Consider the following 136,816-nt stretch of genomic DNA (forward strand, 5'->3'; position numbering starts at 1 on the left):
AAATTTTAGGGTGAAGACTGAGAATAGGGTTGCAGGTTGGGTAAGGTTAGGTTAGGTACAGGGTTAGGAACAGGCAAATAGTGGTTAGGGTTAGGGTAAGGCTCCAGGAAATGAATGTAAGTCTATGTAATGTCCCCACAAGTGCTAAAAACACAACGTGTGTGTGTGTGTGTGTGTGTGTGTGTGTGTGTGTGTGTGTGTGTGTGTGTGTATGTGCTCCTGTAGCTCATCCACCCCCCAAAAAAGCCATTACAAGGCAAAGAGATCTCATTACATCACTGAGCTGACGCTCTGTTTTGCTGAGCAGTGTATATATGGCAGATACACACACACACACACACACACACACACACACACACACACACACACACACACACACAGGCTCACTGTGTTCTCATGACAAATGTAGATCACAATAATGCACAGGTCACATCATGTTTCTTTTGTCAGGGATCACCTGATCACCGCAGCCCCCTCCAGGGTCTATATAGGAAGCCGCTGAGTGGTGGAGATCCTCCTGAGCCCCGCAGAGTGGATACGCATTCAGTTTAGCTTTTTAAAAATTTATTCAAACTCTTCTAATCTGGTGGTGATGATGCTTTTCTCACCAACCCGCTGTCTCATCCTTCTGCTCCTATTGAATTCCATTCATGCTGGTGAGTCGCTGAATGCTCCACTGAATGTGATAATGGGACTACTCCTATCGATCTATCATTGATTTCATTCACTGTGGTATGACTTGAAATTAAAGTGATTCACTCATATCAGGACTTGCCAAGAAATGATACTTCTGGCACAAACATGAGGAAGCTGAGGTATCAAGGTCTGAGGTATATTTCATTCTTTGCTCATCACTGCAGGGAGAGTTTATTTATGCTTGCAGTTGTCAAATTTGAGCCGAGATTAAAAACAAAAGAGATGCTGGTGGTGACAGTGAAGCCTTTGAGGAACCAGTGCTGGATTTTGACTGTTCCTGAAATAGATCACAGTCTGAAGTATTTTTGTCTAGTATCACATCAGTGACATGGACATAAATCCAGAGATGAAACATTTACAGATTTGTTCAGGTGTTGTATCAGTCAATGGCTGATCTGTCCTATGGCTGATAGAGCCACATAGGAGTCTTGTTGTCAGGTTGGGTCCTCTCCACTCTGGTACTGCATGGAGGCCAGCAGGTCAGTAGAGCTGCTGTAATGGCCCCATCACACAGGATTAAGTTTGGCATTCCTCAAAAACAGCCTGAGCAAATGATCAGAAAATGACTGTGCTGCTTGGTTTCTTTTTTGAACGCCAGGACGAATTTTGAGGAAGATCAAGGAGCGTGTGCGTAACCTCCAGCTGCAGAAAGCCAAGCAGCATCTCCTGACGCAGGCAGCCCGCGGTCGCCAGCCTCTCCAACACGTGAGGGAGGGCAGGATTCACCAGCAGCTGGACCACTTCAACAGACAAGACGTTAGCACCTTCCCGCAGGTAGAGACAGAGCAGACAATGCTTTAAATATCTACATACTTACAGTCTGCCCAGGCGAAGAAATATTATGCTTAAATCATACTTTTCAAAGAGTGGACTAAGCACACTTTATGCTATTTTTGTCACCTCAAAGTATACTTAAGTGTACTCAAGTAGTCCTTGAATACCACTACAGTAATACTCAACTCAACAACTTTTTACAAAACCCTCTTGCAGTACAGCTGTATCATATCACCAATGTGTTGGAAATATGCATGAATATACTTAAAATGAAGTGAAATTAAAGTACATTTAAATTTAGCGGGCTAATAGTGTACTACAAAGGACTATTCATAAGTACACTTAATTACTACTGCAAATATTAGTAATTTAGAACATTTCTTAAAACTACACTTGATAATACACTTACAATAAAATAGACTACTTTGAAATGTCACTTTATTGCAGAATTGGTATATTCATATTTAATAAATTTAAGTAGAACTTAATGATGATGTGATTAGAAGTACATTTTTTAAAAGCATATGTCAAACATACTTTAAATTAAGCACAAAAAGTAAAAGTGTACTTGTAATGACTTTTTATACTCTATACGTTCTATACTAACCTGCATAACAGCAATACTCTTTTCTAAGAATCATAAGATGCCATCATATTCTATTTCTGAGAATTATTCAATCTTAATCCAAAGCAGCGAAGCTGATAAAGCAGCAGTCTTGTCAGCATAAATCAGACACTACAGCTGCAGACGACCCACTGAACTGTGCTGCTGTGGAGCCAAAGTCTAAAGACAAAAGTTAAAAGTCCACCTCCCCAACTGCACGAGGCACTGACCAGACAACGTTTCTGCCCAACATGTCTTCAAACGTTCAGCTCTGTTTAGCTCTCAGTGCCATCTGAGGCTGCCAGTGTGCAAATGTGTCCAAACAGCAGCATTAAAAAAAGGATTTAGACTACGACTGTGCTGCTAGTTTGGACAAACCTTACCAAAACATTTCTTTTGATTTAATTTTTCTCTCTCTGTTTCTTCCTGCCTGTCTTTCTTCCAGAGGTTCTTTGTGAATGAGGCGTACTGGCAGCCGCCTGACGGACCAGTATTCCTCTTCATTGGAGGAGAAGGACCCATCTTTGACTTTGATGTTCTGGCGGGTACAGTCGGATGCATCACATGTCCTCACCTTCTTCACACACGTTCAAACAGCAGATTGGTCAAACAAATAAAATACAGAACATGACTGGACTAAGAAACTGTCTGGCATAGATCACAGATTTGGAAATGAAAGTGGAAATACTGAGTGAAGCTTCATGTTGTGTGTCAGTAAGATGACTCCTGTTTGCAAGCATTTTTTATACCTTCACTTCATCCCTCCTGCGCTACGCTGTGCTCTGTTGATACCAAATATCAAATCTCACACCAGCTGCATCATCCTCAAACCTTTTACTTGTTTCTATCAGTTCAGTTTTGAATTACAGTGCTGGCTCTCTTCACAGTCTTTCTGCTGGATAAGTGCTTCACACTCCTTCATGCCATTTTTGTGCTCTGCAAAATGTCTAGCCTGTAGTACAATGTAGTTATACACACTCAGAAATCACTTTATGTAAAAACATCACAGTCAAAATTGTTTGCAACAATGTTTTTTTTCTCTCTGTCATAATGGGGAAAACGACTTTTCCATACCTGTAGTGGGTTGATAGTGTTCACACATTTTACCGTATTTAAAACCTTCAATCCATCATACTGTACTTGCATTTCTTGTTAAAAAAAAAAAAACAAAAACATTGGACCTTGGTGCACACTGAATCTTATCTGCTATGGCCATGCTTTCCCAGGTCACCATGTTGAAATGGCTGAAGAGCATGGAGCTCTGCTATTGGCTCTGGAGCATCGTTTCTATGGTGACAGCATCAATCCTAACGGCCTAAAAACAGAGAGCCTGGCAGACCTGAGCAGCCAGCAAGCGTTAGTGTTGACGCCCTACCAGTGTCTGTATACGTGTGTGTGTCTGTGTGTGTGTGTGTGTGTGTGTGTGTGTGTGTGTGTGTCTTTCACTCCATCATTGCATATGCATGTGTGTCCTTCATTCAGTTTTCCCTACTCTTCTTTCTGTCTTTTTATGTTGGTTTATGAGTGTGTGTGTGTGTGTGTGTGTGTGTGTGTGTGTGTGTGTGTGTGTGTGTGTGTGTGTGTGTGTAGAGTGAACACTCTGTGTTTGAGTATTTGGTTTGCTACCAGAAGTCTTGTTTGTTCATTACATTACACATGTGACGTTATGCAACAATCAGGCTTTGCTTTGGTGCAATCCATAGTTGTGGACATACTGACAATAAAATCTACTTTTAAATACTGAGCCAAAAAAAAAAAAAAAGTTTTCCAGGACAGGCAATCAAAAATAAGCACATTCAAGGGAAAATCAGGACAGGTGTCAGTCTTGTTAAATATGTGAATGTGTCTCTTTGCCTCCCTTGCTCATTCATTTTCTTCTTTTCTTTGTGTATATAGAGCCAGCGTACAGTGATTTTTTTTTTTTTTTTTTGGCCAGGCTTGCAGACTTGGCTGTATTCCACCAGTACATCAGCCAAAGCTTCAATCTGAGCCAGAGGAACACCTGGATCAGCTTTGGCGGCTCGTACTCTGGAGCACTGTCGGCCTGGTTCAGAGGAAAGGTGCAGGACTGGACCCAGATATATCTGTTAAACTTTCATTTCAAATAAGAATTCTTTAAAAGACTAAGATATTTTTGAGAAATTAACCTGGAGCATAAAAAGAGTTTGTAGGAATCATGAGTGAGACTTGCTGTGGAATTGTGAGAAGGCAATGTTGCCTCTCTTGTCATAAAGGATGTTGTTCACACCCTGAAGGGGAGAAGAAAGGATGTGCTGAAGCTCTTTTCCTATCGTTTAGTGAATTCACACCCACCTATCATGTCTACCGCTTACGCTGGTTTTACTGGTTTTGATGTTATAGGACTGGTTGACAGTAAGAAAAGTAGCAGAACATCAAAGACCATCACCAGACGTACACCTTAATACTACCCTGCTCATGTGTGGCTCCTTTAAAACTCATTCTGATACTGAGTCTCCTTATTTGTGACACTAGATGAATTTTTTATTGTGCATGTGCCGCACAGGTCAGACAACAGACAAAACATTAGACGTTATATGAATGCAGCAAACCATACATATATTCATTTTTATCTCTTGTCACTCTGTCTCTGTTGCTCTTGCATTCTTCTGCAGTTTCCCCATCTGGTGTATGGAGCTGTGGCCTCCTCTGCTCCTGTCAAGGCCACGTTGGACTTCTCTGCCTACAGCAATGTAATCTGCCATAATCCATGGTCACTATATTAACATATTAGCAGCCATAGCCAGGATTTTAAAAATATTGAGGCCATGAATCCAAATGTTAAAAAAAAAAGATAAAACCTCAGAATGACCTTAAAAACCGTTATTTTATTTTCATTGTAATTTATTGCAATTGTAATTTTTGTCAACCAATCATGTTTTTCTTAGAAACCCAACCCATGTCTAATGTGTGTAACCACAGACCTTCTCAGGTCTTCAAACAGCCTAAATTACCAGAAATATTACCAAGGACACGACACATGCAGAATTGCTAATTATCACCAATTAGTCTACGCATGCCTCCTTTAAATAACCATATTCTCACTCTCATCTGTGATTTCCTGTGTTACAGACTGTTGGCTTGAGTCTCACAAAAGCAGCAGTTGGTGGCTCGGAAAAGGTGTGAAGGCAGCCACCGTCTGTGCATCATATTCCAGGCATGAAATTCCTGTCTGTCACCTGTGTTACATTCACCCTCATCCTCTTCCTGCAGTGTCTGGCTGGTGTGCGGAAAGCCTTTGCTGCTGTGGAAGCAGCACTGATGGGTGGTAATACCAGCAAGGTGGCTGAGGACTTTGGCTGCTGTCAGATCCCCAAGGATCTTGATGATCAGGTGACGGCTGTAGGGGAAAACTTGGGTGGTTGTTTGGACATTTTTAATGTTATTTTTTTCAAGGATTTTCTCTACTTTTCACCACCTGTTGGTGGATTTTCCATCTCAATGTTGAACAAAGCAAACCTGTATTGTCACTGGTTCCCAATCCTGACCTCATTAACAAGTCATGTTCCAAATGTGCTCATTTTATTTATTTTAAACTATGTGTTATTTTAACACTGTATAAAAGTGAATACCATACTTTTTACATTTTGATAAGAATGGTTTTGTTATGTTGCATTTGCGCTAGTGGTGGAAGCTAGGCTTTCATTTATCCATTAAGCACTTTCAATTGCAGCACGTTCAGGTGTTACAGCTCATTCAATATGTATGTATATCTTTTAATCATATTGTAATAATTCAGATTGTTTCTGTTACATTTTACATGTACCCTTGGTTGGGATTTTCATCTCATTTTACTCATTATTCTTTGTCTATATTTGTTTAGTTTTTTCTGATGCAGAAAAAATGGTTCCAAATGGTTCTGAGTGGAAGATAACTCCTTTACTGTCTGTCTCTACTTCAGATTGAGCTGATGCAAAACTTGGCTGACATCTTCATGGGAAGCGTGCAGTACAATGAAGAAGGGGTGCTCATGTCTATTAATGACATCTGTGCTGTTCTGACCAATAAAAGTGAGGCATATGTGGAGGAGATGGAGGCTTACAACCGCCTTGTGAAGCTGGCACAGGTATGGAGAACACTGTCAGCACAAACGTGGCTTGTAGCTTTCCCTTTTCATGCATAGTATAACCACAAGATGTCGCTGTTGAGCCATTTCTGTTCCAGCAGGCCTGCGGTCCCTCAGGGGTTAAATTGCAAAGGTTCAACCACTTGGGATTTCTCTTGCCAGCAGAATCACGCAGCCGGGGACCCAAAGGGCAGGTGTTTTCTATGTTTTGTGTGTTTGTTTGTGCAGATCTACCATTCCACCAGTGAGGAACCATGTCTGGACATCTCCCACGAGAAAACTGTGAAGGATCTGATGGATACGTCCCTCCACTCAGGCAGGAGAACAGAGAGACAATGGACCTACCAGACGTGCACCGAGTTTGGCTTCTGTACTACACACACACACACACACACACACACACACACACACACACACACACACACACACACACACACACACACTTATAATCAACCATCATTCATTTTTTGTCTATGTGTGTGTGTGTGTGTGTGTGTGTGTGTGTGTGTGTGTGTGTGTGTGTGTGTGTGTAGACCAGACTTGTGAGGATACCATGTGTCCGTTCTCTGGGATGGTGACCCTGCAGGTCCACACTGAAGTCTGTCCCATACTATTTGGCATTTCCCAGCATTCCCTGCCTGGACGCATTGCCTTCACTAACAATTACTATGGAGGAGACAACCCACACACACACAGGGTCCTCTACGTCAATGGTGAGCTTGGGTCTACTGGATACAAACAAAAAACACAATAAAGGACTGAACCTGAAAGAAATAAAGTAAGAGGTGAGGAAAATTGAAAAACAGTGGTTTTTGACTCAATCAACATCATCATTGCCACAGGTGGCATTGACCCTTGGAAGGAGCTGTCAGTGGTGCAGGACAGGAACGAGGAAGGAGAAGAAGCCCAGACCATCTTCATTGAAGACACTGCTCACTGTGCTGATATGATGAATAGAAGAGCCACGGACCGCTGCTCACTCAAGAAAGCTAGAGAGGTATGAATGTCTCAGTTTGTCAGTAGACAATAAGTCCCCAATATATTTTACTGAACATCCGTGGCACAAGGTCCACTTACTGGAAATTTTCTGAAGGTCTCTGAGCAATGGGTTAAGAAGTACTCTGATTCTTTGGTTAAGTAAAACTAGCTATACCTCAATGTAAAAATACTGTAAAAAACGCACTTACCTGTTGAAAGTAAAGGTATATACAATGTGGAAAAATGTGATCGCTATGCAAGAATATATGATTAGATTATTGCTAATGATACATTAATGTGAATGTAGCATATTTGTACTGTAGCTGATGAAGGTAGAGCTAATTTTAACTACTTTATATGCTTTTGGGGCCAGTTTAATTGATCACAGTGCAATTTGTTGAAGCTCATGTGTTTCATGAATAAATGTGGAGCAAAAAGTATATCGTGCCTCTGAGATAGAGAGGAGTATAAGTATAAAATGACATAAAATAGAAATACTCAAGTCAAGTACTGCAGAGTTGTATTTAAACACAGTACTTGAACAAAGGCACTTAGTTACTCTATTTCTGCAACCGACTGCTGATGAAAGCCATGAGATGTGACTGAAAGTTCCAGAGTCGAATGTAATTAAATGGCATTAAATTTAAAAACAGTTAATAGCAGTAGGAAATATCAGGAGTGACCTCCTCAGTGCAACAACATCAACATTTGTTCTGAAAACCGCATGTCAGAAGGAGCACTATTCTCGTATAGCAAATATAGTTACTACCATACAACAACCACATGTCATTCCTGCATGGTACCACATAAAGTGTGTATGCTGCTTTCTGCCCCTCAGGAGATTGAGAAACACGTGGCCAGCTGGCTGAAGATGGCTGTCCAGGAGAAGATGGAGAAAAGATCTGTCTGATCAAATCACATTATGACCTGATCAGCTCTTATCACTGTTCCCTGAAACTGATAAGAAGCAGTTAATAAGCTGGCGCTGCTTCATCATTGTGCTCATCTTCCTACATTTCCTCTCTTAGTCCCTGTGTTCCACCTCGCTGCTGTCCATCCACCTCACAGCACTGCGTTTGGTCTGTGTGTTTGTGTGCTTTGATTTGGGTTTTGAAGGATTTTTTCTTTGCCTTTACAGATATTTGCCTTTTTTATTAATTGCTATTAATTTAGGAATACAGAAATAACTTTTATTCTCCCTTTCCCTGGCTATCTCTATTTTGGGCTGCATTATGAATTTCTTAGATGTCTTAGATTCAGTATTTATGGAGAATCTTAAGGTTTACATATGCTGAGTTCATGAGTGTTTGCTCTCATAATAACAAAGATTTAATACTTTATTCCCACTATTAGCTTTTGTGTTATGGTTTGGTTGATGTTCTGGTCAATATTCAACAGATGCCATAACCTCATATTGTCACTAGGGTGCGATGTTGCTTCATGTGTGTCAAACTCCTTTCTTTCTCCTCATTCTCTGTAAAACATGGAATCAAAACTCGGAGCAGTTTGTTACACTGGTTTATATCTGCTAGTCTTAATAAAAGGCAGCACCTTTCTCTAATGTAACGATTCAGCAGAGATTCATTTCTGTCTTTACAGAACATTTGTTCATGAGTTAGTGTCATGTCGCAGTGTGTCAGTGTGTCAGTGTATGTGATGCTGTTGTGTTGTTGTTGTTTGCAACAGTGAGAGAAATCATGAGGCAGTGTTTGTGTGAGGAAGGTGAGGAAGCACCAGTTGTTCCAAGGCCATCTGTTTCTGTATGGGCTGTGTGTGTGTGTGTGTGTGTGTGTGTGTGTGTGTGTGTGTGTGTGTGTGTGTGTGTGTGTGTGTGTGTGTGTGTGTGTGTGTGTGTGTGTGTGTGACCCTCTCAGTAGGGGGTCAAAAGTGGGAGGTCACGACCCCACTGACCCTGTGGGAGTGGAGATCATCAATCAACCAGGGGCTGGCCAGAGCAGCAGGAGGACACACACACACACACACACACACACACACACACACACACACACACACACACACACACACACACACACCTAGATACTGTAACACAATCACTCCACAAATAACAAATAAACATTGCGTTAAAATATTTGAATCCAGCAGCTAGAAATGTATTTTGTGGATAGCTGACACACAGATATCAAACGCGTATTTTATGTTCCAGCCCACACACATATACTCTCACACACACACACACACACACACACACACACACACACACACACACACACACACACACACACACACACACACAATTACATGCATAAAGGCCTCTCAGACATTTGCTGCCAGCCAAATAGGCTGAGTGTGTGTGTGTGTGTGTGTGTGTGTGTGTGTGTGTGTGTGTGTGTGTGTGTGTGTGTGTGTGTGTGTGTGTGTGTGTGTGTGTTTTGTTTGATAACATACAAGCTTTCTTTGGCATGGAAAACTCACAGATGCTATCACACACCTCAGCGGCACAGAGGCAGAGCTTTAAAGATGGAAAGTGAGTAAACCTGAAGCGCCTTTTCCACTGCAGCGCTTCCATTTCATCCTCTTTCTAACATCCGCTCATCTCTTTTCTACTGCAAACAAGCACACGCAGAAATAAACACACACACACACACACACACACACACACACACACACATTTACACACACTCCAAGCACCACTATCAGGGTTATCAGGCAGCACTTGCAGAGCGACAGCGCATGCTTTTTCTCTCTCCTCCATTCCTCCTCCTCCTCCAGCCTGTCCTGTTGATCAATGAGGAAGTTCTTGGGCCTCAACTATTAATCAGAGCCTATCGGCTATCTGTCTACAGAGCCAACCAATCACGGCCCTCCGACAGCTGGGCCATGAAAAATGTGGCCCGGTAGATGTAGGGGAGGCTGGTGATGGTGGTGGGGGGAGCACTCTATCTGATCTGAGTCAGGTCACGGTAACACAACTGCACTTTACGCACTTACAGTTGATTCTTAACATAATGATCAACACACACACACACACACACACACACACACACACACACACACACACACACACACACACACACACACACACACACACACACACAAATGAGTGACACACACACACACAGAATAATTCACTTCAATCAACACATTTTGTTCCAGATTCTCATTTACATGAAATTGGAGCATTCTGCAGCCTCACAGCACCCACTGTGTTACCGTTGCTTTCATTTGGCGGCGGTTAGAGTGACAAAACCAGACAAAAACCATAACAGGCTCGGTGTTTTCAGGGTTTGCAGCAGGAAGCTCCCCAGCGAGAACTATAACACTGATGATCTGTTGTCCAATAATGCGTCCTGTCTTCACGCCTCAAAGCTTCATCAACACACTACCATCGCTCTTCTGCATAATCACCATGCTCACACTCATCCATTCGCATCTTATTGCCATGATTAGATTACATCTAATGCTATTACACCGCTCCCATCTCTCCTCCTCACTCCACCTCTCTCTCTCTCTCTCTCTCTCTCTCTCTCCCTCTCTCTCTCTCTCTCTCTCTCTCTCTCTCATCATGGATTTCTTGCAGATCTTATTAGTGTGTGATGTGGACCAGGTCTCCCACTTTGGATTTATGAACCCTCAGACTTCTCTTCTTTAATCTCTCCCTCTCCTCCTCCACTCCCTTCCTGCATCTGTCCATCTATCATTCCCAGGGTTGGCTTGGGCGGAAGAGTATTAATCCCTCCATCCCATCTCTCACTCCTCTGGACAGATGAGGAGGTGGAGGAGGGAGATGGAGATGGGAGGAGGAGGAGGAGGGGTAGAAGGTAGGAGACCTCAGATTACTTTTCATAATATTTCTGCAGCTTTGTGGAAAAAATGGAGAGGCATTACAAGTAATGTATGCAGATTTACTCGCTGATAGGTCACTGCTTTGATACCTTCAACAGGTAGAGGATGAGCTGAAGACGCTGCAGCATTGAGTGTGTGTGGGCGGAGTGCAGAGGCAATAACTGCAGATGGGATGATAAACAACTTAGTGTGGGAGTGTGTGTGTCGTTTGCATGTTTGTGCGGTGTGTATATGCCATCATGGGGTCTATGCAAAAATGTGTACCCATGAAAAGCGTGCATTTCTGCAAAAGGGCAACAGAAGCTGCATCTTATTACCTGTTGACATCCATGTGCATGGGAATGTATTTTCAGTAGTGAGTCAGTCCACTTGCATGTGCTCATGTATGAATGACATCTGAAACTCCTGTGGAAATAATATTACAGCAGAATTAACAATATTATCCAATATCATCCACATAACTGAGGAGATGAACCGAAACCTTCAACAAACCAGCTGATTACCATTTACTTTGGTCATTATTTGGTTTTGTCATGCAACATGTTATTTATGATGTTCACCATGTTTCAGGTAGATGTTTATCCTGTCTGTTAGAATGAGCACCTGTCACTACTTTCTCAGTGCAGGGTTTGTTTTTTATCTCATCACCTCCACAGGTTGATATTAAGTTGGCTTTGGAGTATTCAAGGTGAAGAAATGTGCTGTTCAATGTTACTTACTGCATCATTAATTTGCTATGGACACTTAAATTCAGCAGCTTCTCTAAACCTTTGGCCTTGGTGAATGCAAGCAGCACTAAACTATGTATAGGAAATGTGTTTATCCTTCAAATTTACCTCATTATTCACACTTGAACCACAACAGAATAAGCACAAACACTTCAAAAGGAACATTATTATTATTTTTTAAGAGATTATTTATTTAAAAAGGTAGAATTAGATTTCCACTGTGACTGTGTGTCATCCTGGTCAGCAGGGGGGCTGTAGCCCCCCTTCCTGCCCTCATATTGATACCTGTCAAAAACACACACACACACACACACACACACACACACACACACACACACACACACACACAGGTCTCAAATACACACATACACCAAGTATGTTCAACAGAATCCAATAAACTCTGGGAAATCAATTGGAGTGATCAGGACATTTAATGAGTCCAGTCCCTGCAGGCCTAATTCCCCAAAAAGCAAAGAAACAAATTCAGGGGAAAGAAAAGAAATAAACCTTTGACCAACAGTCAGAGTAAAGCTGCTCACCTCCTCCCCTCACACACTCCACCCTCTCCTCCATCCAAGCCCTTGCACTGACAGGTAGATTAAGGGGTGTGATAGATGCCCCTTTCTGTGTCTCCCTCTCTCCACCGCCCCCCTCCCCCCCTTCCCTCCCCTCCATCCATCATGGCGGCTGGTGTAATTGCGGCTGCGTGGGGCTGGCAGAGGGAGCCTCCATCCATCTCCTTAACAACAAACAGTCAGGAGGACGGATGGTGCTGCACTCCCCAGTTAATCTTCATCTTTGGGAGGGTGGGGGGGGGGGGGGGGGGGGGGGGGACCAAGGAGGAGGAGGAGGGATGGAGAAGGAGAGGAAGAAAATAACAGAAGGGAGAATTGTAATGTTGGCTTACTTTCAGCAAGAAGAGATGGAGAAGAGACGGCAGAAGGATGGAGAGATGGTGGAGAGCTAAAATGAGAGGTCATGCCCAAACAGCAGGGAAATAAAGGCAGAGGAATGACCTGGGTGGGGGAGAACGGGAGAACCTGGAAGGAAAGTTTGCAAACAGGCTGCAAGAGCCGATAAGAGGAGATTTGCTTGGTGAGCGTGCCAGAAGAAAGCAAGACAGGTGGAGGGAGGGAGGGAGTCAAAATTTATGTCTATGAGGCCAGACGACCCAGAAACTGGAGAGGCACAAGCTCATAAAAATGCACTCTGCGCCCCCCTCAACTACCCCTCATTTTTACCCCTCTCTGTTGCTTTCCTTCATCCTCTCTTTCTCACTTTACTTCCTCCATCACATCGCTCCCTCTCTCTCTCATGCAAGCGGTGGAGGATCACAACTCTCTGATGTTTTGGGTGGTTGTGTGTGGTTGCCAGAGGTCACGGCAGCCATATTTTCTTAATGGTGGAGTCACTGAAGTCAACAAGGCTGGGTGGCCTTCTACCTCTCTCTTGTGGAGTCAAGTGAACGAGACTTTGTGCCGAGGGGAGGGCAGCAGCAGTTTGCAGAGGTTGTTGTTTTTCACCTTGCAGATGACGAATTACCATTTGTACGCGTTCAGCAGCCAGCAATGTCATATTTCTGTTTGCGAGAACAGCATCAAGTTGTGCAAACACCACAGAGGACAAGAGCAGTTTGTAAAAGAATAAAGTCTGCCATCATTTGTTTCTGATCTAGTGAGAACTTTCAGAGATTACACTGGCCAGCTCCACTTATTTCATACAGGGAGATACAAAGACACATGCAATCTTGCAAGTAAACATCCACAGTGCACACACTCTTATAAACACACTTTTTTGCTCTGGTTGTTGTTACCTGCTTTCTAGCCCTGGGCATCGCCTGCAGTGAGGCCCGACTTAGAAGAGGAGCACGCTGACACTGACCCTCCAGCACGCAAACGAACAAGTACGCGAGCACACAAAGCCATGCACACACAAACACATGCATACCAGCTCTGGCGTGAACACACTTGCATGCCATAGTGCCAGTGCACACACTCAGCTGGCCTTGGCGGGTGCAGAGGAGCGAGCACTTGAGCCTTGACAGGGAGTGACAAATAACTGCAGCAGCCTTGACATGCAGAATGGTCCCACTGTGAACCTGCCTGACTGACTGATATTCAACTGTGTGCTGCAGGAACAGAGCGAGTCTCTTCCAGGGGAGCTCCACAGCACGAGGAAATCACCTGAAACCTGCATGAACCTGGGAGACAAGAAGTCCTGTCTTTATATTTTAATCATGTAAATGAAAGCAATATTTCACTCATTCACACGCCATGTTTGGAAGACATTATGGAAATCTAAAGGCATCAAAAGGAAATCTAGGTTGTGCTGATCATTAAGATAATGTCTTTTCTTCCGTATTGTTTGGGGTCCCAATGCTGTTTGTGTAAAACGAATACACATTAAGTTTTTATTTCAAATATTTTTTCCTTTCTTCTGACCTTATTAGAACTCAGTATATAGAGAAGTACTGAAGTGATGATCGCTGCTTTTGATACAAACTTTGGTGAGGCGTCTGATGTCAGCTGCAGTGCTGCTGATGATGTTACTCGCAGCTGGTTTTCCAGGTTTGGTTCAGTCGGTCTTTAGTGCAGCTGAGTCTTTGCAAGAGTCAGTTTTGAAAAGAGCTGCTCACAGAAGCACAGTGTCCCCAACAGAGATGCAAACTACAAATTTCCTCAGAGTGTGAAATTTCTTTATGATTTTGTGTTGTAGGTTGTGATTCGCTGGTTCCACATTAAACAACACAGCAAATCAAATTCTCAGATCAGTTGATTTTGTTTATTTTCCATGTCCTGAAACCTCTCACCCATCATCTGAAGGAGTTTTCACACTTGCCAGTATATTCAGATGTCAAAGCAGGCTTTTGCACTGTGTTGCCTCTTTCTAGCTGTGCTTGATTCAGTTTTAATTTTGATTCAAATGATTTTGTAGTGGACATAATCCACATCAGGTTTTCCTTCATCTATATGAATGATTCCAGAGAAACTGACACTGCGGAACAGTTTTTCTTTGTTTGGTGCTCTCTTAGCTATTAGCTCGCTCACCATGAAACTTGCCTAAATAACATTGTCTCTGTCAGAATGTTGGGCATCCAACTCCATTGAAGTGCGTTAACTTTATCCAATCACATTTTTACTTGCAACTCATCCAGTTTAGCATGTTTAGAGCTGCAATGACACTTGAGATTGGCATTTTCTATCACTGCCTCCCAGGACTCTTCATAGGTCCAAAGAACTAACCAGGCACACTGGCTTGCCTTTTACTTCAACAACAAAAAAATAGTTTATTCATTTCTCTTGGAAAGCACAACATTTCACATCTATATTATTTTTTCTTCTCACCCAGAATTGACATGGTAATCTACTATTGTATGTTATTTTCTTTATCACAGAAAAAATAATTCTTTCCAAAGATTTTTTTTTTTTTTTGTATTTCTGAGATGCTTTATTTGTATTTCTCAATTGCCTCCCGGGCCAGATCAAACACTGTCGTGGGCTGCACATGGCCCAGAGGCCGGACGTTCCCCATCCTGGTGTAAAAAGTACTGTCAACATCAATCACAGATATAGAGCTAATGAAAATCCATTTTGTCTAACCAGGTTTTACAGCTGAGGTCTCTGAGACCCCAAACTGAAGCAATTCATCATTTTCTGTCGTTCAGAATGATTAGTTATGGGTTATAAACAACTCTGAAAAGAGAAACCTGAAATGTCAAAATGATTAAAGAACATTGCGTGTGTTTTCCGAGCTCTTAAAGAGGGATCAGGGTCTCCAGAACAGAACATTAAGGTAAATAAAACAACACAGAAAGAATCCTTTGCTTTGGGATGTTGTTACAGTGTATTTCGACTGGTCTTAAAAGGATGACACACTGAGGTTCTTTAAATCTTTTACTCTTCATTGCATCTCACCTTAGGTTTTGTTTAATTCCTGCTTGCCTACCTGATGGCAATGTTTTGGCAATTAAATCTTGTGTGTTGTTACTGAGCATCTGTGAGTGTCAAGGAGATGTGATGACATATCCTTTAGTGTTTGCGATGTAAATGAGGGTAATTACATGTTGAGATAATAGTCTGTCAGGTAAATGTTACAGAGATTTAAGATTTATGGTCCAAGGTGAAGAAAAACACTTAAAAAAAGTTTTTAACTCAGAGAAATGAGGAACTCTAAATCTCAGTGAACATGCAGTGTTCAGATGACGCACACTGCAGTGTTAATCCTTTTTATTCAGCCTGTTAACAAAGTGAAAACAAGCCTTGGATCCTCTTTTCCAGCCCATTGACACCGCTTCATGGCTGTATTACCGGCTCAGTGTCGGAGGGGGTTGAGCGCTGTGATCACCCCTGTAGGAAACCAGCGCCCTGCAGAGTTAAAAGACCCCAGACTGGACGAACTGTGCAGGGCCCTCACAGGCCGCCCAACGGTCAAGCTCCATGCCGCCCACGGAGACGCCTGCCCCGGCCCGCTGTGCCCCGCCAAGCCGCTGCTGATTGAAGTGCAGCCGCCTGTTGGCCTCTCACAGCGGGACCGGGGAAAGAGGAGCGTTTTGAATAATTATTATGTTACTTGGGTGTCATTTACAACACAAGACTGGGGGGGTTTAGATATTCCAGCAACACGTGAAAGGATTTTTCTCTCTCTCTATTGAAAATGAAACTTTCTCACAATAAAGGTTTTGTTTTCTCACTTCTCTCAATCAACAAAAAGAGGACCAAAGGGGGACATTTGGTCAGTGTCAAAAGCTGGCCCACAATGGATGTCGACCCAAACAATAAAACACTTTGAAAGCTATTATCAGCCGGTAACTTTCCTGTCATCTAGCACGCTTCAGCACTTATTTATGACCCGGTATGAGCAGCAACTTCATTAAAACGCTTTATTTCTGCTACAATTACGCTCAAATGAACCCCCCTGCGCGTAAAACAGCTTTTGCATGGCTTTAGATTTTATTTTCTCATGCTGACGCATGTTTCCAATGCGTTGCATACCATCGCACTTTTGAGGCAAACTGCACTGCCAGAAAGAAATATATGTTGTTTAATATTCTCATTCTTATCACCTTAATTGATTGTTCCGAGTTCAGTGCGCTCTGTTAAACATGCGCCATCACGCACAGAGTGGGACAGTTATCACGATTCTTCTCTCGAGTTATCCCGAGACGATTATAACGCAGCTGCAGCCCGGATAGGGAGAAAGGCGGAGAGGATGGAGGGATGATGGAGGGGCGATATCAGCCCGGAGGAGAGCCTTGATAAACGATCGAGGGGGGTCTTCTTCTTCTCTGGCGTTTTGTGTGTGTGATAAGGAGGAGGAGGAGTAAAAGAGGAGGAGGAGGGAGGGGGGCCAAGAGACCCCGTCGCGTTTTGACCCTCCGAAACCACCCCGCACGCCGCACACCACCACCATCACCACTCCTCCTCCTCCTCTCCTCTCCTCTCCTCCTCCTTCTCCTTTCCTCCCGAGCCTGAAAACACCATCGCTCATTCCCAGCCGTGACATTTTCCAGACTGTCGCCGTACGCTGCGCGGACAGCGAGCACAAGGAGCCAAAAAGGAAGGGACGCTTTCTATCCGTCTTCCCACAGCACCGAGCATCCCGACGGCTGCGAGCCGGAGCGAGAGGCGCACCAGGCGGAGGCGAGGCGCTGCAGTAAGCCGCTGCTCCCTCTCACCGGGTTTCTGGACTACACCGGACACGGCCCGAACAGGACTGGAAACGGCGAATATTTACGTCTCGGTGGGACATTTTACACCATTTACTGGAGCCTTGCGTAGCTATAACTCAACATCTTCAGCTAATAGCATTTAATAGGCTGCGGGCTTTATTACCGCTAAGTGTATTATAAAGCACTAAGATTACATCGGCAGCAGCACATAGAAGGATATGACCGTCCATAAAACCTCCAGTCCCATCATAATGTTGAGGGCTAATAGAAGACGCGATGGGCTCTTGGTAAACAGACAGAGGGAGCAGGTCTTGGCTGCTTTCGATCCACAGCCTTGTGTTTTTGTTGAATCCTACAGGCTGTTTTTGCATGGTGATAATCGTGTTTATAACCTCAGTGCTATTGAGTATATACACTTCTAAAAAATATTACTTTTATTTCCAGGACCCCAGAGACAGAGGAAGGGAGCAAAGCTCGCTGGACTAGCCGAGCAGCGCATCATCGTCTCCGGTGTAGGTCTGGCTGTCGAGTCGCATGGAGAAGAGGGTAGGTCGGCTGATTGTTATTATTGTTATTATTGTTGTTGTTGCTGTTATTAAGGAGAACGGTTTTAGACCAGATGACCAGAGCCTGGCGCGATAACAGATTTTACATCACCGATGAGAGGAGGTAATTAGACATCAGTATGGGAGCATATGGGTGGGAATCCTCTTTGTACTGCTGGGTCTCAGGTCCTTTTTAGCAGCCATACAAAACAGAGGGCCCACTGGAAACAGACTAGTGGACTTTGCTGGCATGGGCTCAACGAATAGGAAAAAACAACAGGAAAAGCATGCCAGCAGAAGCATCACAGCCACTGTGAAGTCCCGTATTTGACCCGGAAAAAACTATTTAGAAATGTTCCTTACATGCCATAAATCGTTGTTTCTGAACACTTTATGTTGGTGCAAAGAAACAATGAGAAACAACTTTTAAAACAGCAGTCATAATCCATAAGGTGAAATGCAGTTCAGTGGACTTTATGGATAACTTGCAATGTAGCTGTCAGCAGTCTTCGTGAGGAGCTGTTGCTTTGGATGCAATATTTAACCCTCTCCGTAAAATAATATGGATTTATTGTTGTGCAATGCCAGCCAGGCGTTAGAATGGCACATAAGTGTTAGAGTGTAGGTCATTAAGAGGCAGAGGAGAGGAGACGCAGCTCTTCTAGTCGGTAAGTAGGTCAGTTTTTTTGCTACAGTGATTCAGAGGCACGGTGGTGGTGGTGGTGGTGGTGGTGGTGGTGGAGGAGGAGAAACAGGCAGAGGCTGACGGGCAGCAGGCGGACTGAGACCTCTGAGTGCAAGAGAGCAATTAGAGATGTACAGCGGGCTAGGCAGAAATCACTGCTGTATGGAAACAGCAGGGAAGAGAGGGCTGAGGAGCAGAGGAAAGGTCCACACACACACACACACACACACACACACACACACACACACACACACACACACACACACACACACACACACACACACACACACACACACACACACACACACACACAACGGTGCCAACAGCTTCAAATCAAAATTTAAATAAGGATACACACAAATAGCTTTCTGCTGTTTCTTAGATAATACGATCATATAAATGGTCATTTGTACAGTCAGGTTATACAAACATGTTCAAAAGAGAAGCAAGCATGTTATATTTCACTGGCTCATTCAACTTCATGTTGTTCAGTTCTGTTCTACTGACATTACACTGTGTGATAAACTTAAGTCTACCAGCCGAAACGTTAAGAAAATCGTGTGCAGATTGATGAACTAATGCGGGTCGGGACCCTTTAAGACTTAAACAAAAATCAGTTGTAGTTGTTTTGTGGCAGAACTTGATCTCATATCTGTAAAGGGTCAAGCTGATTTGTTTGGTTTTATCTGCTTTAAACGCAGGGTCGTCTGCCTGTAGCCATAACCAAAATGTAAACTTTAGGTAACTTTTTTAATACTTTGTACATCAGCTTTTGCTTGTGTTGTTAAAGTTGTTCCAACTTTTTATTGTTCTCAATCTTATTTATTTAAGTGCAGAAAAAAAACTACAAAATCAGTCTAAATTCATCAAGACTTTGCTTGGATAGTTAAATCATTTCTTGAGGTAAAACTGTCCTGAAACAAATTCGTATTTCACTTGCATTGTCTAAATCGACGCACTGAGAAAACGACGAGTTTTCTGCTGTTTTGTCAGTCTAGAAAATGGTTGGGTTTAGTTAAAAGCCATTAAATTAAAATGAAGGGTTGATGTTTACAAAGTTAAATGGACCCGCCGTTCCTTATTAATAACACAGGAGGTTTATTAATTCAGTTAGACTGTTAAGAGCTGAAACATGAGACGGAGCGGAGCACCTAATTTCCTCTTTTATTTTTACTTTTTATTTTACACAGTTTTATGGTCATCTCCAACATAAATCCAGTTCTTTAAAGCTAAATAATGTTATTCCAGCATATCATCATATTTTGTCTGCTCTTCCCAGCCGAAGCAGCCAAACACGACTGTTAGGCCTGCTTTTATTTTCCTGCCTCCGTAGAAATAAGACAATTAAATCTTGTAATGAAAATGTTGTCCTGCCATCTGAAGCCTGTTTACCAGCTCCGTGACTTTTAAAAATGGGAAAATTCGTGGAATTTGTCATCTCGACTTGTACGCTTTGATCAGCTTTACGCACAGAAACCCGATAGGGGCCGTGCGTAAAGAGAGACGCGCAATCCGATAGCGGTGATTGTGTTAATAGCCAGCCTCCATAAAACTAGAAGGTGTCCCGGGCCAGGGCCTCAGAGCAGGTGCTTTCTGTGATCCCGGTGGCCATATGGGACTCTGAAATACAACAATTTGATAAGCCGTTTAGGACAGTGGTTCCCAAAAGTGGGGTCCAGAGACCTCCAGGGGTCCTGCACATTGGTTTGCGCGGTGCATGCACACAGAGAGGGATAATGTAATTTCTTTTTTATTTGATTCCCAATGGTTAATATGAGATCATTTATAAGAATAATTGCTTTTATGTTGGGTTTCACCATTGCTGTCTCACCCCTTAGAATTTAGATATTTATGCACTCCACAAATAATAAAATCAGTTCAAACTGAACACATTTTGACACAAATTTAGGTGTCTGTGAGTTGTTTGGAGTCTTAAAAATAGTGTTGAAAATAAATAGAAATATAGTTTTAATGGCTGTAAATCTGTTAATATCAGTTACCTCCAGCCACAGACTTCTGTAGTAAATCACAACCTCTTGTAGCGTGGGGAATAGTCTCCAGAAAAACTAGGCTAAGCAGATCATAACTTTTATGGCTTGATTAAAATAACACAGAAGTGAAAGGTGTCCGGGCCAGGCCACCTAGCAGGTGCTGTCTGTCTGTGATCCCAGTGCCCCTGTGGGACTGAGCCGGGAGTCCCTTTAATCCAGTAGAAAGAGAAACAGAAGCAGATCTGCTGACCTGAGCAACGTCGCCTCAGAGACAGAAGCTGCAGTGGAGCACAAATTAGCTCTGTAACACAGAGAAGGAGAGGGGCGAACAAGGGAGTCAAGACATGTATATTCATGATGCTATGTGTACAACTTCTCTCTGGCTGTATCTGTGCATGTGTGTGTGTGAGCGTGCCATATGTGTGTCTGATTCTCTGTGTTAAAGTGTGTGTGTGTGTGTGTGTGTGTGTGTGTGTGTGTGTGTGTGTGTGAACGGGCCCCAGTGAGGCTGTCACAGCAGGTTGTGAGAGACGTCTCAGCACGGCTCCTGTCTAGTCTGAGTTTAGGAGGGAGGAGATGATATTAGCAGCTACAGGCTCACTGTCTTTCTCCAAGGATCTCATCTGCCTCTTTTCCCGTCTCCTCCTTTTCGAGAGCCAAGAAAATTGGCTTTTTTTTTTTTAGCTTGACTTGCAGTGTGTTTTTGAGGTTATCTAAGTGCAGCAGCATGTAGTCCTTCAGCTGAAGTTAAAACAAAGAGAAGGTCAAGGTTTTCTTATGACGGCATGTGGGTAAATGCACACATATGACTCGATTGTACAACACAAAACTGCACACACACAAACACACAACCTGGGAGTACTGTATGGCCACATTATATTGTCTATGTTTGAGTAAAAAGAGCTTTTTGCTTCTCTGACTGTTGAGTTTTATTGAAAAGATTTATCGCAAAGATTGAGACATTACAACTTTACTGTCACTAAAATTTACAAATACATATGCATTTACTGTATGCATGTATATGTATGAATGTGAGAGTTGAAATAATGTATCAGCAGTTCTGATGATCATTTAAATTATTTTCTAAGCAAATAATGTCAGATATTCACTCTCTCCAGCTTCTCCAATGTGAATATTTGCTGGTTCATAGTTAACTGAATAGTTAATATGTTTTGTGACTATTGGTCACCCAAAACAAACAGCCAACGTGCCAACTTGAGCTGTGGGAAACTGCTTTTGTACTGTTGCTATTTATACTACTACATTTTATACACCAAACAATTCATCAAGAAAATAACGGTCAGACTGACCAGTTCTGAAAATAAATGTTAGTTGCAGCCTTAAAACACACATCCACAGGCACACACACACAAAACACATAAAACATTAAATTCAAATGTTCAACGGCAGCACAAAATCTGCTCGGCGGATCAGCAGATAGAAAAGCACAGCAGCAGAGCTCCTAAGTGAGAGTCCAGTAAGCTGTGTCACTGAAGCCCCCTGACAGCTCAGCCACGTAATACAATCACAATATGATTTGATGTAGGACAGGCGCAGATGCTGAATGTGTCTCATGTTTTCTGTCTTTCCATCTAATTGTGTTTCAGTATGAAGAGCTGGTGCACTACTCAGGGTCGGAGGGCATGTCGGTGGGGGGGTACGGGGACGATGTCAGGCCATTTCCTCCCCCACAGTATGGGCCCACCATCCCCGACTCCCTCAAACACCACAAAGACCAGATCTATGGGTAAGCATGATGTGTGTGTCTGAAACCTTAGATGTGTTGAAAACAATGATTTATGTAGAAAATAGTTGAAATTACATTGACACCTTTAGCAGATTAACATACAGTATATATTTGTCCACTGAATATGAAAATACATGTGAAGTATTTACAGCTGTCTGTTTCATAAATACTGTGCTATTAAGTTTCTTGTGACACCTTCTGTGAATGTATCGTGTGTACACTATGTCAACTGTTACTGTGTTTATGTATAGTATGTTAACCGCATATATGTGTGTGTGTGTGTGTGTGTGTGTGTGTGTGTGTGTGTGTGTGTGTGTGTGTGTGTGCAGTCACCCACTGTTCCCACTGCTGGCCTTAGTGTTCGAAAAGTGCGAGCTCGCCACCTGCTCTCCTCGAGACTCTGCCTCCCTCTCGGCCACCTCCCACCTCCCCAGCATGACCAATCACAGCGACGTCTGCTCCTCTGAGTCCTTCAATGACGACATCGCCGCGTTTGCTAAGCAGGTGAGCGACAGCCAGGCGAGCCAATCAGACAGCAGACAACAAGGACAGATTTGTAATCATTTGTTTGTTTGTTTTTGCAGATCCGCTCGGAGAAGCCCATATTTTCTTCCAATCCTGAGCTGGATAACTTGGTATGATTCGCACTGAAATCACACTAAAATATGAAGACGGTTTTTCACACGTGCATTGTGGGATATGCGTTGATAAGTAATCCACATTCTCCCCTCAACAGATGATCCAGGCCATACAGGTTCTTCGCTTTCATCTACTGGAATTAGAGAAGGTTGGTGGTGGTTGTTTTTTTGTTTTTAACACTTTTTGGTCAATTGCTAAACAGCACTATTGTCACATGTTCTTCTTCATAAAAATGAAAGAATCTGTCATCTTAATCAAATATTTATGATTAAAGCTATGCATTTGTCGAAGAGTTTCCAAACCAGTTATGTTGAGAAGGTTTAAGAGAATCTGTATTTTAATTTGGAAACATGGAAATGAAAATTTGATCAACATGTGAAAAACATTGAAGGAAAGGTTCACAACTTTTTTCCTTATAATGACCAGTATGAAGAGGATGAAGGATTACAGCAAGCAAAAACTGCCTCAGTATAGAAATGGACATGAGTATGTTGTTTTCAGAGAGGCTTGAAAAATATGAACCTCTCCTTTAAAGGTGGCCAGAACCTTAGTCTGAAATGTTAAAAAACGACCTGAAAAACAAAACTCCCTCTCTCCTCTCCTGGTTCACGGCTCCTGGAGACAGAGCCCTGCTGGGAGCTGCTGTAAATCTCCTCAGCACTGTATTCCCTGCTGCCAAACTGGTTTCTTTTGCTCTCTGAGGCTGTGTTCAGTCCCAGTCTGGCGGTGTTCACCGGGAGGATGCTGAGCCTGTTTCCACTGCTGTGTAAACACCAACAATCCCCCTGCATGGCTAACTGAGCTAACTAGCTAATGACAGCTAGTAGCTACAGCCAAAGATAGCTACAGCAAGAATATAGTGAGCAGCAGTCAGCGGTTACTCTGGTGATTTTAGTTTGGCGAATCCTTTGACCTTACATTAATACTTTTAATGTTTACAGCACTGCTGTGACATTTTTGGGAACTGATCAGGAAGTGGTGTTAACAGTATGCACTGATAAATGCACATCTGTTTCCGAAGGTGCATGACCTGTGTGATAACTTCTGCCATCGCTACATCACCTGTCTGAAGGGCAAAATGCCCACAGACCTCATCCTGGATGACCGGGAGGGCGGCTCCAAGTCTGACATGGAGGACTTCACTGGATCCTGCTCCAGTCTGTCAGAGCAGGTGAGATGAACTGCCAAAGCACCGAATGGCAAACAGTAAAGCTGCAGGACAGGCTCCACCATTCACCCGTCCAGCTGCATCCTCTGCATGTCTGAATAATGACCATGTGTTTCATGACTCCTTGTTCTCTTCCCCGATGGGAATGCCCCGTTTCCCATCCTCCAACCTCCTCTCTGTCTCTCTGTCTGTCCCTGCAGAATGCATCGTGGTTACGGGAGCCAGATGAATGTGCCACTACTCCTCTGGGAACACCAGGCACCTGTGGCCTGCCTTCACTCAGCACAGCAGACAACTGTAGTGACACAGGTACATACACACACACACACACACACACACACACAGTGAAAATATTGCATGTGTGACGAAACACTGCGCTGCACAGCAAAGATGCATGCAGGGAAACAAGGGTGTGCATGTGTACAATAGCCACATCTGCATTAAGCAACATCCATTCAACTTGCCATTCATGCATAGCATATTATAACACAGACACTAACTCATTTTTGAGACCACAATGCTGTGCACAAAGGAAAAAAAAACAAAAAGTTACACATGGAACGAGAGAAAGACAATTCTGGGAAGTCTTGAAAACCAAAAAGTTAATCATTATTATTAATATGGATTTTGTGGATATGATACAGTGTTGACTTATTTGCAACAGAATTGGTCATTGTTAGGGTTATATGTGAATTGATGTATATGAGAGAATGCAGTAATTACCGTTACTATTAGAGTTAGTCTGCATGCACATGTGGTAAATTATATGACCAAATATTTAGATTTTTATGATCAATTATTTGATCAAATTCTGCAAGTGTTGTTACTTTTTTGCTCCAAAAATAGTCAAATAAAATTGTGAAAGTGTTACAGTAGGACAACATATCTGCAAAGACATCATTGTGAGCTTGCATCAGTTGTACCTAATAGACACTCACACAGTCCCTGAGATATAACATGTGCGTCCCTGCAGGCGATGGTCTGGACGGAGCAATGGCCTCCCCTAGCACAGGAGAGGAGGACGAGTCCGACAGAGATAGGAGGAACAACAAGAAGAGAGGGATCTTCCCCAAAGTGGCCACAAACATCATGAGAGCGTGGCTCTTCCAGCATCTGTCGGTGAGAAAGCTTTTTCACGTCCTTATCACATCAGAGTTAGATTATTACACATTAAAATATTGACTTTGGACACAAATTAAAATCATCCTGCAGAGCTGTAACAGGACAAGGACAGATTGTGTATAGCTGCACGAGAGAATAATTACTGACAGGGAGGATTTAGTGTGTGGCAAAACGTCACCAGCAAGAACAGACAGAGAGGGGAGCTGAGTGTATAATAGAGGTCAATTAAATTAAATGAAAAATCAGGGGATTAAGTGATTATGCGAATATGCTATTCAATAACTGTGGAAGCGATAGAAATGGAGTGAGTAATTGTTGGTGAGGTAATTAGCGGCTAAATGAGGCAGGTCAAATGTTGCTTCACTCCAATTATTGCAGTTTGTATGCGTGTGTGTGTGTGTGTGTGTGTGTGTGTGTGTGTGTGTGTGTGTGTGTGTGTGTGTGTGTGTGTGTGTGTGTGTGTGTGTGTGTGTGTGTGAAATACAGAGACTGAGGGGTTTCTGAGGTTGAAAATGTGAGTACAGATGTGAATACAGATGGAAGGCCATCAGTATTCACACTGTGATTTCTCTCACATACTGTAAATTACTTCATCGTAGATTATTGTGACACCAGTTCGAGGTTATTCTCTTGTTGAGCCACATTTACTCACAAAGAAAAGATACCTAAGCCTGGTATGTATGGATTTCTTTAACCCCCGCTCTACGTCCTCTCCCAGCACCCGTACCCGTCGGAGGAGCAGAAGAAGCAGCTATCACAGGACACAGGACTGACCATCTTACAGGTCAACAACTGGTCAGTGCACTCTCAGTCGATACACTAATTCTAGACCTGTGGCTTATCAATAATCAGTTAAACTGTCGTGTTTAAATGCAGAGCGTCAACTTTCAATTTAACAACATGGCCGGTGCCACGTCAATGGCATATTGGCATGATCGTTTGCTGAAGAAATGAACAGCATCTCCATTTACATCTCACTTAAGTCGCTTTTTTTGGCTTGGTATCTCTTTATTGGGCACACTTTGTACAAATAAATGTCAATTAAATTAAAGGTAGCACATTTACAAGACTTTTAGAGAAGACCATAATCTAGTTTATTAGAGAGAAGCTTGTAACAGGGGAAGAAATGTCCTGCTAAGCATTTTTTCCTTAAGCTGCAGTGCAGTAAAAATCTATTTGCCCTATGTCCATAAGACAAAATAGCAAATCAATATCCAATAATCAGATGGTTTACTGCACCAAATTCCCTATTCACTCTACAGGCACACGTGTCTACACAGGCAAAACACTCTCTCACACACAACATTTCCATGTTGCTGATCAAATAGTTCTTTTGTAATGTAAAATTTCTGCACCTCAGATACTGATACAGAAACACATACAAACCAAAATATTGGTGTGTGTTAGATGTCAAAAAATAGATTTTGTAAGCTGATAACTTGTATGTTTTTATTTGTAGCCTGTGCTGCAGCACACACACAGAGTGACCCGATCAATGCAGATCAATCAATTATACCAGGCCGATCAATACCTGCTCTGCCCTAACGTTGATTTACTCTGCCCTCTGAAAGGGTTAAGTGGTTGTAAAATGGAAAAGGTTAATAGTCTCCCGGTCAACCATTTTCTTCGTTAACAGGCGGTCTCACCATCTCTCTCTCTCTCTCCCTCTCCCTCTCTCTCTCTCTCTCTCTCTCTCTCTCTCTCTGATCGCACTCTCTCTTTACGTCTCTCTTCCTGTGCAGGTTCATCAATGCCAGGAGGAGAATAGTGCAGCCGATGATCGACCAGTCGAATCGCTCAGGTTGGTGTTTATACGTCAGCTCGTTGGTCACTGGGAAAACAACTCTGTGTTTAGATGAGTGTGTGTGTGTGTGTGTGTGTGTGTGTGTGTGTGTGTGTGTTGTTGTATATTTGTGTCTGATGGTGTGTGTCCTCTCGCAGGTCAGGGTGGCCCCTACAGCCCAGAGGGAGCAGCTCTTGGGGGCTATGGTATTGATGGACAGGCCCACCTTGGGCTTCGAACAGCAGGTACAGTCGCCTGTAGGGAAATATGCACAAGAAAAACAAAGTCTTGTCCACTGTTTATTCTACACTTGAATATTGTTTTGTGAGATACTGTGAATGAGGATGCTTTGCTGCGCTGAAAGGCAGATTATTTTAATTCTGTACATTGTGTCTGCTCAGTATTTACCCATTTCAGTAGAGCCAAAGCCTAATCCCACTTTAGCTACATTGAAAATCTAAACCTTTCTCCATGTTTCCCCTCCAGGTCTCCAGGGCATGTCTTCTCTGCAGGGTGACTACCCTGGCGCTCTATTGTCCCAACCAGGCTACCCTCCCCACCCAGGATCTTCCCTCCACCCCTACCCAGGCCCACACCCCCACCCGGCCATGCTGCTCCACCCACCACCACACGCACACCCGGCAGAGCCGCTCCTCGCCCAGGGACTGGACATACATGCACACTAGTTGTCGGGGTAGTTGAGTTCTGTGTGTGTGAAGGCAAATTGATATATGAATGTGTGTATGTGAGTGTGTGCAGTGAGATGTGTGTGTGTGTGTGTGTGTGTGTGTGCTGCTGTGTATGTGTAATGACGCATACAGAACACTATTTAAAGAAAAGAGACACATTGCTCCGAAGTTTACATTCCCCACTGAAAGACACTGACCTCAATGTAGCTGTTCCACTCGCTAACATACACACACACACACACACACACACACACACACACACACACACACACACACACACACACGTACAAGTAGACATAAACATTACACTGACATACACACAGTCTGGACCCACAGGTTTAAGCCATACCTCTTTCAGAGTAGAAGTGCTTCCTCCTCTCCAAATGTCTCCACTGTGTCCTGTGGGTGAGACACATGCTTTAAACTACACTTCCCATCATGCCTGCTGAATCACAGGAGGACGGTCGATCAGATCTGAAGGACAGATGAATATTTATCCCCAGATGTTGCAACGGCACATGGACGTTACTGGAAGGGACTTGATCCTGTGAACGCGCCTTCGTCATGACTCCCTGTCTTCCTCCACATGTTGACTGTCAAAGATACACACACACACTTTCACACACTCTTTATTTAAAGCTGATTTAAGTTTTTCTTATTCTATTTTTATATTTATGTGTGCCACTCCAGGCGGATGCAGCTTCACGTGAGCTTGTTGAAATATTAGTGCTCTTCCTCAGCATGAAGCTAAACACTATGAATGATTTCCAGTCTGCCTCGCTCTCGTACCACTGACCTCCTTAAGATGCCAACAGGTGTCCGTTTCCTTAGGATCTTTCCTATACACACGCAGACACACAGCATACACACACACACAAAGCAACACACACTACACTGAAAGCCATTTCTGTACACACATGCACACACACAATCTTCTGTAAGCATTTCTAGTACATTTTTTTGTCTGTCACAGCGGTGTGTGAGGGGAGCTGCAGCCAAAGGACTCTTGAAACATTTCGGCTCCCTCTCCACTCTGCTCGGACTGATGAAACATTTCTGAATGATGATGGGAAATACAGTTAAAGTATTAAAATGTTTTTTTGTAAGATTTGTCACTGGTCATGTGTTTGTGTGTGTTGTCTGATTCCACCTGTGGCCAGTTTTTTCGCTCTGGTGCAGGAGGTGACAGTTTCTGACAACAGCGACAGTCATTAGTTTGGAGTGTGTCCCATTTTTATACGACCTTATATTTTTAGGCAGGTTTTATGAACTAAAATAATACTCAAAATTATCAGAGTGCAGAATTAACTTCATTGTTGAGAGTGCTGTTGCCAAAACTGCACAAACAAATTACATAAGGCCGCTGCATTCGAAAAAACATGTTTGATCAGAGACTGGTGCAGTTCTTTTTTATCATTTCCTGTTAATACAGAAACAGATTAATTAAAAAATTATACACAAATTGCAAAAATTGCATTTTTGGTTAGATTTTTGGTTGGTTTGTGCCCTTCATTGTGTCATGCACATACAAGTACTATGACTTACATAGCATTAACATTGCAGACAAAGAACGTTGTCTTCCGTAATAAAGTATGCCACAAAAAAAAAAATCCCCTTTCTATAAACACACCGACTTTTTTTCTAATCATAAAATTAGAGGCCATCATAAATGACACTTTACAAAATATGGTTCAAAGTTTTGGAAGGCAGTCCAAATTCAGTATTCATGGGGTATCAAGAGTGATGAACTGAGAAGCGATGTGATATACTGAAGCAGCTGCAGTAGAGGACAATTACTGTATAAACTAAAACGATAGCCTTACTGGCAGTTCTCATCTTGCTGCGGGTGAGGACCAGTCAAATCTTTCCTATAATACACAGTGATAAGTAAGATATTTATCTCCTATAATGAAATACTTGCCACAGTGAAAAATACATCAAGTTCTTTAAGGCGAAATGAGCAGCATGAAAGAGCAGAATATCTCTGTGTTCAAGTACAGTAGTTGATTGTACAATGGTTGAGATTTTAAGAAACCCATTATTATTTTTGTTTAAAAGTAAGACTGCAATCTAACCAAGTTCCCACATATTTACTAGACTGAACAACTTGAAAGCAGTATCATTATGTGTATGCAGGAAGATACACAGTATGATTGGATTAAAACACATTTTCTTCTATCAGCATTCAGTTCAAGTTTGAGGTTACGCAGAGATGTCTGATGAAAAGTATTAAAGACAGGATTGAGCATGTGCAAACAAGAGTGTATCATCTGCATAAAAATAGATATTATGCAGTTGTTGTAGTAGAGAAGAAATAGAGTAGAACTATGATATTGTTATATTGATGTAAGTAATAATGGAGCAGGTACATTAGCTTGTGGTACCCCCTTGGTTATTTAAAGAGATGATGTGAGCCTCAGAACAAGAAAGTCTTTGCTCTTCAAGGAGACTGTTAAACCTGCCTGTTTACAGCTAATGATAATGCACCTGAGCATAACTTTGTGTATGGAAATCTTCAACTTTTGGTTACGAGTAAGGCTCTGTGATGAAGATTAGTATGTAGTTTATACTGTATCACATTTAGTATGAAGTTGGGGTAAGAAACTGTCAATTATTATTGATAATGTTGCTCATTTTTGCAATTTTGGAATTCTTCTGAAACACAGCAGTGGTGGGCATATTCCTTCCTCTGAGCTCTGCTTGAGACCCTCACTTCCTTGATTTTTCTGCTCATCTCAGCCGATAACTTTCACCACTCCATGTTGATATAAGCCTTTACTTTCCGAGCTCCTGCTCTCTGGTATATGTATTATAAACATCAGTTACATATACATGGCATAGAGACAAATTTCAGGCACTGTCCTCTGCTCACTCATGACTTCCAAAACACAACCAAAGTCAAAGAACAGGAAGCAGAAAAGATCAAAAACAGACCAAAAAGCGTTTTTGATTTACAATAACCCATAGCACTCAGGAGTATTCTGGCTCCTTCATGAAACTCTCTCTTCTACAGGACCTCTTCTTGACAAATAGTGTAATCGTCCTACTTTTTTTCAATCATAAGTCATGTTCCTTCGTCCCCTCCTCTGACTATCTGTTTAACTGACGGAGGCCTCAGGCTGCAGCAGCAGTGATCTGTCACACAGGCTGGATTATTACAGGGAGGAAAGATTTTTTTTTTTCTTTAATGCTTCATAGCATTAAAGCTTCACACCAAAGCTCCTTGTGGCTCATGTATCACCTAAACCAAGGATAATATCATATGTCAACATATGCAAATGCAACATAATTTAAACAACCTCTAGGTCTGCTGTCCTATCTTTTACCCTCGCAGCTCCTTATGTACACATCCTATCCATAACCTTCACCTCTTCTCTGAACCACATCTTTTTAGCCATCAAACATCCATGCATAATTCCACCTTTTGGCACCCTAGGTCCACCCACAGCACCCCAAACACACAACAAATACTGAATACCATCCTCACCCTGCCCCCATTCAGCCTGGAGCAGGAGGGGGGTCAGGAGCCAGAGTGCAACCAGAGGTCAACAGGAAATGGCTGTTCTCCCTGGCACCTAGGTCCTGACCTCAGCACCCTCCACTTTTCATTTCTCTTTGTCCCTCCACATACTCACTCCTCGGACATGTTGGTCAGCGTGGGCCCCTCACTTTTACTCTTTCACCTCTCCACCTCTCTTTTTTTCACAACATGTCTTGTAAAACAGTGCAACAACTTTTGTTTCGATCTAAATTACATCGGTATGACCTCTGAAGGTGGGAAGGTGAACTCTGGTTTACCACAAAGCTCTTTGTGGGTAAACATGGGGAAATTAAAAAATGTTCTTTTTCATGACAAATTGTAATTTTTCATGATAAAATGAACAAACACTAACTCACGTTACAAATGGGGTCACATGGAAGACTATACACATCAACTGTCCATAATTCATGCCATGTTAAGTGTTTTGCTTTAGAGCAATATTCTGTCATCAGTTCATCAGTCACTCAAAATCCTTCTTCAGGCCAACAAAAGAAAGACAAAAGGGGAAAATATCCTTATTGCATGTATACAATATATGTATTTTTCCCTGTGAAGCATTATAATATGAAGAAGAAGAAAAGTATTTTTTAATTTAATTTTTGATTTCAATTTCCAATTTTCATACATTGAGACATTGATAAAGGTGCATTTATGTTAAAACAAGCTTCTATAGAGAGCGTCTATAGCCATGTTAGTGGGTCTGCAAGGCTGTACTTGAGCTCTCACAAAGATAATTCTAATATGCTGATTTTATTAAAATCCATCCTGATGCAACATGAAAATATGCAAACATCAAAACATTTCATTCAATATCACAAAAGTCATGTTAGCTCCATGCAACTTGCTGGCAATGCAAAATGTAGCACTTCCCTCACTCCAGGCAGCAATTACACGTCCCTGCAAAGCGTAGTGGTATATGAATGGAACCTGGAGGAGGTGGTACTGAATATCACTGTCAGTATTGTCCTCAAAAATCCAGGATCGGTCTGACTCTGTGAATTCTGACAAAAACTGAGCCTGTTGCTCTGCTGCATAACAGTGCACTTATTTTTCTTCCATTTGAAAACAATGATCCTAAGATTTAGAATCCTACACCATCACGACCTAGGCGGAGATCTCAGCAGAAAAATCAACAACACATACTTAATTCATACATCAGTGTGCAGCCCTCACTCACACAGTATAATTCACAGTCATAGCCTTGACTTATGATTGGTTCACACAGATTGCCATCCTTTGCTCTCACCAACACAGACTCCATTAGACAGTGGGAATTAGACTGCATAAAATCTGTTGACTTCATGTTGACAAATGAAGAGGGGAGGGGAAACGGGAGGGAGAAAGTGCTTGAATGCATTAATGTGCATTGTGTTTGAATGTTTGTGTGCTGCAGTTGGAGGAGAATACAGCGTCGGGAGGAGTGTGTGGTGCTGCAGTAGATGATTCAGCCTTACGACTTCACAGATCAGAGGTGTAAGGTTTTGGTGGAATTTTGAAAAGATGACCAAAGTGAATAACACATTTTAGCTGGAAATGTGTTTCATAAAATTCACATAGGTTGAAACATTTTGTTAAAATGACAACAGTGTGATTGTCGTTTCAAATGAGCTCCCTTGCAGCACTGAAGGATAATATATATTGCATTCAGTGCATTGCTCCTTATAATGTCACCATCATTTCAAGAGTCCTACTGGTTTGAATTTGACCATTTGGGCTATTGAAGCAAAATGAATACACGTGTGTAATGTGAAAATGTGAACGCCTGTGTGTGTTAGTGCATGAATATGTGTGTGCATAAATATGCACAATTCCATTTTAACGTAACATGTATGTCTGCATGTGTGTGAGTGTGTGTGCGTGTGTGTGTGAGAGAGGTGGGGGTACACTGGTGGTCATTAATCATTCAATTACACACCTGTCAGAGTTCAGACAAGTGGGAGAAAGGGAGGGGTAGTGGGGTGGGAGGAGGAGGAGGGATGGGGGAAAAGAGAGGGAGGGGGAGAATAAGAGAAAGGATTGGAGGAATGCAGCGGGGCAAAGAGGAAGAGCAGAGAGGAACTGAATGACAGAGAGAAGGAATGAAAAGGGACCAGCAGGGTTAAAAAGAGAAAGAGAATGGGTGAAAGTTTTATTGTGTTGTAGTGTGTGAGCGAGCCACGACAGGGCCAAGCTGCTGCATGACAGGCCACAGTAAAGACAAAGACACTCATATGTATTATAGGGGACGGGTGACAAATGAGGACAAGGCAGGCCAGCACAGGAAAGATGCAGACAAATTCAACACTTCATCCAAACTGATTCCAGAAGATTTCTAATCGTAAAGTGAAGCAGTGCATGACAGCTTTAGGGAATGTTAAACAAAACATGAGTGGTTATTAAAACCAGGCAAGCCAAATTAAGAGTTTTATAATGTGTTAATACCACATGTATTACTTGTACTAAGCTTCAGAGCAAGATGTTTACTGCAGTTCATTTACCAGAAATGAATGTAGGTTACCTTTTGTACCAACTAATACAAGACAAGCAGTGGTGGAGAAAGTATTACAGTACTATATGTGCTTTACTTAAGTAAAATTAGCAGTACTGCTAAATGTTATGTATTATATTATGTGCTTAAAGTACCACTGTATCAGAAGTAGAAGTACTCATCATTCAGAAAAAAGGCTCCTGTGAGTGTTTTTCTATGAAATATTAGATTGGAATATTGGATTATTATTGCTACAGATGCATTAATGTGTAAGCAGCATTTTAATGCAGTAGTTGGCACGTATTTGAACTGCACGTTTTGTATGTGAAATCTTAGTCTGTGAGGTAACAAGTAACTGTACCTGTCAAATAAATGTAGTGGAGTAAGAAGTGCAGTATTTAGCTGTGAATTGTATTGGAGTAGAAGTACAAAGTAACATGACATAGTAATAGTGTGTACAACTAGCTCAGATTTGTACTTAAGTACAGTACTTGAGTAAGTGTACATTTCATCACAGAAGACAAGCACCAACAATCATTAATCAAACACCATCTTTCTTGGATTGTGCTTCACCAAAAACTGCATCTTTGTCCTTTTTAATGACTGAATTGACTCATAAAAGTTAAAAGAGTTTCTTTATTTCTGATAAGGAGGCTGAGGTAATAATATGACTGTGTGTTTGCACTGTATGCAGCTTTTATCTCCTATTTCTCTTTTCTCCTATACAGTGTAAGTGTTTGTATATGTGAGCAGCCCCCCCACATTTAATCTCTTGTGTGTGGTGTGTGTGTGCATGTGTGTGTTGCAGTCTCCATGTTTAGCTGCAGTATCTCAACTGCCTCAGGCCACAGCCATCTGTGCCCCCCCTCCTCATTTCACATACACACAAGTACACACACTCCTCTTCTCTTCTCTGCGGACCCCCTCCTCTGCTGCCGCCACCACTGCCATATATCTAATTTATGGCTGTGGTGAGTGCGTTACACACACTCATGTATGCATAATATATCACATGTGTGAAAGAACTGTGTGTGAGAGCACCAGTGTGAGACGCTATATATTGGCCAGTATAGTCTTGACCACAACTCCTTCCTCAATGCTTCCTTAGATAGATTTTGCTCTGTGTGTATGTGTGTGTGTGTGTGTGTGTGTGTGTGTGTGTGTGTGTCTTATAAATGTGTAATCCAGCATGTATTTCTGTGTTTCTTTCTCAGTCTTCTACCAGACTTGACAGTACTGATAAAGTGTGAGAACAGAAAGGGAATGTGTGTGTGTGTGTGTGTGTGTGTGTGTGTGTGTGTGTGTGTGTGTGTGTAAAAGCCCAGCTGTTTCTGGGCTTGACATCCACATGCAGGCAGAATGCCAGATGTCTCATTAGGCAAATTTGATTGGCTCGGTCATTTAAAATGCAGCGATGATACGGTTCCATATGTGTGTGTACATGAAGATGTGTGTGTGTACATTTACATGAGAGGCCCGTATAACTATCTACATGTGTACATGCCTGATGTATGTGCATTCATTAACTGTTTTCGTAAGATTTGAATTTACAGGCTGGCAAAAGATATAATAAATACATAAAATTGCTGTAATAATAATAATAATAATAATAATAATAATAATAATAATAAAATACATATGAAGTTAAATAGATGAAATTTGTTGCACAGAAATGTTGTTACCTCATATCTTGCAAATACTTCCTTTATCGTTCACTACAACTGCTTTCAGCACATCATCCTTAACTTTCTCTTTACCTCCTTCAAACTCAGCTTTTAAGGTGCTTATTATTCAGCTGTTAATTAAATTTGTTGAAGTGTTTCATTACAACCTTAATTGCTTTCTGTGTCTCATCTTCACTTAAACTCTGTTACAAGTTACTTCAATATCTGCTGCTTGTTTAACTCCCTCAGTTGCTTTTGCTGCCACTTCAATTATTTAAAGTTGTTCAACCTCAACTCCCCACTCCAAGGGGAGCAAAGAAAAAGCATATACAAAATATTAAAACATACATTTAAAAAGTGGAGAGAAATAAAAGAGGAGCTTCATCTTTATCTGTGTACAATCCTGTTGGTGCTTTACTTTCTTCAGCTCCATTTAGTGCCCAAACCTGTGCAGCCACTGTAACGTCTGGAAACCCACAGCGCATCTACAGTGTTTTTAGTAATGTGTGGGTGTTATATTTAATGTCCTTGCACTGTGTGTGTGTGTGTGTGTGTGTGTGTGTGTGTGTGTGTGTGTGTGTGTGTGTGTGTGTGTGTGTGTGTGTCATGTGTAAGAGGAGAAAAATAAAAACAAATCTGCAGTGACCCACCAGTTGGACAGGTGGTTACTGCAGGCGGTGACATTGTTTCTCAGCATTTATGAAAACTGCAGCACAAATGCAGATTTGCTTGTTTGTTTAATAGATTCCTCAGTGGAAGAACAGTGTAACCTTTTACATCAGTTTACAACCTCATCTGTTCAAACTGTAAATAACAGATTTAATAGGACAAATGCTGTACAACTCACAGGAGGGTTAATGCTGCCCTCTAGTGGTCCAAAAACAACTGCCACGTAGTTCTTGTGGGTCACTGAGTGAGTTTGTCTTGATGTCTTGATGCATACGTAATACAAAGGACATCCAGCACTTAAACAAGGATACAGTGACATCAGGCAAAAAGGTGACGGTTATTCAAAGCTTAATTTATTGACTTTAATTTTTATTTATTTATTTTGCCCACTTTGTGGGCAGATGAAGTCACATCAAATAGAAAAGCTACACCTATCTCACAGCTGATGTGTTACGATTAATATATTAACTAACAGCTGCTTACTTACACAACCAGAAGACACAGAACTACATTATCATTCATTTGGAGATGCGTTTCTGTCCATTTGATGAATGTAATTCCAATATTCACTCCTGAGGGGAAAATCTGGCTCTTTAGCTGCAAAATGCTCATATGTTCACCAGATAGACGCAAACTCTCTCTGTCGGCTCTGCTGTCTAGTAACTGTTCTGCCATGAAGCTATTTCAGGGCTGATGAGAGAAATGAAAGTGAACCTGTTGGCTTTGTTTGCACTGACCACAGAACAGTCGCTGGTGCTGTTTAATGACCTTCTGCAATTATAACACACAGAGGCACAGCAGCCAGCAGCTGGTGGAAATGGTATTGATGAGAGCAGAAGCATGCCATACGACCAAAACTGTTATTACTGCTTTATTGATTTGCTCTTTGCACATTTTTACTTTGATATTAATATATTTACAAATCAAAAATGATATGAATTTGTATCAAACAGCATATAAAAGAATTCCAACTCATGTTGTACCTGATAAAATGTAATAGCCTCCAAACATGAACTTTATCAGCGCCCTGTTCAGGGGATTGTTCAGGTATAACAGGCAACAAATAACATCTACTGTAAGCTTGCTTATGTTTCCTACATTTCTGAGGAAAAGGTGGATGGATGTAAGGCCATATATTACTAACTGATCAATGTGATCAATTATTAGATGTAAACTCCCTGAGAGGGAACACTGATCTTGTGAAACAAATGAACAACAGTCAATTGTGTGTACAGGCTCTTCTCTTCTTTTCGATATAACTGTGACATTAATTTCAGACTCATTTGGGCCAGCGCTTCCCAAACATTTTGGCACGACCCAGTAAAATGGCCTCAGTGTGGACAGTGCAATCAGTTTAACTACAGAGTGATTATTTGCTTCCCTGAATTTTTCATTTGAAAGGTTTTTAGATCCCTGAAGAGGTGAAAGTACAGTATTTTCAGGACATGCTCTTGGTTTATGCTGCAGCTTATGGGAGGTTTGGACCCGCCGAGATCATTTTCAGGTTGTCTGACCCAAGCATCAACCTCTGGGGCTGAAAATGAAGCCAACGCAGAAGTGCCAAAAACGGCAGTCCCTCGAATGATCACTTGAGGCTGTCTCCCACGGCGAGTCAATTCCCATTGGCCCCCATATTAACATGGGCAATCTTACAGCAGAAATAAGCATGACTACATCCTGCAACAAAAAACAGTTTTGATTCTGGCTAATTTCCCCGTTCATGACATCTGCATGAGGGTGAATTTTCATTAAATTACATTAAGACTTAAAGTTATGCATAATTACAGGCATGGTTGCTTTGAGTGACAGCTAACTGCTAAATTTCAGGAATCAAGTTTTATTCAGTTCGCCTCAGCTCCACCCACGCGCCACCTATTGGCTCATGTTTGGATTAGCCAGAAGTTTGGCAGTGATGGTGACGGCCAGAGCTACTGTCACTGAGCATCACTATGGGGGACCTCCAGGGACCTATGGGTGATGTAATCGAGACTATGTCCATGTTTTATGCAGTCTATTGTCAGACATTGTCTAAATAGTCAAAGAGTGTGTGGCTGACAGATTGCTATTCTTTGCTTCTCAGGTCCATTCTTCTTCTTCTTTTCTCCGTTACAATCCTCTGCGGTCCTCTTCTGCCACTTCTTGTTTGCTCCTTATTAAATCTTGTTGATTATAGTCTGATGCTGGAGTGGACATCTGTGATTTGTCCTCAGCTCCTTGTCCTCTCCTTGTCTTGTCCTTCTGTGGCTGCAGAGCCTCTGTGGTGCTCTCCGTCTGCTGCTGTGACTCATCAGTATTAACAGAGTCTGACTCTTTCCCACTTTTCTCTTCAGCTCCAGTTCCCGTCTCTGAGCTCTGCACGCTCCTCTCTCGATAAGTCTGCCTACGAATGGTCCGTCGATGCTTGCTGCGGCGTGACTGGTTGCAGTGCATTGTGCGCCTGCGATGCCATTGGTTAAGAGAGTGTTGGGCTTCGACACTGAGCTGACGGGCAGCCAATCGTGGCTGGAAGCTGCTGATGTAGTAAAGAGAGGCGTATAGGGTTGTAAGGTAGTAGCCACCTGTTGATATGGGGAAAGCAGGGTTAAAACTCAAACAGTATTTTAGGTATGAATGTTTTATTTGCACATGCATAGATAGACAAATATGTGTGTTTGTTGTGTTGTGTTATTTTTGTAGAATGTAAATTTCCAATGTTTTAGCTTACATTATAATGAGCAGCATTTTTGTCACATCAACAGGTCATATGGTAGTTTTGACAGTTAGCCTGTTCATTTAACAACAACAGTTTCACCTCTACAGAAGAACGGCTTTGTGTGTTGCAACCTGTTTTAATTAAGTAATGTGTGAACTTCCACTTAGTAAACATTTGCATTATCATTTGGCAAAGTTATGAAGTGCTGGTGCCAACAGGAGGAGGAAGCATGGCTACTATGAAGAATTCGCCAACCTGTCCATTACAGTGTGTAAACTGTATCTGTACCTTCTCCCTGTAGCTGTGTGGGGTCCAGCAGCTCCATCATGTAGTCTGTGTCTAGCTGTAAGGTGATCACGTCACTACGGAGCAGCACCCATGTCAGGCAGGGCAGGAAATCATCGGCTCCAAACACTGTACCTGCGGGAGAGGAGAGGAGAATATGGATTTTATTTCCAGACAAACAAGGTGTAAATCCAGAGACAGATAGAGCAACAGAAGTAACAATCCCAAAAAATGCCTGGTTACCTGTGGTAGCATTAGCACTCATGCTATGATAGATGGTCTTGCAGACTTTGAGCAGGATCTGGACCTTCTTGTTCGGGGAATAGGCCTCATGCACACTAGTCCACCTCTGCTGGATCCGCTCCAGGGTGACAGAGTCAGGAACTCCAACTCCTGCCGATCCGCCTAGCTCCTCCATCCCCTTCTTTTCCAGCACACGCAGGTTGTTCTGGAGACGCTTGAGGCTGCTATCATCAGTCCGGGAGGCATGGATGCAGGAGTAGAGGTGTGCAGAGACGGGCTTCAGCGCCACCTTGTGGAGGGAAAGTTCTACCAGGGACTCTACAGGAAGTCAAAAAGAAAGTTAGGAGAAATTAGAGGAGTCTATACATCTACTGAGATGTATGATAATAACACACGTTCTGTCAATTATGCTACTTTTTTATTAATCTTTTGTCAAAGCACTCACCAATCTCTGCATCATTAAAGTCAGTAATACTGTCCAACAATGTCTGGATTTCCTGATAGTCCAACAGTGTCTCCCTCAGTGATGTGAGTGATGACCTCACTTCCTGTAAGAACTCTGACCCTGTGACCACACCAGCTCCTCTTTTCAGTGTCATCTCCACAAATCCTTTCACAGCCTCTGCAAACACCCCACCTTTCCTCTCACTCAGCTCTTGGACACGATTGATTAATCTCTTCTTCTGACATACGAGCCCGCCGAGAGCCTGACCCACCGCTGAGAGCCGATGTATGACCTTGTCAGCCAACCGGTGCGCAGTTGGGTGGTGTGGGCTAGGGCTTGGCGATGGGGACTCCAGCTCTTCCTCTATGCTGCTGATTGATAGCGAATCAAGCTCCAGCGACGGTGGCTGGAGAAAAGAGGAAGGCCTTGGTGGGGGCAGCCAGACTCCATCTTCAATCCAGGACACCCTGTGAGGAGACTGAGGGATGGGGCTGCCATGCTGCTGTTGCTCAAACACTGTGCTATTTACACTTCCAGGGGTGGAGGGAGGAGATGGAGCTAGGCTTCCTGTGCTTGGTCTGTGAGTGGGGCTGGAGGCAGAATCTCTGCTGGGCCTCCTGAGAACCACCCCTGATGGGGCATCCGGTGTTGACGGGGTTTGGGTGCAATGTGGTGAATCAGCTGACTTGGCTCTGATTAGACCTGGACAAGGAAAACATGGATTATGAAAACTATGTTTGCAATGAATTCCACCAAATCCACTTCAAAAGCAGCCAGCCAAGAATAGCCCAAGAATAATCCAGCACATAACCTCACTACAACACCACAATATATCATATGTACACTTGACAAATGAGATATAGCCTGTTAATTAGAGGGCTTTGGATGTGCTGCTGAGATGATTTTTTTAACTTTAGACACAGACAAGCTAGCTGTTTCCCCCCTGCCTCCAGTCTTTATGCTAAGATAAGATGAATGACTCTCGGCTGCAGCTCAATATTTGACAGAGACTCAGGAGTGGCATCAATCTTCTCATTTAACTCTCAAAGAGAAATCTAATAACCATATTTTCCAAAAACCATTTTTGACATTGTTTAAAAAAATTGCTGAGTTTTGTGTTAATGAAGTGTTTGGATATCATAAACCTGGCATGTATACTGTGCCATTTTGGTGAACTGGGCCTATAAAGTGGAAGTAGCAAATTTCTAAAAAGATTTTCAAATCAAATTGAAAAATAACAAGTCTCACCAGAACTCTCCACAATGGCAGCAGAGGGTTCCTGGTCCAATGAGATGGCTCGTTTACTTTGGAGCCCTGCCCCTGACCACGTTCTGGTCGTGCTGAGGCGTCGCTCTCGTCTGTAATTTGACGGCTGTGTGGCGCACTGTGCAGCAGTCGCCCTATTGGTCAGCCAGTCATCGCCATGTTCACGAAGGTAGAGGGGATTGATAATACACAAGGCCCCGTTGGTGGAAGTCAGCTAAGGAAACACACAAACACAGTGAAGAAAATGGATAGAGTGACAGCGTGTACACCACAATGTAGGCATAAAATAACCAAACAGTTGTATTTGTGCATCCAGTAGACAACATTATCAGTCATTTGGAGTCAAGTCTCTGACCATTTGCTAAGTGAAACTTCAATATCTACTCTCCTTTAAGCTCTGCTTTGGTCTCTACCAAAAACATCTGCCTCTTTAGCTGCTAACTGCTCCACTATTTCCACTGAAGACAAGGCTAGCTACTGTTTTGTGCCAGACAGGGAGTGTACTATGAGTTTATCAGACCTATTTTACTACCTTCTGTGGCTGAAAACCATAATCATGAGAGTAGAGAACGCAGGAGTTTAAAAGAGGCTAACATACACACACACACACACACACACACACACACACACACACACACACACACACACACACACACACACACACACTTACTCTAACCTTAATCCAAGTCTTGACCCTAAAACCTTATGATTTACATTGTGGGGACCTGCATTTTGTCCCCACAGTGTGACTGTGTATTAACAGATTTAGCATGTTCCCACAATGTGAGTAACACATGGACACACACATAAACACACAGAGAATATATACCTGTATGGAGCACATTACGTTGGTTGGTTCCCTGTGTGTCATTTCATCAGTCTGTTGGTCGGGTGGTGTGCAGAGCCACGTTTCTGCATTAGAGAGGCATTAAAAATAAAGCAGTTCTTTAAAAATATCTTTTTGGTTTTGCATTTGTGACGTAGCTCGTGGGAGAGGATATGAGACAGAAAGCCACAGAGATGGAAGGACTTACTGGGTTCCAGTTGAGTGAGACGATCTTTGTTCTTCTCAGTTACACTGTAGATCCAGCGGGGAATGGAAAGACAAACAGCCAATACATCCCTGGCACAGAGGAAGAGATGACAGACATAGAAATGAGTTAAACAGACAGACACAAGAGGTTTGCACAGGCTTTGAAATGGCCACAGTGCTGCTTTCAGCACAGTCTAAGACATGCAAACCAAAAAGGATTCAAAACACATCCAGATCATCACAGTAATGTTGGTGCCATGTGCTAATGTTTACAGCAGGTTGGTTTGCTTGTTAGCTCTATCACTCAATATGACTGTTATTTATGTGACTGCTGATTAAACATTCAAGATGGATAAAAGGAAGCTCAATCCCACACAACAAATAAAAAGGCAGCAGAGACACAGCAGGTTCTTACCTGGTCAGAGAGTAGAAGAACACGAGCTGAGCCAAGTCAGAGAAAGACAGATGAGACTCAGACAGCTGGAAGACTGACGCGAACAACGAAAGAGTAGGCAGAATTAGAGTCATGTTCAGTCAGAAAATACAGCACATTCCTGGAAACACACCGAAGCTTGAACCAGGAAGGTCAAAAGTGGACTTCTAAAGATAAGACACTGCGACCGTTTCATCAAATTTATTTTCACACAAGCTTCAATAGTCATAAGTCTGTTATTTTCTGCCCGTGTGGTTTCTAAAGCTAAGAAGTTTGTTCTAGATCAGAAGTGTCATGTCTCTCTTTAGCCTGTGATTTTAGCCCAGCTGGAGCTCACAGTTCAAGAACCAGAATTTGCAGTTTGAGAAAGACCAGGAGGTGTGTATCCGATTACCTGCGCTCACCTGTAACAACTTTACCATGTTTGCACTGTTGGCAGACTCATATTCAACAGTAGAAAGTAAGTGACAACTTGTCTTCTGTATCATCAACACTCACACACACACACACACACACACACACACACACACACACACACACACACACACACACACACACACACACGCACGCACAAAAGAAACAGCAAGAAGGTGGTGCTTACCTGTGTCTGTGCTTTTGATGACATAATCATGAACTGCCTCATTCTCCCCGCCAGCAGACACACACAGCAGGCTGGGCTGAGACGTTACAGAGTCCCGAACAACCAGGAAACTCTGGGGGAAGACACACAGTGAGTCATTTCAGTATCCAGTGTGTTAGAGAAGCTCGTCGAGCAGGAAGTTTTCTCATGTTTGCGCTGGAAAGTTATACGCTAACATGAATGAGAGGCATGTTAATGATTTCAGACAGTGTGGTGGAAAATCAGTGCTGCGTCCGTTTCTGTGATCGGACCAGATTGGTTTGATCGTGAAAACTGGTCATGGTGGCAGGCTGTAACCAAACTGAAAGTCACGTAAGCTGCACATTTCCCCTAAGTGCAGATCAGTGCCCACTCTTACAGCCCTGACTGATACACCACTGCACACACAGCTGACAATCTTTACTTCAGTTTTTGAGAGATTTGCAAAGATCAGACAGATTTTATATTTTAAATTAAACATCTTAAAAAACCCTTTTCCCTCTTCTGGCCGTGAATAATGAGTTGTTACATGCACACGCATTGTTTGCCAAAGTTAGAGAAGGTTTGCTTTTTTCCCACAACAGAGCTGTATTTTTTGGTCGGTCTGAAGGAGGCAGAGCGTATTTACACAAAGATTATGTCATACATTTCCACTCACCAATCAGAGTTTAGCAGTTTGGCAACATTTCAAAGACAAATGACTGTAAGTGGGTTGTTTGCTTAATGTGCCATCATTTTCTATTGTACATAAAAAAACCCCCTCAATTTTAACAAATTTGTAACACTGTGTTTTAACACTGTTAAAATTGCTTTAATTCCATGCATGCTCTGCTGGCAGAGCCTCTAGGTCGGATCAGATTGCCTTCTTTGGAAACACTGACTGAAACAGAACAGACAGTTAGTTGAGACATAAGAAACAACGCACATGCAATCCCAAGTACAGCAAACCAGCAGCTCAGTCATGCACTTTCATCACCTCGACTGAATTCAAACACCAGCACACATTCTCACACACACACACACACACACACACACACACACACACACACACACACACACACACACACACACACACACACACACACACACACACACACACACACACAGAGGAAGTGGCTTTCATGATCATTGTGCACAGAAATAGAGACAAGTTCACTGCAATTCACCCAACTCCAAACACACACACTCACACACACACACACACACACACACACACACACACACACACACACACACACTGAAGGCGTACGGGAAACCATTCAAGTAGAAATGACCGACTAACTAACCAAGTAATTCACTTTCAAATGAACAAAATGAGCTCTCCTTCAACCACCATGAGGCACAGCCTTTAAGTTATTTAATATGTATAAAACTCTTAGCTTTTCTGAGACTTTCTGCAGCTGAAAACACACACTCCTGTCTTTCCCCATCAACAAACACTGATGTGTGCATTTTAAACAAAAAGCATGCTTTAATATGTCTCTCGGATCTACTCACATTCTCTCGTTGCCACAGCCGTATCCATTTTGTAATGTCATATCCCTGAGACGCACGTGCTTTTATTCAACACTACTTCTCCATTCAGCCCCAAAAGAATTGTTTGTTATCAGATGTCAAAGAGAGAAAAAGGAACTACTTTGGTGTCACTGACGTGCATGTCAGTGTTCAGTCCGCCTAAGATTATCTCTGCTGTGAAAATGTGAGGCACGCAGTGTGTTTGCTTTAGTTTCATGTAGCACAGAATAGCATGATATAAGCTGAGTTACTTACAAATGAGGGGAACAGCAAGAGGAAGAAAGAGGGGATGAGACAGAGGACGTGCAGAGAGATGAGGAAAGCAAAAAGACTGATGATGAGAAACAGAGGTGGATACAAAAATGTAGAATTTAAATAAATCCTTCTTTTTCCCATTTCTCAAAAAAAAGAAAAAAGATTTTTTTTAAGTGGGCAGAAATAGACCTCTGTTGTAAGACATGTCAAATTGGAACAAATGGAGCTCGTAGACAAAGTGCGAGATCACTGGTCCATTTAGGATCAGCTGATTTTCGTGATAATAGAGATACTAACAGTACAGTACAGTTCAGGCAAAATCCAGAATATGGGACTCATTGCATTTAAAATATAGCCAGCACAGAAGCTTCAGCTTTTTCCAAAAAGGAGAATTATTCATTGTTAGGAGCTGCAGAAAAAGATTTTAAAGGAAAAGTTTCCTTGAATGTGTGCATCATTGACTGATTTACTTCAATTCTGTAAACAAGTAAAACAGCATTAGACGTAATTCGTCACACTGACGACTTGATGTTTCATGACATAATAAAGGTGAGACTCCTCAGTTGATTGATTTATGCAGTGAGGAGGAGGACAGCTCACCCCAGCAGGTGTTCCACAGATAGCAGCGTGGGCCTCCTCTCTGTCCCAGGGTGCCCCTGGGCACCAGGCCTCCTGACAGCCCCGCAGCTGCTCCAGAAGCGTCAGTCTCCTCCTGCTGCTCCTCCATGGGATGGCCGTGGTCCCATTAACTGAACTGTGAACCGCCCTGGATACATACATGTAGACACGTTTATGTGCATGCACGGATGTCTGCATACATGCACATAAACAGATCAGTGTGTGAGTCACAGATACACAATTTGGCATCAAAATTGATTCAGACTGCTGATGCCTTAATGTTCCAAGACTGAGACACAATGTCTAATATTTTCGTGAAGATTTAGCTTTTGAATAAGTTTCAACGATTAGACAAAAAACAATCTGTAGACCTTTATAAAAAAGACTTTCTGATGACATGAAAATGGCTGATACTTACATGTGTTGTACTGACTCAGTTGGTTCATGTAGCTTCTCTTCTCTACACTATTAGCACATTTCTCCACATGTTGCAATCTCCTCCCTTCAACTCTTCCTTTCTGCACGGCACAAAACGTTGCTTAAGAGCTCAAAATACCAACACGGCTAAAAAAGGAAGCTCACGTACATCCTCAAAAAGTTTCCTGGTGTAATGTGCAGATTATTTTGTGTTTTAAAATTCAAGTAACTGTCGTACAGCTGCCGCGTTTGCCTTCTTCTGTCACCTGCACATGCTGGCATTTCATGCACTTTCAATTTTCATGTGAAACTGTTGAGCTGATGTTTCATCACGGCGCTTTCTTAGCCCTCCCCTCCCCTCTAGTCTGCATGTGGTTAACCCAGCTCACACTCAAAAGACACTGCATGTTCTCTTAAGAGCTACATGCGCCTATTTTTTTCCCTCTGCAGCATTGTTTCTGTCTTCTGCTCAGAAATAATGAATGGTAAAAACGGCAAAGCTGCCCTGAAAATGCTTCACCACAACTCTGAGATTATCTGTCTTAGAGATTTTATCTTGCAGCAGTGGAAGACATGCACACACAGACGCATACACCCAGCTTTAAACCCATCAGTTAAGAGATGATGTGCAGAAAAACTGGAAATATTAGACAAAGAACAGAGGCTGGTTTAGTTTCTATTTTATCTCATGTGCATACAGGTTAGTTTGCTGGCAGATCTGCATCTCACGGAAACCGCAGCAAGAGGTGTCATTGATTGGTCAACGTTTCCGTGGCAAGTAGACTCATGGTCTTGCTTTGACATGAGGCGCTGTCTGTTGAATAAATTTCAGCCATCACCATGATCTGTATAATGGCACTGACCAATATGGCCAAAACCAACTAATAACCTCAGGAGTGCAAGTCAGCAAATGATCCTTTTTGTCCTGTCAGAATGAAGAAAAAAATGCATTATCTTAATGTTTCAACCAATGCCCTGATCTCTGCTTTTTAAAGCATTCTTACTAACTGTAGGAAATGAAGACCATCACACATATGTGACTGTAGTTTGTAGCCATGCCAATGCCATGGCTCAATGGTCTGTTGTTCTGCCTCTTTAGTCCAGTGATTTTAGCGAAATGTCTTAAATCAGTTTTATATTCCCACCGATTACATGTAATGCAACAGGTCCACTGGGGCAAAAGCTATGCTGAGACCAAATGAGCACGGTTTATGTACGTAAAGGTCTATGCAATGTGAAAAACATTAAAACATGTAAATAAACTTAAGACATATCACCTTAAGCACTTTAAACTGCCTTTATTGTTAGCATGTTTAGATGTATAAATCAGATTAAGTGGTAATAAAGTGGCCATTCAGCCAGTGCCAGCTCGTCTAACCATCAGGTGGACTTCCACAACTCATCGTATTTTTCTAAAATAACTCATCCTTTCCTTTGTGAAACTACAGCAGTTTAAGCTGGAATATGTTAAGGACAAATTGTGGGAGCAATAGCTCAGATGGTGGTGCGACTAGTCAAAAGAACAAAATACAAAGGCCCCAACCTCATACATGCTTCCTGAATCTGTCTCTGTCTCTCTCACCCAACCGGTGGAGGCAGATGGCCGGCCACCCAGAGCCTGGCTCTGCCTGAGCTGTCTGCCTGTTAAAAGGAAGTTTTTGCTCGCCACTGTCGCCAAGTGCCTGCTCATGAGGGAATAGTTGGGTCTCTGTAGATAAAGAGTTCAGTCTGTACCAGCTCTACATGGAAAGTGTCCTGCAGTAACTTCTGTTCTGATTTGGTGCTATATAAATAAAACTGCATTGAATGGAATCATTAAAGGCCCTGAAAGGCTGCTCTCTCAATCAGCTTCTTATTGTTAGTGACTTATGTGAACAGAAGTATTTCTGCCAGGCGATGGTTTGTTACATCACATGAGAGATTTCTGTATTTGTCTTGCTTTTCCTGCTGGTTTTAAGTGGGTGGACACAAATAATGTCATTTATTTCTGTGCACCAATCACAGTCCAGCAGTCCTTGAATCACAGTGCGCTGACGCTTGTGGGGCCATTTGTGTTATACTGTAGTTCCAGACCGCTGTCAGTCAAATATGATGAGACCAAATATCGTGAAGTAAATATTTCTTTTTGAAGTAGATGAATGTGGTTGAGCAAATTAAGATTTGCCACTAAAACCTGAAAAAATCTCTACAAATGTCAACATTATCAGCTTTACAAAGGTCAAATTTATTGCAGGATTTTTGTATTTGGTTTCCATTCATTTGTACAGATGCTGATGTAAAGGTATCCACTCCGTGTATTTTCTATTTCATTATGTAAGAAGTCATGCTGTTGCAGATAGTCATCATAATTTGCTATGAAACAACATCGTCTTGTACTTCACTACACCGTATTAAACTTATTCTTGCCTGTCTATACTCCCTGTGTCTCTACAGCACTTCTATCCCCTAAGATTGAAAAGGCAAAATCACAGAAGGAGCCACTCAGGACCTGACTGTAGAGAGCACAAAATTAGTGTCATTTTATGCATCATTTGTTTGTTGTTTCATAAACATCTGAGAACATTGTGTTAAAAGAAATTACAGTCCAAGTCAAATCAAACGAGAGAAAAGTGTTAACATGAAAAATACTTTCAATTTAACATTTTAAAAGTTAGCAATTATCCTCTTGTTACACTGCCAACTACCTCAGTTCACCTATCAGGAAGTACTTTTAAGAAGTCACTGACCAATCAGGCCAACAGATTTTGGCTTGGGGGACCAATGAAGCGAGTTGAAGGGGGCTGGCCCAAAGCACTCTATCAGATGTTTGGAGACAATACTGAAGCTTGTCCTATACTGCAGCAGAGTCATGCCTGGGTTTAGGAGATATGAAACAGCTTCCACGCTCAGTGGGAACATGTGTTGCTGAGATGTAGATATATGTGAACACTGAGACTGTCAACTGCAGTAAAATCTGCCCATGCACAGAGTTAACTGGCCCAGACAGAAATATACGGCTGAGACAGTTGAGGGCCAATGCAAAAAAGAAAATAAAGGAAAGTAGATTGATGTCAGTAAAGTGCAAATAAGTGATAGAAACAGGACAGGAGCATAAAACACAGGGACGTCCTGTGAGGTTGTTCAGAAGAATTAAATGTCCCCAGATGAAGAGGTTCCTTCGAAACAAAAAGCCAGGTATCATAATCTCCCTTTAAGTGCCAACTGTGCAGAAATGTGACAGCTCTACAGCAGCTTTTCTCAAAGAGGGAGCTCTTTGAGGAGTTACTCTTCCTTTTTGGGCTCTGGTGCCACTGATGCAGAGCTCGCCTTGGCTGCAGCTCCTTTGCTCTCGCCGGTCTTGTTCTGACTGTCAATCCTGGCGTGCTCCCGCTTCACCAACTCTTCCAGCTCCGCCTGCAGACCAACGACGGCAAAATAAGGGATTTAACATGACTACTGCCCAGCGACAGAGCACAGAGCGGTGAACAGAACAGTGACTCTAAGAAAACGAAAAGCAGCTCATGCTTTTGCGTTTATCTAGAAGGCCCTCCACAGTGGTGACTTCGGACCACAACATCACACAGGAAAATCATAAATAGGTTAGCCTGACGTTTCAAAAGCTCTCACTTTTTTTTCTTCTTTTTTTTTTTGCTTCTGCTACAGTTCTGCACTGACAAGGCTTTGTGACTACCGCAGGCACTCCTTGTACTAAACTGTTTACTGTATATTTAGACATAACAGTGTGGCTGCATATAGATATTTCTACTGATAGGGCCAATAACTTCACATTCAATATCTTGAAACTAGGCTGTTTACATGGCAAATGTAATCTGTGTTTAATGAACCTTAAAAGGCTTATTTGCGTTAGATGCTAGGGTGACACCACCCTTGTTGTTTATAGGCTATATATAAAACCAGAGCCAGCAGGGGTTTAGCTCAGCTCAGCATCAAGACCAGGAACGGGTAAACAGCTCGGTTGCTTAACGTGCTCTACCTTGTCATCCGTACACAAACAGTTAAGTAAAAATAACATTTTGTGGTTAGATGGCGCAGCATCTTCACTGGTTGCCTGGCAATCCTGACAATAAGGGCAAGACTCCAGGAAGTCACTGTGACCAGCCGTTGTACACAAAGAAATAGTTCCAGCATGTAACCACAAATAAAAGCATAAACTGTGTTTGTCACATCGCTGCTGTTGAACAGTTTTTGAGTAGAGGGGAAAACAAAACGGATGTTTGTTTCCACCACTTGTGGGGCCATTACATACACTTAAAACTTTGATTTCCTGTAGATGTACCTTAACCCTAACGTTAACCCAAGTTTTCAAACTAAAAGTTTATGGTTTGCGTTACGGCATCCAGCATTTTGGATCCCACACTGTGAGTGGGCTTCCAGTGACCCCACAAATACAGAAAAACAAGCACACACGTTTTTCTGTCTCTCCCTCTTTTCAGCTCCATTACCTCATTTTCAATTTTGTGACCTGTCTGGTTTAAATGGGTGTGTTGCAGCTCTGATGCTATTATGGAAAATTTCATATTAATTCTTGAAATATTTTGTTGATAAATATTTTATTTTATTTCAACTGCCATATACCTGTTTGTCAAATTTTATTGAGCACTGGTAAATACAAATAAATGTTTACAGAGCCGATTTTGGCTTGCCCTTTGTATGCCTTGGGCACAAAAAGTTGCAGTATGGTACAGTTTATAGAAGAAGTGTCCCTCTGGAAAGTGAATAAATTCTGGCTGATGTGTGAGTCTGTTAATTTCATGCACCAGGACAGAGTATCCAGCATGGGGAGAGTCAAATAAGAAAATATCTAGTGAAGCTTCAATGATATTCAGTAGCATCTTTAGCAAATTGAGTCTGTGTTGCAGGATATGGTGAAATCTTAAACAAATGCACAAAGAAGAACAAAAATTAAACAAGAGGAAATAAAGGGTATGACACTTAACACAACAGTAGCATAGCATCAAAGTGAGGTTATGTTAAGGACCCCTATGAGGGGGAACAGTGACAGTACATTACATTTGAATGACAGCAGTGGGAGCAATGGCCTAATTACCTCCTCACTGAAGTGATTACAATCTTAGGCTGTTTACCCTCAGACGTGTGTGATTTTTGTGTAGTAAACAGACCGTGCTCATACAAGAAGTACGACCTGAAATGAGCACAGGATCTTTGAAAGGTGACTGTGTAACTAACCTTCCATCCCAGCAGGTCTGCGAGAGCCAGACAGCCATCATCACATGTGCTGATGTGAGCTACATCTCTGGAGAGGAGACAAAAGGGGCTCTATGTTAGAACCTGGACATGGCTCCATATCACCACTTCATTCCCACAACACATACACATATCACAACACCGACTGTCCACCAATACAAAGGTTTTATCTTTTCCTTCTTTAACATCTATGACACTGCTGATAAGCCAGTGATCTGCACTTTGCTTAACGGCTGAAATACTGGCACCATGAATAAGCAACCATGTCTGAATGTCATGTCTATTGATTGATTGGGTAATTACTGATTAAGTGGGTTACTGAGTAACAGCATTAAGTATGAATTAATGAAAAGTAGAACAGACATCAGTACAGCACAAATGATCTCATTAAATCCTCGTCATGGATGAAGCTTTGGCACTCTCTGGTGGCGCAACGGTAAACTGCATCATGTCATTTCAAGCTGATCCACAGAACACATGCACGTGTTTAATATGACATATCAGTTACTATTGATCATTATGACCCAGACAACCGTCTCTGTATCACCTGTATGCCTTGTCTGAGTCAAAGTCCATCCCTCCTGCAAAACCCAGCAGGCCAAACAGAGGATCAGCCTGCACGGAGAAACACACAGACAGTGCTGCACAGATGTTCCCAGAAACACATGATAGAAAACAGTCTGGATGAAGGTAGAAAAGGGTTGAAAGCAGAGCGAAGGCTCACCTGCCCTGCCTTCTCCATGTTAATGAGCAGTCTGGGGCAACTTTTCGAAACTCTATAGGAAAGAAACAAAACGACTTCATGAGTATTTCAGTCAGTCGGCTGAAGCCCTTAACCAGAGGAATCTACAATCAGTTCCAAAATGTGGGTGAACCGTAGGAACGGGAACCGATAAGAATGACTGATACCAATGCCATTATTGATTGTGCAGGTCGGTCTGATTCCCTTATTGATTTCTGGTCAATGATCTGTGTGGAATACAAGCAGGCCTACAGGTTCACAGCATCAACGTAACTCGAGTCGAGCTGCCGGCTGAGCCAGCTGGAGCAACAGTCTGCTGTCATCGTCTAAAATGGATGAAATGACAGAATACTGGGGCAGCATTTGTTTTTTAGTCAAACAGAAAAACCTCTAACCCTGCCTATGTGGCACTGTTGTTATAACAGAAAATATTTGTATCTGTAACAGATGTGCTGCTTGACTGGGAAGCTCTGGCACTCACGCGTCGTGTCAAATACATTCCTGGAATTCAGGCCCATGCTGCATAGAAAGATGTTTTTATGATACTGCTGGGATTTCCACATTTTACAGACATTACAACTGGCACTGTTGCCATCTTTCTTCGTGAAATGCAGCCACACTTTGGACTCCTTTTTGTTGCAAGTTTCAAGCAGCGTAGATGCATGAGCTTGACATCACTGTCAGAAAAACGTGCCACCATCGATAAAAGGATTAGAGGCATACAGTTCCCAGTGATTTAACAATTTGGGACCAGTTCTTGATTCCCATCTCTTGTGAGCGGGCCCTCAACATCTTCCTCAAAGACACTTCCATAAAACAAGATTATTGCTGGAATCAAGCCTGAATCTTTCATTCTGCAGGACTCACTGGCTGCTCGACTGCAGCATACCGCCAGAATGTCACTGCGGCCGTGTCTGTGGTCAGCAGCAGCTTTCAGAAATATGAAACTCGATCTGCAGTACCTGCTGACTAGTCCTGCAAATGGCTGGACCTGCAGAGACGTCCCCATGATGATGAGAAGATCACAGCGAGGGAAGTCCTGACGAGTAGATACAGACAGTGGAAAGAGTTCATTTCTGCAGAGGTGCTGCATCACATTCTCTTCAAACATGCATTCTTGCACTGCCATGTCCTCACCATCTTCATTGAAGTGAAGAACCGGACAGGTAGATTCTCTCCAAAGAAGACGATATCTGGGTGAACAACAAGCACACAGAGGTTCTGAGATATAAGATGACTCATTATCCAGCAGTCATTTTGTAATGTAGGAAAGAGATACTAAGAAAATGCTTCAGAGCTAAAATGAAAACTAAAAAAAAGCAAAAATGAGACAGAGAGGCAAAGGTCCACTGACCTGGCTTGACCAAACTACTGCACTTGTCACATCGGGGAATGTCATCAGAAAAGATTTTTTCTGCAAGAAGGATGGAGGAAGGATATTAAAGTCTCGAATGGCTGAAATTACAACTCTGTAATCTGATGCTCCAACATGTAAAGGCTGAAAAACAGCAAAAGAGACCTTTCATCCACTCCAGGCTGTATTCCTTGCGGCAACAGAAGCTGACACAGTGGGACGTGTAGAACGTTCCATGAGCTTCGATTAGATCGTCTCCCTCAAGGCCGGCCACGCGCTCCAGAGTGTCAATGTTCTGAATGGACACATAAACGTTACTGTCAAAACAAAACCGGCCGCAAGGAGTCAATGTGAAGTGGAGCTTAAAGCTGGGCTTTTTCTTACCTGTGAGTAGCAGCGTCTCAGGAGCCCCTTGTCCTTCAGCAGCTTCATGAAGTAGTGACAGACTGTCGGCTAAACATCGAGAAAAATTAGATGATATTTCAGATGCTATACAGTGATTGCATTTATTACAATTATCTGAGGAACACAAGACAGCGAGAAGTGTTTTGTACCTTAAACTGTCCTGGGTAAAGCTCCCTGGCCAAGGCGAAGAAAGGCTCTGGATGTTGCTGAGAACAAAGAGGGAGAAAAATGTTCGGTTGTATTGTCGTGAAGACTGGAGTGAGCACTGCCTCATATCACAAGACAGCACGGTCTTCAGACGGCATACAAGTGGATGCCAAGCAACTAGCCACAGTGGCTAAGAAGTAGAAAATCTGAAAATTAGGCTTAATGTGCTGGGTTTTTGTTCTTTAGTTTAGGTCCTGACACTCTTAGTTTACTGTTCAATGACTTTCAGAGCCCCTTCTTAAAAGTTACAACTGAAAATTGGCATATTTTTCACATCACATCACTATATTTTGGACATCTCACACCCACTTCATGATGTGCTGGCCAGGCACAGGAGTACATTCAGTGAGAGACTCATCCCACCAAAACTACAAAAACAAGATTGAACGCTACAGGAAATCATTCCTGCCTGTGGCCATCAACCTGTACAACTCCTCCCTCTGAATGGTTCCTGGACTTTTCACTTACGCTGTTACATAATTTGACCAATTGAACTTTGCACATACTGTTGTATATACTGTTTTTCCAAATTCAACTTGCACATCTGTTTGTATATACTGTTTATTTTTTTCTAAGTATATATATATTGTTTTATATTATGTTCTATATCTTGTGGTATATCTCGTTTTATATATATATTCTCAATATAAATATTTTGTTTTTTATACTTGCTTTTTATGTATATATTTCCTTCTCTTTTCTTTCCTTTCTAATTTTATTCTAGTTCTATCCTTGTAAGGAGCACTGTAACAACAACAATTTCCCCTCGTGGATAAATAAAGGATTTCTGATTCTGATATATCTATATACCTCACACACATGTTGCACGTCACTTGTTTACATACCATGTTGCACATGTTTTGTAGTTTTCATAGTTTCACGACCTGCACATACCTCATACTGTTTAAACCTCATGTCAATTGCACTACCTGTATGTATTTATATTTTGGATATTAGGACTATTTGCACGTCTGGTTAGACGCTAAACTGCAGTTCCTTATCTCTGCGCTGCACTCTGACAATGACAATAAAGTTGAATCTAACCTAATCCAATCTGTAATTATACTAGTGCAAAACTGGAATCCAAAAAACTTGGCTTCTTAGTTAAACTGTGGATTAATCGGGTTAGAATTAAGGGCAAGGTAAATATATAATCTTATCTATGATATAATTTTAATTCTAGCCATTCAAAACAGCCAAGGGTTTTGGAGGCCTCTGAGAGAGCTGTTATATCCTGTAGTGTCGTTCTCCAAACTTTCAAAGAATGCAATCTTTCACACACCTTAAAGTAATCGATTTGGAAGATGGCCTCTGGGTAAGGCAGGTTATATTTCTGCAAGTTTGCATACAGGCCAGTTCCTGGCGAGCGGAAATCAGGGATCCCAGCCGCTGTGGGTGGAGGGATTAAAAATTAAACTTAAAAACTAAACAATAAGACTTAAAAAGCAGCTTTAAACATGCGTCTGTGATGTTCAAACCAAAATACTCACATGTGGATATTCCTGCTCCAACCATGCAGAGGATGTTTTTACCTGCATGGACGCAAAGACACATCTGACTTAGATCAATAACAATTGCATTATTAGAACAGTATGACACAAATCACTCCACTGTGGTCAGAAATAATGGATGAGCTGAACGGGAGCAGGCAAAGACTCACATTTTCCGCTCTTTATGTATCGTGCCACTCCGTCCAGGGACAGCTCATCCAGAACTTTGTCTGATGAGCCGAGGCCCAGGGTGCTGGAGAAGAGGTTTCGAAGGAAGTCCACTAACAGGAACACAGACAAGGAGCAGATGACGATACATTTAAACAAACAAACAAACAAACAAACAAACAAACTATAGTATACTATGCATACAGAAACCAACCAAAAGAACTTTAAAAAAAATCATGAAATGATAAAATGAGTGTCAGAGGCACATCTACAGTATGATGGTGTATGAGACACATTACATAATAATGTACCAGGCATTGCATTAAATCGCCAACAGTTGTCAAAGGGCATAAATCTCTATTTGTATTCTGACAGCACTGCATCACTTCCAGGAATAGCATTCTCACATACTTTGTGTATCTCCTGCAGCCTCGTCCTCACTGCTGTCGTCGGACTGCTCCTACAAAAGACACATTGACATGAAATTATGTGATTCCACGAGCAATAAATCTATTGTGAATGGCTGCTTTCTTCATCTGAGATTTACCTTATAAACACCTGTTATGTCAGACCATGACTGCTTTGTCATGAGTGTTACAAAGGTGACAGCTAGCTGACGCTAACCCCGCCTATCATTTGGTCCGACGCTAACTCCCACGAGCTAGTCTCGTAGCTGCAGATAAACTGTTTTTCTCACCTCCGGTTTAGGCGTTACCTCTTCCTCTTCTTCTTTTTTAGGATGTTCTACGAATGAAGAAATGAAATACCATGTCAAATCTGCCTCAGCAAATACTCCCACTTTAGACGGTCACGTTAGGTGGCTGCAAGACTAGCCAGAAAGTCTTGCGCGGTGTAGAACCGTACGAGTGTCAAAGTTGTTACTCGATTTTCACATCAGGCAGTCATCCTACCTGATGCATCAGACATTTATCCGTCTACTGAGGCCCTTTAACCACAAGGATCCGGGTGACAACTGACTAAAATTCCAGATTTCACTTAATTAGGACAGGTATCAAGTGCAGCTATCACTCAGTTGGGAGGTCTTGTTGTTGTCCGTCAGAAACACAGTCCGTGTTTCTCGTGAACCAGTTGCCATATCAATGATTGGTTCCTACGGCAGATATAACTGCTTAGGGGTCTGTTAACGTCACCGAAAACTCCTTATATTCAACAAACAATGCTAATAAACACGAGCAACATGAGAAATTCAGTTTGTCTTTTTTTTATTTTAATATACCGTGTTACATATCTTTTCATCTACTGTGTAATGGTAGAAAACATTGCACCTAGACCATGTGCAATTTTCAGCCCTTGTGCAATTTTCAATTTTTTCTATTAGCAATATTTTTTTTTTTAATGCCCCCCTCCTTTTCTACAGAATGTATATACATATAGTTTTGTTTTTTTCTATTTTGTATTTTTTATTCCCTTCTGTCTCCTTTTATATTCCTGATACTATTGCTGCTGCCACCATAACTTCCTCTATGGATGATTAGTAAAGAGTTATCTTATCTTTACATATATTTTTTGCATACAACTTTGAAGAAAGCAATGCTATTGGAAATGCACTGTGAAGTAGCTCACACAAGATCTGTTGACATGAAAACTGGCTACCCAAACATTGCAGATGGTCTCTTTACATACAAAAGCAGCAGTGATTTCTTCATCTCCGTTCACTCTCTTGTCCCAGTCTCACTGGTGTGTTCATCTATCCACTGTAGGTTCTGACTCGGCTGCAGTACCAGGCTCATACTGGATTATGGGCTTTAGTTTCCTCACATAAGCTTCTAGTGAAGATTAGTAATATGTACACACACTTGTTACGATGGGTGGCCACATGCTCTCCATTGTCTGTGAAGCAGGACTTGTGGATTCACAGGTCGTCATACATTTACAACAATCCTGACACTGAACAAAAAAAAATTATTCAGTATATCTACAATCATATTTACATTTCAGCAGGAAAACAGGATTTTGCATACATTTTTATTTTTTTTTTTACATCATAAATGTGCACATTCTTGACAACAAGCTGATTCTGGAAAGAAACAACATAAGCAGACAGTGATAAAACACATATGGCAATGGCAAAATAAAATAAAATAAATTAACTTCAGAGGGAACGTTTTTCTTCCACACTTGCTGTATTTTTCTTCTTAATGTGGTTATATTTAAATGTGAGATGCCACTTTCCAATCAAATAGGAGTCTATAACAGGTTCATCAACACTTGCTGTTGTCTATTATGGACCTTCTCTGTCATAACCACTCACTGGTGTCGTCGAATACAGAAAATAAGCTATGATGGCTGTATTGCCGCAAAAAACAGACTCATGGCCTCCCCTGTTCTTATGTCAGATGTTTCCTCAACAATGTCTCTTTGCTCCATCAGTGTGCTTTCTGTCAGACGATGGTGAACTGACAACAGAGCTCTCTCAAAGGACTCTCTCTCTTCCTGAACTGAGTGCCTTGATTCATCTGACTCCAGGCCCTACCTCTGCCCTTGCAATTGCTCCTTGCACTCCTCTCCTTCCTCCTGCCTCAGGCTGAAGTCATAGCCAGTAGCTGTGATCTGGCACTGGGGTAACATCTCCTCCAGCAGGATAATGACCAACCCAGGAGATGAGATCCCAGGGAGGGACGACACGTCCAGACGCCGAAGTCCTCTATAACACGTACAAACAATTAAAAAAACAAGGCAGGAACCATATACAACAGTAAGGTTTTGGTAATAATAAACAGGCCATGTTGTAAGTGTTTGGGGAATTACTTGAGATTCCGGAGTGCAGCCAGGCCGCCTATAGTGATGCGCGGACAGTGAGAGATGTCCAGTTCCTCCAGGGAGTCCTGAAACATATGGAGTCTGGCCAGAGACCAGTCGTCCACTTCAGGACATCCTCGTAATGACAGAGTCCGCAAAGATTGTTGCCGCTCTGAGGGAGGACAAAGCAGATCAGAAACTCTGAACTTACTCAAATGCTAAATACCATAGAGATGAATTAACAGTACATGTGGCTGACAGAGCACAACAGACAAAAAAAAGAGAAAGGCTACGTTGGAGCTCATTACCCAGGTTCCTCAGTCCTGTGTAGTTGATGAGAGTGTTGCTCATGTTTACTTCCTCTAAGGGTGTGTCTTTGTAATTTAAGAAGTCCCAGTTAAATTTGCCCTTCTGGTCTGCACGGAACCACTCTGTCTGGCCAACATACCTGAGGACGCACCATAGACCGTCACACGAAAGCTGGATCACAGTGGGACATTTGAAACCTGTCTATCAAATGGTCATTGCTGCCGCATTAGTACAGATTATATGCAATTCTGGGAACTTTTGATGGCTATTTCTCACAGTTTTCGAACATGTTATAAACAAAAATAATCAGCAGATTGATCAGTAATTACAATAATCATTGCATGCAGCCCTACATGAACAAAAAATTTGACTGCAATCAAATTACATGAGCGTAAAGAAAAACAGATATCACAATGCCAAACCCATAAATGACAGGTTCAGGAAACAGAAGCTGTGCTTAATCGTGACATTTTTAAGAGCTGGGTCTAAAGAAGTTGCAGGATCACCTATGGCATTATTTTAAAGTACAGCCTGAGGGCTGACATCAGCATTAATTAAAACAAGAGAAGAAAAATCTTCTTTAATCTTAAATCTACAGTGTGACCATATGACAGATAACAGTGCAGTGGCAGGGGAACAAGGCACTTACCTAAATCGTCCCTTCATGCTTAGGATATAATATGCTGCTGCTATGTCCCGCCCATAAAACCTCTGAGTGTAGCTATAGTAACTGTGAAAGACAGCGGGGAGGAGTCAGTGATGGACATCTACAGGAAATTGCACTGAAATTCACTGAAAGCACTGTGTCATGGACATTAATTCAGAGAGTGAATCAGGTGCATGAGGAGAAAGGTGTGCATGAATCAGGTGCAAGCAGAGAAAGGTGTGCATGAATCAGGTGCATGACAATCACACCTGACAACCTGTTTCAACTGAAGTCCCAGCAACAGATACCAGCATCAGCACTCTATGGTTCAAAACAGCCAAAAGGTTCTTACGCATTCTTCTTCTGAATCTTCCTACTCTTCAGCTGAGACTTCCATCTCAGGAACGCCTCCACGTCATAAAAACGTTGGGTGAGGAAGAGGAGAAGCCTGCGGAGAAGAGGAGGCGGAGACACTGAGCTGGTGCTTTGTGGTCGCCTGCCAACGATGAGAAGAGCCGACCGCTGGCAGCATCTGTGTAGAGACTGAACGGAGAGACTGAGAGGGAGGATGTGGGCAGGACACAGTGACTACTGTCCCCCAGGTCTTGGCAGGTAAAGCAGAGAATGCGAGAAGCAAAATAAAAGAGATGTCTATGAAGGCATCCATGCTGTGATATCAACAAAGGCAGCCACGGGCATGTAGACATTCAGTTGAAGTTACAGCCCCGAAAGACTGCCTTTCACGTTATGTGGTTGACAGAAAACATAAAACATGAGCTTAACTGTTTGCTGATAATTTATATAAAAGCCACACTCAAACTCAATGAAAACCTCCTCGCCCGCTTTACCTGGATGACTGAATATAACATAGCGTTAGATACCGTTTAGCTAACTTTAGCTACATCCAGAATGTCAGTTAGCTTCAGCCTTGTAGCAAAATACCAACAATAGCATAACTTCACCGCCAGCCTACTAACTGACTTCTGACCAATGGCTTCTGCTCAACAGACCTATTACCTGCTATTTAAAGGGATCCTGAAATGTTTTATACGGATAAGTTTAGGAATCATTGGAAATGTGAAGGTTAACTTACCATGACACATACCGACATGATTAGCCGTGCTACGGATAGTCTGAAGGGCCAAACATTGCACCTCCGCATTATTAGCAGCCAGTTGTTGTTCGTCATGTGAACCGCAGAGTGTCGCTCCATGCAAGCCTCTGATGCTGCCAGAGGAATCTGAGATGAACGAAGAAAGGAACCCAGTGAAGCACAGAAATCTGGGCTCCGTTCAAAAGCAGCCTCAGTGAGACCCCTTCCCCTTTTTAATATGTTGCCAATCCACTGTCACACATGAACCATTAGCATGCATCTGCAGGTTGTTATGGTCATCAGAGGTTCAGCTGCCTCAGTTATTTCTAAGTATACAATAGTAAAACCGGTCATATTTCGAGTCAAGTTTTTTATTTTATTTTTTTAACATTTCTAGCAAATTACAGCTAAAGCTGTGTTGTTTATCTCTCTTGCATAAACATGCAGCCCTCAGTCACTTCCCTGGTGCTTTTATTTTCAGTTGTATAATACTGTAAGTTTTTAAGACTGTAACTGTTACGACTCTGCACAACCCTGCTGATACACCAGATATACAGATTTTGCACATAGTGGTCACTTTTTTGTGACATGATTACTTCGATAAATCCATCAGAGGTCCCGTTAGATACAAAACACGGTTTGTCAAATAATTTATTCAGTAAATACTTTAATTACAGTAATACTTTGTAATGCCTCCTTATGTTGTGGCCCTAGGTACAAATAACACACACGTGCACACACACAAATAACTCTGTGACTATATGAATCAATCATCTCAAAGTGGCAGCCTACAGCCTCAGTCTGCTGCTCATCTATGTTGCATTACATCTTCAGACCAATATTGCTGGTTTATTCAATTTTCCTCAGAGCATTCTCTGAATTTTGTGCTTTAATATCATAGGGAGAAAAGACCAACACCACACCCACTCTGCTTTTGTCACTATTGCACACACAAGCAAACACACACACACACACACACACACACACACACACACACACACACACACACACACACACACACACACACACACACACACACACACACATATTGACCTCCCAAGCTTCTGCACACACTCACAGTGAGCATGATGTGACAGACGGCTCACACCTGCTGGTACAAACAATTAGCAAATGAGATCATGCCTTGTGCTTTTACCGTGTGTTTGCAGAGGATTGGCGTAGATTGGAAGCAACAGTGGATGGTGAGGCAAACAGAGGGGTTCAGTATGTTCAGCAGTTAATCTCTGATGTGTAATGCAATAGAGACCAACATACATGCCAGCAAAACATGATAATTTTTACCTTAAAACCATGAAGATTTATACATGTATTGCATTTAAAAGATGGGTAATTACATGGCCAATACAAAGTCAGGGAAAACGTTTACATTTCATCAGTTCCTTGGTATTAGTTGGAGAGACTGACTGAAGGATGGAAAGATGAAGGAAAAGGACTACACAGAGTCGGTGTGGTCTGTGTGAAGCCTGTGCAAATCACATTACTGAAGGGTTGGTTGAGTGAGCAGATAGACCAATGAAGTACAGAGTGACTGACAGAAGGAATGAATGAATCGATTGGTGATGGAGGAGTAGATGGATTGCTTACTGGACCTGACTTTCAATGCTCCTACAGAATGGATAGACAGGTTTTGTGGAGCACGTGCCTGCAGAACATCTACTGTGTGTGTGCGTTCTTGGGTATTCATGTGTGTCTTGACTCCTACCTACAGGGAGATTGATGATAATCTATTCTGATCTGTTTGAGCTTTAGAAATTAACCATTCTGCATGCAATTTTGGTTGGAGATGCCTCAAAACAAATTGATCTTTATCATCTGAGATGACAATTTATTTTTTTATATCAGGCCCCAAGAATATTCATGTGTTTGGATCAAAAGCGTTTCTCTTTGAACTTCATTTTACTGTATTTTTGATGAGATGTTTGTTCGTATTGGTTGAATGTGGATTGATGCAGTGCATTTATACCCAAATGTGTTTGTTTATATTCATGAATTTTTGATTGTGCCCTAATGGATTTTTGAAAAGTGAGTACAGTGAGTGCAGTGGCTTAAAGTTTTAGGTGACACATAAAGATGGTTATTCTGTGCCATAAATAGAAAGGATACTCTCTTGAATGTCAACATGAGCTAAAAGCTTTCTTAAATATCACCAACAGCATTGCTCAAAAACCAAGAAGAGTGGCATTACTTCAAATACAGCTTTCCTATTCTGTCCTAAGTAAAACAGAAATACATAAGCTGTATGCAAATCCCAGCCCTTGCCTAAATAATGAAAGGGTTGAATACTTTGTTGAAGAGTTATAGGAAGGGTAAAGTGATATCCACATCCAAAAAGCTGCAAAAGCAGCAATCCAGTTCCTCAAAGCTTGGCAATTAGGGCTTTGTTAACACTGCAAAACTAAAGTAGATGAGGATCATGACCTGTTTCCACGTATGACTGTGCATTTTGTGCTTCACTGATTTTCCTTCTCTTTCTCCCCTCCACAGCGAGGTCAGAATGAGGTAAACAAGAACATGCCTAGAGCTGGTAAGTATCGCTGTTTTCTTGGATAAAAGCCTTTCAGATGGCCATAGTAAAGCTTGAACAAATAATAATGATAAAAATAATAACAACAATAATATACTTTATTTATATAACACCTTTCAAATGGAAAATGCAGCTCAAAGTGCTTTACAGCAGTGCAATCACATGCACCAAGTGCTTCACACAGAAAAAGACATAGAATGAACATAAAAATATTGAAAACACAAAAAAATATAATATAAAATAAGATGGAGAATAAAACCCACTTATGGTTTTTAAAGAGGTGCAGCAGTGCATAAGCAGAAGTTGAAGTTTAAGACCTGCATCAGGTCATCAGTCATAGCTAGTTAAAGGATAAAGAGATAAGTTTTAGCTCTTTTAAAAGCACTGAGTAAAGTGGATTCCCTGATATCTGTATGTAGTGTGTTCCAGAGCTTTGGGCAAAGGCTGCTTCCCCAATTTTCTATCAGCTGTTGTTGGAAACTTCCAATAAACCAGCAGGAGATCGCAGTGTTTTTGAAGGCAAATAATAAACAAGGGATTTAGCCTCATAGCTTGATCCTAGCCCATGGGGATGCTGTAACAGGAGAGGGGACCGATTATGGATGAACAGTGACAAATTTAACATTACTATTAGGTTTAAGGTAAGGAAGCCACATGGTGTCTGTCTCATTCTGGTAGACACTTGAGTCATGATGTCTGTGGTTACTCCTCTTTAATAGTTCACCAATCTGAGTGATCTTCAGAGAGGCAGCTTTAATTAACTCCTTGATCTGTGATTGTGTTGGATGTGGGGAAGGAGAGCGTTGGATCTCTGATTGGGACAGAGACATCCTCTGAATGCCTAAGGTGATGTGGTGCAGACACAGTCTGCCTGTTTGTGCTGGCCATCAGGCTTATTTATGCATTTTTGTTTTGGCATGCCAAGAGCATGACGCAGGTTGGCACTGAGCAGTCTGTAAACAATGGTGTTTGGATGTATCCCATCAGGCTTGAAGTGGTCTTTAAAGTTCCAAAGCATTTTGAAGTTTATCCCCAGTTGATTGATCTGTTCAGTCCAGATCTTTATTGACAGATTAACTGTGGCTTTTTAAAGAAAAGAATGCCAAACACAGCCTAGTTCTGTTCCATAGTTGTAAGGATTTGCAGCATCATTTTCTCATGTGATGGTAAATTGAATATGTTCAGGAATTGGACCCTTGGTTCAACAAAACAAGTAATTTTTAAAATATCCACTTGGGTTGTCACAAAATTGTTAAAAAAAAAAAAAAAAAAGAATATTATAGGTCTGTGTTGGAGTAATGATATTGTTAAACTAGACTGTAAACAGTAATGGACCCAGAAAAGAACCATGTGGAACACACTTGGTTGTTAAAATGGAGGTTAAAAGGATGCCATCAGTACAGATTGTTTGTTTTCTATCAGACAAATATACATGAAATCAGTTCTGAGCATGGTCATTCAAACCCAGACAGCATAATTTCACCAAACTGTTAATCAAGAAACAATCAGCAGATTAATCAATAGCAGAAATGAATTTTAGTTAAAGCCCTGGGTAATAGTCTACCTTCTCAATACGCTACTCTACCTCACTTAAATCCACCTTGAAAATGTTCTTACATTGATATAAATCTATTATTCCCTCCGCTTGCTCGCTTGAGTGTCAGTGAGTACATGGCAGAGGCATACTGCCAGCATGAGACCACATTCAGCAGAAGGCTTCAACAATTACCAGCAGATAATTTCACTCGGCTCTTGTCAGGCGCTCATCACTACTGCTATTGTTGTTTTCTCATAAGTGGAGGAAGGCAGAGCTTCCACAGTCTTGATAGCAGATGAAGTCTGACGTTTCCTAATAGCTGCTCCCCTGTGGCTCCCCACGTTTCACTGTGAGTTGCAGGAAGTGATGGCTCTGTGGGATCACCATTAGCCGCTGGTTGTCTCTCTCTAAAGACGCGCACATATCACGTTCCCATACACACACATGCACAAACCACTGCAGCATTCTCAAAACCGTTAGCGGCTGACAGGGTTGTTTTGTTTTGACCGGCTCCCATAAGGCCAGTGGAGTCTGTAAATCTCTACAGTCTTGGCAGGAAAGCCATTAGTGGGCGGTCATACTGGGCCAGTTGCTTAATGCTCACATTGAGGGACAGTCACTGAGAGGGCGACTGGAGGGCACACAGGACATAACAAGCAAACAAACAAATGACTGAATCAGTGCTTAAAATTCAGACACGTGGATGTTAAGATTTTGTTGACTTCGTATTTGTGCAAACTGCTTTAAATGAATCAAATGGAAAATGTGATGCCAAATATATAATTTAACAGAATTAATAGGTACAGAGTTGTCATGGATGAACCACTTTTCCTCTGCTGAAGCTCAAGTTACTCACAATATTGCCAAATTGGCTTGCACAAGCACACACACACACACACACACACACACACACACACACACACACACACACACACACACACACACACAAGCATGCACGCACGCACACACTCATACACACACGTCTTCTGTAATTAAGTGTGCATAGAATTGCTGGACTATTAATGTGATGTGTGTGCTCTTATCCTTTGTACACTCATTATTCAGACACCCTTGTCTATCGTGTGCGCGCTTGTGCATGTGTGTCCACACAGCAGCAGACAATCATCATCTTGTTATCTTTCCTTTCCACACATCTGTACTAATTTCCATTGACAGAAATAATTACCATGGTGACGAACAGCACGCTGGCCCAACCCATCTTTATACACACCGTGCAAATATAAAGCACCATTACCTTCTAGAGAGATGGCACTCAGAATAGCACATCAGCCAAAAATAGCGTAAGCTGGTGGAGCATGTCATAGGATTTAGAGAGTATTGACTGGAAAATGCTACACCTAAAATCACTGCTTTTCACTCAGATTTGCCGTTAAGCACAAATACTGTACGGACACAAAATGGGGCTCATGTACATGCAGACGGATGCAAACACCATCAATTGCAGCTGTTTGAAGATCAGTACTCTCCCACATGTGACCCCGAAAAAGCAGCTCCAGTGTGGATGTGAACTATTAATGAAAAAGAAAAAAAAAAAAAAACAGAGCAAAGATAGGGTCCAATTTCCCTCTGAGACTTCACATCAGAAATAAAAGTTATTGCTATCTGCTCCGAATCCTTTGAACATGTTGATGCACACACACACACACACACACACACACACACACACACACACACACACACACACACACACACACACACACACACACACACACACACATACACACACTCAACCAACTCATGAAACAATCTGTAAATTGTGCTGTGTATAAGATGTATCAAATTAATATGAATTAACCACTGTACATAAATCTTGCTCTCCAGTTATCATGCAAAAAGAGCGTTTTAAATCTGCCTCGCCCCCGTCTCTCTCTGAAAGACGGCAACTGTACATACTGTATGAGTATTCCCATTAGGTTGGAGGGAGTTTTCAAAGTGTCAGCTACACAGCAGCAGATGAATAATGCAGTGGAAATAAAGGGCTTTTTTCTGCACGGCAGCTACGTGAGCTATGATACATCAGATGTAAGTTGTAAACTGATGCTAACCTCAAAATGTCTGCTTGACACGTCATCTCTGTTGTGTGGCTTTTGAATGAGTCCTTGCATTCACAACAATGGTACTTTTGTTGTGTTTGTTATGGGGTGTTTTGATAAGTCATTTCACTTAATTGAGGCAAATGAAAGCCTGTATATAGTGCAGATAAGATCCAATGCAAAGGGCCGTGTGGCACATTCATTCGCTGTTGTCAGAAATGAATTAGTGTATTTTACATTAAGGGTATAAATAGATGTAGCTAAATTAGAGTTCATATATTATACATGTCAGTCATTCTATATCCTCTCATTTTGTGCTCCAGTTCTTTCTTCTCCAGTTTTCTTCATCCTCCAAAATTCCACCTCTTCTTTAACTTCCTCTCTCCCTTTGTTCTTCTTGCACTTCACACTCCCATTTCTGTCTAACCTCCGTCCGTACCAGCACGTACAAGTCAGGTTTTTTAATGTAGGAATTCAGCTCATGCATTATCGTTTCCGTTCACGTCCTTCCTTCCCTAATCTCTCCCTCTCTCTGCCTTTTGTCAGCAGAATATTGAGTTGAGGCTGTGGTGTGTAATAATAAGCACAGCTCAATGCACACGTATTATAAATGCATGTCAAAAAGAAAAAGAGGACAAGAGAAACAGGAGACGTAAGATTCAAAATGAGTCCACGATCCAGTTGCAAATCATGAATAACTAACACGTATTCTACTGTTCGTTCGCCATGTGATCAATCACAGCCCTGTCTTTTTACTCCGCCGTGGCTTCATTAAGCCGATAATGGACTCTGGGCTGTGTGTCAACCAGCCAATACCTGCTTCTATTCAAACTATGATTAAATAACCTCTCGGAGCAGCCAAACTCACTTCGAAGTGTCTTAGCTCCATATAATCTAGCTGATAAATGCCTGTCATTGCTACTGGTGGTTCACTGTACAACACTGGCATGAATTCAGACGTACCCCAAGTACCAATGACTGTCACATCACACTTTACCATTTTCTGTATGTTTTCTTTATTAATACAGTATTCAACAAATTCACCTGCAGTTACAAAATTCTCTGTCACACTCATGTCAGTATTTTTCAATGCCTGGTTGTTGGTGTCTCATTACAATATAATTTAAAAAAGCAGCTTTGGTGTCATGGATGAACTATTGATAAATGCATAAAATCTGTTATAAGGAGACTGAGCTATTACATAATCTACCAATCTTTCTGTCTCCTCCTGTACCCTTTGCTCTTTCAGGTGGTAAGCTGATTAGTGAGACTGTGACAGACACACAGACACATAGACACACAGACAGACAGACAGCGGGAGGCCTGATGAAGCTGAGCCAAACCCTTGTCTAAAATACTGATTGATTCTGCTGACAACCCTGAACGAGTCTGAGGATTCAGTGGAAGATTATCCTACTATGGGTTTCCCAAAAGTCATTTTCATGTTGAGATCAAAATCATTCTTGGAGATGACTGGAATAAAGCAAGTCTTTTTTAGCAAGCACGTGCATGTGTTTTCATAGATTAAACTGGCATTAAACCCCATATTTCAGCAGTGATTTTCACCAAGCACTTGTTGCATGAAATAGCATGAAATATTCAATATGAAATTAGAATAATGAGGCTGGTTTTCTAAAGATATATTACATATGACATGAACATATTCTGTATATAATGACATATGATGTCAACCACACTAAATCCATCCTAAATGAACCCTAATTTGTTACAGATTTTTCATATCTTTTATCTCCACATGACCAACTCAGCCTATCACCACACAACTCAAGTAGCTCAATAACTATCCATCTGAATTTGTGAGCTAGTCTGGCAGTCACCATCTGGAGCTGTCAGATGGCGAGAATGCCTGAGCCATAACTGCTTGGATGCTTCTCATCACTACAGTCTGTCTCTCAGAATGTGACTGTAGCATCATCTCCCTAGAAAATTCCCAAAACAGACTGTAAAAAGCAGCGAGATCTTTTCTCACTGACTGGAAGTGACGTCAATAAATGCCCTCTGAGACAAACTTGTGATTTTGGGCTTTATAAATAACACTGACGTAGCTTGTCAGTACACTTGTGCCTCTCCACGTTCTCACAGCCCCTTTTCACAGTGTCACAGCAGGGTGAACGCAGCTGCAGCTCATAAAATGAAGAAAGGGTAGGCTTGACTGCGATGGGCCAATTAGCAAACATTGACAATAATACTGACTATTGTCAATTTTTGTCGCTCATTGACTTACCTAAATCAAAGTATTTAAGTAATTAAGTTCATTAGCTGCAGCTGTGTTTTCTATGCCATGCCAGCTCCGTGAAGAGTCCCTTGAGAAACAAATGTCAAATGTGAAATGTGAAAAACAATCTCTACAGCAACAAAAACGAACAGATTTTCATATTTTTTTACACTGTAGCCTTCCTATAACTGGGGTAATTTGTTGTTGATGTGACGACAACATCATTGCCTGCATCAACGTCCCTCTGTATTTGGCCTTACTATGTCACCTTCTTGTCATATCTTACAGACTGTAACTGCCAGCATCTGGTTCACATCATCAGCTAATTGAAAACAAGCTGCTTGTTTGAATCTGACTTTCTTTTTGTTTGGACAAAAACAAACTGTAAACACAATACTCACATACTATCATCTTATAAAGTTGGTGAAAGTACACGTCCAGCAGACATGGGCAACATTAGCGTTCCTCATCATTCAGGATTAGTGTTTTTGGCTTCTACTAAGAAAGATTCATGGGAGGTTGAATCCCTCTTTCAAACTGCTAGACACCCCTCTAATTTGACCAAACCCGAGAATGCAGCCCTGTGCTGCCTCTCTAATGATGAAGACCCACTGGTAAAAAGAGTCAAAGACCTTAAGGAATTTCACAGCCGCCTCAACTCTAGAAGTGACAGCGTGGAGCTCTTCAGAATACAGCCAGAGAGAAACAAACTCTCTCTCTCTGGACCGAAAGCAACCTTGGGCGAGCTACATTCTGCAGCTTTCTGCATTAAGTTGTATAACATCCTGTTTGGACAATTTCGGCGGCTCCGACCCATCTGTGATGAAGAGAAGGACTTTAATCTTAAAGCTGCAGAAATTAAACTCAGGTTTGCAGAGTGCCAGTATAAACATAGAGATTTGGAAACATCATAATTTAAATCTATGGATAGAAAAGTCTCTTATGCAAAAACCACAAAAGTACCACATAATTCAAATACCTATTTTGTGCCCACTTAAAGTAAACTGTTAGATCATCAAAAGGAACTGGAATAGATCCCACAGTGATCCATCCTTGCAGAAACTGCTCCCTCCAACTTCAAACATTTTGGATTGTCACACTAAAGACCACTAAGCTTCCAGGACTGAACAATGAGGCAGGCTTTGAGCAGTTTCTTTAACATCACAAAGACCCATTTAAGTAACCTGCTGTCCAAGACATTTAGCAGCTGTTTTGGTGATCTGCCACCTACAAACAAACAAAATGTGGTGGAGGACGTGTCATTCACAGCCAAATCTAGCACACAAAACATCTGCTCTGTCCCCAGAGGCTACTGTGAAAATGTTAATATTTGCTCATTTAAATATTCTGTACATCTATTGTTCAGTGACTATTATGTCAACCCTTATAGTGCCTTTATATTTTAATATTTTACTGTCACTCACATTAGCATAATATTATGCTCTTCAATCTGGAATAATTGGATACTCTTGTTTTCCTCCTATACATGCCAGTTTGGATTTGCAGTAGACTCCAGTGCTTGCTTTAATTATTAGGCCATTCTGCAGGCAATCAGATAACGAACTGTGAAATTGAGATTTGTTTATCTACACTTGAGCCTCAGAGAATTAACTTTTTTTTTGTGAAAGTGCTGTTTGTTTCATTGCAAGGCTTTTTGTACATATGTACAGCACGTTCTTGCTTTTTTACTTTTCTTTTTTTGCATTCAGTTTCTTCATTGCAATTATTTGAATTCATTGACAATATGTGAAGTTGGCTTCATACATTTTGGTATTTGCACATATAGTTTGTTTTTCATTATTTTCATTATTATTTTTGTTTTATTGAATATTATGGTTCATTAGTTTTTGTTGGTTATTTTCAGGAATTGATTAGTATCTATGCATGTATGGGGTCCTGTATGGGTTATGTATTATGTATATGTATTATGTCTTGTGTTGGAGTGCCACCCACGGCTGTTAAATAATGCAAACTGATTATGTGTTTGTCAGACCCCGATGAAGACCTAAAATTGATATGCATTTATCTGTTTGTTTGCCTATATTCTTGGAGAATACTGAATAATAGTATTTGCATTATTTTTGTTCCATGGTTGTCTGCACCATTTAATATCAAGCAAGACTTCCTGGATTTTTTGTTTTTTGCACTCCCAACAGACCCAATAAAGAACAGCCATCACAGCCATCCATCTTCCTTTGTAAACTGGAATGGGTTTATTGGAGGTTTTTAGCTTAAAACACCTACCTGCAGCAGCTAAAAACACCTGAAAGATGCTAAAATGCTATATGGAACTCATGAGAAGATTTGAGCTGATAAATACAGTGATCACACGTTCAGTTTGTCCAGGACTGTCTTAGGTCCATGCTGGCTTTTTTATCCCTTACATGGACGTTTATCATGTTCTGTCTGACTCATTATTACTTAACATAACATAACGTTAACAACAAAACATAAACAATGCACAATACACCTGTCTATATGTGTCAATCAATCAATCAATCAATCAATCAATCAATCAATGTGTCATTGTCAAGGCTGTTGCTAGCCTGAGAGTCATAGGCAAGCCTTAGGCCATGAGTCTGCACCTCTCTCTGACACAATCTGTCAGCATGCTCACAGTTAGCTGTCAGACTGAAGAGAAAGCGCTCCAGGAGGCCTACTCCTTCCGTCATAACCTGGCAGTGAAATGAAAATGCTGTGTTCTTGGTGTCAGTCGTGTTGAATGTTGTGCTCGGCAGGTGTGTTAAGCGCTAAAATAATGTTAATTGTCTTCTATCCTGATAAGAACGTCCATGGTGTGTGCCTAAGAGCAGATGCAAATGCATGGACATATGGTACACTTCAGGGTCCCAGTTTGAGGGTTTGAAAATATGTTCACCCTGCGTAATTTTCTGTGGCTTCGTCACCGCAACTGACCTCTCTCAGATTTCATCCATTGTTAATATAAAGTTATTTTTTAGAGTAGCTTTAAAGAGGAACTCCTTTTTAGCAAGCTGAAGTGTGTTTACAAATCCTTATGAGTTCTACAGGATATAAAAAAAGTTGCACAATGCTTTTAGCCTGTGAACGCTGATAAATTGCCTCAAGTGATGTCACTTGAGTCAGGGTCAGCTTGGGCAAAAGACTACAAGATTGAAAATGAAAAATATATGTGTGTGTGTGTGTGTGTGTGTGTGTGTGTGTGTGTGTGTGTGTGTGTGTGTGTGTGGAGTTAGAAAGGAGTCACATCACTGTGACTAAAATAACAGGCCTGAATCTCCATCTGAAGTATTAGCAGTTGCATTGTGGGTAATGCAGGAGCCACATTTTGATAAGGAAGACGAATGCATGGAATAAAGAAAGCCCTTTCTCATTTTCCGCTGCATCAGTTTTGATACTTCTTTTACAAACTGCCTATTGTGAGTCCAACAATGTGACAGAAGCGCTGTGCTAAATTGGTGGAGTGCGCTTTTGATGAATCACTAAAAATACGAAGCGTGATAAAAATAGATAATTTATGTGACATGCCATTTATCTGCTGTGACTTCAAGGCAAGCCATGTCAACCAATAGAGTGTTAATGCCGAATTACTTCCCAAAATCCAGTTCACTGTGAAGTCATTCACTATCTACTGAATTTGGAAGTGATTTGAGATCATCACTGACTGAATACAGAAACACAGCTGTGTGTTCTACCCCAGGGGTAGATTGACCAACTGTTGAGGCTGAAAATAGTTGTTAACTTTTTAAACATTTTCAGTAACTCTAAGAATAACTAAGACCGGTTGAACTCATTTCCATTCTGAGTATCATCTTCAGTTAAAAAGACTACGCTTTAAGAAAATCCAGACAGCTTCAACACTGCCGGCCATTTTACAAATCATATCAGATAATCAATAAGCGTATGTGAGTGTGTTGTGAAGCCAAGGAAAGCTGCTGCGTGTGTCTGTGTTTGTTAGTGCAGAGAGACAAACCATGAAGAGGAAGGGAAGGATTAGCCAAGAGCAAAGCAATTTGTATTTTCACTCTTCAAGAAGTGTTATATGTCATGTTATGATTCATTGATCCTTCATGTGACTGCCGGCTGAACTCCACACAAAACATAATTCATCAAGTAAATGTTTGTAGATCAAACAGTGTGTCTCATACACTGTGACATAAAAACAACTCTGCGTCATCATAAAGTATGATTGGCTGTATGCATACAGATAGCACAAACAAACATGACACACAGTATCTTTCTTCTTCTCTGTCTGTCCTTCATATGCAGTTTCATCATTGTCCTTTCCTCTGCTCATTTATTCGCTCTGACATACCCATAATGTCTCTTCAATTTCCTCTTTCACCCTCCACCTGACCGTGCACCCATCCATCCCTGCAGCTCAACCTCACCCATCTACTTCACCCTCTCACTGCCTTGTGCTCTCATATCACTGACGTCAGATTCATTAGAAATTCTGGAGCTTTATTCTGAGTAATGACACAAAAAAATTGGTCGATGCTTGCAAATTCGAGCTCCCTTATCGCCTTCTCTCACTCTCTTTTTCACTCTCTACAGCTCTCTTCATCCCACCCCTCGCATGTTCCATCCATGTGTGCCATCAGAGCCCACTTTATCATGTTGAAGCGCCAATGTTGAAAGCTAATTAACGAGTGCTCATACTTAATACGTGCTCAGCCATGATTTTCATGTCATGCGAGTCTGACAAAAGAATGGAAGGAGCACATATTGCAGCCGTCAGCCCTTCCGCTCATCTTTTTCATCTTCCTCTGCTGTACTTCATGATCCTCAGTCACCTCCATCTGTCCTTCTTATTCTGTCAGTCTTCAGAGGTGACACTGCTGCAGTCCCCTGGACTCCTTTTCTCCACATGTTTTTGGTCATTTTAGGGCCAACAAAAGGGTTTTTTAGAATGTAGAACCACATTTGTGTACTTTATCTTATATGGTCGTGTCGTGTCGTGTCGTGTCGTGTCGTGTCGTGTCGTGTCGTGTCGTGTTGTGTTGTGTTGTGTTGTGTTGTGTTGTTTTGTGTTGTGTTGTGTCGTGTCATGAGGATCACTGAAGGTCAGAGTGGATCCACGTTTTGATTTCATCGCCTTCCCCCACCACTCCCTCCTAATCATCCATTTCTCCCCTCCTATCTCATCTCGCCCCCCTTCCCTCCCGCAGGGTCGAGCACACAGTGTGAGGGGTTGTTTGGACAGATAGAATGACTTATTCTTTATCCTGTGCGTGCTCCTCTTTGATGGATGCTAAACAAAAACCAGACATATGCACAGAGCATATTGAGCATCTTGGCTCACTCCTCTCTTCCATTTCTTTAATGCCCCCTCATCTCTAAGGTCCATCGCTCTATAGTAAAAAAAGGAAATGGTAAATTGAGTAACAGTAATACCCATGTAATTGTCTCTATTTTGTTTTATTTTCCTATTTTTTCCTTCTTAATTTCCATCTTTCACAATCACTGGAATACTGACTCTAAAAAATAAAGTACAGTATATAGACTGATTTGAGAGCTAAAATCCACTCTAAAAGCTAAAGGCTAAAAGCCTTTTTCATGGTAACCATTCAGACGTCCGTGTTTGTGTGTGAGTGAGTATGGTGGGGGGAAAGAAAGAAAAGGAAAATCACGCCCCCTCGCTCATTCAAAATGATGTTTGCCTCCTTGAAAAGCAGTCACACAGTAGAGGAAATTGCTTTTTCTCAAAGCAAGCCCATGTTCTGTAACGTGCGATGGGTGAAATGGTTTTGTGGGAACACGCATAGGTTATATCTTAATTTCCTGGCGCACGCCAACCTTTGGATTATACAAGGGGCCGTGCAGTCCCCATCCTCTTTTGCTATTTTTCACTTGTGTTTTGGAAAAAGTTTTTACGGTTCATCCTTGATTTCTTGCTCTTTGATTACTTGTTGTTTTCCACTGAAGCTGCTATGACTTCCCTTCACAGCCTCCACCACCCTCATATTGATAACCCACCTCACCACTATAGCCACAGCTGCAGCAAATGTTCTACAGATATTTATGTTAACATTTCAAACACCACTGAATCACACATCACATGCATATACAACACTACGAACAGCGACATTCTGATACTGAACCACATAACCTTTATCTGTTGTCACTTTGACATCAATGAAGAGCAGACTATGGCACTTTTAATGTTGCCAGACCTTCATTTTCCCCTTATGCTTGTCTGCTAAATGTCCATCCAGTTTAAACAGTTAAAATAACACAAGCCCAGAAAGTCTGGACTGCCCACCCACCCCACTCATGATTTACTCTCTCTCATCTGTATATGTTCTGTTCACACAGGAGCACATTCAGTACACAGTGACTTCAGAATGAACCCAGCTGAATCCTACCAACATCACTTCTGTTAATAATGCACGAAGATCGAAAATTTGATGTTGAAATGTAATGCGAATGTGTGAAATATACATGAGGAAACAATAATCCAGTCGTGTGGCAATAGTGGCACGCAGACAGACAGATGATAACACAGTCATGTATACACGCATGCAAACTGTATAAACCCACATCTCTAGCCCTTTAACCTCACGCATGCACGCACGCACACACACACACACACACACACACACACACACACACACACACACACACACACACACACACACACACACACACACACACACACACACACACCATGCTGCTGGATGAGCAGACACAGGCTGAAGGTGTACACTTGTGACCGACAGTAGAGTCAGACTGTGGTGCTGCACTGTCCTTGCTGACGGCCTGTAGAGAGTCCCAGTGATTCAGAGGAGCCTGAAAGGCCAGCATATGCTGCAGCAGAGTGCACTGAGAAAGTCAGTCCTTCTACATTTTATATTGTCTGTTACATATTAAACATATTTATTTGCTGCATGCGCTGATGTCATGCAATACAATGCTGCTGTACATTTATAGTGTCATTTTATTTGAGTGACACTCCCTTTGTCCTCATATGTGACAAACATTTGGATATGAATATGTATGAATGTCTAATATGCGTGTGGACTGTTTACTGACAGATTGAGTGTCGCCTGAGTAATCTTGTTGTTTCACCTTCATCTAGGAGTTCAGATCAAGCCAACACATATGACATTAAAAGTTCTTCCACTTCTTCCTGACATTCGGGTTTTTTCCTGTCGAAGAGGCAGCTGACTCATCTGTCCATCTGTCTGCATATCTAGTCTTACTTCCATCACCCTGAAGGGGAAGAATTATTGGTGGCACTTTGGCTCATAGCTACATCTAAAGTCAGATGACTAACTGCTGATGCCAACAGACTAACTGAAATTACAGAGAGGGAAAGTGACATTTTGACATTTTCAGGGGAAAACGTTTTGTTCAAGAGACAAACACAGTCAGTGCCAACCACTTTAGTTGAACAGGAGGTGATGTATAGGTCCTCAATAGCAATAAGGCACAGGCGATCTTAAGCTTTGCGGCTGCTATGATTACACATAGTGGCCCCAAAGATGCTGTCAAACCTTATCTATTTTGTTTTTAGTCTGACTCACTGGATGTAGACTAATGTAACAGTCCTTCTTTTTAAGGCTTTTCCAATCACAGCACCATTGTTTGTTTATATCCTCGGTCCAAGAAGTCAGTCCCTAGTTACCTCTTTTCCAAGATGTTTTGCACGTCATGAAGGACAGCAAGCTATGATTGGTTGAGAACCAACAGGTAGTCTCTCTCAGCCAAGTCATGGCATGGATTTCTGATTCTATAATTCATAACTCTCACACAGAGACCATGGTAACAGACAAAAATACTGTGATGTAAGATGCTTGATACGTATTTGTAGTGACGCTGCAAATTTATATTTTGTTACTTTCTTCTTCTCTACTGCAGTCATGTTGATTTGGTTGTCATATATGATCATTCATAAGCCACAGGAGATATTCTCTGCATAATAAGTACTATCACTTTAATAAGGCAAGTACGTTTAGCTGATAATACTTGATGTACTTAAGTTTGAGTAGAGGACTTTTACTTGTAGTGGCGTGTTTTACGTTGTTGTACTGGCACTTTTACTGTATCCTGTCTAATGAAGGCAACAGATGCCACACAAAAAAATCCTTTCCCTGACTGATCTGATGGGTGGTTGCAACTGAAAGGTCCTGGGGTGAGTCGTCACCCTTCAGCTTTTTGTTTCTTTGTTCTTTCTCTGGGGTGCAATGCATTAAACTGCACTCTGTGAGTAACATCATGAGAGCAACTTTCCTGGCATGATCTGTTGCACCAACATCCAAGATTTTTTGCCTGTGCCCCATCCCTCAGCTTACCCTAAACAAAGTAGCAGGGCTCGAGATGCTGTTAAAGTGACGGATTGGAGCTTTAAAGCCTCTGTAATGATCTCTAGTGGTGAGGATTATATAAGAAGAGTGTGTCATGTAGATGGATGGTGCATCTCTCTGGTTTGTGTATGTGTGGTGAAGGAGGGTAAGCTCAAAGTGGACAGGGATGGGTGGCTTGCACATGTAGTTGTGTACAGATATATATGTCTGTGTGTGCACTTGTATATGTGTGTGCTTGTCAGTGTAAGTCACCATGTTCTGTCCCTCTGAAAGCACTTAGCAGACTCGGTCCAGTAGCCCTATAAAGAGTGCCTGTCTAATGTCCACTGTCCCTCTGTTCCTGTGCATTATGTAAGGAAACACCGGGGCCTTATTTATAAAACATGCTCTTTGACTTTATCCTGGATTTCATCATGCAATCATTTCAACAAATGTGATAACAAAAAGCAAGATATCAGCTGCACATGCAGCACTGGACCTTGGGCAAGGCTGGAATTTATTTTCAGCTTTTGATAGGTGACAAAATGTGGGGGGGAAAGAATAGATAAATTCTAAACATAGCAAAACAAGATTACAGGATGAGAGCTCTTTGGAAATACTCCTCTGGTAACAGTGAGGGAAGAAAAGAGATCAAAGGCGGTGCAAAAGTCTATTAAAAACCTGTCTCTTAATTTTGCAATAGCTGTAATTTAAGTTAGCTCTGTGCTTTAAATTACTGTCACATTAAAAGGATTGTTAATTAAATCATACCCTTGGGACAGATTTAAATTGTCAGCATGCATTGGAACATTTAATCAATGGCCATTGTCTACAGCCCACTACAGGGGAGAGATGGTAAAGCCTAAAGCCTAAGCCCAATGTAAAGCCTAAATTGCAGTGACATCACAGCCAAAAACAACACAGACTCCCTCAGAGAGGCTCAATAATTCATTCAGATACTTTTTAAGATGGCAAGGATTGCATCTGGCACTGCTGTCAGGATTAATTATAGCTAATGACAAATATCCATTGTTTAACAGCGTTATAGGGTAAATTCTCCACATAAGATCAGAAGAAGATGCTCACAAATCACAGGAATTTATTCATATTCATGACTTAACCAGTATGCAGCCTAAGTACCCGCTGGAGAATCCGGCTGCTTTAAAGGGCATGTCAGGATGAATATGCCATATCTGTGCAATGCATTCCAACCTGCCATTTGAAGTGTTAACACCATGAAGGTCACATAAGAGGATTTCATAATACAAGCAAGCAAAATGCCTCCTTTCATATGGAACGTAAATGTTGTGATTCGCTGCTCATCTCCATCTACAAATGAAAATTCAAACTAATAAAGTGAACAGAAATATCAAATATTGCAGTCACACGGCCTCCATGTGACTACAGAAGGTGCAGTATCTCTGCTGGCTTATGCGCTGTTGACAAAGTGTCATGAGTCCTGGCACGTTGTTCTGTTTACATTCAGGTTCCTGGTCTGTGATGAACAGGTTGTGTGTTGCTGTCAGATCTTTACAACTGCCTGTGGAAGTGGAATTTCACCACAAATTATTTAATTTTATCCACTGCCAACACAAACTTCCTTTAGTTTATTCTTTAGTCTCCCATAAATTCTGAGCTCATACATCCTCTGTGCATAATAAAATGTTAGTGACTGCCTTACTGCGCACAACATGATGTTAACATTATGTATATAGATATTATGTACATAGAAAATACCACGTTGCATATGCTTTTGTTAACCTTTCAGATGCTGTGTCTCATAGAAATATTTATTTCTAAACCACTGATCCAAAGACAGAACATGAGATGAATAAGTGTAGTTGCTTTCTGCTGCCAGGTGCAGTATCCTTTATTTCCTTTATTTATTTATTTATCCTTTATTTGTATGATGTTTGTGCAAGTTAGAGTCCATGACCCCGTCCACGGCTCTGAAATATCAGCAGCCTAGCTGTGCTGTGTTTTGATAAATCCATGGAGCTGTCCATGGTGCTGAAGTAGAAGACAACGTCTGTCAGTTTCATCTTGGTTCTATAATATTCACTAAACTATATACTACAAATACTCAATTGCTTGTTGTAGCCTATGTACTCTATTGTAGGGGTTCTCAAGCTCGTTACTCAAGCGCATCTGATTTTTATTCAAGGTCAGAGATCCAGTGAATGAGTCCTTCTGTCAAGTAAAAAGTCTGCTTCTGTATTCCAGAGAGTAAACAAAAATACTGGACTATTGGACTCTCTACAACAGTTGGCCAATTTAAGAAACTCAAGTGGCTCCCATTGCATCTAATTGAGAAGCTTAGTGGTTCTCCAACAACTCCAGAGTTGTTCCCAGGGGTCTGGCCAGTGCGCTGCTGTCAGGTCCAGGGAATGCTCCTAGTAGCTGAGCAGTTTGATGGTGGGTCCACAAAGACGAGAAGATGGAGCTGGAGAACAATCCGATTCTGTAGCACAGGTGAACAATGAGTTACAGATTTTTTGTTCATTGTGAGGGGTTGAGAAGCTGAATGGGAAGTCATTCTCAGGACAGACTGGGCTTCTTCCACTTCCGAATTCATTAATATTCTACGGACCAGATGGGAACCATTGAGGGGCTGGATGTGGTCCACAGGCCTGCAGTTGACAATCACTGAGGCTGTGTGCACATTGACTTGCCGTCTGGATGTTGAGAAGCTCTGCTCTTTAGAGTCGTGCCACCTTCATAATATTTCTCTGATCATTCAGTAGCGTCTTTGCTTCTGAAAAAACATCCCCAGATCAAGCCACCTCTGTAACAAAATAGGGTTAATCACAGATAGCTGACAATTACACAATCATTGTACAGTGATTCATAATACTCAAACAATGTGGAACACAGCAATATAGACCTTTTTACCAGCAGACATTTTGACTTGTCATAGCAGATGGAGCTAATAAGATTAATGATGGCTCTGTTTGATTGATGGTTCCAGGGAGCCTTTCCAGTGAGTCAGCATGTACAATGCCAGAGCCTGGGCGCAGCTCACCTACATGGAATGCAGCCTTCATTAGTGAGTTAATGAAGACTGCATTAATTAAAAGGTTTACTAACTTCAGCACACCTTAGAGGCGATGGGATTGCATAGAGTACAAAGTAATGTGTCTATGTGAATAGAAAAGCCATCCTGGGTGTTTATGAAGTCTTGTGGGCCTATCTGTATGATGAAAAAGGAGAGACTAGAGGGAAATAACAGAAAGAACCAGAGTTCCTGGTGAGGTCTGAGACCAGTCCAGGCTGTCCTACACACACACAGAGCTGTCGCTAGTTAGATTAAAGCTAATGTCTTTCCAGTGTGTGCTTAACAAAAGTTGAGGCTGACACTTCCACCTTTTCATTCTTTTTAGCACATGGACTTTGGTGGCTTTGGTGGCCTCATAATACCCTGCACATCCTGGACAGAGGTCTAATTAACCTGGAGTGACTGAGAATAACTGTAAGGTGACAGGCTAAAACCTAATTCTGTGGCTGTTCAAACTCTTCCTACTTGCAGAGTAACTTCAGAGAGCTTTTACCTCTTCTTATTACCGACCCTGTGACCTCCTCAACAGCAGCAGAAACAAACTAATTTGACAAATAAACCAATAAAGATGGGTTAGAAAATAATATCATAAAGCATTTAAAAACAGATCCTGTAACATTTCCATCTCTAATGCTGTGTATACGTGGTACAGTGAACGGTAGCTGTGTGGTGAGTGAGGTACATACAGTATCAGATTTAGCCTCAGTGTGTGATGTACAGGTTTCTTAAAGCTCTTAACTGTGTGATGAACTAACAGCGACGTTTTGCATAGATTGCGTGTGTGAGTATGAGGTGACAGGGACTGTGGCTCAGTGGTGCTTGAGGAGTTAGCCAGACATCGCCTGGACACCATGTCATGGCACTGAGGGCCTGCCAACTGACCTGTATGTGTGTTAGTGCGTGTGTGTGTTCTGCTTCCACCAATCCTCTATTTTGCATGCATACTACATTCGGTGTCTGTTCAAGTGTGTGCAGTGGTCTCAGGACCCCCCTCAATGCTTCATAATGTGTGTGCACATGCTGATAATGTATATGTGTTTGTGCTGGCGGTCAAGGAGGGCGCCTGGGAGGACTGGTGTTTGATTGGCGCGTGCTGCCGAGATCTGCTCCTTCCTGTTAGCGTACGCATCACTTCCTCTCACCCTGCCCAGAGCTACTGCCTCGCCGTCTCACAATCACTCTGACATGATTCCCTCTCCTCTCCTTATTTTTTGTTCGTCTTCTCGTGACTTACTGTCCTCCTTACTTTGTCTTTTTGTTGTCTTACTGTTCAGTCTTTGTTTGGTGCCTCCTGCATCTCTGCTCCCAATTTGCTCTTCATTCCCTTTCATGTTCTTTTTACTTTTCCCACTTAGCCTTATCTTTCTTTGCCTTTTAGTTCTTCTATCATAGTGCTCCTTTCCCCCCGAGTCTTTGTCCATTTGTCTCTCTCTGCTCTCCCTCTTAAGTCTCAGAAGGCCACTTTTGTTTTAACAACTTGACAGGCAGTACATCATCCTCAATGAAGCATTTCTTCGCCTCTCGCTCCCTCTTTCTCTCCCCTTCATCCCCTCCCAACTCTATCCCTAACCTCTTCCTCTTTCCATATCTGTTCTGTATTCAATCCTAAAGCAACCCCCTTCCTCCTCCTCACCCTCTTCATCTCCTCCTCCTCAGCTGCTCTCCCTGAAGACAGAGCAGATGCAGCCAGGCAGAACAGCCAGCATGTTCCCATGTTCTCTTACTCCAGCTCTGCAGCTGCAGCATCCCTCTTAAACCTCTCCTTTCCTCTCTTCATCACCCCTTTTTCTCCCCTGTACTTCATTTTCCTCAGCACACGCTATGTTTTCTTGGCAACCTAATTCTCTTTCTTACTTTATAATTTCTTCTGTCTTCGAAATTTTCCATTCATCTCTATCCTGGTCTTTCCGCTCTTCCTTGCATCGTGCTTCTCCTCTGCCTCCTTTCATTTCCCTCCCCTCTAGGGTTTATCTTCGGCATCCCTCCTCTTCCTTGCTAAACACCGCTTGAGGCCATTCTTGTTTCTTTCTTCCTCAAGTTCTCTTCTCTAGTCTCATTTCCCCCTGTGTTTCTACCATTAACAGCATGGCCTCTCGGCTTCCTCCCTCTTTCTCAGAGTCTTTGCCTGCTGTCTTCTCAGCCAGCTCTCCGCTGATCCTCCTCTTTGCTCAACTCAGTTTTTATTTACTCCTTGATTCTCATCATCTCCTTCCTCCTTGTGCAGTTTTCATCACTGTCACATATGGGTTCATGTTTATGTAAATGACTTTCTTTGCCCACAGCCCTGTCACATCATGTACAGCAGCATTTTGAGTTTCAGTGACTGAGTTAAAAGAAAGAATGAGAGTATGCTCATTTAAATAAAAGGCACAGAGACAAAAACGTTTTGTGGAGTTACAGTAAGTAAGTGTGTTGGAAGTGGCTGCTAGATATTTCAGTCATAATGATTCAGCTGTTATCTGGCTGCTCATTTGAAACAAGCTCCTTTCAGCTGCCTCTCAGCTTTCTGTCTGTCTGCCTCGGTTGCCTCTCCTTGAGGTCACTGTCACTGTAAACAATTTGCATCACCCAGTATGAGGCTTCATTCATCTAATGCGAACTGCAGTCAACATTAATCCCACTACAGTGTTCAACAGCTACTTGCGTGAGCTCCAAGGTATTTGATGCCATGTTTAATGTCATCTCACAATACTTCTAAAGACACTATAGGACACTATACATTAAAACTATCCCTAAATCCAAAAAGCGAGTCACACGAGAAAGGCACAGGTGAGTTACATCTCCAGGTGCTGTGATGTAGTACAGTGCTGCAGTGGCTACCGTTGGTTGTGGCTAGTTTTGTTTTGTGCATGATCGCATGAAATTGGATGCTATAAAACGGCTAGAGAGATAGTTTGACAAGACAGTTTGCGATCGGTTGAACTTATCTAATTAAGATCAATTGATCTGTGATAATGAGATTTGGATCACACGCTTATAGATATCCCTCCACATCTCCTCTCATTGGCTCTGTCTGTTGAGACGCTGGTTTGAGAAGTGGTTGGTGTGTGTGTGTGTGTGTGTGTGTGTGTGTGTGTGTGTGTGTGTGTGTGTGTGTGTGTGTGGAATACCTCATCTATTAATTAATTTGAGTCCAAAATTGTGTAAATCCTTTTGTGATGAGCCCTAACAGATACAAAATGCTGACCACATAAACACAAATAGCTGCATGCAGTGTTGTCTATGGTAAGTTACAGATACAGGGAACTAATTAAGAAACAGTGACAGTATGATCTTAGTTTCAGGCAAACACACAAACCAATTAGAACTGCAGAATAACCTACTTTAAGGCCCGCTCCGGTCTAAATGCGCTTTGCTTAAAGTTTTTTCACTTTGTTGTTTCAGCTTGAGTTTGACACAAAATGAATCACACAGTGTTTGCCTGAGCACGGCTTCTTAATTTTTTAATGAGGGAGAAGGAGTAAATGTGCCTTTAAGTTTTCATGGAAAGAACATTATCAGACACAAATTGTTTTTCCAAGCAAAATATTTTTATGTTTGTGTAAAAAGCCTGAAGGTTATCTTTAATAATAAAGAACAACTGAAAAATGACTAAACATCTTGCCTCAAGGTCTATTTACTAGCTATTTCCGGAGCATTCGGCCGCATCTCACAGACCTCTTCAGCAGGTGAAGTTTGCGCAGTCAATGTTCAGGTTCAGTTCATATTTAACTGCCAACATTTTCATTCACACGACTCAAAAAAAGAAATGAATGCTAATGATATCCAGAGGATGAACCACTAGACCTCTGCATGTGTCTGATGTACAGCCCCGGTGATGGTTTTGTTACATCACACACTGCACTGTAAGGAAACACAGGGCCAACCACCTGTCTGCTTTATCAACGAACTTGTTCACCCTCAACAGCAGCTTATATGGACAATGCTCACATTTGTTGAACAAACAGAAAACAATACACTTATGCACCTGACTACATCTGACTGCAATCCTATACAGGTTAAAAGTTCAAAGTGATAATCCATACATAGGATGCTTTTAGCATTCAGGCTGCACTCGTCTCATCTCTAAGCTGATGGAAACTCTCAAGAAGGTAAATCAAGAAGTCTTTGTGTGGATGAGGTACAGACCCCGTGAACCATGAACCAAGGTCCTGCTTCTATTATCACGAGGCAGTGTTGATGAATGAGGGAGCAGCATGCAGAGGCCCGCTGGGTGATTTCACCGCTGCCTGGTGTATTGATCCCAATGGGACAAAGGCAGTAATGACCATGGTGTTTCAAATGGTGGTGGTAATGGATATGATGAAGAAGAAGAGTGGTGGCTGTGGTAGGTGAGGAAGAGGAGGATGATGAGTAATGACGGTGATGATGAGGGCTGGTGCAGTCATGATAATGCTATAGATAATGCAGCCAGGGTGAATGGCTTCAATAATGACACTGGCATGAGGGAAATGATGATGTTCTGTGTGTGTGTGTGTGTGTGTGGATGATTGCATGCCATGAGAAGTGATGGTGGTGGTAATGTTAAAGAATAAGAGGGCAATGATAATGAGGATGATGATGGTGAATATGAATCCTGTGTGTGTGTGTGTGTGTGTGTGTGTGTGTGTGTGTGTGTGTGTGTGTGTGTGTGTGTGTGTGTGTGTGTGTGTGTGTGTGTGTGTGTGCGCGCGTGCATGCACACACGTGCATGTGTGTGTGTGTGTTTCAGGAAGTGACGCTGAGCAACCAGCCATCTGTCGGCAGATTAATCCTGGCTGTGCTTAGAGATATTACCGGCTGGCTTATCACCGTGGCAACAAGCCTTCAATCCCAGTCCAGCGCAGCCACCATGTGACCTTGCTGAGAAAGGTGGGTGGGGGTTGGACATGCATGCGGGTGCACACACACACACGTGCACACAGAGGTTTGGTAATATGATGCATACATGTATATAATATTTTGTTAGCGCACACACGCTGCTGCATGTTCACAACCAGCGCATTCAATGAGAGGGGGGCATTTAAGAAACAATCAGCTGAACTCTCTCTCACACACACACACACACACACACACACACACACACACACACACACACACACACACACACACACACACATGCATGCTTCCTCCCCTCTCATCAGTAACATGGTCAAAAGGTTTTAATCCTGCTGAAAGGTTTCAGTGTCACCTATTGAGTTCAGAAATGTCATTACACCAACCAGCTGGGCTGCACGCAGCTCTCTGCAAATATTGTTTTCATGCAGCTATATATAGACCCGCATCAATATGAATTGTAGCCACCTTTGTTCGGTTTCCTTCACACCACAGAACGCTTTTCTATTTCCTAAATCCCATCACTCCCACATGCTCAGATATCCACCCACTCACGTTTTCTCGACACACACATCACATTGTACAGGAGACAACACACACACGGATCACACGAACACACTGGCTTTTGGGTCATAAATCAGCAGGCTCAGTTCAGGCTCGATGTAACATTCAAGGTTTTATTCAGTCTTTACATACAGTACACCAGTCAGAAATATACAGTGAACCTTCAACGAAGGTCCATCAGGTACAGCATAAAATCTCTGGTTAGAAACCACAGATTTTTAGATGAAGATTACAAAGCGTGAAGTGTGTTTGAGTGTTTTTTTTTTTTTCATCGTTCCTGTTTTCAGTCCATGCTTTTATATCTGTACAGATTTCACAGTAGAAGCTATGCTCAAGATTGACAAGTTTCTAGGGCTACGATATTTAACTATTTTCCCTTTCTGATCCCTTCTAATACTGATTACCACTAGAGGATGCCAAATATTGGCTAAACTTGACATTGCTCCCCCACTCCCCTGACATGTAACCATTCAGGTTTCACCCCTCTCGCTTTAACATCTAGCTTCTCACACAGTTTACAGACACATGTCATGATCATGAGGTGCTGGTCTTGGAAGAGCAGTGGAAAGGTGAGAGGCTGAGGTATGCTCCTCCTGTCCCACTTGCTCATGATCCCCCCTTTTTTCAATTAGATCTCAATGAATCAACAGTCAGGAAATGACTGAATTTTAGGGACTCAGACTGAGGCTATCTCAGGTCATAATCTCATCTCCCAACGCTGATGCCAGTAGGTGCAGAGCTGGAGAGAGAGAGAGAGAGAGATGTCGAATCCGGACGGTGGTTTAAATTCCACTGTGCCTGTATCTGCCACTCAGTGTAATTAGATGAAGTAATCATGATTGATATCATGACGGATTAGTGAGAGGTTGAGAGGTCCTTCTCTGAACCCTCAAACGGTTATAATCAAGCCCACGGGACAGCAGCACCAGTATCAGACAGGACTGGAGGGGGGGAGGAGGGAGCATTTTATTCCAGAATGAAATGAAAATTGAAGCTGAACATCTGGATAAAAGGAGCTTTATAACTTACATTTTCTCATTCAGTTAAATACAGTGAAAAGCTTTTCATTTGAAAAAAGGTGTCTAATTTTCAATTTAAATGCAAAAATGATCACCTAATTGACTACATATGAATGTGATTAATCTTGGCCCATGAGTGCACATTGTACTATTTCATGGTAATGCCCCAAGTTTGAAATCTCTTTCTTTTTTCTTTTTTTTTAAATCTATGGCTTTTTAGTACGTGATTAGTAAGAAGCCCTTAAATACTGTATAAGAGGGGTGCTTCCAAAACTTGGTCAAGGGCCACCAACTAGCTTTAGGATCAGCTACAAATTTTTGATCACTAAATAAATCTAAGGTCTTTTCAGCAGCAGTACAAAGAGTAATGTAGTAGTTCAGTGAGCTCTGTGTTGATGAATGAAGCAGCTCAATGACATGCTGCATTCCTGAGGAATCAAATTGTTTGCTACTGTTCTGCAGTACAAAGTGGAGAGTTTCATGAAAATGATATCATTACCTGCTGTGGGCTTAGTCGCCCATTTGTTAGTAACAGTCTAGAGTAACAGCTTGATTTTTAAGGAGACCTGCATTGCTACATGACCTATGGTATGTGGGGCAGTAGTGTGCTAAAGACAAGGGAATGTATCTGAATTCATGTTTTTGGTAAAGAGTCCAACCTCAATAGCACCAACCGGTAAATCAGCAGACTGTTTTCTTGGCTGGGCTTTACAGAACAAGCTAAGATGGTAAATGGAAAGTATGCTGACATGCCGTAATGCCATTTCTATAAAAGCATTTTTGTGTGTTACTACAAAAGATCGGTGTAAAACATCAGCATTGTTTTCTTTCCTGAGTCTGCTATCAGTGTACTGTACGCCAATAAGTTCACTGAGGATTTCATCATCTTTAACACATGAAGAGGCTGTAAATTGCAGGCTAATTACACATTGTGCTGGGGACTAAACCCTGGAATGTTCTGGTGTCTGACATCTCATGGTGCCAGTCTTTAACCTGTATGCTCATATTCCTGTGTACCCTGTGTTTTGCAGTAGATCATTTGACTGATTGGCTTAGAAATCAAAACATCTCCCACAAGAGATTATAAAGGTATATATTCATGTGCAAATTTTTTAAAGTAGAAGATTTACTTAATGTAGTAGTTTTCAGAATCTTCTGGGAGGTGAAACTGACACTGATAAACCGCAATAGGAAGTTTTAACATCACTGAGTTGGTATTGTCTGCTTGGCTCTGTACCATGTGAAGAGCTGGGTAATTAATAAACACACTTGGCATCAAGACGTAATAGCTTCGCCCCATAGTTTGGACTAAAAAAAAGTCTTTCTTTAAAGATTCTGTTGAAGGAAACATAGAAACATGCTTATTCTAGCCATTACACATGCAGTTAAAAAATCTTTGAAAAGTAATGGAATTTTGCATATCACTTTGGCAAGGGAGGAAATATATTTTTTCTGCTAGTTTTACATATCAACATTCTACCCTTGATTTTACACACTGAAAAAAAAACAGCATTTTGTTCCTTTACATAGAAAAACATCTTTCTTTTTTGATATGTCACTGCACAAAAAGAGCAACAGACAACAAAATGAATCCACAAGTCAAAAAGATAAGCAAATGAGAAAAAAAGTTGCATAATTCATTTCACATTGACAAATAGAAAAGGAGACTGTGGAGAGTAGTGGACTGTCGGAAGAACTGAGGCCTGTTTTTCGCTTTGGAAAGTGCTGTAGCCACTGACTCTGTAACTTCAGGAGCTGTGAGTCACTAATGAATGCTGGATGAATGTAAACCGAAGAGAACCAGGACACATTTATGACCCTCTACGTCCTCTCAATGTGTGTGTGTGTGTGTTTCTGACCTGAATGAAACCAGACATAGCAACAGAATCCAAGCAGAGGAAACTGAACTCAAACTGCTGTTCCCAGAGTCAGATTTGTTTGTTTTTTGGAGAATGAATGTATGTTCATGTACCATTCACTAAAAATAGGCCTCTCACTAACATTAACCTGCGCTCTGTGGAGATGAGATCAGTGCTGTACTGTGCAGTGACTGTCCAGCAGGAGCTGCATATAGTACAGGACATTGGCTTGGCCTTTAAGCTCAAGGTCGGTGTTTAAGCCTTTGCTAGGAGCACAAGGTCTCAGTAACGGAGGGAAGCCATGACTCAACCTCTATTATTAGGTATTCTGGCATGCCCTGTCAGTGTGTGTGTGTGTGTGTGTGTATGTGTCCTTCCTAGTGCATACAGTAGACTGCAACGATCCCATTGAGCCCCATAGACACCCTCAGAGGAGTCTAAATCTGGGGATAATCACCTGTAAGACTCGTAGAGATTAGTGGGAGTGAATGGAGAAACAGAGAGTTGAGGGATTTGTTCTTCTGCATCAGCTGTTGCTGTAGCTCTGGCAAACGTCTGTTTGTGGTGCTTACATGGTATCGCTTACTATTGTGTCATGTGCAGGTCTTTCAAGAGCAGCTACAATAGTATTTAACGCTTTGCTTCTTTGAAAAACTACAAAAAAAAAAAAAGAATGTGAATCGTTTTCATCCACTGTAGTTGTTGAACTGGTAAAAGCTAAACTGAAAATCATCAGTATATTTGCAGTTGGGTGCATTTTATTTTTCTTCATTTTCTCTTAAAAGTGAAGCTCTAATTTCCTGAGGGTTCCTTCTCTACCAGGGGTGTTAGTGGTCCTTTTATTTTCCCTCAGCATAATAACCTAGGAGCTGTCCAAAGGGAAATCCCTGATAAAAGTACAAGCAGATAAGGCAAGTGGAAGGAAAGTGGAAACAACTGAAAGTTAAATTGCAAAGCTTTTTTTTTTTTTTTTCACATTTTCATCCATCAGTACTGCAGTCCAGAGGCAGAAGCTGAATAGGAAATTAAGAAATGAACAGTAGCTGCAGTATGGTATAACATGCTGGCTAATGTGTTCATCCATAAGCATTAGTGCGTGGGTGGCCCCTGGAAGAATCAAACCCCCCAGATGTGGCAGTGCTAAGTTAATGCAGTGTTGAGCTACATAAGGCCACTCAGTTTGTTGAGGTGGATAAGATTCTCATTTGACACACCTGAACACCAGGGCTAAACCACAGAGCACCGATCTGCTACAGTATATTGAGGATGGGTTTAAGACACATTTCTGGATTTTTTTTTCCTCAGTTAGTGGATAACTAATAACATCACTGTACCTAAACACTCTTATCTTGGTCTCTGCAACAGGATCAATGGTTTGCTGATATAAACACATCAAAATCGGTCATGAACTGCTTTGTGCTTGTGTCCAATCCAAGCCTCCTCCACACAGATGTGGGTCCAATGTGTTTCTGTGTGGGCGTTTATGTCAGTTCAATACATTTTCTGTTACATGTAGTCCAATGAACTGTCCCTATGTCTGGTTTCACAGGCTCGCAGTGCAATGGTTCCCTGTTTTAAATTACGCACTTGTGTATGAGTGGGTGTGTCCAGCGACACTTCATCCCGACATGAGTTCCTTCAGTCTGCCACTCTCCCACTCGTCTGCATTGATCAAGGTGCAACACTCTCTGTCATCTTTATCTTTTTCTTTCAGGTCATTCTTTTCTCTTACAAGGCATGCATGTTGAAATCCAGTCAAGAAAGAAAAGCAAAATGAAAACCACTGAAATTCAAAAACACTACGATCCCTACAGAGTTACTACTCATCGGTTACATAGCTTGATCATTCAAGAAACATCGCGTCGTGTAAACATGCCTTTTTCAAATGGCTCGGAGGCCTTAGTCGCCTGAAGCTGTGCAGCTGATTTTGAAGAAAACCAAGGCTCTGCGTAGAAAACACCTAAAGATGTTGGGTTTAACAGCTGCATTGTTCTACATGTTGAATGCAATTCAGTAACAACTGCAATGAAGATTTCCTGAACAGCAGCACAGCTTCAGTGCCTTTCAAAACAAAGCTCACAAACTTGTCCCTTCCCACCCCATACATGTCATTGATCAGCTCCATCAGTGAGAAACGCTTTAAACTAAACAAAAATGAAATTAAAAAAAAAAGACAGACAGCTTATACATTTGAAAAAACAGCAACATGATGTCCCAACCAACCTGCCCGCAAAGATAAATAAATCTGGATATATTCTAAATGGATTAATAATATTACCATGATATACTCTATGTAACTTTTTAACAATAATTAAATATCTTAAGGATGGCACCATCACTTTCTCAAAAAAAAAAGAAAAAAAAAACTCATGGTGTTATATTTTATAAAATTTGGTGAAAGTTGTAATAAAGTGATCCGTTCTCCTCTCAACGCTCCTGTTCCCTTTCTCTTTTCCCTCCTTCTGCCTCTCCTTCGTCTCTTAGCACACTGGAATGCTGGAAGGAGGGAAGTTTGCTTTGTGCTTCGAGAGACTGACGTTTACACGCCGTTTGTCCGTTTGTTCATTAGTTCCTCTCCAAAGTTTACGCAGAAGGAGAACAGCGAGGGTCATTACTGTCATCTGAAGCCCCTGGGGTCTATATAGCTGCCAACTGTGGAGCAGAGACAGCGAGAGATAGGGGAGAGGGAAGAAAAAAACGTGTTTATGGTACTCACTGTGTTTGTGTTAAAATCATCTTTTGCCAAGAGACAAAACATAAACATCGTTAGTCTTTTTCTCTTGGTTTTGGCTCGTGACGATGTTCCAACAGAGGCGAGGCTGACACTGCTCAGAAGCAGCTCTTTCTCTCTTGGCTTCGGTCTATGTCGAGTGTCTGGCGTAGGAGAGGAAAACGCTCCCTTTCTTCTCTCCCTCCTCGGGTATATCATGTGTTTTTTCCAGAGTGTGATGTCTCCCACCAACTCTCTCTCTCTCACAAACTCACTTTTGTTCTCTAGAGTCCATCGTGGCTTTGACAGTTCTTCCGTTCCTCTTTTAATGATGTTGCTGCTCATCCTCCCCTCCCATCCCCTGTCCCGGCCTCCCTATTTTCATTGAACCTGACACAATCCAGAGGAAAAGCACCATGGGACGCATCAAACGCCACTGTCATCTTCCAATATCCCAAAGAACACGAAACAGCCTCTGGTCTCTTCTCCTCTCCCTTCCTCTCTTCTTCTTATCTCTAGAACTTCCCTCTCCAGCCACTCGAGGATTTAATTCCTCACTTTAAAAGAAATGAGGAGCAGAGGAGAAGGTTATTAGTTTAAAAAAGACAAAAGTATAAAATGGCAGTTGGGATATCCCCCCATGAGACCAAAATGTGTGCATCATGTTCATTTGCGGTACAGAACTTTTTGTCCTCTTTTATCCTCTCTATGCTTTTTAATTGTCTTCTTCCTCAACTCTTTCTTGACCTTCAGTTTAAGTGATAGAGCCGGAGGTTTGGTCTTTTTACATTCTGTTTCATTCCACCATCACAGAGGAGGAGGCATCTTGTTCACCTCCATACCGACTTCATTAAATTAAAATCATAATTAATTCATTCTCTCTTGCACATTCACCCCACTCCTCCTTTTTCTTCTCCTCATCATCAGACGTAGGCTGATTCGCTGGACTGCGTGCGTCCCAGGTTGGGCGGCTGGGACAGATGCGCCATGTCCTTCTTTCTGATCTCGCAGATAGACTTCCTGCGGGCCTGGACGCCCCTGATGGCGGCCTTGATCTTGCGCCAGCCCAGATGGTTGAGCTCAGCCAGGTTGAGCACTACGCAGATGCCGCTCACCGCAAACATGAACACCAGGAAAACTGTTTTTTCCGTGGGGCGTGACACATAGCACTCCACCTCCTTCAGACACGGGTAGCGGTCGCACTCGAAAATCCCAGGCACACTAAAGCCATAAAGGAAGTATTGGCCTGCCAAGAAGCCAATCTCCAGTGCGTTTCTGAACACCACCTGAATGATGTAAAAGCGGGAGATCCCTTCTTGCCGGCGGACTTTGGAGCTCTTCCCATGGGTGAGGCCCCGCGGGGCATTGGGGATCTCCTTCACCTCCAGGCAATCTGGTTCTTCCTTCCCTCCTCCACCATCACCTCCATGTTGAACTAGAATTCCGTTAATGTTGCGTAGCTTTCGCGCCCCGTCCCTTCCCCCGTAGTCCCTCTCCATTATGGGATAGAGAAAGGAGTAGCGTCGGTCTTTCTGCTTGGCTGACTGGTGGACAGAGTAGGTGATGAAGCAGAGGCTGGGTGTGCACACCAGTATGATCTGGAAAACCCAGTAGCGGATGTGCGATATTGGGAAGGCCTTGTCGTAGCAGGCCTGGTTGCAGCCCGGCTGCAGAGTGTTACAGATGAACATGGTCTGCTCGTCTTCGTACACCGTCTCCCCAACGATTGCCACGATCAGAATACGGAAGATCACCACTACTGTTAGCAGGATCCTGGGGGAGAAAGAGAGAGATAAATGGGGTTAATAGCCAGAGACATACAGTGATTTACTGTGTGAGGAGGCACGAGATGTCCTGAGATATCCTTCCCAGTATAGATTTTACAGATGCGCTCAGTGTGAGAGGACAGAGTGAGAAAGCAGAAGACGAATAACAGAGATAAGAGAGTTGGTAAGGGTGGTCATAAATTAGTAGGATTCCATAAAATCAGCTTTGAAAAGATTAGAAATGGACAATAACATTATGCAGAGTTAAAAATGTACTTTTGTTCATTTTTAGTATACTGAACGACTTTCTGCACTGTTATTAGTTTTTGTGAAGTGAAAACCTGAAGGGCAACAATCATTTAAAAATACAAAATTTTGCAGTGATATGAAGTCATTCTACTTATTTTGGAGATCTATTTGACTCGCAGGGGCTTTGTAAGTCTATACAAATTTTTTTGCATTAAATTCAACATTGACGATTTGGACTTAAGGGGAACTGAGAGCCACAGAGTCCAAAACAGAGGAACCTGTGGTAGTTTATTAGCTTTGATGCACCAAGAACTTTTATTTAATCTCTTTTGGAGTATAAACTGCTCCACAAAATAACAATGGTTACAGAGTCGATGGTACAAATATATAATTTGAATCTATCAGACAGTTAACACTAGTCAGCTTTTCATTAACAACCTAGCTCCTAGTGAATATCTCTTTATTTCATGAAATGATGAACAGTCCTGACAAGAAAATGTTATTGTAACGGACTAGTGCTGGTTTGTGTCTGGCTTGCTAGCATGTTAGCAGTTTCCCTATTGTAAAGACACACACATAAATTTCACTGTACCACTTACCACTGGTATGAACAGGCCTTAATAGCAACATTACAAATGTACCATAGTAAAATGTTTATTTTCCATCCATCAACAATTTTTGTGAGAATGTAGTAAACCTTTCAAACAACTGACTATTCACGAGCAAGGTAAAACTATAAAGACTATATGGTTTCACTGGACTGTAGCAAGAGTGAAAAGAAGTAAGAGGGAACTGCACATCACCACTTGCCTTAAGAACTGTGCATAAAAGGGCAAGAAAATTAGGAGGGAAATAAAAGAGGAATCAGATCAAGGATATAAAGTATGACTGAAAAAAGTCAGAATCAAGGTTGAATGGAGGGATTTGAAATTACAGCAGGGAGCTTCAGGGGGGACCTTGAAGTCCTCATGAGAAAAGAGAAGCGAGAAATCAGGCACTGAGGCAGAGGGAAGAGAAAAGAGCTGCACCAGTGAAGGAGAGGGACATTGTGTCACCGTTAAGTCACTTTCCCCCCTGATAAGAACCAGAGAAGAAGAGTGCTCCAAATCTCATTCATCTGCCAGAGTAAACACTCCAGAAGAAGAACAGCTGAGAGTGGAGCCTCGAAGTGTCGTCCGTGCTCATAACTCACAGCCCGCTATCTGTGATTCAAGATGTGGTTTGTGTGTGTGTGTGTGTGTGTGTGTGTGTGTGTGTGTGTGTGTGTGCGCATGTGTTTTGTGAAAGTGTTTACAGGTGAAAAGGTGGGAAATAACACATCACATCTAATTTTAGTATCTTACACATCATTAGGCCTAATTACCATGGCAACCTCAGATTGGACTCTCTTGATTGCTTTGCTTTGATTGGTTGCTGTGATTAGTTTCTCCACACATCCAAACACACTCACACACACACACATACACACACACACATACACACACACACACACACACACACACACACACACACACACACACACACACACACACACACACACACACACAAACACACACACGCACTTATAAGGCCTAATCTTTGAGTTGTTAACCATGTCACAAAGAACACAGGTATGCTCTCAGATTGAGGTAAACCTCATTTGCACATTACGTGTTATTTCTGTGTGAGGTGCAGTGACACAGAGAATTATTGTTGCTGAACTTCACTTCACTATCTGTGTGTGTGTGCATGCTTAGATGTGCTGACTTGGCATATCTGTACACTTAGTGTGTCTGTGTGTTTCATGTTGTTAGACACACACTGTTTCCCTTCTTGCTGACATCTCTCTCTTTGTTCTTTTCTTACTTTATCCATCCCTCATTTATTTTTCAGATGTGAGACCATGCGAGCACTTAAGATAGCAGGCTTTTTGCTTTCTGCAGTCTGTGTGAGCCTGTTGGCTGTCTCACACTGTAATCTGTGACTAAACAAAGTCTGGAGCAAAACGGAGGACTGCGGACAGGCCTGGACGTTGCTGTTAATCTGTTGATTGATCCGCCTTGCAGATGAGTCCCACAGATATGAGGGAGTTCAAACTGAGTCCCGCATACTGTAAAATCAGCTCTCACTAATCACCGCCATTTGTATTAATGATAATCCCATTAATAACAGTATGATAAATGGCTGTCATTACTTCATACAAACCCAGAGTACACACCATTACAGCAGCCCATCAAAATGTGACCTCATTACATTTATCATGGATTTATGGGTTTTTGTGCATACAAGTCAATAGATGTGACATATAAAAATGGCTTTGTAGGCTGTGCTGATGGGCAGAGGGATGCTGCAGGAGGAGCAATTCATTCCAAGGAAAATGTCAATGTGCATAACACAGAGCATTTAGATTTAAAGAGATAAAGCTTCATAACAAACGTACTCTAAGCGCCTTTCAGACTTTGATTGTAAAGCGTATCTGCCCCACCAGTTTTACATGTTGGTGTCTGAAAAGAACCCCTGGGTCATTTTTAAGCTGAAGACACAAAGGCATTCTGCCATCTCAGGACCTTGTAACATTTCAGTAATATTCTCTACACAGCTCAAGTGTCAATAAAGGCAGTAACATTGCCAGCAAAAACTTTCATGTGTATGAAATTGTTGAGTATGTATGTGTGAATGCAAACAAATCAGACCAGGAGGTGACACTTCAAACGCTGCCCCTTGATCACAGCAACCATTTTAAAGCGGTAGATTGACTCCAAAGTGTGATTTCTACAAGTTGCACAAGCCACGGAGATTTGCTCTGCTTCCACAGAACTGGCAAGATACTGTAGTGGCATGCTCTCGTAAACACATGAAGATACATACTACCTACCTTGATTGATACATAACTGACAGTAAATAAAACTGCGTAGAGTTCAAAACATTAACATTAAAATTCAAATTAGCTGACACCTCATTAGGTATAACCAGCGCCATTGGGAGAGAAAGGGTTAACCCCGAACTTCTGTCTACATGGCTCTGGGTCAGCGACTGTCACTTACACTTGCCCATTCAGGGCGATGTTTCTCTTCTTATGTTTCTCAAGAACCACTTATCCAAACTCCTTCACACTTGGCATTGCACTTCCCTGGGTCCTCAGCAATACACCCGCCAAGTGTGAAGTCAATTGGATGGATGAGAAAATCGAAGGGCATAGATATATACAGACAGACAGATTCCTTCCATGTTAGTTAGAGAGGTCCAACACTGTTACAGATTCAGAGTCAGATGGAGCATAGTTGTTGGGCAGATACATCACTGAATTAATCTCAAGTGCACACATACACACTCACATATGTGTCATTGAATTAGTGTCTATCCCTTTTGCAGTGAAGCCTTGTAAAGCATTGTACACTGTAGTATGATATCTGTTTACAATGTCTGGCTGGAGAAAGATTGGAATGGACCATTAAACACAATTCTGTGCAAATCTAAAAATTTCAAACCAATCGGTTTTAGCCTCAGTCCCTTACTCTTCTTGCAAGCTTGAATAGCAGTTATAAAGGTTACACTTTCACCTTTGACAGCAGCCTCACTTGACAGCTTTTCAGTTAAAATCCCACCTAAATCTCTTTGCTCCATTTCATCTGCAGCTCTCCCTCCAGATAAGTCTGGATTTATTAAATAAAATAAGAGAGACAGTAGCTGTCACTTGAATTTACCTCAGGCTGATCCATTCATAGAAAGGATATTGATTGTGTACAGTCAGCGTAGATGAATCAAATCAAACTCAATTATAAGGTCTGTTCATTTGGACGCCATTGTGACTGGACAGAGGATCCAGGGGGAGGCCCGTGCAGCTGCACCTTAGACATTGCCAGATAATCATTAGATGGCATTTGGCTGTGTGAAGGGTAATCTACCAATCGCACAGTGGCTTTACCAGTCTTGTGTGGCACAGATGTGGAGTCGAAGGGCAGAGTTAATCCTTTCCAGAGTCTGACGGCGTTCACATGTATCCTCTCATCAAAACGGCAGGTCATCAGTGATGACCTCCAGAATGAAAAATATATTACTTATTGCCAATCCTCCCACCTGTGATCAGCGGGCATGTGGAGGGGGAGGGAAGGAGGCGGAGAGGGAAAAAAATGCTAAAAAAATGAAAATGCTTTTGCCCTTGTAGTGACTCCATTAAGGAGCTTAGTGAGCAGAGAATTCACAATACCAGAGCGAGAGAGTATTGCACTCAATGCGTGCACATGTGCACACGAATACACACATACATACTCTGTATGGTTACACACATGCACGCTCGCAAACATAGCCATGCAACAAAACACCATCGAGATAGTGAGTGAGTTTTAAACTGAGTGCTGAAAGACGATGTCAGATTGCTGTTGAAGATGAATTAGTTCCAGACAGGGATAAAAAGATTATAAAGTCGCCAAAAAACCCAGTGTGGCTCGGACATCCTCTTCTTAAATTAAAAGAGAAACCTGCCAGTGCCGGGACAGAGTGCGAGAGATAGAGGGGGGTAGTAAGGAAAACCAGCAATGGAGGAAAATCTCATCATAGAGAATGAATTATATAATAGCTTCCACACGCAAACCCACTGCTGTAATCTGTGGCTGGGCCAAGGGAGGATTCTTGCATTAGGTTTTTTTTTTTGTTAATGCCATCGAATAGCTTTAGATTATCATACGCAGCACAGCAACCCCCACCTGTTTTTTCTCTCCTCTCTAGGGTATCTTTAGTTTTTTTTTCTTTCTTTCATCTGAACTCCCAGTGCTCCTGCTCTGGCCCTTTCTCCCTCTGTGTGACCCCCCCACCCCCACCCACTCCTCCCTCTCTGTCAGGAATAATCTGCAGATTGTGTCTGTACATTCGGAGGAGGCATTCAATTTTCCGGTGTCCTTCCACTAAAACGGAGAGCACCATAATGTGCTCTTTAACTGTCTCTGCACACAATGTGTGGAAATTCTGCACATTCACATGCGCTTATGTCACTGTGAATTGAACACTTCACTGTTTGGGACTGTAGACTGTAGATTAAATGTTTCATTGATTCATCTGAAAAAAACATAAACTGATAAATTAACCAGTAATGAAAGTGATCATCATTTCAGCCCTACATTGTATACGTATGCTTCAGACACATGGCAGACATATTAGCACATATCTCAGTACACTCAAAGCCTCTGTTCCCAGCAGACAGTGTTTGTTGTTCCCTTTGACTATTATGTCGCCTGTGTTAACAGGCGGTGGTGATTATGCAAAAACATTCTGCCAACACAACTCCAAAACGCCTCTTCTCCTCCAGCAATGCTGTGGCCCCCGACCCGCCATCTTTCTTTCTTTTTCTTGCTGATTATGTGAAGGTGGATGTCTTGCACTGAGAGGCATTTTTGTGATTTTCAAAGCTCTAATTAGGGATGTGCAGTTAATTGTCAGAATTCAAGCATGCACAGTGATGTGAAAAATAGTCACTGTTTCTGCATCTGACAGGAGAAATCTAGCTCCACCTGCCTCCTCCATATGCATGCACATACATGCACATGGGTGTAGACACACACAATCACAGCAAATGCTGCTGCTGCTGCCTCAGCAGTCTGCATTATTCAATTTCCAGAGGAACTGAAATGCTATTCAGAGTGCAGCTCCCTTGATATCATTGAAGATCTCCCTTTATGTTTAATGTCAGTCTCTTTTAATGAAACCTTAAACGCTGTTTAAACGGCAATTGAAGAGGATGAGCTGCATAAAAATAGAATAGGGCTGAGGTGCAAGCTGTGTGTAGCTCAGTAAGGAGAGCTGGAGCGCAGTTTTAGGGGTGAGGGAGGGGTGTATGAAAAATGTACACAGCTGTTGGCACTTTGGAGAATCGTGTCCACTGAAAAGTACACAATATGTTGTTCTTCATCGAGATAGAGACAGGACCAAAGGTGGACACAGCAACATACAAAATTCAAGAATTCTAAGTGAGAGAGAGAACAGAAGAAAATAAAACAGGAGAAAGCAAAAATATGGGAGGATACTGAGGAGGAAGCAAAGAACGAGAAATAATTGGCCAGGAGTGCTTTGGAGGTTTTGGAGAGATTGGAAGATGTGGCAGCGGAGGAAGAAAAGACGAGGGAGGAGGAAGAGACGGGTGGAAGAACAGCGGCCATGGTTCCTTTACCCAGAAACCCGACACAACCCCCTCTGTCCCTTTCCTCTCATCTCTCCTCCCTCCCTCTCCCCTTCAATCTCCCCTCCACTCAACTTCCCCTCTGCTAGTTACCACGGCAACAGGCGAGGGGCAGAAAGGAAGGGAGATAAGGAGAGCGAGAAGTGTGCTGACGAGAAGCTAAGTCAACTGAAGAACAGCGTGTTTCTGCTGAGGAGGGGAGCAGATCTGTCGCACCAGCTAGAGTGTGGCTTAGGTGTCTCAAAGACCTCCGTGCTTGTTTACTTCATGCAAAAAGCCTAAAGATGAGTTCACTGAAACGACAAATAATGGCAGCAAGGCAAACCAAATCATCAGCTGTGTGGAAGTTGCTTAGATGATAATTCCACAAGGAAAACCAGAACGCGTTGGCCCCCTTTTTAGAGAAAGGAGGCTCATCCTCTGGTGTTGTTCAAAAGCTGTCCAGAAGATAAGATGTTGAAAATAGGTTCTTCTCAAAATGGGACAAAGGAACCACTTAAAGTATAGACACAAAAAATTTTGTTTTTGTGATGGAATCGTGAAGGATAATTAGCAATAAGCACAGCTGTTAGCGCTCTCTCTGCGGGCTTGGGAGCCTGCTTGCTGATCAGGACTGTGAAGTAAGTCCAATGTTATGGCTGACCAGATAATCTTTTTCAGAGCCTCACCTTTAGCCTCCATCAATACCTGCTCCCTGGCTGTTTAGCTCTGCCTTTTCTCTGCACCGCTCCCCTCCCCCCTTTCTATGCCTCCATACCTGCTGCAGCTCTGTTTCTGCTATTAATTACATCTTTAACAGCATCTCTCTTTGTTTTATCAGCTTCCCATCTTCTGTTACACAACCTTTCATCTGCTGCTCACTCAGCCTGATAACCAGACTGTATTGCCTTTTCGCTTCAAGTCTGAGGTCTGGCTAGCATCTCACTGTGGTTGCACGCCAAATGCAATTTAATGAAGTGAGCGATTCACAATGCGATTGTGACGGCAATGTGAGCCAGACATACTGTGTGAAAAGCTGCAGCAAATGCTAATGTAAGCTGATGCAGATTCTGTTTTCATTTATTTTCCATTTTCATTTTTCTGACCCTGTGTTTTCCAATTTAAGCATTTTGTCAACAGCCACGATGGATGAATAAAACTTCAACAATTCAGTAAGGCTATCAGACTTGGCTCACACAGCCATCTTCAACAGACTCATGTCTTGCATCCATTGATGTGACTGCACTTCTGGGAGTTTGTTGAAGTCATGAGCTCTTGTTAGCGTGCTGCCTCTCTGCCTCTTAGAGGACCTCTTTGACATGACTCTGTGTGTGCATGTGTGTGTGCGACACTAAAACATAACAGCATGCTTCTGTTGTTTTAAACCCGCCTGCTGACAGGAGTTGAATCAACGAATCGACATGCTTGATGCAGAAGCCCGCACAACGCATAGTTAACATTTGGAAGATGAGAGTTGGCTACGGTTACCCATAACACCCCTCTCTGGGTAGGTTAGCAGAAACGTTCCATGTATCTTCAGGTTCAGGTAGATCGTTTTGCGCATGGATTTAGTGCTTTCATACATTAGTATATCAGGACCTCACTGACGAACATCATTCTGCTGACGCTGGAGCCAAGACCAATTTGTCCTTCAGGTATGGGGGCTTCTTATAAAATACCCAAAAGAAAAAAAGCAATGACGAATGGATGTGAAGCCACACAAAATTTACAGCATTGTTTTGCCATCAGTGTTAGTGGTTGGGGAAAGCCCGTCCTCAGTCCATCTGCGTTCACTCCACATTTATCTTGTATCTCTTCTCCTTATTTCTTTTCTCCCTCTCAATGTTTTGACTTTCTGTCTCTTTTGTGTGTCTTAAGGGTGCCAGGTGGTAACCCAAATACAACATACCAGCAGCTTTGACAAATCTAATCCTGTCACATCAAATGTGGACGCATGCTTCCCTCTCTCTCGCTCTCTCTCTCGTCTGTGTGTGTGTGTGTGTTCCTTTGCCAGGGTTTATCAATAGCTCGTAGTTCACAGCAGGTCACTTGGCACCAAGCTGCATCCAACCTCAAACAGGAGCCATCACACACACACACACACACACACACACACACACACACACACACACACACACACACACACACACACACACACACACACATTCAGAAGGGATGTTCCGGTGCTTCAGGCCAGTGACAGAAGGAGTGAGGGGGCTGCATTCTCCCCTGCTGACAGACCTTTATCCTGCATGGCCATCCACCTCCCAACATGTACACACACTCTCACACACACACACACACACACACACACACACACACACACACACGGACACTCACTCTCATTCAAATGCTGAAAAAAAATATACAGTGTGTCCTTGCATAGCATACATATAAACAGAATGGATTCTCTAAGGCCACCTCTCCATGCACATGTGCACACACACAGAGATTTTAATCAGAGACGCACGCACCCTTCCAGCTGTTGCAGGGCGTCACAAAGCCGATTGTGTCTGACATTACAGGGTGTCAGTTCCATCCTCTCAGAAGATGAATTTCTATCACACCAACCAGTAATAATGGTTTTACCATTGTCACTTTGATCTCCAAGCATGTGGCTTCAGAGTGAGGCTTGGTTCAGTTCAGATAAATCACTGGCAGTATGCATCAGTGGGGCTTACTTGGATGAATATGCAATGAGCATTATATGCAAAGCACCTTTAAGCAAGTTATCCCTGGAGGAAAAATTCCATATGTGCAGTACAGTATATGAAGTGGTGAGACTAAGTCCATTTACTCCAGTTATGTACTTAGTACTATAATATAATATTATACTATATTATATACTTCTACTCCACAACTCACAGGGAAATTCTGTACTAAATATAATACAGAATCGTCCCTTATTGAATCAATATGGGACACGATCTGTCCTGGATTTTCATGCATACTCTACTTTAATGCATGCATTATGTTTTCACAAGACAAAGCAGAGGATTATTAACAGAATTGGCATCAAAATTCATGGAAAATTACACCTAGATGGATGAAAGACAGTAGAGATTATAAATGCGGAGCTTTTAATTGTAATGGAGTATTTTTGCATTGTGCTAGTAATACTTTTACTTAAGTAAAGGATGTGCATACTTCTATACACATGCATACTTCCTGCAAGGAGGAGTTAATTCACTGTAGGTTAGTTATTGTAGATAAAGGAAAAGATGTTTTAGCATTATTATTTTATCACTGGCCTTATGAAGAGCATGTTTCCTCACAATACTGAATATTATAAGCACACAGCAGTACAGATATACAGCTATCTATTCATCTTGTCCATACAGTGCATTACATTGTTAGCACTGTATATTTCTGTTACAATGATAAGGTAGTTTGTGACAGTACTCTCTTCATTATGGTATGGTCTCTGTGTGTAATCCTGGGTCTGTAAGCTGCTGAAATGGAAATCTAATAATAGCATTTTCTAATACTGTTCACTTATCTACCCAGCTATCTGCCTCTCTCTCTCTCTCTCTCTCTCTCTCTCTCTCTCTCTTTCTCTCTCTCTCTCACACACACACACACACACACACACACACACACACACACACACACACACACACACACACACACACAAAGGTATTTAAGTGGCGTAATGATGAATGTGAACTGACTAGCTCTGGCTCTGGAGATAAATTGATGAAGATCAGAGCTCTACTGAGGCAGACAATAAGTCAAATTTAACACAATATCTCCCACATGCATGTGCACATGAACACACACACATGCAGATGTTAGGTTGTGTGGTTTCACAAATGACTGAAATACAATGATGTGCACCCATTAAATTTTTTTCTATCAGTCTCACTAATGACTATAAAAGGATATTTTTATTTGGAGTTTTTAAATGCTTATAATGAACAGACTGATCACGACAGAGGTTGTGTGTGTTCCATTTTCCTGCCCGTGCACTGCTGTATGCAAGGCTCTCCATGACGATAACAACTGTGGCAGTTACCTTGGCAACAGATTAGATGATCAAGTAAGACAGAAATAGGAGCACGGGCTTTAAAAATAGACTTTCTAAAATCTACTCTGCGTGATCAGTCAGAACAGATCAATCACAGGAAGGAAAAGACGTGACAGAAGTGGTCACCATGGCAACCCATGTGGCGCATTGGTTTTTTTGGGTAGGCTGTAATGTTGTGATGGAGGGGTGAGGCACGAGCAGGAGAAAGAGCAGCAGGAGAGAGGAAAAGAGCGAATGCGTGGGCGGGAAAGGGGGGAGGGAGGGGGGGGGGTCAATGGAGAGAACTACAGAAAGCGAGAGAGAGAAATGATGGGCGTAATCCGGATTAAAACGGTGGGTTTTTGGACAATCCCGAGTTGGGGCCGTCGCGTCCGTGCCAGCTCCCCACCCACCGCGACTCTCCCGTGCCAAGCCCCAACCCAAATCAGCCGCTCTGGCACATGCAGGGAGCCTCCATGACACACAAGCAGACAGCACATGGCTCAGCAGGGAACATCCCAAACACACTCAACCAGCAAAAAAATACTTTTATAGCTAATTTTATACAGTACTTCTGATCTGGTTCTAATGTGAATAAGAAAGACTAAAGAAGGCCCGCTTCATACGTCTCATATCCATAGTGGACAGTGGCGGGATGTAATTAAGTACATGTATCAGTAGTTCTAATCCATCATGGTATATGACTCTAAAATGGGCCATTCTGCACAATGAGTACTTTTACTTTTGGTACTTATACTACTTCAATTTTGAATGCAGGACTTTTACTTGTTACACTATGGCATTGCCACTTTTACTTAAATTGAAAACAGACAAATTTTCAACCCTCTAACATTACCAAGTGGTGTCAATGACTGTAAACATCACATCTCATTTTGATTTCTTTCTGCCTTCTTTGTTGCATAATCATGTAAATATTGTAACGGTATGAACCGTTTTAGGATTCATAGAAACATTCTAGTGGCGGTGGATGATTGGATTTTCAGTGGTGGTCATCTGAGGTGCCTTTCATGTAGATTTAATGTGTTTTACTGATCTGATTGGATACAGTACATGTATGTGTGTGATGAAATGGCATTACTGTGAGATAGCAAGCAGTCACCAAGCCCATGAATTCAAGAGTACAATAGGCATTACTCCTGAGTCCTGACCTGCTGTAGCTGTTTAAAAAAAACAAACAAAAAAAAAACCTAAAGCATCATTCAGCTAAATGGGAATAATTGTTTCCCGTTGCCCAGTTTTCATATACAGCAATAACAATAGCAATAACACAGATCATGTTGAATTTGATATATCACAATAAGCTATCCTCATTTGATGCTAAGTTACGATGATTTTAATTTTGGATAGACGTGCGGTACATGCATCAGGAGGCCCTCACCAATATGGTGGCCAAGTTGACGCATCACTCTGACGAACAGCGGGGGCCAATGCAGCATCTACCTATTTGTATCTATGATGTGACCCTGCTGTCTTTTGGGAGATAAAGCTTTCTCCAGTAAACAGAATGAGCCCTGTGACTGTCATTATACATGCTGTGAAGGTTTAATTTATCTGTTTCACATTACAGCGCTGTCTACCAAGTAGCTTTTTCATAATTGGCTAGGAGAGCAGTGTGAATGAAGCATATTGCCAACAGTCAAATCCACTCCCTGCAGCTTGACTTCTTAATTGAAGATTCTGCAAATGGGTTGTGCGTCTGCATGTGTGTGCGTGCGCGCATGCGTGGTGAGGTGTGAATGCATAGTCACACTCTATCTGTTTGCTCATATGCAAAGATGTCGACTGTGACAGTTCTGGCAGTGTGTGTGTATGTGTTAGAGAGTGTGTCTTTGAGTGTTTCTGCCCCTGAGTAATGAGTAAATTTAATAACCATGGTGCCAGTTCACTTACGCACATGTTTATATACTTGGAAGACCATCTGGTTATGATTGCATGTGTGTGTGTATGTGTGTGTGTGTGTGTGTGTGTGTGTGTGTGTGTGTGTGTGCTCACGTGTAAATCAGATGTCTCCTTATAGTATGTTGGTCCTGGTGGAGGTGGTGTGTGTGTTTTTGCAAGGTGTAAGGTGTCTGACTGCGTGCACACTGATTTTTATTCATGTTGTGTCAATCACACTGTGCAGAAGCTGATACTGCTTCTGAGGAACAGTTGTTACAAACACACTCTCACACATGCTCAAAGAGATGAGTCTTCCGTGGGCTCTGACTCTTACACTCTCAGCTTGTTCATTAAAGACCCCAGTGAAGTGTGAAGATGCAGCCAGTGATGGGAGTTAGGGCGGGCGGTGATGAGGAGAATAAATCAATGGCAGGGGAGCGTCCTTTTGATCCTCAAAAAGCAACATTGAGTGAGATAATGTGAGGAGACAGAGTGAAAAAGAGTGAGAGGGATGCATGGAGATGTATGGAGGAGTGGTTTCATCACAATATCAGCAGACAAACATAATGATCAATCACACAAAACAAGAATATCAACCTTAAAATCCCTGGATAGAAATGCTGGTTGTCATGTGTATGAAAAGCAGATTTATAAATAAGACAGTGATCTCACAGTCACAAGCTCACACAAATAGACCCAACTGTGAGCACTTCAAGAGCCGCAGCATCGCTTTGTACCAGAGATTAAAGTTGCCTTTTGGTTTAATTTTAGCCCTCATATTTTAGTTTTCTTTATCTGATTGCATGAGGGAGGCAGATATTTGATACCAGTGAGCACGGCCAGTTTAGCATGAGCCTTAACAATATTTCTTTACCATTAAACCAGTCTCACTGTGTGTTTTGTTAATGTTATCTGTATTTAGTCATTCACACTTTTTATTATTCATCTGCTGCAGCAGTCTACTCGTGGTTCTCTGCAAATGAAAACAGTAAAATGTCTTCTGTGGTTCTGTGAGCTGCTTTCTAAAGTTGGAAAAAAAGCTCATCTTGTGCTCCAGGCTAATTCAACCAGCCACTTACATTATGGGAAATGTAGGATTCAGTGAGTCCCCAAACTTTAAGGAAGTGCAATACAAACTCACAGGAGTATCCATTTATGTTGTGTAATTACACATCAGTAAATAAACTGTAATATTATAACTATTATTATGGATCTGTGTACCTTTTCAGTTACTTAACATTGTTTTGGGGTATTAGTTTGACTTTAACAGTAACAGGGCTAACAAGTCAAGAGGCAAATGTTAAAACCAAGAGTGAAGTTGGGTATTTTACTGTTCCCGTCATGTCAGTGTTGATTAAAGAAGATTTATCCAAAGAAGAACAGCAGAGTGACTCATGATCTGATTGTGATCTCATTAAGTATGATTAATACTCCATTAACATATCCATATATGCAGTGGGGTAACATAAGACCCAACAACCAACATATTTACTCCGTCTAATTTGCCTACCTTGCATGCAGCACATGTCATCAAGGTATGAAAATCATCTTGCAGAGATGTAAAATTTGCCTGAGATAAATAATTCATCACATCATGTGGTAATGCAGATGAGAACAGACACTGCTTTTCTTATTACCGTGTTCAAGTATTGACTTTCTGACAAAACACTGTTGATCTTGGCAGGTGATGCTAAATCCTTGGATGTCAGATCTGACCACAGGTCCTTGAATGCATCAGCAAGAAAGAGTTTTCAAACTGGATCTTGCTTTCAACTCCATTTTCACTTCACAGAAATGTAACTTTTACAAAAAAAAAGTAAAGCCAGCATGGATTATTAATCCATCACTGTCACCATTAATCCATCTGAAAAAGCTTTAAGTGTAGTGCAAGTTGATTTTCAATGTGCTATACCCAAAATAGCTGAAACTAATGGCTGCCTGGAAGGTTGACAACAGTTAACAGTTTCAAAAGCCATGGACTAATGAGCACTCTCAGCACCGCTTGAGTAAAATGAAAGTCACCAATCATTTCAACCACAATTTCATTTTGTATTGAAATCATTCCGAGGTCTCTCAGCTGATGTTCCAATACTATACTGATGCTTTGAATTTTAAACAGGTGACTAAATGACTGGCTCAGGTGGCTGTTTTTGCAGGGTTGCTATCCTGTGTTTGTGATGTCTGGGTTAAACTAGCCCTCCAGTGTCATTCTAACACTGACCTGCTCTGTCCTCCAGTGAGGTGCTGACACTAAACCTACATAAGCCTTACTGAGTCACCCTGCCGGAGACAGTTTCTCCCTGAGGCCCTGCAAGGTGAAATCTGTCTCAACTCTGACCACTTCGCCTGCTCTAATCTTTATCCATTCAGCCCTCCCCCTCTCTCCCCCTCTCTCCCCCTCTCTTCTCTATCTGATTGAATTCTGGAAAGATCTCGCCTGAGTTTCTTCATCCACCAGAGTTTCCCCCAATGCATAGATGTTAAAACTGATGTACGATTGGCTTTAACACACTGCTTAATGGTGAAGATGGAAGTTTATCATCTGACACGCGCATACACACACACACACACACACACACACACACGCACGCACGCACGCACGCACGCACGCACACGCACACGCACACGCACACACACACACACAATAGGAGCTTCATCGATTAATCCATCAGCATGGTGACACCACATCAACCCTGACCTTAGCATATGTGGACTCTGAGGATCAAGAGAGGGAGAATAAGCAGAAGCAGTAAGCAAAAAGAAATGAGAACACAAGCTGCATAATTATGTGCAATTGCTCTCCTCCCTCTCCCCCAGCTGCATCTCTGCAACTCCAGCAGTCCCTATGGAGGCTTGTTGTAGCCCAGTAGTGAAAGGCTGTGAGCAGCTACAGCTACAGCTCTCTCCTGCTTTTGGGACTCATTTCCAAGATGTTTGTACCTTTAGCAGAACAACTACAGCAGATCAATCCCACTATCAGTACTGCCATGGATGCTGGTGCACACTGGAAGAGCATCCTCAATAACAAACCTATCTTTGACACTATGATTATTTCACCTGTATGATTATTTCATGCTGTACAGGATTCGAGGTTTTATCTGCAGGGGGCTGCTGTACATTTGTTATAAAAGCATGAGATGCAGCAGGAATCACATGCATCAACCTTCCACCAGGAATTCATATTCTCCCCATGGAACACGTGAGGTCATCTTAATAACCTGTTTCTTATGGCTGCACAGAGATGACACTGACATCACAGCCGACAGCATCCCGGGGGTCATTACATATGGATGGAGGAAGTGTGAAAACAGAGACAGGGGGACACAGTGAATAGATGTCGGAGGTCTCGCTCTGAATTCTGTAAGTGTCTCTTTTTAAAAAGCTCTCGGGAGAATCTGCCGCAAGTGAGGTGATATAACAGCCTCCTTCTCTCGTTGTTCTTCTTCTGCATTCTAGCGCACATTTGCTCGACAAGCCTCATTCTGTGCAAACAAAATCATCCATCACCTCCGTCGGGGCTGTGAGCGCTCCACGGGGATTTGCTAAATAAAAGCACGATGATCTAAAGGTCGTGTGACGACAGAGCTGTAACCTATCAACAAGCATAAGCCGGCGCATGTACACGCTGCCTACTAATAAATATTGTTTTTGGCTTGGTGTATGCATTGTAACATGCTGAAAGGGTGCATGTGGCACACGCATTATTTTCTAGGCGGATGAGCTGAAGGCTCCTGAGTGACAATACTCATGTGACTCTGGGGAGCCATGTTGAGGAGTCATGCTGAGTGAGCAGCCCTATGTCAAGAATGAGGTGTAGAGCTTTAATAGGAACACTCTTGATCACCTCCTGCGCAGTGAGCATGTGCAGAGGCATGCTGGGAGACAAGCAAACCTTCAACCATCTCATATTCTTCAGGGACTCTGCTGAGAGTACAGCTGCAAGGACCATGCTCAGAAATGTGCATCTAGTGCTTCAAGCAGTTTTAAGGCCTCGGTGTGCTTCAAGGTGTGCTCTTTGTACAATTCAGAGAGAGAGTAAAAACTTTGGAAAAAAAAAAAAGATTTGGAAGTATTGGAGAGAAATTATTTTTTATTTCATTATTTTTTCTGGAAAATATGTGTGGGAAAAGAAAGGAATATGATCATATTTGCTTACCAGTGATTCTGGTAAAACTTGAGTCCAAGAAAGTCACATTATAGGTTGTTTGCAACTCTAATGTTATTACACTAACAATTTTCTTAAACTCAGCTTTTCTGCCACAGAGAAAATAGATCCTTGATGAGTGAAAATGAAGTCACTGGAAGAGGGGTTCAAAAAGAAATCTGAAAAATGCCTGAAACAGCCAGAGAAAAACTTTCTGACCACTCCAAAAACCAGAGAGTTTGTAACTGACAGCAAAACAAATGTCAGATTTATGTTCTGCTTTTAATGTGTCACTTTTCAAATGAAGTCGGTTTCAAGGATGAGAACTATCTTATCCTAGGACTTTTTCTCAAATGCTGGTTTTGGAAAAGGAGGGCACCTTGTACTCAGAGTCATCTTACATCTGCCCCCACACTGTATTTAGGGAGGCATGGGGAATAATAATTATCACTCTTTATGTCACCTTTAAGAGTCACCTTAACTTTTATCTGTCCTCGGGGTGTTTAACCATGGCTCTCTTGTGGAGAAAGGTATACGTATTTGGTCAGCTAATTACTGCCATGGTTTATTTTAACAGGCAAAAAAGTCAATGAGATACTTAGAGCTTTAATCACTCACTTAGCATTCCAGTCGCTGCAACCCACAACTCCATTTGTATTGCAAATGGACAGGGCTAAAGACTGTTTCATTAAGTGCCCTGTCTTCTATCAAGCTCCACTTCCTATTCCATTATTGGAGATCAATATCAAGGTTGGTGGAAGGGTGGACTTGCACATTTAGCAGCCCCACTCTGACCAATGGCAGCTCTCAGGTGGGACTGTGGCCTAGGGGAGAGATGACCATAGAGACAGCATGAGCAATGTGTTGACAGTAGTTAGGTAGAGAGTGCTTCATTACGGTTTCTCCTCAGAGGCTGTGTGTACCAACAGGCCTTGGGGTCCCACAGTTCATGAGATGGTCCTGGGAAAGCCGATTTACACCTGCCCCACTGCCCGTAATGGTAGGAATTAATCACAGGTAGCAGGTGAATACACAAACGCACACTCACAGGCAGGACGCAAACCTGCCCAAGCACATGTGATATGCCCACAGAGTACACCGAAGCTCACGTTTTACTCACAGTCTGAGTATTTATGGGTACACACGCATGCACGCACACGAACCCTGACCGTAGAAGGGAATCTCTGGAGCTGTTTGTAATCTTACACAAACAGCGAGTGTTATATTCCCCCTAATGTGTGTGTGAGTCATGCATGACGAATCGACTCGGGCCTGCAGGCTGTTGTCATGGTGGGCTCATGAGAACAAATGCTGGCATCACCTCAGAGACAACAACCTGTCCAACGCTTTCTCCGACAGGACAGCACCTGCACTGACCAATGAGATGCATTAAACCACAGCGGAGGGACCAATAGGTTTTAGGATTGAGGGAGTATTAGCATGCGTTTATAAAAATTCATTTCAGCAGTGATGTCCCAGATTAGATGGTTTTGAGCTGTAGAAAAGCCAGATGCAGGGAAGGCACTTTACTGTGGGAACGTACAGGCTGTCACACAGAAACTACAGCAAAAAATGGTTGACTGGCTCTGTTCATATTATCGGTGACAGCACTAAGTGATTAGGAGTGCTCTGATACACAAAATAGAGATAAACATACATCATGAATGACCTCCTCCCTTGCAGGTCAACCACTAGCTGTAATAACAGCTTTTAAATGATTGTTATATATGATTGTTGTGCATTATTGACAAAAAGACACACTGGTGGTTTGAGCTGATGGATCATTATAGTACACATTTGCTAATTAGCACTGACCACAAAATAGTTGAGGTTTACAGCCATTATTTGTGCAAATATTGAACAAATCAGTTGGCAAGTTACGGTATCAAATTTATTACATTTCATCCTGAAGGTCTGCTCCAACATTCATGACAATCCATTGAATAGTTTCATCATCCTCTGGGTATCATGAATGTCTGACATTGCCATACCTGAATAGGGCCATGTAGCATTGCTAAAAATACCACTAAAATTGAACATTAGCTGCTAATGCAGCAAACGCAACCTCAGTTTTCTAAGAAACACACTGAATATAATTCTATAGTTTCCGGACTTTTGGAAACATTTCCAAACCTGTAATGCACGGGTTTAAGGAAACAGTGTGCACATTATAAAATCTGAGGTGGTGCTGTACATTAAGTGGCTCTGGAAATGGAAACCAAATACACTGAGGTTAAACAAAATTTAAGTGAAACTTTTAAAGGCTGCTGGAAGTCCCACATATGAATTTAGATATCTTAAAAAAAGTTTTTTGGCCGGCCCCTCCCATCAGCTGAGCATTTCAACTGTCTGGACAACAGATATAATCTGCGTAAAGATGATCTGAGGCTTTTTGCCACCGGGTGTCCTGGTTGCCCTGCTTAGGTCGTGACATGCAGCACCATCTCGTGACGAGACAGTCCTCTTGGCTTCCTACCAAAGCCCTGCAGACTGAGGCCATGTGTCTGCTCGCTTGTCTGTGAATAACTGCTCCTCGCTGCCTTCGCCTTCACTTGGTCTTTTTACTCTTTCTCTGTCATCTGCTTCCTGTCTCTCACATCTCACACTCTGACTGCCGATTCCGCTCGTCTCCTCTCTTCTATGCCATCAAACTGTTTTGCTTTTTTCCCCTCGCTTTTCCTCGATTGCCTTGCTGATTTCATTTCCTCTTAATGTTTTTCCTCCTTAACAACTCTCTCTTTCTGTCTTCTCTTTCTCGCTGAGACCCCGCAGCCAGGATGACTAGTCCAGCTGATGAGCGACACTGCGCTTACAGTGTCACATGAATGAGCGAAAGCAAATGCTGACCAATCGTTCATCATAACATCAAAGGAAACAACTCACCATTCAACCAGCAGACTGCTTTCAGAACAAGACGCAAAATCACATCAGTTTCATAATTGGACACAACAAAATTCACACTCAGAGCTTTGGCAGAAGATGTTCTGCCAAAAAATAATATTTCTCCACATCATTTACTTCATGAACTGGCTGACATTTATTCGCTCAATAATTCAAGAGTAGCACAAGCCAGAGTGAGTCAGTAGCTTTAAGGGATCGGTTTGAACTGCTAATTCAGACACTCTCTAATGAACCCATGCTGAACCTGTGGTTTTCAAAGATGTCCCGAGAAAACTCCAAACTCAGGAAAATGTCCTTTACTAGATGCAAAATCATGTTCAATACCATCCACAGTGCTGATGTTCCTCTGTGGCTAACACACTCATCAATAATTGCTCATTCTGCGGCTGAGGAGAAGGAGTTATTCCAACTAAAATACAAGACATCTCGGGATGTAGACTGATGCATAAATCATGACTGTCGTGACCTTGTACTAGTCACTGTTTTTTTTTTTTTTTAGGTTGTGAAATGACTTCATACTTGACAGAGAAAGAAAGAAAGAAAGAAAGAAAGAAAGAAAGAAAGAAAGAAAGAAAGAAAGAAAAGAGGTGTGAGGGGGAAATTGTGCAAAAGCTCAAATGAGGCACACTTGTGCAACGTGACAGCTTCTGAAGTGGTCTTGACATAAAAGAGGGAGGAAAAGATTGGGAGAAGGAGGACATCACCACTGAGAGGTACAGTAGAAAACTGTGAATGAAGGCACTTTCAAGGTGAGATCCTCACACTGCTCTGGATCCTCTAATGTCCAAAGTGTTTGTGTGGACTACGAGTGTCCCTCCTGGTTGCCTAACTCCCCACCACCATCATGTCACTCAGAGGGATTAAAGACGCAAATCCTCCCTCTCCCTGCCATCAGCCACAGTGGACCAGAAATCACTGAGTGGAGGCAGGAATAATTTTCCACCTGCTCCCCATGTCTTGGTAAATTTCAAATACAGTATGTATGGGCACAGAGCACACACACACACTGATGAAAACACATGCACACATGAAAGAAGTGAGCAAGAATGGATTATTTTTAAATCTCCATTTCAATTCAAACTCCCCTATTTCACACCTCAAAGCATCTTTCTGCAGACTACAACCACGCTCCCACAGCAACTCACCTTCCGATCATAGTAGAGTGCTGCTGCACGGCGGCCTCCAGGAGGCGCTCTAGAATGGTCCATTCTCCCATGGCTGGAGTTAGGAGGCATCCACTGGGCACAGGAAATCAGGTGGGGGCTTCCCAGTCAGCAGGGCACCAGTGCTGGTGTTAAAGTCCTTTTTTTCTGAGTCTTCAAGCCCACTTGTTGGCTTGAGGTGAGGTAGGGAGTGGTTTCAGGTGGCTTGTGTGAAAGAAGAGTCAAAAGCAACCTTGAGGAAGCTCAGAGGCACCTCATTGTTGCTGCTATGATCTGCCTGTCTTCTTTTTTAGGTGCTGTCCCAAAACACACACATGCCCTAATCTGCACATGAGATGGTGGGACTGAGGCTTGTCTAAGTGCGAGCTGCACACACAGCCACCCTCATGTGTGTCCGTGTGTGTAATTCTCCGTCCATGCAGCTGCTCAGGTGAGCGTGTCTTGCCACTTCCCTCTTCGTTTCCCTCCTCTGGGTGCACCTGACCCTGTTTACTTCCTAAACAGCTGGCCTGTCATATGTTCTCACCCTGACACACACTCACACCTGGTCCAACGCACAGAGACACCAGCGCTCATCTACTTCTACTCAGCGTGGAAGAGCAGCTGTAGTTTGTGCAAACAGGCATCACTCACACACTAACACTCCGCCCTCACACTCTGGTTCTTTGACAGCATCTTGGAGTAACTCTGGGCGGGCTCAGGTCCATACACTCGCGTGAGCCTGAGTAACCGGGGATCTGTGGCTCTGCTCATTCTCCGCTCCTCCATCCTATTCGTTTCTTCCTCTTTCCCTCCCTCTGTCTCTTTTCCGGCTACTACTCGATGGATTCCTCCCCCTCTTCTCTGTTGCTCCTCTCCTTCTCTCCTGGTTTGGTTCAAGCAGCGCTGCGCTGAAGCATGGCACTCCTCCTCCTCCTCCTCCTCCGTCTCCTTCCCTCTGCTCGAAACCCAGGAGTTGCTGGTTTCTCCAGCCCTCCTTGTCCTCACTGCCTCTCTCTCTCTCTCTCTGGGTTTCTCTCAGCGTGGTTTACGTGAGGCTGCTCTCCTTCCTTCTCTTCCCTTCATCTTGTTTTTTCCTTCCCACTTGGTTTCTCTCTCTCTCTCTCTCTCTCTCTCTCTCTCTCTCTCACTCTCTGCTTGCGCCCTCCACCTGCCTCTGTCTCTCTCTTTGAGCCAGTAGGCAGCCAGACCAAGCGTGTGTCTAGAGGATTAGAGAGAGGAATCATCTCTCTGCTCCTCCCCCCTCTCACTCCCTCTCACTCACTCTCCATCACTGTGTTTATCCCCCCTCCTCCTCTTCATCTCTTACTGCTCCACCACCAACACCACACAAACCCTTTTCCACTCTTCTCTCTTACAGCACACTGCTCACCATTTTGTCTTCAGTATATGCTTTTATCATTTTCTGTCCTCTGGTCCTGATACCTAACGCAACAGTGATGATCTTTGCTGTTTACACGCACACACATCCAGAGACATGCGAGGCAGTGCCACGCACAGGCTGTGCATGGGCTGTGTGTGTGAGAGAGAAAGAGATGGAAATGGAATTAGCGACAGTCATCAAGATTTAGAGTAATTTGCTCAGAGGATGTGCTCTCTCTCTCACACACACACACACACACACACACTCGACCAACTGTTACAAGGTATCACTGATGGCAAGATTATATTCACTTTCAATTCATCTGTCCATTATTTTTGGATTATTCAATTCATTAGAAGTGTAGAAAATGTCACACCATAGTGAATGCTCGCCTCAGCCCATGTTGGGCTGCACAGCTACCTCTGAGGTCATGTCGGCAGAAGCTTCAGAAGACATTTGAGGAGGATTTTAAAGGGGGACTTGAGACTCTTGGCTTCAGTATTTCTAAAATTTCAGGCTAAGGCACTGAGGCGCGGTCGTCAGTTAGCATGCTTTGCCTAAACACCAACAATATTCAGTTTAGAATGATCTCAAAAGCAGAAAATAAGGAAACACACTTGAAGAACTGGAACGAGCTGTTTGACGTTCTTGCTTGATATCTGACGAAGCAGCTATAATCAATAATTTCAATATTATAAATGGATTCTAATCAGCTCAGGGTATGTGCTAACCTTTGTGGAGGAACTTGCTACAGTGAAGAAGTGAGACAGGCAGGGGGACACTGAGCCACCAAACGTCTGTCACTTTGCAGCAAATGACTTGGCATGACAATATTCACTCACACGCACAGCAGCATCTCCATGCAGCAGCTGAGTGTTTTTAGTGGCTTCCTCCATCACTCCCCAGCTCCCCAGACCAGAGGAGTAGTAATCTATTCTTAAGGAGGTAATGAGTGACTGCACACACGCGTAATCCCTCCTACCCCATGCCAAGACAATCTGGCAGCACCGTGTCCCACACGTGAAGGGAGCAAGCCAAAAGGGAGAAGAAAAGAAAAAAGAAAAACACAAACAACTTAGCTGCAGTCTGCTGGCATGAGAGCACAAGATAACTCTCTAACCTTCTCATATCCTTGTAAGGTGACTTGTAGCTCTTTCCTTTGGCTACAAAGACCGTTTTCTTATCTTGAGCACCCAAAAAAAAATATATCTTCTGTGTATTATCCCTGAATGCTGTTACAGAATTGACACTTTTAGCCATGCTGCTGGCTCTATGGATAGCAGTGATGGCCAATCCACCCACCACTTTGGTCCAGACTGAAATATATCTACTACTGGGTGGACTGCCATGAGATTCTGTTCAGATATTCATGGTCAGAAGATGAAGACGACTGACTTTGGTATCCCCTGCCATTTCCACCAGTGCCATTGTGAGGTTGACATTTGTTGTAATGGGTAAAATGTCTTTGCAACTATTTGACAGTTTGTCATGAAATTTGGAGGACATTTAAATGTAATGTAATGTAAATATAATCCCCTGACATTCCATTTGATGCCATCATCAGGTCGAAATTGTAATTAATGCAGCAGGACCAAATGTCCACCTTCAGCCTTAGTTGTCATTGTTAGCTTTGTTCCGCCTCAGAGAGCTGCTAGCATGGCTGTAGCTTCGTTTTCTCAATGTACTTCAGTGTGTGTAGTTTCTTTCTGTACATAGACCAAGACTGTGCACAGAGAACAAAGTGAATCCAAATCCAAAGCTTCATCAGTAAAGCACAAATTAAAGACAAGCTGGTATTGAATGTTCCAAACCACTTTTTGTCCAAGGGTGCATCACTAAGGTTGGGGGACAGTGAGTCTGAATCAACATTACAGTTTGATACTGTTTTAACATGTACTCTAAGAACAGCCTGGTGACCGCTGTAAAGGACTCATATTAGCTTCACCTACAGCGCAGACTGTCGTGTCAGTAGAAAAGTAATGAATGAGGTTCCTTGTGGAGAGCCTGTGACTGTATGAGTCTGAGGGTTAATTCATCAGCAGGTCGTTGGCATTAAAATGGTCATAAGTTGCTGCAATGGGAGCTGGTCCAGAGTCCACCCCACACTTTATCTTGGTGGGGGGGGGGCAACTCATTTAAGCAGCAGCTAGGCAGGAGGGGGGTTTTTACGGTCTCTGAAGGTAAAAGATTATTTTTTACACTGATTAACAGATAAGAAGCTTTGGCGAGGCTCCATGCACCATGGGACACTCTGTGTGTGTGTGTGTGTGTGTGTGTGTGTGTGTGTGTGTGTGTGTGTGTGTGTGTGTGTGTGTGTGTGTGTGTGTGTGTGTCCTTGTGAACACCAGCAGGATACTGAGGGCAATTATGGTGTCAAGCCAGTAGGTTGGAATCAATTATAACATGTCAACTTCCTCAAACCCATCCAAAAAAAAAAATGTAATTCAATTTAGCTCCTCTAATCAAGTGAGCTAATTATGCGAATAAAAAAAATGCACCTCACATTTTTAATTCCTATCATCTCTTCATAATCACTGTCCAATTCTTTTTCTTCTAATCTGGGTGTTCGGCATCTGATGCAGACACTCTATAGATATGAGAAACGTTCACTGAAGGTTTCAGGTCTTGTAGTTAGTTTTCCACTTGAGCCACCTCGAGGAGAAATCATGCTGAATACTGATGACATTTCTTGACAAAATGTAATGTTTGATGAACATTACCTATTGATCGTGTGTGTTTGATGCAAACCCAAGACATTTAGGATATACGACAAGACTTAAATGTTGCAGTGTTGACATTGCAGTAATCGTACGGATAGCTGACATAAACCTGCACAATCTCCTTGCAGCAGGCAGTAACACTTCATGAGGCTGACCCTGTTATTAACCTAAGCTGTAGGTCTTCACCATCTATGAGCAGAGCAGTGACACACTGACACTCGGCCTCAGCAGACCTTGCTGTTTACTATAAAGCCTTAGAAAACCATTTCCTGATAGGGTTTATATTACATAACACACATTAATTATGACTGTACGTCTGAATGGTGATATTTAACACACGAGACACACAGCAGCAGAGAAAATACACCACACTTTTCTTTTTGGTTTATATCATTGATGTGACAGTTTCATTTGTTAGCAGTTGTAATTGTCTGAAAGGGTCAAACAGGCCCTCAACAGTCATTAAGTTGTATATACACAGTTCCATTCTGTTGCATTTGTGGCTTTAAATGCTTCGTGTTCAGCTCCTGTGGTCTGTGGGTCGGCACTAAGTGATCTCTCTAAAAGCCCTCTTCTCCACATACTTCAGCTTGTGTCTCCTCTTGAACCTAAGAGAAAGGGGCAAGTGGTGACAGAGGGGTGGAAACACACGTTTTAAAATCAATATGCACCGTACAAGTCTGTATATTAAGCTGAGCCTTTGAGGAAGTGTTACGTAAGACTGAAGCAGAGGTCCTTACTTGGCTCTTTCTCTTGGTTCGATCAGGTTCCTCTTCTGCAGACTCTTGAAGCGGTCCTTGAGAACGCTGCCCTCTGGCTGCAGAGGCAAGGCATTACAAGAGGTCAGATGAGGGGGGCCTCACACATATCCATGTGAGACAAATGTCACTCAATGCATTATCTCCACCAAATTATGCAATCCCATTCATAACACAAAGGCTGATTTAAGCATTACTCCGAGACATAATGGTAGGAGATAATAAGAGAAAAGCTGACATTTTCCACTCGCAATTAGATCATATGAAGCTGCAATGATCCCTGTAGGGGGAAAAGTGGGTCGCTACAGCATTAGAGAATATGATAACGTCCAGAATAAGACAATACAGAGTGCTGAAAAGAATACAGCAACGAAATGAACCCAAACTCATTACAGATAAAGACTGAGTTCTCTTTGTGGATGAGCAAGCAGACATTGCAACAGTTCGTGAAGTACCTTGAGTTGCCGCAGGGAGCCGGCGAGCTCGTCACTCAGCTGAACCTCCAGGTCCTGAGCCTGAAACCTGCAGATAAGGACCAACATGTTTACAACTGTTTCCAGTGAACAGAACTGCTCCATCCACATACTGCCCCCTGCTGCAGGAAACACAGCTAAAGATAAACATGAACATAATGCACAAAACGCAGCTTCAAACTCAACTGCTCAGTCTGACGGTCTGGTCTCCATCAGTGGTTAATTTTTTTTTTTTTTTTTTTTTTAGTTCAGTTTTCTTTTCACATGCCTTCCATGCTTTGACGTCTATACTTGGTGATCATTTAACAACTCATGGCGCACCAGTGCCCCTCAGGTCCAGCAACCAAATGTTCTGAGGCCATTTCTCACCTTGTTTTACATTGATGGCTCTAAATCAAGGACAGCAACAATTGCTTGGCTTTGGTTATTTTCAGGTAGGACACATTTTGGATGTATTTGATATTGGACCCACACATCACTGCTTTTATACCAACATATTTTGACACAGCAAACATCCCAGTAATCCAGACCTTCCTCCCTTAAACCATGCCTGCTGTCGGTTTAAGTTAAGCCTCAGTGACCTCTAGTGGTGTTTCAGGGATTTCTACAGGAGACAGTAGCTTTTGGTGAAGTTTAACTCTCAGCTTCTGCAGATGCTGTAACAGAGTTGAGACTATGTGATTTCTATTCCAGAACATACAGGTTTACACCTGCCCTAAACTGCATAAACTGCAGCTAAGATAATGATCAAAGACTTGACTGAGTAGCATGTAGGATCAAGTGCTTTTGAAGCTTGACTGATCCAAAAAGGCAGGATATCTCAGCCTCTGTCTTATTGACCAGAGTAGCCCTTTAACATGTGCAAGCAGGTGGAGGAGTGAGTCAGTCATGTACTTGAGTTTGCCGAGGCGTCTGGGTTGAGCTTTCTGGGCCTCCTGCTTGGCCTTGCGTTGTGCCCGTCTGGCCTTGGTTTTCTGGTCCTGCTGTCTGATGGCAGTCTTTATGGAGCGAAGCTGGAAGAGCTGCTGGTGCTGGTCAGTCTGCCGTCTGTCAGCCAGCCGCTGCTGCTCCTGTGGTGGGAAGAGAGAGGGTGAGGTGGACGGCCAGTGGAGCATCAAAAGTAAGGCAACTACTTGACAATGCTTGCTGGCAATAAACAGGCCGGCATCCAGCAAAAAGCATGATTTTCATTACAAATTAACAGCTTATCAGACTATTTGCTCTTTTGAAGAACTGCACACAAAAACATGTCTTAGAAGTGCCTTAAAGTAGGAATGTAACCAGCAATCATTTTCATTATTCATTAATCTGCAGATTTTCTGGATTCATTGTTTCATCTAGGACGATTCCCAAGAGGCTTAAGTAATAATCAATAATGAAAATCAATCAATCAACCGTTTCAGATCTCAGCTGAGGTGATTCTCTTCAAGTTCCAGCTTTCAGCTTTAAGAGTCCGAAACAAAACATCTTGTGCTCCTGATATAAAATCTGATATGAATGAAGCCGATATTAATTAAATCTTACATTGTTCATGTTGAAGAGTCCCTTTAACAAAGTGCTTCATTACATTCTTAGAAATGTGAGATTTTTCTGGAACAGTGGAATGATTTCCATGAATAGAATCATAATCTGTAGCTGACTCACAGCTGTTTTCACACCACTGATCTTTGACACCAACAGTGAAAACAGTCCAAAGTAAGCATGAAGTGTGTATGTACCTTGATTTTGTCGGCCTTCTCCTTCTTCCTCTGTCTCTCAGTCTTCTTGGCTGCTAGTGTGATGGCTCCCACTGTCACATCCTCGTCTTCTTCATTCAGAGCCACTTCTTCTTCATCCTCCTCGTCTACCAGGCCTTCCACCTGCTCTCTTAAGATCGTCTCCTGCGTAACAAACAAACATGCGTTAGCTGAAATCAAACATCCCAATCTTCCACAATCACGAAGAAACCAAGCAAAACAAGCAAAACCAAGCTGGAATAATCCTCTGCACCTCTGTTGCTGTGTCCTCTCTGTTGACAGCCAGCTGTCTCTCTATTTTGTCTTCCACCTTCTGTTTCTTCACCTCCACCTCGTGGGCCTCCTGCAGCAAGGCCTGGGTTCACAGGCAGAGAGGGAGGAGAGACATTAGCAGTCAGTGCAGGTCATCACAACAAGATGAAAACTAAGTCCTATGAAGTTTGTATGAGCTTCAGCATCGTGTCTGTAGGCTGCAGAGTCGGGTCTTACCTGATGGGAGAAGAAGTCTGGGTTGTAGGATCCTCCGGCAGCGATCACCTCCACAGCAGGAAGCACAGACGGCTTCTCGTTCATCCTCTCTTTACGCTGACAGAACAGTGACATTAGTCAAACTCAAACCACCACACATACGTTAGAAAAGATTTGTCTCCTGCTGACGTCTGGTTAGACTAATTTAAAGTGGAGATAGATTTTTGCTTTTGAACCTGCCATTAAACCAATTCTCACCTTGACAAGCTTCTTGCCCGTCTGTTGAAGGTACCAGGGGTCAGCTGTATCTTTGGCTACATTCAAAAGAAAAAATGATTTCAAATATATGAGCAATTACATGTGCTGAAGGCAGCTCATCAGCAAACACGAGTGCGAAAGTCCACACAAACCTTTGATCAGTTCAGATCACTGCAGCTTTTAGTTAACACAGCTGCCACAAAGACTGGGTTCAAAAAGAACAATGAGTGAATTTGGTAACGCTGTTCCCTCCTCAACGTCAACGTTTGGTGGTGGTGACCTACACTGACACTTCATATGGATGATTAACAACCTTTCAATTACTAACTTCCCTATTTTGACATTTGCGTCTTGAGATAAACTCTATACTTTTACTCCTGAAGGTGTATCCTCAGATCCCAGATGATGTTCACACAACAGTCGACTGAGCTCCGTGTTGGTCTTCACATTCCCATGTAGGAAATACTGGGAGCGCAAGGATGGAATCATCACTGGACGAACACACACACTCTCACACACACACAAGGACACTCACCCTCTTGTCCCCACATGTCATAATATTCTCTGTCTGGGTTGTTGTTGGCCTCTGTCACTGCCTTCTTGGCCGTCCTGTCGACCGGCCGTCTGTTCAGCAGCTGCTTCTGCCTCCGTGGCACCACGCCTTTGGCTGCCAGCTGCTCTGCCTTTTGGGCAATGCGACGGACTTTCTTGGCATTAGGTTGCTGATAGGCTAGCACACTGGGGGGTGGACGGGAGAAAGATGAGGAGAAGAGATGATTCGTGGATTGGGTGAGAACGGCAGAGGTGAAGGAAACAGCTGGCATGATATATGATGGAGAGCTGACATGGTCTACTTCATGAGGCGTGTTTGCATATCCTCAGATCCCAGAACACCATTTACACAACAGTCTCCTGAGCTCCTGTGGGTTGTCTTCACATTCCCATGAAGGAAATACTGGGAGCGCAAGGATGAGATCATCACTGGACACACTCAAACATTAATAGAAATAAAAGCAAGACTGATTGTCTTATGTATTTTCTAAAATAACCTACAGTGTGATGCCACGAGCCATCACACTGTACCACTTCATCTCTGACTGGAGGTGGTCTACTGACCGTCTTACTCCAATACATGGAGCACATAAATCAAAGGCCAACATATCAATCTGTGGCTATTATTAAGATACCCGCACTGAGCATACCCTTGGCCTTTTAATAAAACAGAAATCTCATATAATGTAGGGTCATGATAGAAAAAAAGAGCACCTGTGATTTGATTAACATGATAAATTGAAGTAATTGACAAAAACACAAATTTCAGCATCAGTAAAACAACTTCACACACACATCATGGGCAGCAGAATGCCCACTTTTTTGTAATGAGAGACACCACAGCTAACAATTTAACATGATTTGTCCAACAAGGATAAAGAATTGGATTATTTACCTAATATTACGTACTGCACTATTGAGTGCCTGATTCACACACACTGCAGCCTACCTAAGAACTATATCCCCCCTGAAAAAGCTGGTCTCCGTTTCTGATAATGTCTTCTCAGTAAAGCACAAAGGGCCGTGATGGACACTCACTCTTTAGGTGGTGGAACAAGAGAATCGTGCTGCAGGATCAGGTCTATCCTCAGAGGACGCGACGCCTTCCCTTTCCTCTTCTTCCCCTCGATGGGTTCTGCAACTTCACGGGAAAATACAAATTAGTTTGATTCGGCATCAGACAGGACAGAAAACAGCACACTGGTTTGCTGCTCATATGGATCTGACACTAGACTGTGCAAATGCAGGACTAAGTATTCTGTTTTCAGTGATGCACAGTTGTGTAACTGCATGTTTACCCGTCTGTTCGGCTTTCTTTTGTTCTCCAACATCCAAAAAGAACAAACTGTCATCTGACTTCTCAGAAAGCAGACCCCTGAAATACAAAAATATCACATTATGACACTTTTTACTTCCAACTGAATACATTTTCCAGAGTTTTATTTTCAACTTAGAATTATTTTCATGACCAATTAATATGTTGACAATCTTTTCATGTTTAGAGTTATCCTTTTAAAATAGAAAATACCACATAATAACTAAATAGATGAGGGGAGAAAAGCCCATCAGGGAAACATCAGTAATCCAAACCATCAAGGTACCTTATCTACAATGAAAATATAAAACCGAAAAGCAACAAATATGGGGGATGTGGGACCAGCCTCAGACTTGTATTTAACCATTTTTGGAGTTCATGTGAGACATGACAAGCACTGCAGCCTCATCAGTCTTTTACACTGATTGTAATTAATTTAGCCAAACTTAAGTTATGTGACACTCGACGAAAACGATATGTTTTGAGATCAACAGCGAGATGCAATACCAAACAAGACTGTCCAGATGGTTGATTACGATATAACGCCGGTGCGTCAGAGGAAAACTCAGGATGGACATTTTTTTAAAAAAAATTTATCGTTAACTACACTGGTATCGCATCGTATCCCCACATACGGCTAACTCAACGTACCCTGTGGTCCTCTCCTGGTGTCTGACGTCTTCTAAAAACTCGTCCACATCGTTTATGTCGCTGTATTTATTCCAGTTCTTCTTCTTATTCTTGTTCACGCGTTTTCTTCGACTACTGACCAAGTCTGCGGGGTCGGAAACGGACTTTAAATTTAGAAAACCTGGTTGTGAAGCCACCACGCGTTTCAGCCTCCTGGCCGACGCCATGTTGGACGATTGGAAAGAAACACGTTTCTTCTTCTTTTATGCTGGAGTGACGGCGGTGGCGCCGCTTGCAGGATGGACTGTGTAAATGCAATAAAAACTGACAATATGTAAAATGTAAAACTTTAAACTTGTTTTTTCCCTGTGTATCAAATTTTATGAGGCTATAATGTTATTTTTATTGACAAAAGAGTGTGTATATTAAGATGGTTCCGTGTGATATTCAGAACAATGAAGAGAATTATTGTGTGTTGGTTTTAAATTTTCTTTTTTAATCATTAGAAAATAAATAGAATCCATAATGTTAATACAATTTTATAAGTCTGAAAGACTGAATGTGACTCACTTTATATTCTCCCTCGAATATCAATAGTGCTTTAGCTGTCCTTTTTCTTTTCAGGTAAAAAGGAGATTTAATTAAAAAAACTAAATAAATAACTTAAACTATCAAAACTGTCAATGATCGAGATTGAGAAAAACTTGTTGCACTATGTTACACGTGAGTGCGGTCATTAAATTGTTTATCAGGTTGCAGCATGTAATGTTTGTCCCAAATGCATCATGGGAAACGTGTCTCCTGTTGCTTTCCTATGTTCTTTTTCCTTTTTTCCCTCCCTTCATTTTATTGCGAGAACAACGCTTTAGAGACTCAAGAAATATTTCCCATTTTTAAGCTGCAGTCTGTCAGTAAGTTTTCAAAGGTAAGTATCACCATTTCGATGAAACTCCAATGTATCATTTAATGTCATGTTAGTTCTCGGATGGACGTGTTTTTCCGTTTATTTTCGTTGAAAAAGAAAACGCAGAGCAGTCGAGCTATTATCTGCCTGCTCGGGGAGTCGGGGACCTAAAAGGCATTTGTGATCTGGTCGAATTTGACTCGGAAATGCGCCTAAAGTGAGGGGTCATCTGACAAAATATTGCTCATCAAGTGATCCCTTAACATGTCTAGTATCATTTTCAAACCGTATATTCCACTTTCATGCCGCGGTTTTTATATTCTTCCGACGTTTTTATCATCACCCTCATCGTTTCCTACAACGATTTTTCCTTCCCGTTTACATTCATCTAGCCAGCAGCCAGCCATCATCTTTAGGTGTATTAGTTTGGTAATACCGGGGCAGCTGGCATGGGCGGGGCTGTCTGGTTTCCTTCGAAATAGATCATTCTGAATAAAAAATCAAGGCTTGTGCACAACCGGGGAACACACTGCAAAGAAACGAACGAACCCACGTTCAATGCGCAAGGGGCGGTGTTTGTCGGGCAATCATAGTGGTGTGATTGGTCGAACGGTTCACAACATCCCGCCCCAGCAGTGTATATACGGAATGTGATTGGTTGACATGATAAAGAGTTCTGATATGATTCGGTGCCTTCGCTGTCCTTTTTCTAGTCATTGCGTAAGCTGCCTCAGGTATAATTTGAAGAGAAAACAAAAAAGTGGCTCCTCATGCTGTGTTTTTTTAAATTGCCAAAACCCACTCCGACTGAAGAGTAGAGTACATGTACATGTTAAAATTCAAAATGAAATAAAATACATTTATATCCTTCACGTCTTGTACCCTGAATCCATTCTGTTACATGTGTCCTTTGTCGTTACTTTAACAAAACAAACTTTGTCATGTGCCCTCAGGTGATCTTTAGTAGACATGGCCCGTACCAAGCAGACTGCCCGTAAGTCCACTGGAGGCAAAGCTCCACGTAAGCAGCTGGCCACAAAGGCCGCTCGCAAGAGCGCCCCTTCTACTGGGGGTGTCAAGAAACCTCATCGCTACAGGTGAGAGCTCTCATCATTCCTCTGTTTGTGCTGGGAAGATAAAGAACACTCCTGGAGACACAACAGTTTTGTACCCTTTGTTGCATACATATACACATAAACTAAACCCAGTTGACTTCAAATGGATTCGGTAGTATACCTTCAGCCTGCAATATTTTTTTTTTATTTTAGTTCCCATTAACACAGTTCACTCTATTAACAAACTTTATCGCATGTAGGCTACATGTTTTCTGTATTTGGACTGGAAAAAACATCATTTGGAAAACGTGAATGGTGCTGATATTCTATCTCCTTGGTTTCTCTTAGATTTGTACTCTTAAAAAAAAAAAAGGAGTTCAAGCATTCAATTGCCCTGCCAACGGTATGCAGAAGTGCAAAGAGTAATGTGTTCTGTTGAAATGCAAGAAGCATAAATTTGTGCTGAAAGCAGGCCAATTCAGGTGCCTTCAAATTCTGCACAAGTTAATTTTTGCCTCTCCTCACAAGGCCTGGTACTGTGGCTCTGCGTGAGATCCGTCGTTATCAGAAGTCCACTGAGCTGCTGATCCGCAAGCTGCCCTTCCAGCGCCTGGTGAGAGAAATCGCGCAGGACTTCAAGACCGATCTGCGTTTCCAGAGTGCAGCCATCGGAGCTCTGCAGGTCAGCAGAAGTCACTATAGAATATGATTTAACTTACACGTGTTCCATCACTCCATCTAATACCCAGTGTTTTGACTTTGCTGTCTGCAGGAGGCCAGCGAGGCCTACCTCGTGGGTCTGTTTGAGGACACCAACCTGTGCGCCATCCACGCCAAGCGTGTCACCATCATGCCCAAAGACATCCAGCTGGCACGTCGCATCCGCGGAGAGCGCGCTTAAAATGTTCTCTGATTTGTTATATGCTGTCCTCTTGACCCTTCACCGCTCTTTCTGTCCCTTTCCTTCCTCTATACTTAGTTAGTAGTTTGGTTTGAGGTTCTATATATATCATATGATTGTGATAACCGTAAAACGTGTGATTATGTCTTTGGTGCTACTAGTAGCAGAGTTTCCTTAGAGGTATCTTCATGTATGTTTGGAACTTTGACTCACAGTTACACTCCTCACGTCTAACTAGCTAGCTCAAAGGAATGCCTTGTTGTCTCTGAATAAGGTGTTTTGGCAAGCCAAGAATAGTGTGTAATCTGCATTGAGCACAGGAAATAGCATTAAGGCGAGACATTTTCATCTTCAGATGAACATAAACAATGATATAATGGGTCTTCTGATTTTTTTCTTTAAAAAAAAAAATTTGTTGTACAAGTAGTGATTTTTCTTTTTTTTTACAATAATAGTGTATTTCTACTGTTACCGTTTAATGTATCAAAATTCATGAGTTTGATTCTGGTTGTCAATTAGAAACGTCATTGTGCTATGATGACACTGCATTTTTGGCAGATTACAAGTGGCATATATGTAGCAGAACTATGTTGATCATATTTTGATTTTCAGCCACGTTATTATGTCCAGGTAATGTTCTGACTTTTTGTTCCTCTCTCAGGTTGATATGATAACCTATTTTTTTTCTACTGTGTTTTTGATTTATGTTTTCAGTCATTTTTAAAGGCAAAATATTTGTACTCCGGAATTCACATACAAACATAATAAACAGATTCTTGTGGTTAAATAAGCTGTGCTGCTTATATATGAGCTGAAAGGATAAATTGGACAAAAAAGTGCTTCACAAACACAATATGTTGTCAATTTTCAACCAACCTGCATAAAACATTATCTAATCGTGCTGATCTGTGATCATAAACGAGTTCTTTGAGTTTTGGGCCATTGATCATACAAAACATGCATTTTTTTTAAGTCACTTTGGACTTTAGGAAATTATGATTTCACAAAATTCTGTCATTTTAGAGATTGAAGTAATCTTATAACCTTAATGATAGGAAGTTAATGTCCTATTTAACTTTGCTGTGCATACATTGAAGCAAATTTATACAATTAAAGAATAAATGCTGCATACTTTCCACAAGAAAGTTTCGACTGCGTAACTGCGGCCGATGTAAGAATCCCTATTTAGGCTCATTCTGATATTTAACTACAATTCAGGAGCATACTTTAACTTAAACCCTATTTATTGTAAATTAAATCCGAAACAACTTGTCTGGAGACAAAATTACAGATCTATAAATTTAAACTTCACTAGGCACATGCAGGTCACCACACAATGGTCTCTGTGTCCGTATTCCGGGTTTCTTTGGGTGAACAAAGTCGCTTCCATACACAGGCTGCTGTTAGCTGCTCTAACATAATTTATTTGTTAACGACGCTTTTAAACCACTAAAAAGTACTATGCTAACTTTCCACTGCTAAATGTTCAACTTTCGTTTTGACCCGAGGTCTCAAACTGATACTAGATGTAGGGAAACGAGATACTCTCCAAAAAGCAGCAGCACATCTGCATTTCCCGTTTACCAATCAAAATCTAAAGCAGCGACTTTTTCAATTAATATTAAGAAAACGCCGTCAAACTTATTCCCCCCGTTGGATTCTTGCTGTCAAACTGATAAAACTGCTAAAAGTAACCACAGAAATGTTGTCAACACTGTTGCATTGTGGGACAGATGATTGACACGGCGGCCATTTTCCCGCTGGACGCTGCTTCCCATTGTGGATACGAAGAAGAAAATAGAGACAAGCGAAACATTTCTCACGACTTCCAGTCACTTTTCCCGTAGGTAAGCCTCTCGAAACATGTCACTGTGTTTGTGAATTAACTTTGTATTTTTAAGTTGTATTTTTTTTTTATTTGAAGGCACATTTAACAGTGAAAAACCTCAAATTCTGCCGTGTGGGAAAATAACAAACACGGCAGTCGAAACGACAGTGAAATGCAGTCTTTACTGCAGCCGTTCAGACGAGGGGAAATTCTGTTTCAAATTATGCGCCGGTTCAGCTCGGTTCTACGCCGCCGTTAGGGACCGTTCGGCTCTCCTTTGCTTCTCTATGAGTTCCTTGAAATGTCTCCTGTGTTGTTCTCTCATTTCCTGATACGCTGGAACAGCGGTTATCAGTAAAATTTTAGTTGTTTATGCGCTACTCCTTTGCTCTTCTGCCCTGGGTCTTTATCCCGTTTGCGCATCAAACCGCCGCCATCATCAGAGCGCGGTAGGCGGACCTAGCAACAGTGGAAGGCAATTGTAGAGCCCGCCTCCTTTCGAGACTCTACGTGCTGATTGGCTTATACGTTATATTTTTTTAGCTACGTAAGGTCTACCAGCCAATAGTATCGTCGGTCATCTTTGATTGATGTTGTCGGGGTGATCGTAATGGGGAATGTCTTATATGTTTACTTATCCAGAAAGTTAACAAAATTCAAGATTCCTGTTCCAAAAACTGCGCATTATGAATCTTTATATTTAACAAGATAGGGTTGATTAGGGTAGGGTTATTATTTAGGAAGTGTCGTCCACAACAGTGGTATCACCTCAAGTGTACTAGTAACAAACCAACAAAACACAGAAATGAACACAATATATAAAATAATAATTATACAAATATATACATTATAAAAATGTTACTTTCTGTTTGTTACTATTTTTCCGTTAAAGCATTTTTGTAAGTAAACAGGGGAAAGAAGGTACAAGATCAGACGGCTTAAAAACAGAACTCATAGATAATATTGTGTGTACTAAAGCAAAGCCGATTAATTCTTTATACTCTTTTGTTCCCATCTTCTTAAGGTGATCTTTAGTAGACATGGCCCGTACCAAGCAGACTGCCCGTAAGTCCACTGGAGGCAAAGCCCCACGTAAGCAGCTGGCCACAAAGGCCGCTCGCAAGAGTGCCCCTTCTACTGGGGGTGTCAAGAAGCCCCATCGCTACAGGTGAGAGCTTCAGAAACCTCCTGACTAGTCTTTCAGTCATTGGCCTGAAATTACTTTAAAAAAAGACACTTTCTTTTGTAAACTTTCACTAAATCATATGTAGGTGTCCTGCTTTTAGCTTTAATGTCATTGATGTGTGGTTGATATCAAATGAATACTTTTGTCTCATCTTCTCACATACTGTGTTTTTTATGTACTGTGAAGGCCTGGTACTGTGGCTCTGCGTGAGATCCGTCGTTATCAGAAGTCCACTGAGCTGCTGATCCGCAAGCTGCCCTTCCAGCGCCTGGTGAGAGAAATCGCCCAGGACTTCAAGACCGATCTGCGTTTCCAGAGTGCAGCCATCGGAGCTCTGCAGGTCTGTATTACAATCAAATCCACATTATGGCTAATGATTACTAATTAGTGAATCCTGAGTGTACACTTAACTGTACATGAAAATGATATTGTAAAGGCTGGACAGTTTCAAAGGTAAACAAATGATGAAAATGAATCAGTAATAAAGTGTTTTCATGCCTATAACTAAGAAGAAAATGTAGAGAAAATAAATTAGCATACACACACACACACACACACACACACACACACACACACACACACACACACACACACACACACACACTAGAGCTACTGATTATTTTACTAAGTTCATCATTTAGTTTGAAAAGTGTCAACACCAATCACAATCACCCATAATAAAGGTATTCATTTTAGCTATACTGACAACTATTGTATTTCCTCTTGTTTTCCCTGTCTGCAGGAGGCCAGTGAGGCCTACCTTGTGGGTCTGTTTGAGGACACCAACCTGTGCGCCATCCACGCCAAGCGTGTCACCATCATGCCCAAAGACATCCAGCTGGCACGCCGCATCCGCGGGGAACGCGCTTAAACGTTCCTCTCAGTCTTTCTCCATTTTACCTCTTCTTGCCCTTCCTTCACCAGTCTGTCTCTCCGTCCCTCTGGCCCTCACCTGCTCCCTCCCTCTCTCCCTCCCTGTGTTAGTAGTGTGTAGAGGAAAACTGATTATATTATGGATAAAGTGTATAGTCGTGTTTTCTTAGTGCTCTCAGCAGCAAACTTCTAGGGTACTCTCTTTTTGTGCATGTACCGACTCTTTGGTGATGAGATCTCCTCAAGCACACGTCTCCTAGTTTGCACTGTTTCTAATCTGACTGTAGGGTAGAGGATGGTTTGTGGTTTGAGAAAAGGAAATATCATGGAGTAGAACAATGCAAATTTGGCAGGGACAGACAGGAGGAGAGGAAGGGTATTTGTCTGCTGGGGGACTCTCGTCTCTTTTATGCAGCAGGGTGCTAGAAGAACTTACCTGGTCCTCTTCTGCTTCCTGTCCTCTGCCAGCCTTGCTCCCAAGTGTGCAGAGACAACAGTGTTGGTCTCTTCTCACGATGGACAAGGCTGGATTTTCTGTCCCTGTATGTGTCTGCATGAGTGTTGGCTCTGATCACCACAGCAAATTGTATACAATCCATCAGCATCTTTGGAGAAAATGATTTATGATTACCATTTTGATCAATGCTTTCATTCGTCATTTTAGATTCTTTTTTCCTTTTCAAGTCTCATGCACAGGATGTTTTTTTTTCTCACTTCAAACTATTTGTGGATGACATGGACATGGGGGGATAAATCAGATTAAAACAGAACAAAAACAAAACCTAACAAAAAAAATTGAACAATTTTTTTCTACTGAAATGTGAAGCTACTGACTCGTTTTGGCACCAAAGTCGGATCCTCTTGTAGACACTCTTTTCCTAACTGAAGAGTTTAACCTCACCTGTTTTCATGGTGTTCAAATTGGTTTCATCTAATTATTTAAAGCCAAAGCTTGAGAGCTCAAGTGTGGTGTCAGAGATACTTTTTTAGCAGTGGCTCAGTTTTTAATAAAGAACCTTTTTGTGACGAAGGGTTCATCTAGGTTTGTAATACTCTACAAAACCAAAAGCTCTCACAGTGTGAAAATTATTTTTTGAAAAACAAAATAACTGATTCAAATGTGAAAATGTATTGTAATTCAGTGTTACATGACAAATAATACTGGTCATGTTTTCTGTATATGTCCCCCCTTTGCTTCTGTTTTTTCCTCCAGATCAGTTGATCGTCTGTATACCGTTTCTCAGGTTGACTTGTCACCCTTTTAACTTAATTTTTATTTTTTGCTCAATTTGATTTTCTTTTTCTTTTATTTTTTTCCTTTTTTTTGAAATGTTGAGGAAATGTTTCAATTAAACAATGTTTGTAATTTCCAGATTTGTCATATAAGGTGGTAATAAATGGATGTTACACACACTCCCCTGTCTCATTACTACGCACACTTCTACACACACTTCACTCCACATTTATCAGACTAAATAAACAACCCAGGCAATGCAAAATCAGCGCTCAACACTCAACGCAACCCTGTTTATTGCTAAAAGAGCGCTAGAGGATTATTTTTAGATCACTCCATTAAGTAAGCTTTGAACATTTTGAGATGGGGAGGAAATGTCAGAAGCCTGTTCATGTTCACATGCCACAAACAACCTCTCCCAGGCTGTAAAAATACTGTGAAATGAAAATACATTATTGCCTTTAGGTTCCTTTTACCATAACATAACATGACCTGTAATCCTAGATCAATAAATCCTTTAATTCTCAGTGTATCATCTGTATCCTTCTCTGTAGATCAGACTCCTGTGAGCCCTTATGTAACGCATGTCCCAGTTGCCCCACTAGATGGCAGTAAAACACCATGTTTCTAGTGGGGATGTCAACTGTTAAAGCTCCATCCAGAGGAATGGAGCTCCTGCTGATCATAAATTGTACTTCAGCTGGGAGTGAATGAGGATAACAAAACGGCACAGGTTCACATTCATTTGTCTCATACAAACAACAATAGTATAATTTGTTTTAGTTTTCTGAATTTGAATGTGTGCCGTTTGGTAGGTAGTCCTTTAACATCTGTTTGTCCTGAAATGTTGGTCACTCACCTTAATATGAGCAAACATACCTGTATTTTTCACATCCCTCTTTTGTTTTCCTGCGGATGGAATATGACTAACTTCTTCTTCTTCTTCTTCTTAATTTACATTTACAATTTTTCTTTGATGATAATACAACACTACTTAGAAGTGACTTCTTTTCCAGGTTTTCTATTCTTTCTGGATAATATTTTATGTACCCATCTTTCCAAAGCTCACATATACACAGACATGCATAAAAACAAATAAACACACACACGAGACACCAGTATTACAATTAATATCCTCTGCTGGGTTGACATCATTCCCCTCATCAGTGTTTCATTTCATCCTTCTACTTCCTTGATTAAAAGGGATAAAGCCATGCCCTCAGCCATATTCATTACAATGAAACACACACGCACATGCGCACACACACACACACACACACACACACACACACACACACACACACACACACACACACACTTTCTCCCATGTCACTGTGGCCTCGGCGATACTCATTACAATGAAACACACAGAGACAAACAAACATCTAATCAAACACCAGCCTTTTAATCCTGTTGTTTTGAATGGGCACCACAGCTACAGTGGTATGGGCACACACACACACACACACACACACACACACACACACACACACACACACACACACACACACACACACACACACACAAACAAACCAACAGTCAAGCAATCTCTTCTTCAGGGTGAGGGTCAGCTCTGACTCCAGACAGTTCGGTCTTTATATGGAAAGAAATGTTCCTTATTGAACATTGTCTCAATATTTTTGTTTGATGATCAAGCTTGGGATCATACAACAACCACTTGTAGAGGCAGAAGCTGGACGTTTCAGCCATTTATCCGGCACATTTATCTCTCTGTGTTCATTCCTCTACTGGCATGTTAACTTGTATTTATGCAGCTTCCTGTTAAGGTATTACAACTGAGGCAGGTACATTCTGTGCAGTCCGATTGGCTAGTTTATTGGTTACTCTAACCATAAATGAACTGTAATACAAGATCAGCCTCATACCATCTATTTTATTTCCCCGTAAGCACAAATACATACTTTACAATTTTCCCATGTTCCCCCTGGCAACTACTGCAGTACAGCACACATGGCCTTGGTTGAGAATCATTGGAGTTAGATATACTGAATGTTTAACTGTTGTCATTACAAAGATGTTTCATTTCTTATATTACCTGAGAAAGTTTATAGTTCTACCGACTCGTCTGCCATGAAAATGTTGTAACGACTAGCCAATCATGTAATCATTCATTTAATTCTCATCTCTGGTCTGCTCTTCTCTTCATGTCTCCTCTTCTCTTTCTGTCTTTTCTCTTTCCTTCTCTTTTGTATTCAGAAATGTGTATATTTTCCCACATTGCAGTGAAAATTGGGTTCACACAGTTAACCAGATAATTACAGTACACTGGAAATGAAATGATTTCATTCTTTGAGTTAGAACAAAAAACGCTAACCCTTAACTAATCTAACTGCAGGATTACGTGGCAGCATTTCAAAGAATCGTTTCTTTCAGGATTTGGACCCAAACGCTGTGAGAAGAGCTTGGTATGTGGGACTAAGGGGGTCAGGCTTTTATTGTTCTAAATAAAACTGAATAATTATGAACTATGATGATTACATTACAGTGTAGATAATCTGGAAATATCATTTCCACTGAGGTTTCGTTTAGCAAACTATGAGTTTTTACTCAAAATGAGTAAAATGGGTCAAAACAGGCCAGTGGTTACTCTATCGAAAATGTCCTGTTTATTTGTCAGTGACATGAAAACATGAGCCCCCTTGTTTTTATGTGTACACTGACTGTCATGATGTGACCATTCACTGATAATATGCTGTATCTATACTGCACATGTTGATGCATCTAAAGGGAGTATATGCATAGCTATTTTTCTTCTCATTGTATGTCTTTGTCCATGTGTGTTTGAGTGTGTATGTGTGTGCATATACAAGTGTGTGTTCGCCTTCCCCAAGGTCTGCATAGTGGTGCTCCATCTGTGGCACTCAGGGGATTAAAGCCAATCTGTCTGTCTGCCGCTCAAAGTGCTGACCGTCAGTCCTGCACCAGATTAACACAGTGCTGGGATTGGGGGGGGGGGGCAGTGGGTGGGGCATGGGTGAGGAGAGATGGGGTGTGGGTGGAAGAGAGAGGTGGATGGATATTGAGGGAGAAAGAGGGGTGTGTGTGTGTGTGTGTGTGTGTGTGTGTGTGTGTGTGTGTGTGTGTGTGTGTGTGTGTGTGTGTGTGTGTTGGGAGAAGGCGGGGGGTGGAGTGAGTAGGGGCAGGTTGAGAGGTTGACCCCAGATTAGGATACAACTGGTACAGTGTGTGTGTGTGTGTGTGTGTGTGTGTGTGTGTGTGTGTGTGTGTGTGTGTGTGTGTGTGTGTGTGTGTGTGTGTGTGTGTGTGTGGTGCACAAGGGCTTTATATATATATACAGTGGAGTATCGAGGAACAGAAGGTGAAGAAGGAAGAGAGACAGATGTACAGGATGGATGGATGGATGGATGGATGGATGGATGGATGGATGGATGGATGGATGGATGGATGGATGTGCAAAGAGTTTCTGAAGTACTTTTCATGGCTCAGCCAAACAAGAATTTGAGTGTGGTTGGGGTGGAGGAACACAGCTTTTGTGTGAACATGAATATTCCCCAGCTGCTGCCAAACTGTGTTATAAAGGCGTCAGTATGCTTCAGATGAAGAAGGTGTAGAATGTTTCATGCAGCCACGTCTGAAGAATGGCCACTGGAAGGAGTTGTGCAAAGGAAAGATGGGTTTGATGAATCACACCAATGTGGATAAGTTTCAGACAGCCTGTCCTCGAAGGCACGGATGGTGCTGCAATCAGTTGTACACACAAAAGGTGAAAGAAGTAATTATGCAAAGATTGTCTCACTAAAAAGAGACAAAGTCGAGTGAAGAATGAGCATTTTGAGCCTGATAGATCAGGTTAAACTGTGTGACTGCCTCACCTTTACACACCAGACCAATCACTGCAGGAAGAGGGTGTGACTGGTGGATTGCCAGAAAATTGCAAAAAAAAATTGTCAGTTACAGCCCCCATGCCCACCCATTATGCTGAAGTTATGTGGAGGCCTTCAGGGTCTGGGTTGCCTTTTGCTGATGTGATAAGAACACAGTGAATACTCCACAATGCAAAAGGTTACATCAATGTCACATATGATTGGTTGCAGAGCCATTGTAATCATTGTAAATTAATATGAACTAACATGTCTGCAAAATGAATCTAATCTGCTGAGAGATCGCTGACTTAGTGTTGACAGCAGGTAAAACCTCAACATGGACATCACGAATGAGGTAATATGTGTGGAGGGAATACACTAAGTAATACCTACGTCATGGAGGGACGATCAGCGCTTAATGGGAAATAAACTGGGCTGTTTTTTGCATCTGTGGAGGGGGTTGCAGTCAATTTGTGAGGGTAGTGGCTGAGGCAGGGGGGTGAGTGGGTTCAGACTAGATGAGTGCACCACTGAGATTAATGTAGTGTACTAGTGCACAAAGAGACATGGTGAGTGGGTGTGGGGGGTGGTGGGATGAGGCTGGGGAACCCTCGGGTGGGGGTGTGGGGGGAGTCGGGAATTGCTCCCAGGGATTAACCATGTTTGGCCGCTAGCACAACCTGGTAGACAACTAGCAACGCCGCAGGGGTCAGTGAAGCCACACACACTATTTACCAAGAACAGGAGCTAGTGCACAAACAGTGTTTTGCTATATTATATATTAATGCAAGTTTGTGTCTCTGACCCAGGGATTATACGACAAAAACAGTTTGTACAGTGTTTGATTCTATGGGCCATAAAAATCCACTAGACAAGGTTTTTAGTGAAATGCTGCTGGTGCCTACAACTTCTCCAGAGTCAAGGTTTTTGTCATGACATGAAACAGTGCATGCGGCACACAAGCTAGCCAGCTGTGCTAAAATAACTTGTTGATATTTCATAGTGTGCCGGACTGACCATTATAACGATGTATCAGTTATTCTCTCATCCAGTAAATGGCAGCACAGAAATACACACATGCCTTCCTTTTGTCATGGGTTGCCTAATTTGCTACTTACATTACAGTCTGGTCGGGGTCAGCATTAAGCATATAACAAATCTGGCTCAGTAATGAGCCAAACCGTAAAAATCTGAAACATCAAACCCAGCCTTGAAAGCAGAATGCTAACTGATCAAATGCTTTGTCTCCTCAAGTCATCTCAGGTCTTCTGTTATACTTGAACACACCTCATTTGATCTAGTGCCAACACTGCTGGAAATTTCATGCAATGAAGTAATCAGGAATCTGTATTCTTGAATTTCAACAGCGTCAAATACTCTGAAAAAACAACTGGCATGAGCACTTTAAAGGAAGAAGGCTCAAAATCTAAACATACGGAGATGCTTTCACAAAAACCATTGAAGTAACTGTGAGCAAAACTGTCATGCATGAGGGACCTGATATGAGTGGGGAGATATATTTCTAAATTAAAGGCCCCTCCAGACAGGTTTTAGG

The 136,816-nt window shown here is 42.1% G+C and overlaps 9 protein-coding genes across 13 annotated transcripts; 4 read left to right on the top strand and 5 right to left on the bottom strand.

Moving 5' to 3' along the window:
- The first annotated feature begins 595 nt into the window (after nt 1-595).
- Nucleotides 596-5,218, top strand: prss16 (serine protease 16). The gene is made up of 7 exons (XM_070970659.1): nt 596-656; nt 1,295-1,470; nt 2,520-2,619; nt 3,301-3,430; nt 4,011-4,134; nt 4,708-4,785; nt 5,165-5,218. Exons 1-7 carry the CDS (start codon nt 596-598, stop codon nt 5,216-5,218), a joined length of 723 nt encoding a protein of 240 aa, XP_070826760.1.
- An 11,813-nt stretch (nt 5,219-17,031) lies between these two features.
- meis3 (myeloid ecotropic viral integration site 3) lies at nt 17,032-28,813 on the top strand. Its single transcript, XM_070970235.1, has 13 exons — nt 17,032-17,407; nt 17,781-17,882; nt 22,165-22,304; nt 22,634-22,808; nt 22,889-22,939; nt 23,041-23,091; nt 23,965-24,114; nt 24,312-24,420; nt 25,085-25,230; nt 25,952-26,028; nt 26,976-27,034; nt 27,175-27,261; nt 27,503-28,813. The coding sequence occupies exons 2-13, from the start codon at nt 17,871-17,873 to the stop codon at nt 27,700-27,702; spliced, it is 1,257 nt and encodes a 418-aa protein (XP_070826336.1). The 5' UTR covers nt 17,032-17,407; nt 17,781-17,870; the 3' UTR covers nt 27,703-28,813.
- Nucleotides 28,814-36,963: 8,150 nt separating this feature from the next.
- rinl (Ras and Rab interactor-like) lies at nt 36,964-46,676 on the bottom strand. 3 transcript variants are annotated; one of them, XM_070969631.1, is made up of 11 exons: nt 45,869-46,676; nt 45,433-45,598; nt 43,045-43,156; nt 42,426-42,498; nt 42,012-42,100; nt 41,807-41,889; nt 40,960-41,191; nt 39,712-40,413; nt 39,267-39,584; nt 39,027-39,158; nt 36,964-38,604 (listed from the first exon to the last, which is right to left on the bottom strand). In XM_070969631.1, coding segments are annotated over exons 1-11 (2,361 nt in total). In that variant the 5' UTR covers nt 45,871-46,676; the 3' UTR covers nt 36,964-38,152. The 3 variants fall into 3 exon arrangements, with proteins under 3 accessions (XP_070825732.1, XP_070825731.1, XP_070825730.1); XM_070969630.1 differs by having other exon boundaries at nt 45,433-45,642; XM_070969629.1 differs by lacking the exon at nt 45,869-46,676 and having other exon boundaries at nt 45,433-45,671.
- A 1,391-nt stretch (nt 46,677-48,067) lies between these two features.
- Nucleotides 48,068-57,181, bottom strand: sirt2 (sirtuin 2 (silent mating type information regulation 2, homolog) 2 (S. cerevisiae)). Of its 2 annotated transcripts, none has more exons than XM_070970414.1 (16): nt 57,083-57,181; nt 56,136-56,182; nt 55,850-55,898; nt 55,441-55,551; nt 55,271-55,312; nt 55,063-55,169; nt 53,723-53,779; nt 53,553-53,621; nt 53,334-53,463; nt 53,169-53,228; nt 52,952-53,007; nt 52,777-52,853; nt 51,797-51,848; nt 51,620-51,687; nt 51,055-51,121; nt 48,068-49,260 (listed from the first exon to the last, which is right to left on the bottom strand). In XM_070970414.1, coding segments are annotated over exons 3-16 (1,029 nt in total). In that variant the 5' UTR covers nt 55,851-55,898; nt 56,136-56,182; nt 57,083-57,181; the 3' UTR covers nt 48,068-49,128. The 2 variants fall into 2 exon arrangements, with proteins under 2 accessions (XP_070826515.1, XP_070826514.1); XM_070970413.1 differs by lacking the exon at nt 57,083-57,181 and adding an exon at nt 56,350-56,518.
- dmac2 (distal membrane arm assembly component 2) lies at nt 57,083-60,286 on the bottom strand. The gene is made up of 6 exons (XM_070970415.1): nt 60,247-60,286; nt 59,506-59,696; nt 59,157-59,237; nt 58,507-58,646; nt 58,208-58,370; nt 57,083-58,103 (listed from the first exon to the last, which is right to left on the bottom strand). The coding sequence occupies exons 1-6, from the start codon at nt 60,262-60,264 to the stop codon at nt 57,929-57,931; spliced, it is 768 nt and encodes a 255-aa protein (XP_070826516.1). The 5' UTR covers nt 60,265-60,286; the 3' UTR covers nt 57,083-57,928.
- Nucleotides 60,287-85,405: 25,119 nt separating this feature from the next.
- On the bottom strand, nt 85,406-114,332 carry LOC139336064 (gap junction delta-2 protein). The gene is made up of 2 exons (XM_070969934.1): nt 113,145-114,332; nt 85,406-92,680 (listed from the first exon to the last, which is right to left on the bottom strand). Exons 1-2 carry the CDS (start codon nt 113,213-113,215, stop codon nt 91,831-91,833), a joined length of 921 nt encoding a protein of 306 aa, XP_070826035.1. The 5' UTR covers nt 113,216-114,332; the 3' UTR covers nt 85,406-91,830.
- Nucleotides 114,333-117,206: 2,874 nt separating this feature from the next.
- Nucleotides 117,207-123,760, bottom strand: nop53 (NOP53 ribosome biogenesis factor). The gene is made up of 12 exons (XM_070970371.1): nt 123,457-123,760; nt 122,789-122,865; nt 122,529-122,631; nt 121,474-121,676; nt 120,939-120,994; nt 120,702-120,797; nt 120,466-120,567; nt 120,195-120,356; nt 119,371-119,546; nt 118,459-118,525; nt 117,986-118,062; nt 117,207-117,853 (listed from the first exon to the last, which is right to left on the bottom strand). The coding sequence occupies exons 1-12, from the start codon at nt 123,660-123,662 to the stop codon at nt 117,793-117,795; spliced, it is 1,386 nt and encodes a 461-aa protein (XP_070826472.1). The 5' UTR covers nt 123,663-123,760; the 3' UTR covers nt 117,207-117,792.
- A 468-nt stretch (nt 123,761-124,228) lies between these two features.
- LOC139336099 (histone H3.3A) lies at nt 124,229-127,085 on the top strand. The gene is made up of 4 exons (XM_070969993.1): nt 124,229-124,360; nt 125,293-125,436; nt 125,923-126,076; nt 126,167-127,085. Exons 2-4 carry the CDS (start codon nt 125,309-125,311, stop codon nt 126,293-126,295), a joined length of 411 nt encoding a protein of 136 aa, XP_070826094.1. The 5' UTR covers nt 124,229-124,360; nt 125,293-125,308; the 3' UTR covers nt 126,296-127,085.
- Nucleotides 127,086-128,026: 941 nt separating this feature from the next.
- LOC139336100 (histone H3.3A) lies at nt 128,027-131,595 on the top strand. 2 transcript variants are annotated; one of them, XM_070969995.1, is made up of 4 exons: nt 128,027-128,142; nt 129,148-129,291; nt 129,496-129,649; nt 130,052-131,595. In XM_070969995.1, exons 2-4 carry the CDS (start codon nt 129,164-129,166, stop codon nt 130,178-130,180), a joined length of 411 nt encoding a protein of 136 aa, XP_070826096.1. In that variant the 5' UTR covers nt 128,027-128,142; nt 129,148-129,163; the 3' UTR covers nt 130,181-131,595. The 2 variants fall into 2 exon arrangements, with proteins under 2 accessions (XP_070826096.1, XP_070826097.1); XM_070969996.1 differs by having other exon boundaries at nt 128,034-128,138.
- Nucleotides 131,596-136,816: the final 5,221 nt, after the last annotated feature.

Source organism: Chaetodon trifascialis, chromosome 9, assembly GCF_039877785.1.
Source record: "Chaetodon trifascialis isolate fChaTrf1 chromosome 9, fChaTrf1.hap1, whole genome shotgun sequence".
NCBI lineage: Eukaryota > Metazoa > Chordata > Actinopteri > Chaetodontiformes > Chaetodontidae > Chaetodon > Chaetodon trifascialis.

Bases quoted from the DNA above. Each gene is read 5' to 3' on its own strand.
- LOC139336100 (XM_070969995.1), top strand. From the start codon at position 129,164: ATGGCCCGTACCAAGCAGACTGCCCGTAAGTCCACTGGAGGCAAAGCC. The intron at 129,292-129,495 runs GTGAGAGCTTCA...TGTACTGTGAAG, and splicing joins AAGAAGCCCCATCGCTACAG to GCCTGGTACTGTGGCTCTGC. The intron at 129,650-130,051 runs GTCTGTATTACA...CCCTGTCTGCAG, and splicing joins CAGCCATCGGAGCTCTGCAG to GAGGCCAGTGAGGCCTACCT.
- LOC139336064 (XM_070969934.1), bottom strand. From the start codon at position 113,215: ATGGGAGAATGGACCATTCTAGAGCGCCTCCTGGAGGCCGCCGTGCAG. The intron at 92,681-113,144 runs GTGAGTTGCTGT...TTTCTCCCCCAG, and splicing joins CACTCTACTATGATCGGAAG to GATCCTGCTAACAGTAGTGG.
- rinl (XM_070969629.1), bottom strand. From the start codon at position 45,648: ATGCAGACATCCGTGCATGCACATAAACGTGTCTACATGTATGTATCC. The intron at 42,101-42,425 runs GTAAGAACCTGC...CCTCTGTGCCAG, and splicing joins TTCTTCTACTCTCTGACCAG to GGATGTATTGGCTGTTTGTC. The intron at 41,192-41,806 runs GTATATATTCTC...GTGTTTCCTTAG, and splicing joins ACGTAATGTGCTCCATACAG to CTGACTTCCACCAACGGGGC.
- sirt2 (XM_070970413.1), bottom strand. The intron at 53,008-53,168 runs GTCAGTGGACCT...TTGTTCACCCAG, and splicing joins CAGTAGTTTGGTCAAGCCAG to ATATCGTCTTCTTTGGAGAG. The intron at 52,854-52,951 runs GTGAGGACATGG...TCTACTCGTCAG, and splicing joins TCTTCACTTCAATGAAGATG to GACTTCCCTCGCTGTGATCT.
- meis3 (XM_070970235.1), top strand. The intron at 23,092-23,964 runs GTTGGTGGTGGT...CTGTTTCCGAAG, and splicing joins ATCTACTGGAATTAGAGAAG to GTGCATGACCTGTGTGATAA. The intron at 26,029-26,975 runs GTCAGTGCACTC...CTTCCTGTGCAG, and splicing joins ATCTTACAGGTCAACAACTG to GTTCATCAATGCCAGGAGGA.
- dmac2 (XM_070970415.1), bottom strand. The intron at 58,647-59,156 runs GTAAGTGCCTTG...GTGCGTCCTCAG, and splicing joins AGCATGAAGGGACGATTTAG to GTATGTTGGCCAGACAGAGT. The intron at 58,104-58,207 runs GTAATTCCCCAA...TACGTGTTATAG, and splicing joins GCTGCACTCCGGAATCTCAA to AGGACTTCGGCGTCTGGACG.
- nop53 (XM_070970371.1), bottom strand. From the start codon at position 123,662: ATGGCGTCGGCCAGGAGGCTGAAACGCGTGGTGGCTTCACAACCAGGT. The intron at 122,866-123,456 runs GTACGTTGAGTT...TTTGTATTTCAG, and splicing joins CACCAGGAGAGGACCACAGG to GGGTCTGCTTTCTGAGAAGT. The intron at 118,526-119,370 runs GTACATGACTGA...CCTTATCTGCAG, and splicing joins AGACGCCTCGGCAAACTCAA to GTTTCAGGCTCAGGACCTGG.
- prss16 (XM_070970659.1), top strand. From the start codon at position 596: ATGCTTTTCTCACCAACCCGCTGTCTCATCCTTCTGCTCCTATTGAAT. The intron at 2,620-3,300 runs GTACAGTCGGAT...ATGCTTTCCCAG, and splicing joins TGACTTTGATGTTCTGGCGG to GTCACCATGTTGAAATGGCT. The intron at 4,135-4,707 runs GTGCAGGACTGG...ATTCTTCTGCAG, and splicing joins CGGCCTGGTTCAGAGGAAAG to TTTCCCCATCTGGTGTATGG.
- LOC139336099 (XM_070969993.1), top strand. From the start codon at position 125,309: ATGGCCCGTACCAAGCAGACTGCCCGTAAGTCCACTGGAGGCAAAGCT. The intron at 125,437-125,922 runs GTGAGAGCTCTC...TCTCCTCACAAG, and splicing joins AAGAAACCTCATCGCTACAG to GCCTGGTACTGTGGCTCTGC. The intron at 126,077-126,166 runs GTCAGCAGAAGT...TGCTGTCTGCAG, and splicing joins CAGCCATCGGAGCTCTGCAG to GAGGCCAGCGAGGCCTACCT.